The 121,836-nt window shown below is 43.3% G+C and overlaps 1 protein-coding gene and 1 pseudogene across 2 annotated transcripts; one reads left to right on the top strand and one right to left on the bottom strand.

Moving 5' to 3' along the window:
• The first annotated feature begins 2,530 nt into the window (after positions 1 to 2,530).
• LOC129819878 (unconventional myosin-VIIa-like) lies at positions 2,531 to 90,258 on the top strand (annotated as a pseudogene).
• Positions 90,259 to 92,726: 2,468 nt separating this feature from the next.
• LOC129819781 (glycerophosphodiester phosphodiesterase domain-containing protein 5-like) lies at positions 92,727 to 112,418 on the bottom strand. Of its 2 annotated transcripts, none has more exons than XM_055876368.1 (16): positions 111,910 to 112,418; positions 102,481 to 102,753; positions 101,570 to 101,673; positions 101,124 to 101,217; positions 100,612 to 100,671; positions 100,173 to 100,271; positions 99,985 to 100,078; positions 99,424 to 99,569; positions 97,924 to 98,006; positions 97,379 to 97,529; positions 96,773 to 96,997; positions 95,919 to 96,076; positions 95,663 to 95,810; positions 95,230 to 95,312; positions 94,952 to 95,031; positions 92,727 to 94,370 (listed from the first exon to the last, which is right to left on the bottom strand). In XM_055876368.1, the coding sequence occupies exons 2-16, from the start codon at positions 102,661 to 102,663 to the stop codon at positions 94,267 to 94,269; spliced, it is 1,812 nt and encodes a 603-aa protein (XP_055732343.1). In that variant the 5' UTR covers positions 102,664 to 102,753; positions 111,910 to 112,418; the 3' UTR covers positions 92,727 to 94,266. The 2 variants fall into 2 exon arrangements, with proteins under 2 accessions (XP_055732343.1, XP_055732352.1); XM_055876377.1 differs by having other exon boundaries at positions 99,424 to 99,566.
• Between the last annotated feature and the right edge of the window lie 9,418 nt (positions 112,419 to 121,836).

Raw genomic sequence — 121,836 nt, 5'->3', positions numbered from 1 at the left:
AAGTATTCACACCCCTGGGTCAATAATTTGTAGAAGCACATTTGCCCGCGATTACAGCGTTGAGTGGTCTTGGGTATTACTGTATCGTCTTTGCACATCTGGATTTGGGGATTTTCTCCCATTCTTCCTTTGCAGATTTTCTCAAACTCTGGTAAGTTAGATGAAGAGCGACAGTGAACAGCAATCTTCAGGTCTTTCCACAGATTTAAAATGGAATTCAAGTCTGGGCTTTGGCTGGGTCACTCAAGGACTTTCACATTCTTGTTCTGAAGGCATTCCAGCATTGCTTTTGCTGTATGCTTGGGGTCATTGTCCTGTTGGAATGTAAATCTCCCCCCCAGTCTAAGGTCATTTAAACTCTAAAGCAGGTTCTCATCAAGGATTTGCCTGTATTTGGCTCCATTCATTGCTCCTGCTAACCTTACCATTCCCCCAGTCTCTGATGCTGAAAAGCATCCCCATAGCATGATGCTGCCACTACCATGCTTCACAATAAGGATGTTGTTAGACTGGTGATGAGCTGTGCCTGGTTTTCTCCTGACATTGCACTTTGCATTTAGGCCAAAGAGTAAAATTTTGGTCTCATCAGACCATTGCCTTATGCTCTATCTTTCATGCGCCTTTTTGCAAACTCCAGACGAGCTGTCATGTGCCTTTTTTCTCAGGGGTTGCTTTCATCTGGCCACTCCCACAAATCCCAGAATGGTGATGTGCTGTAGAGACTGGTCCTTCTGGTAGGTTCTCCCATCTCAGCTAAGGCACTCAGTAGTTTTGTCAGATTGGTCACCTCCCTGACCAAGGTCCTTCTTGCCCAGTTGCTCAGTTTGGTTGGACGGTCAGCTCTAGGAAGAGTCTTTTTTGCTTGTCATATCCAATTCTGATCTTGTCTCATCGCTGCAACTCCCCAACGAGCTCGGGAAAGGCGAAGGTCGAGTCATGCGTCCTCCGAAACATGACCCGCCAAACCGCGCCCCTTAACACCCGCCCGCTTAACCCGGAAGCCAGCCGCACCAATGTGTCGGAGGAAACACCGTTCAACTGAAGACCGAGGTCAGCCTGCAGGTGCCCGGCCTGCCACAAGGAGTCACTAGAGCGTGATGAGCCAAGTAAAGTCCCCCCCCCGGCCTAACCCGGACGACGCTGGGCCAATTATGTGCCGCCCTATGGGACTCCCGATCATGGCCGGTTGTGACACAGCCTGGGATCAAACCCGGGTCTGTGATACAGCCTTATTCTAAAATTGATTACATTGTTTTTATTCTTCCAACATCAATCTACACACAAAACCCCATAATGATGAAGCAAAAACAGGTTGAAATATAACATTTACATAAGTATTCAGACCCTTTAATCAGTACTTTGTTGATGCACCTTTGAAGGCGATTACAGCCTTGGGTACTCTTGGGTATGACGCTACATGCATGGCACACGTGTATTTTGGGAGTTTATCCCATTCCCCTCTGTAGATCCTCTCCAGCTCTGTTGGATGGGTTGGATGGGGAGCATCGCTCTATAGCTATTTTCAGGTCTCTCCAGAGATGTTCGATCGGGTTCAAGTCTGAGCTCTGGCAGGGTCACTCAAGGACATTCAGATACGTGTCCTGAAGCCACTCTTTTGTGCTTAGGGTTGTTGTCCTGTTGGAAGGTGAACCTTCGCCCCAGTCTGTGGTCCTGAGCGCTCTGGGGCAGGTTTTCATCAAGGACCTCTCTGTACTTTGCTCGTTCATATTTCCCTCAATCATGCCAGTCTCCCAGTCCCTGCACCTGAAAAACATCCCCACAGCATGATGTTGCCATGAATACTTTCTGAAGACACTGTACAGTGGGGTCTGAAACTGGATGGTGGACCATTCTTGACACACACGGTAAACTGTCAAGCGTGAAAACCCCAGTAGCGTTGCAGTTCTTCACACACTCAAACCGGTGCGCCTGGCCCCTACTACCATACCCCATTCAATGGCACTTAAATATTTTGTCTTGCCCATTCAACCTCTGAATAGTACACATTCAAACTCCAATTGTCTCAAGGCTTAAGAATCCTTCTTTAAACACTATGGGATCGGTGTGTCGTCCCCCCCCCCAATAAGTAGGTGTGTCCAAACTTTTGACTGGTACTGTTTGTAAATTAGATATTTCTGTATTTCATTTACCCCCCCCAAAAAATATTCTAAAAACATGTTTTGACTTGGTCATTATGGGGTATTGTGTGTAGATAGGTGAAAAATAACATATATTTAAATTAATTTTGAATTCAGGCTGTAACACAACAAAATAAGTCAAACGGTATGAATACTTTCTGAAAGCACTATATATTACATTACAATGTGTTTTGTGGGACAATAGGTGCAGGATGGAGGAAGGGATTGGGCGGAGGAGAACAGATTTGTATCTTGCATCTAGCCCTGCGTCTAAGCAGCCAAGTGACCAGCCCTGTCTGTAGCAACCCTGACCAGTCTGGCACCATCTGCCACCCCATGACATCTCAGTCCCCAGCCTCTTCCTCTTCCCCCCTCCTTCCCCCTCCTCCCTTCCGACTGACTGGTCACTGTGCCTGTGTGGTGCACTAAGCCCGCCTCCCTGCTAATGGAGATCAGCGGTCTAACTGAATGAGCGAGAGAGGGGCTGTAGTCACTCTTCTACCAGACAGCAACAGGTACCTCAGAGAGAGAGAGAAGGAAAGGGGGAGAACATGTGACAGCATGAGAGAGGACAAACAGAGACTGAGACTGCAGCAAGTGGAAAGATTTCAAGAGAGCTTTTCTTTTGGTCACGCTGCTTCTTCCCATTGGTTCATCTGCTACCTGGCTGTAACCAGTTACCTGGACTTACCAGAGTGGAAGAGAGGGACAAGGAAAGAGGGACGAAGCGAGGAGACAGAGGAACTGGAATGTCTTGAGTGGTAAGTAAGAAAGTAAATGAGGGCTGAGCAGTCAGGGCTGAGGGCTTAGCTGTCCCAGGACACGGTGTTGGCGCCTTTCTTCAGGCATTAGTTACCCAAATCCTCTTACGGCTTGCTCGCCGCTCAGCCAGCTCAAGCCCACTGCATGCTCCCTCCGTACCAGGCCTCAAAGGGGACCATTTATACTCTGACTTAGAGAAACAGAACGTGACTCTTTCTGTGTGTGTGTGTGTGTGTGTGGTGGTTGGGAGTGTGTATGTTGCCAGAACGTGTGTTCAAGTGGATTTGTACTTTTTTTATTAAATCAAGTTGGTAAAATATGATTAAATAACCCTAGTAAAGAATAAACTGGTAGGATTGTGAGTGAGAATGAGAAAAGGCATTTGAAGTTGGCGCTTAAGGTATCTAAGTTCTAGATTTCCTTGTGCGTGTTGTTTTTTAACCTCTACGGATCCGTGTCCCTAAAACGGGATGGTTGTTGCTAATGTGCACTAATGTGACTAGAATAACATTGTAAACAGCAGTCCACTTTCCGGGACATAGACATGTCTTATATGGGCAGAAAGCTTAAATTATTTTTTTATCTAACTGCATGGTACAATTTACAGTAGCTATTACAGTGAAAACATACCATGCTATTGTTTGAGGAGAGTGCACAACAACAAAACACTTATCACAGACACTGATTTGATACATTCACCTCTGAATGTCAATAATGTACTTACATTCAGTAATCTTGCTTTGATTTGTCATCCTGGGGGTCCCAGAGATACATTTTAGCATAGTTTTGTTTGATAAAATAATTGTATATATTCAAATGTAGGAACTTGGTTCTACAGTTTGAACCACTTTTTGTTTGTAATATCTTTTACCAGATCTAATGTGTTATATTATTCTACATTAATATCACATTTCCAGAAACTTCAGCGTTGACTTTCAAATTGTCACGTTCCTGACCTATTTCTGTTAGTTTGTTGTATGTGTTAGTTGGTCAGGACGTGAGTTTGGGTGGGCATTCTATGTTTTCTGTTTCTATGTTGGTTTAGGGTTGCCTGGTATGGCTCTTAATTAGAGGCAGGTGTTTGGCGTTCCTCTAATTGAGAGTCATATTTAGGTAGGTTGTTTCACAGTGTTCGTTGTGGGTGGTTGTCTCCTGTGTCAGTGTTTGTCGCACCATACGGGACTGTTCGGTTTGTTTTTGTACATCGTCATTTTGTGTAGTCTATTTTCCCTGTTCGTGCGTTCTTCGTGTTTTATGTAAGTTCCATGTCCAGGTCTGTCTATTCCGTTTTGTTAGTTTGTTAATCATTCAAGTGTATTTCGTTTCGTGTTTTTTCCGCCTTATTAATTAAAATTATGTATTCACAACCCGCTGCGCCTTGGTCGAATCACTACTCCTCCTTTTCGGTTGAAGAGGAGGAGGACTACCGTTACACAAATGTTATCAAGAATATGCATGTCCTTGCTTCAGGTCCTGAGCTTCAGGCAGTTAGATTTGGGTATGTCATTTTAGGCGAAAATTGAAAAATCCTTATTAAGGAGGACATCGGCCATTGATCAGAGAATTTTATTTTTTTGTAACATCTTTGAAATGCAAGACAAAGGCCATAATGTATTATTCCAGCCCATGCGCAATTTAGATTTTGGCCACTAGATGGCAGCAGTGTGTGTGTGCAACGTTTTAGACTGATCCAATGAACCATTGCATACATGTTCAAAATGTTGTATTAAGGACTACCGAAATGTGCCTAATTGGTTTATTAATACATTTTCAAGTTCCTAATTGGGCACTCTCCTCAAACAACAGCATGGTATTCTTTCACTGTAATAGCTACTCTAAATTTGACATTAGCCTACATTAGTTCAACCGTCCCACGGGGTGGGGGGGACACCGATCCCATATTGTTTAAAGAAGGATTCTTAAGCCTTGAGACAATTGGATTGTGAATGTGTACTATTCAGAGGTTGAATGGGCAAGACAAAATATTTAAGTGCCATTGAATGGGGTATGGTTGTAGGTGCCAGGCGCACCGGTTTGAGTGTGTGAAGAACTGCAACGCTACTGGGTTATTCACGCTTGACAGTTTACCGTGTGTGTCAAGAATGGTCCATTATCCAGTTTCAGACCCCACTGTACAGTGTCTTCAGAAAGTATTCATACCACTTAAATTATTCCACATTTGGTTGTGTTACAACCTGAATTCAAAATGGATTAACTCGATTTTCTCTCTCACCCATCTTCACACAATACCCCACAATGACAAAGTGAAAACAAGTTTCTAGAAATGTTGGCAAATGTATTAAAAATAAAATATCTCATTTACACACCCCTGAGTCAATATGTGTTAGAATAACCTTTGGCAGAGATTACAGCTGTGCGTCTTTCTGGGTAAGTCTCTAAGAGCTTTGCACACCTGGATTGTACAATATTTGCACGTTATTTGTTACAAAAATTATTCAAGCGCTGTCATGTTGATTGTTGATCATTGCTATTTTCAAGTCTTTCCATATATTTTCAAGACGATTTAAGTAAAAACTGTAACTATGCCACTCAGAGACATACAATGTAATCTTGGTAAGCAACTCCAGTGTTTATGTCCTGCTGAAAGATTCATTTGTCTCCCAGTGTCTGGTGAAAAGCAGACTGAACCAGGTTTTCCTTAAGGGTTTTGCCTGTGCTAAGCCTTATTTAATTTATTTTTATCCTAAAAAGCTCCACAGTCCTTGCCGATGACAAGCATACCCATAACATGATGCAGCTAACACTATGCTTGAAAATATGAAGATTGGTACTCAGTGATGTGTTGTATTTGTCCCAAACATAACACTTTGTATTTAGAACATAAAGTTAATTTCTTAGCCACATTTTTTAAATGTTTTACTTTAGTGCCTTATTGCAAACAGGATGCATGTTTTGGAATATTTGTATTCTATACAGGCTTGATTCTTTTCACTCTGTCATTTAGGTTAATATTGTTGAGTAATGTTGTTGATCCATCTTTGTTTTTTGGCTATCACAGCCATTAAGCTCTGTAACTGTTTTAAAGTCACCATTGGCCTCATGGTGAAATGCCTGAGCAGTTTCCTTTCTCTCCGGCAACTGAGTAAGGAAGGACGCCTGTATCTATGTAGTAACTGGGTGTATTGATACACAATCCAAAGTGTAATTAGTAACTTCACAATGCTAAAGGGATATTCAATGTGTGCTTTTTTAAAACAAATCTACCAATAGGTGTTCTTATTTGCGAGGCATTGGAAAGTCTCCCTGGTCTTTGTGGTTGAATCCGTGTTTGATGATCACTGCTAGACTGAGGGACCTTACAGATAATTGTATGTGTGGCGTACAGAAATGAGGTAGCCATTCAAAAATCATGTTAAACACTATTATTGCACACAGAGTCCATGCAACTTATTATGTGACTTGTTAAGCATATTTTTACTCCTGAACTTATTTAGGCTTGCCATAACAAAGGGGTTGAATAGTTATTGACTCAAGACATTTCAGCTTTAAAATGTTATTTAATAAGCAAACATTTCTAAAAACATAATTCCACTTTGACATTATGAGGTATTGTGTGTAGGCCATTGACGCAAAATCTCAATTTAATCCATTTTAATTTCAGGCTGTAACACAGCAACATTTTTGAAAAAGTCAAGAGGTGTGAATACTTGCTGGTCTGCCCACAACAATGCTGGGCAGACCATTATTTTGGCCATTACTTTTGCTAACATGGCTATGCCCCCATAGGATGACAATGCCCCCATCCACAGGGCATTAGTGGTCACTGAATGGTTTGATGAGCATGAAAACGATGTAAACCATATGCCACGGCAGTCTCAGTCACCAGATCTCAACCCAATTGAATTCTTATGGAAGATTCTGGAGTGGCCCCCGAGAAACACCAAATTATGGAATTTCTCACGGAAGAATGGTATCGCAACCCTCCAATAGAGTTCCAGACACTTGTAGAATCTATGCCAAGGGGCACTGAAGCTTTTCTGGCTCATGGTGGCCCTACACGCTATTAAGACCTGTTTGTGTTTCCTTTTATTTTTGGATTATGTGCCTGAAAAAGGGACATGTACTGAGATGTCTAATTTGACAGAACTTTGTTAGTGGGCCAGGTTTTAAGTTCCTGCTCTCTGGTTCTTACAATGATTTCTGCATCATAAAATGTTCGATTGGGATCAATGTTCCCTCTAATTTCAGGAATGCTGAGCGCAAACTTAAACATTATGAAAATTCTGTGCAACTTCCAGCATGCATATACTGAGGCGATACCTGCTTTAAGTACATTTTTTAACAGTGACCAAGTAAGCTACTGTGGCTATTCGATCATAATGTAAGCCTACCAGAGTGGCCTACACACAAAAACAATGGAGAAAATGCATCCCATAACATTTTAACATGGAAATAGCTGTTCTATCATTCACCCTACAGTAGCAGCCAATGTGTGGTGTTCAGTGTAGGCCTGCATGAGACTTAAAAAAAACATGCAGGGTTTGACATTAACCTGCTGATCCATTTGTCCTTCAGTCAAGGAGGTGACTGAAAATGTTGTGATGTTTGATGCAAGAAACCACTTTACAAAATAAAATGCATTATTATTCACATACCATTATTACAGAGAATCAGACAAATTATGCTACCCTCTGCCTATTGGCTACTTAGTTTATTCCAGCCAGTCTCAAAATACAACACTGCCCCTTTAAGACAAAAAAAAACCTTGTTATCTGACTCGCTTTTCAAAGATGTTCAGAAACGTTTTGTGCTGTTGTTGGAAGCAATCACTCCCGTATTGCCGACTACAAATGATCTATAATCGGGCTAATAGCTCACTAACTAGCAAAGGATATGAACAAAATGTGCACACGTGGCTACATGCAGGTCTCGCTTTGATCTCAAACAAGCACATCTACTCACTACTGCTTATGCTGTAAACACAGTCCAGTTCAAAGTAAATGGCACAGATCCATACAGTGCATTCAGAAACTATTCAGACCTCTTAACTTTTTCCACATTTTGTTACATTAAAACCTTATTCTAAAAATGATTAAATAGTTTTCCCCCTCATCAATTTACACACAATATCCCATAATGACAAACCAAAAACGTTTTATTTTTATTTTGCAAATGTGTATATAAATATCACATTTATATAAGTATTTAGACCCTTTACACAGTACTTTGTTGAAGCACCTTTGACAGCGATAACAGCCTTGAGTCTTCTTGGGTATGATGCTACAAGCTTGGCACACCTGTATTTGGGGAGTTTCTCCCATTCTTCTCTTCAGATCCTCTCAAGCTCTGTCAGGTTGGATGGGGAGCGTCACTGCACAGCTATTTTCAGGTCTCTCCAGAGATGTTTGATCCGGTTCAAGTCTGAGCTCTGGCTGGGCCACTTAAGGACATTTCAGAGATTTGTACCGAAGCCACTCCTGCATGGTCTTGGCTGTGTGCATAGGGTCGTTGTCCTGTTGGAAGGTGAACCGTTGCCACAGTCTGAGGTCCTGAGCGCCCTGGAGCAGGTTTTCATCAAGGATCTCTCTGTACTTTGTTACATTCATCTTTCCCTCGATCCTGACCAGTCTCCCAGTTCCTGCCTCTGAAAAACATCCCCACAGCCTGATGCTGCCATCACCATGCTTCACCGTTGGGATGATGCCAGGTTTCCTCCAGACGTGACGCTTGGCATTCAGACCAAAGAGTTCAATCTTGGTTTCTATAGACCAGAGAATGTTGTTTCTCATTGTCTGAGAGTCCTTTAGGTGCCTTTTGGCAAACTTCAAGCGGGCCGTCATGTGGCTTCCGTCTGGCAACTCTACCATAAAGGCCTGATTTGGTGGAGTGCTTCAGAGATGGTCTCTGTGGGCTAATAGTTCTTCAGTCCCAGGGGAGCTGTGCCACAGTCTAGGGGCTACTGCGTGCCTATGCACACATGCAGCTTAGAGGGAACATTGATTACGATGGTATTTGTTTTTGTTCTTGAACCGTTTCTGGATTGCATTTACTTACTATAACTGGCCCCTGGATAAAGAACTATGGCAATGTAAATCAGTCAACTACACCAGGGCCTTCCTACTATTCATGGACTAGAGGGTTACTGAGGTTGGAACCAGGCCTCTTTGACTATGTCAGAGACAGTCACAATATTACAGTATAAATCAAAACAAAACCAGAGTCTACTTTTAACATTTTGTGATCCTTCCTTCCTCGATAGATTCAGGACAGATCCAGTGACTTTAAAACAGCTATTTTAAACAATTTGAAACAGCTAGCTTGGTCTTAGGTCCATAAGATAAAGCAGTTTCACTGAACAATGTGGGCTAAATCAACAAAGCCACATTTGTTCATCTTAGTCATCATCATTTAGCTTTTTCAACAGGATCCCAGTTTGGTCAGTTTTCCTGTACTCCGACATGGGAAGGACATTCTGCCCAACTAGCGTCACTGGGTGTGTCCAAAATTCGTTTTAGTGCTAGGTTGGAACAAAAGCCTTCATAACCACACCCATAGTTCTCCAGAACCAGGGTTGGTGGCCACTGGGTTAATAAATATGGCAGAAAAAACATCCATCCTCCAAGAAGAATAGATTGAGTTCCTATTGCTGATGGCTATTGAATAGTTCATATCGGCAAGGATAGAGGTTAGGCCACTGCATTGATTAAGCTTTTTTCCCATCATAATTGGCACGACCAAAACAAAACAAGTTGTGAATACCGTAGATTTGTGCAAAAAGATGTTTGTATGTAAATGCTGCTACAATTGTGGTTTTATTAAAAAAGCATCTCAGAGTAGGAGTGCTGATCTAGGATATGTTTTGCCATTTTGATAATATTGAATAAGATTATATGGACAGATCCTAGATCAGCATTCCTACTCTGAGATGCTTTGAGGAAACCAGCACTGATCCTAGATCAGCACTTCTACACTGTGACACTTCATGAATCTGGGCCCAGATATTACATTGCAAATAGGAAAGGAAGAGTTTTTTGACACCCAGCAGCTGTTTGTGCCTGACCCTGTTGTTGGGATGGGTGAAAGCTTCACATTTGGGCCCCGTGCTGGAATGGGTTGCCAGATTGGGTTGTGGTGCAGGATAAGAGGCTCTGTCTTGGCATGAGTGTGGTGTGAGGAGCAGTACTTCGATCCAGACTATAAAGCTGGTGATACACAAATGGACAATATATATATTTATCAGGCCGACTCTCTTCTCTGTATACATCAATGATGTCGCTCTTGCTGCTGGTGATTTTCTGATCCACCTCTATGCAGACAACACCATTCTGTATACTTCTGGCCCCTGGAACAAACTGCAAAAATCTCTGAAGCTGGAGACTCATATCTCCCTCACTAGCTTTATGCACCAGCTGTCAGAGCAGCTCACAGATCACTGCACCTGAATATAGCCCATCTGTAAACAGCCCATCTATCTACCTCATCCCCATATTGTATTTATTTATTTTATCTTGCTCCTTTGCACCCCAGTATCTCTACTTTCACATTCATCTTCTGCACATCTACCATTCCAGTGTTTAATTGCTATATTGTAATTACTTCGCCACAATGGCCTATTTATTGCCTTAACTCCCTTACCTCATTTGCACTCACTGTATATAAACTTTTTGTTTTCTTTTTTCTACTGTATTATTGACTGTATGTTTTGTTTATTCCATGTGTAACTCTATGTTGTTGTATGTGTCGAATTGCTATGCTTTATCTTGGCCAGGTCGCAGTTGCAAATGAGAACTTGTTCTCAACACCGAATCATTCAATGATTTTTCTTAATTTTACTGTTTTCTACATTGTAGAATAATAGTGAAGACATCAAAACTATGAAATAACACATATGGAATAATGTAGTAATCAAAAAAGTGTTAAACAAATGAAAATATATTTTAGATTCTTCATAGTAGCCACCCTTTGCCTTGTTCACAGCTTTGCACACTTTTGGCATTCTCAGAACCAGCTTCATGAGGAATGCTTTCTCAACAGTCTTGATGGAGTTCCCACATATGCTGAACACTTCTTGGCTGTTTTTCCTTCACTCTGCGGTCCAACTCATTCCAAACCTTCTCAATTGGGTTGAGGTTCGGGTGATTGTGGAGGCCAGGTCATCTGATGCAGCACTCCATCACTCACCTTCTTGGTCAAATAACCCTTGCACAGCCTGGAGGTGTGTTGGGTCATTGTTCTGTTGAAAAACAATTAATAGTCGCACTAAGTGCTAACCAGATGGGATGGCGTATCGCTGCAGAATGCTGTGGTAGCCATGCTGGTGCCTTGAATTCTAAATAAATCACTGACAGTGTCACCAGCAAAGCACCATCACACCACTTCCTCCATGCTTCACGTTGGGAACCACACATGCGAAGATCATCCATTCACCTACTCTGCTTCTCACAAAGACACTGCGGTTGGAACCAAACATCTCAAATCTGGACTCATCAGACCAAAGGACTGATTTCCACTGGTCTCATGTCCATTGCTCGTGTTTCTTGACTCAAGCAATTCTCTTCTTCTTACTGGTGTCCTTTAGTTGTGGTGTCTTTGCAACAATTCGACCATGAAGGCCTGATTCACGCAGTCTCCTCTGAACAGTTGATGTTGAGATGTGTCTGTTACTTGAACTCTGTGAAGCATTTATTTGGGCTGCAATTTCTGAGGCTGGTAACTCTAATGAACGTATCCTGTACAGCAGGGGTAACTCTGGGTCATCCTTTCCTGTGGCGGTCCTCATGAGAGCCAGTTTCATCATAGTGCTGATGGTTTTTGCAACTGCACTTGAAGAAACGTTCAAAGTTCTTGAAATTTTCCGGATTTACTGACCTCCATGTCTTAAAGTAATGATGGACTGTTGTTTCTCTTTGCTTATTTGAGCTGTTCTTGCCATAAAATGGACTTGGACTTTTACCAAATAGGGCTATCTTCTGTATACCACCCGACCTTTTGACAACACAACTGATTGGCTCAGACACATTAAGAAGGAAATACATTCCACAAATTAACTTTTAACAAGGCATACCTGTTAATTGAAATGCATTCCAGGTGACTACCTCATGAAGCTGGTTGAGAGAATGTCAAGCGTGTGCAAAGCTGTCATCAAGGCAAAGGTTGGCTAGAATATCAAATCTCAAGTATATTTTGATTTGTTTAACACTTTTTTGGTTACTCCATGATTACATATGTGTTAATTCATAGTTTGGATGTCTTCACTATTATTCTACAATGGAGGAAGAAGTTAAAATAAAGAAAACCCCTTGAATGAGTAGATGTGTCCAATCTTTTGACTGGTACTGTATATATTAGCCCTTTGTGTATCACTAGCTTTATAGTACATCTGGATGGAAGTACTGCTCCTCACACCACACATGCCAAGACAGAGCCTCTTATCCAGCACCACAAGGGACCAATCTGGCAACCCATTCCAGCATGTGCCCAAATGTGAAGCTTTCACCCATCCCAACAACAGGGTCAGGCACAGACAGCTGCTGGGTGTCAAAAAGCACTTCCTCTCCTATTTGTAAAATAATATCTGGGCTCATATTCATTCAGATGATCTCTTTCACCTATCTCGTCCTTCACATTCCGTAGAAATTAAAAAGGGTAGAGCCTAAGGAAAGGAGCAAGGTACCTAAATGGACCCAGGCCATGCCCCCTGTGCCCACTGTAGGTGGCTATGGAGCCAAAATGACTACCATAAATACAGACGTAAACAAAGGCTTTGATACCAAGGCAGCCCATGATTCAGCAGTCAATATTAAATTATTGTTTGTATAAGCACTGAGATTAGCCCCAGGAATCTGATTAATCCCTTAAAGGCCTGACCCTACCCCAACCTCTAGACTTCTTACCTCCTCCTCGTTTCATCCCCTCTTTTCCTCCTGCCCTCGCTCCCCTGACTACGTTACCAGCTGAGCCACATGGCTAAGGCATGACACTGTGCTTAACCCAGATGCAACTGTGACATTAATAACAAGTGTAAAGATGTCCAATGAAATGGTTCCCTGTATGAGGACGATTATTTGCACTGGTATTACACAAGAGCAAGATGTGACATTCTTGTATATAAGTACCTGTATAGACTTCCTTAGCGTTTCCCATTTATTTTTATGTTTTACATTTTTTATTTCAACTTTATTTAACCAGGTAGGCTAGTTGAGAACAAGTTCTCATTTACAACTGTGACCTGGCCAAGATAAAGCAAAGCAGTGCGACACTAACAACAACACAAAGTTACACATGGAATAAACAAACATACAGTCAATAATACAATAGGAAAAAAAGTCTAGATACAGTGTGTGCAAATGAGGTAGGATAAGGGAGGTAAGGCAATAAATGGGCTTAGTGGCAAAATAATTACAATATAGCAATTAAACACCTGTACCATACCTGTACAGGTCATGGTAATTGCATGTACAGTTGAAGTCTGAAGTTTACATACACCTTAGCCAAATACATTTAAACTCAGTTTTTCACAATTTCTGACATTTAATCCCAATAAAAAATCTCTGTCTTAGGTCAGTTAGGATCACCACTTTATTTTAAGAATGTGAAATGTCAGAATAATCGTAGAGAGAATGATTTATTCCAGCTTTTATTACTTTCATCACATTCCCAGTGGGTCAGAAGTTTACATACACTCAATTAGTATTTGGTAGCTTTGCTTTAAATTGTTTAACTTGGGTCAAACGTTTCGTGTAGCCTTCCACAAGCTTCCCACAATAAGTTGGATGAATTTTGGCCCATTCCTCCTGACAGAGCTGATGTAACTGAGTCAGGTTTGTAGGCCTCCTTGCTCGCACACTCTTTTTCAGTTCTGCCCACACATTTTCTATAGGATTGAGGTCAGTGCTTTGTGATGGCCACTCCAATACCTTGACTTTGTTGTCCTTAAGCCATTTTGCCACAACTTTGGAGTATGCTTGGGGTCATTGTCCATTTGGAAGACCCATTTGCGACCAAGCTTTAACTTCCTGACTGATGTCTTGAGATGTTGCTTCAATATATTCACATAATTTTCCTTTCTCATGATGCGATCTATTTTGTGAAGTGCACCAGTCCCTCCTGCAGCAAAGCACCCACACAGCATGATGCTGCCACCCCCGTGCTTCACGGTTGGGATGGTGTTCTTCGGCTTGCAAGCATCCCCCTTTTCCTCCAAACATAACGATGGTCATTATGGCCAAACGGTTCTATTTTTGTTTCATCAGACTAGAGGATATTTCTCCAAAAAGTACGATCTTTGTCCCCATGTGCAGTTGCAAACCGTAGTCTGGCTTTTTTTATGGCGGCTTCTTCTTTGCTGAGCGGCCTTTCAGGTTATGTCGATATAGGACTTGTTTTACTGTGGATATAGATACTTTTGCACCTGTTTCCTCCAGCATCTTAACAAGGTCCTTTGCTGTTGTTCTGGGATTGATTTGCAATTTTCGCACCAAAGTACGTTCATCTCTAAGAGACAGAACGCGTCTCATTCCTGAGCGGTATGACGGCTGCGTGGTCCCATGGTGTTTATACTTGCATACTATTGTTTGTACAGATGAACGTGGTACCTTCAGGCGTTTGAAAATTGCTCCCAAGGATGACCCAGACTTGTGGGGGTCTACCATTTATTTTCTGAGGTCTTGGCTGATTTCTTATGATTTTCCCATGATGTCAAGCAAAGAGGCACTGAGTTTGAAGGTAGGCCTTGAAATACATCTACAGGTACACCTCCAATTGACTCAAATTATGTCAATTTGTCACGATCGTGTGGCGGATTGATGGACCAAAACGCAGCTTTTGGAAAGTAAGCCATCTTCTTTTATTTTTAAAGATGACGAAAAATAAACACGACACGAAACACTTTAACAAAACGAACAAAAACAACAAACGACCGTGAAGCTAAATAACGTTGTGCACTTACACACACAGGCTACAAACGTTCTGACATAGACAATTACTCACAACCAATGAGAGCCTATGGCTACCCTAAATAAGGCTCCCAATCAGAGACAACCGAAATCAGCTGTCTCTAATTGGGAACTCATTCAGGTAACCATAGACTCTCCTAGATAACTAAACATACATAGACAACACTAGACACATGTACTCCACACAAACCCATATACTATACCCAACAACCCCTTTACCATAAAACACCCAAAACCAACAAAACACAAACATTCCCCATGTCACACCCTGACCTAACTAAAATAATAAAGAAAACAAAGAATACTAAGGCCAGGGCGTGACATAACCCCCCCCTTAAGGTGCGAACTCCGGGCGCACCATTACACAGTCTAGGGGAGGGTCTGGGTGGGCTTCCATCCACGGTGGCGGCTCCGGCTCTGGTTGTGGTCCCCACGTCACCACAGTCCCTAACCACCTCCTGGGCTTCCTCCAAATGACCCCCCTCCACATTAACCCCATTGCATTAAGGGGCAGTTCCGGACTAAGGGGCAGCTCCGGACTAAGGGGCAGTACCAGGGTCAGAGGCAGTACCAGGGTCAGGGGCAATACCAGGGTAAGGGGCAGCACCAGGGTAAGGGGCAGCACCAGGGTAAGGGGCAGCACCAGGGTAAGGGGCAGCACCAGGGTAAGGGGCAGCACCAGGATAAGGGGCAGCTCCGGACTGAGGAATGGCAGCTCCGGACTGAGGAATGGCAGCTCCGGACTGAGGGACTGCAGCTCCGGACTGAGGGACGGCCCATGGCTGGCTGACAGATCTGGCTGCTCATGGCTGGCTAACGGATCTGGCTGCTCATGGCTGGCTAACGGATCTGGCTGCTCATGGCTGGCTGACGGATCTGGCTGCTCATGGCTGGCTGACGGATCTGGCTGCTCATGGCTGGCTGACGGATCTGGCTGCTCATGGCTGGCTGACGGATCTGGCTGCTCATGGCTGGCTGACGGATCTGGCTGCTCATGGCTGGCTGACGGATCTGGCTGCTCATGGCTAGCTGACGGATCTGGCTGCTCATGGCTAGCTGACGGATCTGGCTGCTCATGGCTAGCTGACGGATCTGGCTGCTCATGGCTAGCTGACGGATCTGGCTGCTCATGGCTAACTGACGGATCTGGCTGCTCATGGCTAGCTGACGGATCTGGCTGCTCATGGCTAGCTGACGGATCTGGCTGCTCATGGCTAGCTGACGATCTGGCTGCTCATGGCTGGCTGACGGATCTGGCTGCTCATGGCTGGCTGACGGATCTGGCTGCTCATGGCTGGCTGACTGATCTGGCAGATCCTGTCTGGTTGGCGGCTCTGGCAGATCCTGTCTGGTTGGCGGCTCTGGCAGATCCTGTCTGGTTGGCGGCTCTGGCAGATCCTGTCTGGTTGGCGGCTCTGGCAGATCCTGTCTGACGGACGGCTCTAGCGGCTCCTGTCTGGCTGGCGGCTCTAGCGGCTCCTGTCTGGCTGGCGGCTCTAGCGGCTCCTGTCTGGCGGACGGCTCAGTGGGCTCATGGCAGACGGGCGGCTTTGCAGGCTCATGGCAGACGGGCGGCTTTGCAGGCTCATTGCAGACGGATGGCTCAGATGGCGCTGGGGAGACGGATGGCTCAGATGGCGCTGGGGAGACGGATGGCTCAGATGGCGCTGGGGAGACGGGCAGTTCAGTCATCGCTGTGCAGACGGCAGACTCCTGCCGGCTGAGGCGCACTGTAGGCCTGGTGCGTGGTGCCGGGACTGGTAGCACCGGGCTGGGGACACGCATCTCAGGGCTAGTGCGGGGAGCAGCAACAGGACGCACAGGACTCTGGGGACACACAGGAGGCTTGGTGCGTGGTTTAGACACTGGTGGTAAAGGGCTGGAGACACGCACCATATAGCTAGTGCGTGGAGGAGGCACTGGTGGTACTGGGTTGGGGCGGGGAGGTGGCGCCGGAAATACCGGACCGTGCAGGCGTACTGGCTCCCTTGAACGCCGAGCCTGCCCAACCTTACCTGGTTGTATCCTCCCCGTCGCCTGACCAGTGCGGGGAGGTGGAATAACCCGCACCGGCCTATGTAGGCGAACCGGGGACACCATGCGTAAGGCTGGTGCCATGTACGCCGGCCCGAGGAGACGCACTGGTGACCAGATGCGTTGGGCCGGCTTCATGACATACGGCTCAACGCTCAGTCTAGCCCGGCCGATACGTGGAGCTGAAATGTACCGAACCGGGCTATGCACGCGTACAGGAGACACCGTGCGCTCTACTGCGTAACACGGTGTCTGCCCGTACTCTCGCTCTCCACGGTAAGTACAGGGAGTATGCGCAGGTTTCCTACCTGACTTCGCCACACTCCCTTTAAGGCCCCCCCCCCAAGAAATTTTTGGGTTGTACTCACGGGCTTCCAGCCTTGTCTCCGTGCTGCCTCCTCATATCGCCTCCTCTCGGCTTTAGCTGCCTCCAGCTCTTCACGAGGAAGGCGATATTCTCCCGGTTGTGCCCACAGCCCCTTACCATCCAGTATCTCCTCCCATGTCCACGAATCCTGTGTAGGTGGGTCCTGTTGCCGCTTTCCATGCCGCTTGGTCCTATAATGGTGAGTAATTCTGTCACGATCGTGTGGCGGATTGATGGACCAAAACGCAGCTTTTGGAAAGTAAGCCATCTTCTTTTATTTTTAAAGATGACGAAAAATAAACACGACACGAAACACTTTAACAAAACGAACAAAAACAACAAACGACCGTGAAGCTAAATAACGTTGTGCACTTACACACACAGGCTACAAACGTTCTGACATAGACAATTACTCACAACCAATGAGAGCCTATGGCTACCCTAAATAAGGCTCCCAATCAGAGACAACCGAAATCAGCTGTCTCTAATTGGGAACTCATTCAGGTAACCATAGACTCTCCTAGATAACTAAACATACATAGACAACACTAGACACATGTACTCCACACAAACCCATATACTATACCCAACAACCCCTTTACCATAAAACACCCAAAACCAACAAAACACAAACATTCCCCATGTCACACCCTGACCTAACTAAAATAATAAAGAAAACAAAGAATACTAAGGCCAGGGCGTGACATATAAGAAAATTGGAAATTATAGGCAATTAGCAAGACACCCCCAAAAAAGGAGTGATTCTGCAGGTGGTGACCACAGACCACTTCTCAGTTCCTATGCTTCCTAGCTGATGTTTTGGTCACTTTTGAATGCTGGCGGTGCTCTCACTCTAGTGGTAGCATGAGACGGAGTCTACAACTCACACAAGTGGCTCAGGTAGCTAATTGCCTATAATTTCCACCTTTTGTCTATTCCATTTGCACAACAGCATGTGAAATTTATTGTCAATCAGTGTTGCTTCCTAAGTGGACAGTTTGATTTAACAGAAGTGTGATTGACTTGGAGTTACATTGTGTTGTTTAAGTGTTCCCTTTATTTTTTTGAGCAGTGTATATTTCTGAACTCCATTCTTTTACTTTAGATTTGTGTGTATTGTTGTGAATTGTTAGATATTACTGCACTGTTGGAGCTAGGAACACAAGCATTTCGCTACACGCGCAACAACATCTGCTAAACATGGTTATGTGACCAATACGATTTGATTTGATAGCCATACTACACATTACATCCAATGACAACTGCTTTGGGGACATTTTAATTTAATCTTTAAATTAATCTTGCAATGTAATGGAGGGTCTGACAACAAGCATATGTGTGTACCCTCGCTCTCTGTGGGCAGAAAGGGTTATCATTTTATACACATGAATTCCAATTGATTAAAGTGGTATTCCTCTAACCTTAGACAGTGTGGGGTCTGGTCCACCAATCACCACAGGACAATAGACTCCGCTTCAAGCCATCTGTCCCGTGAGAACCACAGTATGTAGAGAACCCTGTGGTGAATCTTTACTATTAGTTAGACTGTGCCAGTGGTCAACACAACTGCGTATGGACTGCATATGCCCCCCAGCAGTGGTAGTTCAAATCCCCTCTGGGACAGTTGCTACGTGTGCCTATGTCCTGTAGGTCTGATATGCATGTCTATAATGATTTTTTTTCTATTCCAGGAGCCTGACATGGTGACTTCTAATGTCCTGGAATAAACCGGAAGCTGAACCATGGTCATTCTGCAACAGGTACAGAGTAGAATTCCTTATTTCTCACTCGTTCTCTCTTTCAAACATACGCATACTCACACACACACACACACACACACACACACACACACACACACACACACACACACACACACACACACACACACACACACACACACACACACACACACACACACACACACACACACACACACACACACACACACACACACACACACAGTACAACTCTGCCAGGACCTAGGATCAAGAGAGACACTCAAGTGTTTTAGTACTATATCTCTTGACACAATGATGAAAATAATCATGGCCTCTAAACCTTCAAGCTGCATACTGGACCCTATTCCAACTAAACTACTGAAAGAGCTGCTTCCTGTGCTTGGCCCTCCTATGTTGAACATAATAAACGGCTCTCTATCCACCGGATGTGTACTAAACTCACTAAATGTGGCAGTAATAAAGCCTCTCTTGAAAAAGCCAAACCTTGACCCAGAAAATATAAAAAACTATCGGCCTATATCGAATCTTCCATTCCTCTCAAAAATCTTAGAAAAAGCTGTTGCGCAGCAACTCACTGCCTTCCTGAAGACAAACAATGTATACGAAATGCTTCAGTCTGGTTTTAGACCCCATCATAGCACTGAGACTGCACTTGTGAAGGTGGTAAATTACCTTTTAATGGCGTCAGACCGAGGCTCTGCATCTGTCCTCGTGCTCCTAGACCTTAGTGCTGCCTTTGATACCATCGATCACCACATTCTTTTGGAGAGATTGGAAACCCAAATTGGTCTACACGGACAAGTTCTGGCCTGGTTTAGATCTTATCTGTCGGAAAGATATCAGTTTGTCTCTGTGAATGGTTTGTCCTCTGACAAATCAACTCTACATTTCGGTGTTCCTCAAGGTTCCGTTTTAGGACAACTATTGTTTTCACTATATATTTTACCTCTTGGGGATGTCATTCGAAAACATAATGTTAACTTTCACTGATATGCGGATGACACACAGCTGTACATTTCAATGAAACATGGTGAAGCCCCAAAATTGCCCTCGCTAGAAGCCTGTGTTTCAGACATAAGGAAGTGGATGGCTGAAAACGTTCTACTTTTAAACTCGGACAAAACAGAGACGCTTGTTCTAGGTCCCAAGAAACAAAGAGATCTTCTGTTGAATCTGACAATTAATCTTGATGGTTGTAACGTCATCTCAAATAAAACTGTGAAGGACCTCGGCGTTACTCTGGACCCTGATCTCTCTTTTGACGAACATATCAAGACTGTTTCAAGGACAGCTTTTTTCCATCTACGTAACATTGCAAAAATCTGAAACTTTCTGTCCAAAAATGATGCAGAAAGATTTATCCATGCTTTTGTTACTTCTAGGTTACACTACTGCAATGCTCTACTTTCCGGCTACCCGGATAAAGCACTAAATAAACTTCAGTTAGTGCTAAATACGGCTGCTAGAATCCTGACTAGAACCCAAAAATGTGATCATATTACTCCAGTGCTAGACTCCCTACACTGGCTTCCTGTTAACCCTTTCACACGTACCATCACACGGGTGTGATCGTTCTACAGTGGTCCCTGAAGGTAGGATCACACCCTGTGATTAGAACACTCATTTAGAACGCTCGTTTAGAACGGCCAGTTTCGAATGACATCAGCGTTTGAGCTGGCCACACTTTTTTCAGAAACTATTTACACAAACACAGTCCTTACAAAGTTATGTCCAGAATGTGAGCAGTTTATTTTGGGATGCAATGTTCAGATATTCACAGAAGTATATATAGCATAACACAATCATCCTAACCGGGAAAATGTAGGCTACATTTGTCCAAGCGCTAACTGAGGAAAGATTGACCCAACACAAGCAGTAATATTTTCTAACTCTCGGCTGACATAAACTACAATATGAATTAGCTAATAGCAATTATTATGTATAATTAATCACATCACGGGTGAGCTCACCATTGATTGAAATAATTAGGTAAAACACTTTTGAAATCGAAAGTAATCCGACGATTAGTTTCAGCGCGCAGCCATATATTTGTTCCTCACAGAAACCGAAGATAATAAAAGAAGACAAGATGAGTTTGGTCTGTTTATAGTATGCATGTTGAAGGGGTGTGTCAATCACTGTCGTTCACATCCCACCCTTCATTTCCGGAAGTCCTCAAAAAATGAGTGAACTCTTACTCACCTCCTTTTGTTATAACATCTTTGGTCAAACAGACGATTACGTGAAACCCAGAATGCATTGTATGTCAACAAACATGGCTACACAGCTGGAATTAGCTTAGCTCATCATAATCAGTACAACCTTCAAAAAAGCATTTTACACACATAATATGTGCCCATTACAATCTGTGCAAGAACCGGAATGCATGATTTGTCACATAGAATTGAAAACATGTGAATAAAACAGTAAATACACAAATAATTGCCACACAAAACATTTTCTGATAGTGATTTATTGAGACAAGTGGCGCGTGCCGGCAGTCAACCACGTACCCTCTCACTCTAAACCATTCAGTGTTGTTGTTTATGTATGTAGATAGTGAGCTAAGCTGTAGCATTAGCAATAACTTTCAAAAGGAGACAACTCACAAATGTGGAAATTCTGGAGATTTTGAGTCTGAGTATGAAAGTCAGGAATCAGATTCTGACAGTGAGGAGCTGCCCCCCAACCTTGTAGCCATTGAGAACCCTGAATCTGAGGACCCCTTGTCCACTGACAAAGTCCTAGTTCCATTGGAAGATGCTGGTGGTGATGGTGGCAGACTGACAGTGGATGAAGTACAGGAGTTCTGTGGTAGCTAGAAGGCTGCCAGCCATTTCACCCCTCCTGGCCCTGCTGATTGTGTTGATGAGTTATCATAAGGTGAATGCACCAATTTGTAAGTCGCTCTGGATAAGAGCGTCTGCTAAATGACTTAAATGTAAATGTAAATGAGTTCCAGTCTGGAGTGCAACGCCCCTTGCCATTTCCATCTGAGGCAGAGTGCTTCAAGTTGTTTCTGACAGAGGAGCTGGTGGGAGACATAGTAGAGACCAATCGCTATGCCTTGGAGCTACAGGGTAAGAGAGAGCCAGTGTAACGGATGTGAAATGGCTAGCTAGTTAGCGGGTACGCGCTAATAGCGTTTCAATCAGTTACGTCACTTGCTCTGAAACCTTGAAGTAGTAGTTCCCCTTGCTCAGCAAGGGCTGCGGCTTTTGTGGAGCGATGGGTAACGATGCTTCGTGGGTGACTGTTGTTGATGTGTGCAGAGGGTCCCTGGTTCGCGCCCGGGTATGGGCGAGGGGACGGACGTAAAGTTATACTGTTACACCAGGAGTGGGGGGACAACCACAATTAGTGAAATGTATACATTCCTGGTGACAGTAAAGAAGAACTCCCTAAGAGAATACTGGAGCAGAGATCCTATGTTTGCAACTCCCTTCTTTGCCACCCTCTTTTCCCAAGACTGCTTTCTAGTTCTGCTGCTATGACTGCATTTCATCATCAACGCTACTGCCATCCTAAATGTGCTAAATACGGCTGCTATAATCCTGACTAGAACCAAAAAATTTGGTCATATTACTCCAGTACTAGCCTCCCTACACTAGCTTCCTGTTAAGGCAAGGGCTGATTTCAAGGTTTTACTGCTAACCTACAAAGCATTACATGGGCTTGCTCCTACCTATCTTTCCGATTTGGTCCTGCCATACATACCTACACGTACGCTACGGTCACAAGACGCAGGCCTCCTAATTGTCCCTAGAATATCTAAGCAAACAGCTGGAGGCAGGGCTTTCTCCTATAGAGCTCCATTTTTATGGAATGGTCTGCCTACCCATGTGAGAGACACGGACTCGGTCTCAACTTTTAAGTCTTTACTGAAGACTCGTCTCTTCAGTGGGTCATATGATTGAGTGTAGTCTGGCCCAGGAGTGTGAAGGTGAACGGAAAGGCTCTGGAGCAACGAACCGCCCTTGCTGTCTCTGCCTGGTCGGTTCTCCTCTCTCCACTGGGATTCTCTGCCTCTAACCCTATTACAGGGGCTGAGTCACTGGCTTACTGGTGCTCTTTCATGCCGTCCCTAGGAGGGGTGCGTCACTTGAGTGGGTTGAGTCACTGACGTGATCTTCCTGTCTGGGTTGGCGCCCCCCCTTGGGTTGTGCCGTGGCAGAGATCTTTGTGGGCTATACTCGGCCTTGTCTCAGGATGGTAAGTTGGTGGTTGAAGATATCCCTCTAGTGGTGTGGGGGCTGTGCTTTGGCAAAGTGGGTGGGGTTATATCCTTCCTGTTTGGCCCTGTCCGGGGGTATCATCGGATGGGGCCACAGTGTCTCCTGACCCCTCCCGTCTCAGCCTCCAGTATTTATGCTGCAGTAGTTTATGTGTCGGGGGGCTAGGGTCAGTTTGTTATATCTGGAGTACTTCTCCTGTCTTATCCGGTGTCCTGTGTGAATTTAAGTATGCTCTTTCTAATTCTCTCTTTCTCTCTCTCGGGGGACCTGAGCCCTAGGACCCTGCCTCAGGACTACCTGGCATGATGACTCCTTGCTGTCTCCAGTCCACCTGGCCGTGCTGCTGCTCCAATTTCAACTGTTCTGCCTGCGGCTATGGAACCCTGACCTGTTCACCGGACGTGCTACCTGTCCCAGACCTGCTGTTTTCAACTCTCTCTAGAGACCGCAGGAGCGGTAGAGATACTCTTAATGATCGGCTATGAAAAGCCAACTGACATTTACTCCTGAGGTGCTGACTTGCTGCACCCTCGACAACTACTGTGATTATTATTATTATTTGACCATGCTAGTCATTTATGAACATTTGAACATCTTGGCCATGTTCTGTTATAATCTAAACCCGGCACAGCCAGAAGAGGACTGGCCACCCCTCATAGCCTGGTTCCTCTCTAGGTTTCTTCCTAGGTTTTGGCCTTTCTAGGGAGTTTTTCCTAGACACCGTGCTTCTACACCTGCATTGCTTGCTGTTTGGGGTTTTAGGCTGGGTTTCTGTACAGCACTTTGAGATATCAGCTGATTTACGAAGGGCTATATAAATACATTTAATTTGATTTGATTTGATTAGTCAGACAGGCTTTGTGGAACTTTAAACCTCACTTTATCCAGGTTTTTAAAGGGATAGTTCATTGATTACATTTTTTGTTTGGAGTGGCTAGTTTAACAAAAATAAAGTGTGGATTGCTGTCACTTGTTGTCCATAGACTGCTTTCAAGGTAAGGATACAAATATAAAAATATGTCAAATCTCTGAACTATCCCTTTAACGAGCAGGCTACCTCAATGTCAAGAGCCTAGCCATGAATCATGCATCTCATGCCCTCAGTAAGACATCTGTGTTGTCCAGACGGAGGGATAGTGACATGGACGTTTCACCTCAATTTGGTTTTTTCAATGCAATATTTTTTTGTGCTAACGGCATCTTTTTCTAGCAAAACTGATAACCGGGTTTTGGGGAGTCAAAGTCATTCTTAAAGCAATGCACATTTGGTTTCCTTTACTCAATGAAACGTTGTTTGCAATGATAGAAAGAATCTCGACTCAATACGAGCATAGACTGCTATATCTTTGACAAAATGAATGGTGCTTTTTTGATTGATTCGGTACTATATGTGTTGTTGTTTTCCGGTTCATTGGATCTACACGTGGTTGGGTGGTTTGTGAGAGATGGAATAACAGCACGGTCAGTGTGTGTCCAGCATGTTAAAACAAACAACAGTAAACCTGTTGTCCCCCACCCACAATGCCTCCTTGGCCCAATTGAGATATCGCGTGTGACTAACACATTTCTGTTAATTACTATAGCTCCCGCCTTGGACCAATCAGGGTTATTTTGTAAATGCCAGATCTCTATGGTATCATTCACCCAAGTTTTGTCAAAATCAGGCCAGTGCTGTCTGAGATATCATGTGTCACTAACGTACTAACGGACGGAGACAGATCCACAGTCCCCTCTCCGATTTCAATGTGGGGGACAATAAAAACAACATGGCAGCTTAACACTAAAATGTGACCAAACCCATTCTCTGACTGGGGCTGATTTCCTAATCTCACCTTGATTGACAGCAGGGATTTACAGTAGGCTGCTCAACCTAGCCCTCTTATAAGGTTCTGTTTATCTGTTTATTTTGCCTCCCAAACATTGAAGTAATCACTGATTTGGCATGGGAGGTTTGTGGCATAGGCCTTGCTTTCACCAATCCTAATTTAGAGTAGTGATAACAAGGACAGGAGGAGGGAAGGATGCATTTTCAAAATATTCAAACCTTCTCGAAACAGCCCCACCTCCTCCTAGCAACAAGTGATACGTTACATCACTTCCTATGAAGTCTGCATTTGGACGAGGCTAAGCCTACATCAACCTAATTTCCCTTATTGGAAATTGGCAGCCTTCAAATTAGCCACCGTATTTCATGCAGAACAATACGCAAGACTAAAGCATACTTTATTTTATTTTGGATTGAACTTCTTGGTTATTTTAGGAGGTGCACAGAAAACAGCTTTTATGTAGTAAAAATACTATTGGTTCAGGAGGGATTATGAGGTGCATTGACTCTGTACCGGTACCCCCTGTATATAGTCTCACTATTGTTATTTTCCTGCTGCTCTTTAATTACTTGTTACTATTATTTCTTATTCTTATCCATATTTTTTTAAGATGCATTGTTGGTTAGGGGCTCGTAAGTAAGCATTTCACTGTAAGGTCTACACCTGTTTTATTCGGCGCATGTGACTAATACAATTTGATTTGATTAAGTGTGATATTGCTCCACTATTTAATGTGACCTTAGACCAGACTTTTGAGCTTGTTGGCAGAGTGAGATGTTACTAGTGAATTTTATTATATTACTATTGTAATGTAATCACATTCTCATCAAGTATGTACTTCAGTAAATACAAACAAATGTGGTTTTAAATTTGCAAGTATATTGACGACAAGTCCAGGGCGTAACGTGGGGCTTAAGAAAACATGCAAATCACGTCCTGGACCAGAGCTAGACCCACCCCTATTAGACAATAGATTGAAATCATGTTCTTAACATATTGGAATGGCAAATGTAATGTATTCAACTTGTGTGGAAATCTCTGTATGGGACTGCAGCTCTTGAAAAGATCTAGCACATTCAATTGCTGAATGAGTTTTCTGAGAATTCCTTCCTGATCACTGGTTGTATTTGTGGTTGCGTTCCAGGGGGACTATGTCTGGTTGGACCTCAAGACGGGCCGGGAGTTTGTCGTCCCGGTGGGAGCCGTGGTCAAGCTCTGTGACTCGGGACAGATCCAGGTGCTGGACGACGAGGGGAGGGTGAGTCCATACAAAAGTTGACAATGACAAGACACGATGAGACATCGACAAGACGTTACAAGACGGTGACAATACTTTGACAAAACATTGACGCAACGTTGATGAAACAAGACGTTGGCCTTGTTCGAATACTCCTGAAATGCATCTCTCATTCCTCCTTTCCTTGAAGTTATCATTACATGGCATAATTGAAAGTAATGCCATGGAAAGCTTGCTTACACCTATCCAGTCATGTTATATCAGTGATTACTCCAAGGAAGGAAGGATTCAAACAGGGCCTTTACTTGATCTAACAAACCGACATGGACACACAGTAGCCTATGACACCATAGTTCCTCAATGGCTGTTACTGTAACTGTTCCCCCATCAGGAGCATTGGATCTTGCCCCAGAATGCCACCAACATTAAGCCCATGCATCCCACTTCCGTCCACGGGGTGGAGGACATGATCCGCCTGGGGGACCTCAACGAGGCCGGGATCCTGCGCAACCTGCTCATCCGCTACAACGAGTGTGTCATCTATGTGAGTCACCCCTGCAACACTGTCTGCTCGCTTTTGGTACCACTACAGGACCATCATATTATATTGTATGAGTCCTTCAAATAACAAGGAAGTGTGGTTTAGAACGTATTCTATAAAACATAGTGACCTTGTTTAGTGACGTGTAGCTCATGTTGTTGATGTATGATAAACTGTTTTAGGATTTGTCTGCTTGGTTATTTGACTTACTTTTTTATATGGTTATGCTGGCATATTGGTTATGTTCTTCCATTCTTCCCCTGGCCACAACCCCCCACTGGTTCCTTAGCTTACCTGCCTGGCTGTGTCTCAACAGTTTGAAACAATTTCCTCTCCTCATGTTCTTTCCTCCAGTATCACTGCTCTGGCAGGACACATGATGGAAACGTGTCCAGTCCATTGTGGTACTGAGGGTTAAGGAAGCTGTTATAGAGTATCGAGACCCAGTCGGTCCCTCATCAACTATTATGGTTCTTTCCTCTCACTCTTCCTCTTCATCTCCCTCCCTATTTCTCTGCATAGACAAATTGTGGGGGAATGGTGAGTACAAACTACAGAAGAAAACAACAAATTATGATTTAAGCAACATGCTAACAAGCTAGCCCAGGCTAGCCCATTACATTAATGCTAGCACTTCTGCTAGCATCAATGAATGGCTATAGTCTCTGCTATGCTGAAGGCTGGCCTCTGCTTCAGGCTTAACCTTTGATCCAGCTTGTTAAGTGTCCTTTGAACACTGAAGCGTAAATGTCAAACACACATGAGCCTTTAGAACGCCTTTATGTCTAGATTATGCAGATTAAGGTGATTTTCAGCCTAAATTCAGTTCAAGAACTTGAACTTCCAATGATTTTGTAGCTCTAATTTAAATGATCAGTTGTCATCAGGCTTACAACACATTATCTCAGTGATCACAAGCCTAGTGACTACCCTAATCACAATCACAGTGAAAGAAAGCGATAAATCATGGCATCGCTAGCGACAAATCGTACTATTACTAGCGACAAATCAAGCGATCACTAAAGCCTCACGGATGACATCGTTGCCCTGATCTTGGCATGACTCTTGACCATTTCACCTTTTGACTTTAACCTTTGCCTGCAGACTTACACAGGGTCAATTCTGGTGGCAGTAAACCCTTACCAGCTGCTGCCCATTTACACACCGGACCATATCCGCCTGTACACCAATAAGAAGATTGGGGAGATGCCACCTCACATCTTTGCCATTGCAGACAACTGCTACTTCAACATGCAGAGGAACAACAAGGACCAGTGCTGTATCATCAGGTTAGTGTATTGTATGATGTGTGTGTGTGTGTGTTGTGTTCCTCTATTTAAGTGTATATGTGTTTGAGTTTCTCTCTCTCTCTCTCTGTGTGTGTGTGTGTGTGTGTGTGTGTGTGTGTGTGTGTGTGTGTGTGTGTGTGTGTGTGTGTGTGTGTGTGTGTGTGTCAGTGCGCACCTGCGTGCCTGCATGGGTGTTTGCCTGTCTGTCTGCTTGTCTGCCTCTGTACAGAAAATGTTTGTATCTCCTCCTGTGTTCCTTAGTGGTGAGTCTGGGGCCGGTAAGACAGAGAGCACCAAGTTGATCCTGCAGTTCCTGGCAGCCATCAGTGGACAACACTCCTGGATAGAGCAACAGGTCCTGGAGGCCAACCCCATACTGGAAGGTCAGAATCAACATAGAGATGAGACACTAGAATGGGCTATTAATGGCAGCCATCTTGGTCAAATTACAAACCAGTCTAATTGAGAAAGAATAACAGACCAAGATTACTGTCTTGTAGTTGTGTTTCCTGGATGCCAATGTCCATTCTAGTGTTCTATTGAAGTCTGTGAGACTCACTACATGCACTGACATTTAATAGCTAGGGTGCTTGCTGTCTGTCTCTGCCTAGGCCAACTTGTCCTAGTGTTACATGGCAAGGCAAATGTTGTGTAGAATGTAGAGATACACTCGCTCCAAACTGCCCCAGGGGCAGTTTTAGGGTTTGTTTATGGTTTGTAACGAGGCTAGAATCACAGAAGCTGTGTAGGAAAAGCTGAACTTTGAATGCATTCTTCAAAGAGTTCTTGAAAGACAGCTAGACAGATGTAGGACGTGCGTGCCTTCCCCTGGAACTAGTACAGGATTAACACTACAACTGGACCTCTTATCCACGTCTAATGTCCCATTTGCACCTTCTAAAGTTTCTACCTGGGTACTCTACATGTGGACTGGGAAAAGGATGCATCGCCCTACAGTATACATCCAGTCTATGTCTCTCTTAGCTAATGTGACTGATCAGGGTTCAAAACCCGGGTATATTGCATGCCACAATACTGTTAACCCTGTGTGCTAAAGCCCTAGGCATTCGCTTGGGGTCCCGCCAACACAAGTCTTCAGGGTCTCAGGCAAGGTTATTTATCACGCGAGCATGGTTCACTGAACTGCATCTGTTACGCTAACTCGGACCTTTATTCTTTCATCCATGCAGCATTCGGGAACGCTAAGACTATTCGGAATGACAACTCCAGTCGCTTTGGGAAATACATCGACATTCACTTTAACAAGAGAGGGGCCATCGAGGGGGCCAAGATAGAACAGTACCTTCTGGAGAAGTCCCGAGTCTGCAGACAGGTAAGTGTCCAGGGGGAGGGGATATACAGGGGCCAGAATATAGCAGTACATTATGGAGACGTCTCAAGTTTGCAGACAGATTCCCGTTTTCTTAAACTTTGTACCCAATGAACATGACCCTGCTGTTACTCTTCCCACAGGCTGCAGATGAGAGGAACTACCACATTTTCTACTGTATGCTGCGGGGCATGGCCCCAGAGCTGAAGAACAAGCTTGGCCTGGGACTCGCCACTGACTACCCCTACCTCACCATGGTGAGTAGTGTGTGTGTGAGCGTGTGTGTGAGCTTGCGTGTGCTACAGTATGGGCGTGCGTGGGCACTTGCATCTTTGTGTGTGTGTGTGTGTGTGTGTGTTTGTGTCCAATCAAGTTTTAATTGTCACATTCTTTAAAAAAAACAGGTGTAGACTAACAATGAAATGCTTACATACGGGCCCTTCCAAACAATGCAGAATAGGAAAAATTATATATTAAAAAAAAGATACAGAAAAAAAATGGTAATATGAGGAAAAAATACACAATGAGCGATGATAGCTTGGCTATATACATGGGGTACCAGTACTGGGTCTATGTGCAGGGGGAAGAAGAAATTGAGGTAGATATGTACATCTAGGTAGGGGTCATGTGACTAGGCAACAGGATAGATAATCAACAGTAGCTGCAGCGTATGTGATGAGTGCGGAAGTGTGCCAGTAAGTGTGTGGCGAATGTGTGCCTGTGTGTATGTGCTGTGTGTGTGTGTGTGTTGGAGTGTCAGTGTAACTGTGTGAGTGTGTGCATGGAGTCAAAAAGAGCAAGAAGGGTCAATGTAGATAGTTCGGGTAGCTATTTGGTTAACTATTTAGCAGTCTTATTGCTTGAGGGACTTAGCGCTCAGGTACAGCTTGCCGTGCTGTAGCAGAGAGAACAATCTATGACTTGGGTGGCTGGAGCCTTTGACAATGTTTAGGGCCTTCCTCTGACACCGCCTGGTACTATATTGAGGTCCTGTGTGCATGTGTATAACTCCCGGTGTACATGTGTATACACTCTGTGTGTATCTAGGGCTGTGGTGGTCATGACATTTTGTCAGCCGGTTATTGTCATGCAAATGACTGCTGGTCTCATGGTAATTTACCCTAATTAACATAATCATGCATCTCCAGGCCTCCACAAATACAAGCTGCTGATGCAGTCTTTTGAAACATCTACATTTAAACACGTCTGATAAATCAATGTAATATACACCATCACAACCAATCCATTATTTAAGGTCTAAAGAAACATGATATGAAGAAAATATATTTCAGATGAACAGGTCGAGTTGGCCTAATGTATGTTATCTGACTATGCGTCATGCCATAGGCTGTAGGCTTGTTCATTTAGCAGACAAGATATGCTTGCTTATAAGTCCTGTGCCATTATTTTATGATTTTATGGCTCCATTCCGGAGCGAGTGGACATATGAAGTGGTTATGTTGAGCATAAAAGTGATCATTTGAAACAGGTCCTATATGCTAAATCTAGTTATTTGCCAACATTAGTCGTGAATGATACAAACCTTTAGAATGTCTTAGAAATCAAAACATATATGGGCTGCATGATGCGACTACAAGCTATTGATTATTAGAGAAAGTCGCAAAATAAAAGCTTGCGGTCGGTTCCTTGACACAGGCTGCACACTGTTCTCTTATCAAGTGATCATATTTTCAACCATCAGAGTATTCTCTTTTGAATCTTGTTTGAACTAATATGTACAATTAGTTTCGCTTTAGAATGGCCCATTATCAAATGGACAGAAACAGGTGCAGGGAAAAAAATATATGTCATTCGTATGCACTCCAATAGCGAATAGAGGCTGCTTTCCCGCTGGATCACTCATGCTGGGTACACTACTCTGGTTATTTCACTCCACACATCAACCACTGTTTGATGAGCATGCAGCCTCTCGCTCAAACTCTGTATGCCATGGGTTCTCCAACCCTGTCCCTGCAACTACCCAGTGCTTAATTTGAGAAACCAAGTGAAATCTGTTTGGGAACATCGATAGTAACATGTTTGCACAACGAAACACATTTAATTAATAAACTGTTATTGACAGCCCCTCCCTCTGCTTGCTCGAGAAAGAAATGAAGAAGAGGTGTGGAGATGGAAATGCACAGTGGTGAGATTCTGTTGTTAATAAAGGTAATGGTCAGCCTAATTATTCTGAAAATATACAGCATTTCCTATTACCAGGCTATTCAAAATCAATACAAATTCACAATCATTTTAGGCCAACTCTGTAAGCCGCACTGCACGTTCTCTCCCAGACTCGTGGATAGAACGTTTGGCGCGTAGCACAAGGTAACCAGTCCATCCAGTACGCAAAATAATACAGTCCCCACTCAAAGGCGATTACTATAATTTTTGACATGCGGCAGGTTTTGTATTGTATAACTACACAATCGTTATATTAATTCTGTTTTTTTTTTCAGGCTTGGCCTCATACCGTATATAGGCATATGCATATGTATAAGCCCTAATATGCATATGTGTGTTTTGAATGAATCATCACCTTAGAAAGCGCTGTCCATGTCATTGTGTTAGGCTTTGAAACAACATCCACAACGACCATGTTTTCCACTCAGTTTCAACCTGCTGTTGAACTTCTTTTTTCAAATTGATCAATCACAGTGAGTTGAGTTTAAAAGCACATACTGTTTTGATGCTAAGTGTTGGATGTGATTTTCGATTGCAGTTGCATTGATATCAGAGTGGTTAGAGGGACAATAGAGCCCTGAGTACCGGCCTTTAGCGACCTGATGCTCGTTAGCGAGTTGGGTACCACCAAGCATGTCCAGAGTGCATACGAGGAGATTACGTGACTCAACGGTCTTGTGGAATTTTACTGGAGTCATGACTGCTGTTGTGGCAGTAAAATGGTCACTGCTACAGCCCTACGTGAATCCTTCTGTCCTTGCTGGTGTGTATAGTCCCCAGCGTATAGGAATACCTATGCATATGTGTGTGTGTCCCTATCCAGGGGAACTGTACGAAGTGTGACACCCGTGACGACCTGAAGGAGTACTCAAGCATCCTGTCGGCCATGAAGGTGCTGATGTTCACAGAGACAGAGAACTGGGAGATATCCAAACTACTGGCGGCCATCCTGCACATGGGCAAATTGCGCTACGAGGGTGAGCTGAGGTGGCCATTTTGGAAAGAGAGTGTTGATGCACAATACAATGACTTTCAATTTGGCACAGGAGCTAGACAGAGAAGACCAACTGTAGGGGGGAAAGGGCATATGTTCATGCACTGTTTGCTGCTCCCATAAGCAGGGCCCTAAAGTGTGACTAATTTGGTCGCATATGCAACAAAATATTTTGCTTGTTAGGCCAGGATTTTTATTTTGGGAGCGCTGTGCAATTATGGGAAAAAATCAGGAGATCAATGACCATAGCAATGAATGAATGACAGATCTTTTGCACGTTGTCATCACAAACCTGACGTTTTTAAAGAGACAGTGTACAATTTTAAATGTAATGCATCTCAATAGGAAAATAGTGTTTTTACACAATGTAGAAACCTAATATTCCACAAATTACTTTGTCATTTCAATGACAGGTATTCGTATCAACATTTTTACTTTTATAATAAGCTAATGTATTTATAGTGTTACATATTAGGTTCTAGGGCACAGCATGTGTTCCAAAAGTAGCTAGAATTCATTTAGGCCCCAAATATGCTGTATCTCAATGAATTCCAAAAATCTCCTTATATTGTGCGCATAAATTTGATATGGTGATCCTAACTTTTTAAAGTTGGGAGCGCCAGTGCCACCAATTAAAAATGTTAATTTGGATCCCTGCCCACAAGTGATTGAATGTGTTTTAATTAAAAGTGTTATTGACGATTACTTGTGGGAGCAGCAAACAGCGAGACGATATTACAGCTGAGGAACCAACACTGGCATGATTACACACTACATAGATCAGGGAAGGGCCTTTGATGGGGGAGGGAGCCTCAAAAAAAGTGAACCCAGTTGATTTGCGTACCTACGTGTATGCACCTCTTGACAGTTGAGAGAAATCTTTTAACTTTTAAAAGTTAATTTCGTTCCATTCTACACATTTTTCCATGGGGCAGAGAGGAACGTTTTCTGTTTTTACAGCTAATTTCCTGCAATTCTACAGATTTTGCCATGTTGTGGAGAGAAAATGTTGAAATTGCACCTTGTGTATTCTACTATTCTAACTTGCAAAAGTAAGTTGAGCCCCCGACTAATTCTTGTTTTTTTATGGATTTGAGGGCGTCCTCGGGCCGCCAGTTGCCCATCCCTGACATAGATAGTACAGTGTCTATCTAGAGAAGTGATGCCAAAGAGTCATTGGAATGTTTGTTAGTTGTTGAGCCCTGTCTTGTTCTCACTTCGTGAATTTTGCGAGAGGTTTATTGAGGGGTAGTCTCCCTAAACTGGCACCTGACTACACGTTAGCTATTGAGTTAGAAGTTATAAATGCACTTGGCAAAATTTCTTGGCTAATTGACTTGCTTTCCCCCTTTTATCCCCCTTTAAAACACATACACTCCAACAGCCCGTTGCTATGACAACCTGGATGCCTGCGTGGTGGTGCGATCTCCAGACCTGTCCACTGCCGCATCTCTGATGGAGGTGGGTAGTAGATTCTTACCTGTACATGGTCTCTATGTTGGGCTTGTACTGTAGACTGCGTCACTCTGTATGGTGTTTGTGTATTGTGTTGTTGTTGTACTCTACTACAGTATGTTGTTGTGTTGTTGTTGAGGTGGACCTTAAGGACGTGATGTCATGTCTAACCACTCGTACCCTGATCACCCGGGGCGAAAATGTGTCCACCCCCCTCAGCATGGAACAGGGCCTGGATGTCAGGGACGCCTTCGTCAAGGTCAGGACCCTCACATACAAATATACATACATACATGCGTGTGAACACGGACACCTTTTTTTATGAAAGTGAGGGGACACACACACTTCTAAATCTGATTCCTCACAGAAGGTCAAAGTTCCCTTCTGTCTAATGAAAGCTGTTCCTCCGAGAGCATCTACGACACCCACTCATGGTGTAAATGAACGTTGTCCCTCCTGTCCCAGGGTATCTATGGGAGGATGTTTGTGTGGATTGTGGACAAGATCAACGCGGCCATCTTCAGACCTCCGTCCTGTGAGAGTAAGATCATAAGGAGGTCCATTGGCCTGCTCGACATCTTTGGCTTCGAGAACTTCATTGTCAACAGGTGAGTCCTCTGACTGACCCAAGCTTTGGGGGTGTTGTAGCCATTTGGTTCAAATTCAAAAGTCTAAAAGCTTTGTTTTCTATTTAGGGGACGTTGTATATGGAACATGAAATGACATAATTGTTATGATTTCCATTCTCTAATGGAAAATTGGATGACAATGGTATGTGCCCGACTAAAGCCAGACAATATCGACAGCCTCTTTTGTTGATTTGTGCGGTTGACATGCTCACTGAATGGCTTTATACTCTAATGGCTGTCTAGGGACTGGCTCTCGCTACATTCCTTCCCTGTAGATTTGAGCAGCTGTGCATACATTTTGCCAGCGAGAATCACAGACATACACACAAATATCCACACACACACACCTGGACACATTTTATCATCAAAGTACGGATAGCCACACCCCTAAATTGATTGGCTGTTGAGTAACCGGCTATGTTTCTTGTTCCCTGAAGCTTTGAGCAGCTGTGCATCAACTTTGCCAATGAGAACCTGCAGCAGTTCTTTGTGAGGCATGTGTTCAAGCTGGAGCAGGAGGAGTACAACCTAGAGGACATCAACTGGCAGCACATCGAGTTCACTGACAACCAGGATGCCCTGGACATGATCGCCAATAAACCCATGAACATCATATCTCTCATAGACGAGGAGAGCAAGTTCCCCAAGGTACAGTACCATTTTGGCAATTTACCATTTTATGGAAATCGATATGCATATTTGTGTTTAGGTATTGTGAGAGGGGATGGACAGTTGGAGGAACTGAACATTTGTTATATAAAACTCTGTACCGAGGGACTGGTTTTTGTGACAAATTATCTAAGAGACATGCAGAGAGGATCCCCGTATTGCACACCAATACCATGGCGCAACAACTATGCCTTTGCCCCTGAGTGGGTTAAAAAAGTGCTATTGAATTGTTTTTGTTTGTGGTCCGAATTAGCACCCTAATCCTATGCCCCTTTATTATAATACTGTATATGCCATTTAGCAGCTGCTTTTACCCAAAGTAACTTAGTCATGCATGCATACAATTTACGTACTGGTGGTCCCGGGAATTGAACCCTCTATCTTGCCGTTGCAAGCGCCATGCTCTACCAACTAAGCTACAGCGGACCATATAGTGAATAGGGTATAATTTCAGACGCAGCCTAAATGTCTTTTCTCTGTTTGTGTTTTACAGGGAACAGAGTCCACCATGCTGTATAAACTCAACTCCCAGCACAAACTCAACACCAACTACCACCCCCCTAAGAACACCTACGAGACCCAGTTTGGCATCCAGCACTTTGCTGGGGTGGTCCACTACGAGACCAGAGGTAGGCCTATTGTAAGGCATTGGCTTCACACTCAACCCAATTCATTGCAATCCCATAATAAAGTCCCTGATGCTCCATGTAGTAGGACTTGGTTGGATTCTATAGGTAGGTTCATGGTCAGAAGACAAGGTATTGAACTCCAGCAAGTCTATTAGTTGTTCATATGCTCCATATCAAATCAACTCCTAGCCCCTACACCCTAGGCACTTGTGAAGATCAGAGAGGATATGCCATGTGTAAGCAATGTGGTAATGGCTCCACCTTGCTCTCTGATTTATTTACACCTATCATATCTCCACAAGTGCATGGTTAAGGGGCCGTGGCTAGGGGTTTGTTTGGGATTGGACGTGGCTGACTCCTGTGTGTTTCAGGCTTCCTGGAGAAGAATCGTGACAGCCTCCACACTGACATTATCCAGCTGGTCCACTCCTCCAAGAACAAGTTCATCAAGCAGATCTTCCAGGCTGACGTCACCATGGTGAGAGATGACGTGTCTGGTGGTCACATAGTGATGATGTTACGATGACACCCTGAATGTATTTTCCCTACTCACTCCACCAGGCTGTGTCCACGAAGCATAAGGGCGAAAGGCTTAGAGTAGGTCACGATGGTGGAATTCCAGAGAAGGTTTAGACTATATAAATACAATAACTAGAACGTGCCTCCCCATTCAAGTCAACAGGTCTGTAATGGGTGGACCGGTAGCCATTTTAAAAGCGTACCCCGTTGTTTTTCTATGGTTATGACATCTTTTGTGACCTATAGTTTGAAGTGTTCTGTCTCCCAGTGATGATGTCATCAAGCGATCACGCTCAATTCTTACTTTTCTTTACTATTCCTACTACTATTGTTTCCCTTAGCATTAGGGGAGCGGTGGTATTAGCCATGCCTATCTTCATCTCTTTCTCTCATTTTGTTCTGTCTGACCCCAGTTTCTGTGTGGCTATCTGCCGCCCACCACTCCTTCTCCGAAGGTAAACAACGGCCATTCCTTCTGTGGTAAAACAATTCTGTATGTAAACCCTGGATTGCTGATGCTATGCATTGGCCATTGAGAGGCTTTGAAGCAACCGGTTGGCCATGTTGGCACTCCCAAGTAGAAGCAGTCCTCCATAGGAACGAATGGAATTATACAGCATTTCAATTAAATGTTTCAAGAACGAAATAACATGTATTTAAGTATTTTTTTGTTGTAGTGGGGACAGTAACATTAGTAGTCATCTCCAAAATAAATAAAATAAGATATCATTTTTTTTTTAGCTTGCATATAATTTAAAAGTATGCATTAAGGTGTCTGTAATAGAATAAGTGTCAAAAACGAATCTAGACATTAATAAATGCATTTATATTGCTTCCAAAAACTATTTTTTACTATGGAAGAGGAGTACCAAGATGGCGACGCACCCTGTCAGTCATCCAGGGTTTATTCACATCCCTGGGTAAACCCAGATCTCACTGCTACCAACAAACCTTGTGTATCTTGTGTTTCTCCCAAAACTCCCCTCCAACCATCCATCCATCCATCCTCTGGAACTCAAACCTTTTTCTGTCCCTCTTTCTTTTCAGTCTTCACCCCAGTGGTACTAATATTAAAACAGTGATTCTCAAATATTTTTTTTCATCTGTGACCACGTAATTTGTCACTGTGACCTAGCAGGAACTGGCCACAACCCAGCAGGGGGTCCCAACCCACTATTTGAGAAATACTGTGATTTAGAGTTGTGTTTAGAGTTTACACCAGGGGTCTTCAACCTTTTCTTGCCCAGTGACCCCCTCCCAGTTAAACCGGTAACCCAGGGACCCCCATCATATGTTATCAAAAAACTAAATGTGCATGTCTTGTCTTATCAGATAATGGCAAGGAGATCAAGCCGTCCTTCAATAACTGACCTCTGTAAAATGGTACAGAATCAGCTTGATCCCCTCTGTCGCTTGGACCTTTTTTTTAATACTTTCAGTGGTATTGTTAACAAACACGCCCCCATTAAGAAAATGAGAATTAAAAACAGGTTCAGCCCCTGGTTCGACCGTGATCTGGCAGAGTTACTCCACCTCAAGAGTCCCATTTTGCGAAAAGCCCGGCACATGAATAGTCAGGCTGACTGGCTCTCGTTCAGGCAAAATGAGAAATAAGTGCGCTCAAGCTATCCGGAAGTCGATGTCCGTCCAACATTTCCTCATCTCCCACCCCTTCTGATGCGACTAGCCCCGATGCGCCTCCCTCTTTTTCACCTCTCCCTTCGGGCAGTCACTGAGTCCGAGGTGCTAAAGGAGCTCCTTAAATTTGACCTTAAAAAACATCTGTCTCAGATGGTTTAGATGCTTTCTTCTTTAAGGTTGCCACCCCTATCATTGCAGAGCCTATCTCTGACCTTTTTAACCTGTCTCTCCTCTCTGGGGAGGTTCCCATTGCTTGGAAGGCAGCCACTGTGGATCCTTTATTTAAAGCGGGAGATCAAGCTGATCTTAACTGTTATAGGCCAATTTCTATTTTGCCCTGTTTATCAAAAGTGTTGGAAAAACAAATAAATGATCAACTGACTGGCTTACTTGATGTCTGTAGTATTTTCTCTCTCTCTGGTATGAAATCTGATTTCCGCTCAGGTTATGGATGTGTCACTGCAACCTTAAAGGTCCTAAATGGTGTCACCATTGCCCTTGATTCTAAGCAATGTTGTGCTGCTATTCTTATTGACTTGGCCAAAGATTTTGATACGGTAGGCCATTCCATTCTTGTGGGCCGGCAAAGGAGTATTGGTGTCTCTGAGGGGTCTTTGGCCTGGTTGGCTAACTACCGCTCTCGAAGAGTGCAGTGTATAAAGTCAGAACATCTGCAGTCTTAGCCACTGCCTGTAACCAAGGGATTACCCCAGGGGTTGATCCTGGGCCACACGGCAGTAGGAAGCTCTCTCATCCATTTATATGCAGATGATAGTCTTATAATCAGCTGGCTCCTCCCTGGATTTTGTGTTAAACACTCTACAACAAAGCTTTCTTAGTGTCCAACAAGCTTTCTCTGACCTTAACCTTGTTCTGAACACCTCCAAAACAAAGGCCATGTGGTTTGGTAAGAATAATGCCCCTCTCCCCCACAGGTCTGATTACTACCTCTGAGGGTTTAGTGCTTGAGGTAGTCACCTCATACAAGGACTTGGGAGTATGGCTAGACTGAACTCTGTTTTTCTTTCAGCACATATCAAAGCTACAGGCTAAGGTTACATCTAGACTTGGTTTCCTCTATCGTAATCGCTCCTCTTCCACCCCAGCTGCCAAACTAACCCTGATTCAGATGACCATCCTACCCGTGCTAGATTACGGAGAAATAATTTATAGATTGTTAGGTAAGGATTCTCTAGAGCGGCTAGAAGTTCTCTACCATTCGGCCATCAGATTTGCCACCAATGCTCCTTATAGGACACATCCCTGCACTCTATATTCCTCTGTAAACTGGTCCTCTCTATATACCCGTCGCAAGACCCACTGGTTGATGCTTATTTATAAAACCCTCTTAGGCCTCACTCCCCCCTATCTGAGATATCTACTGCAGCCCTCATCCTCCACATACAACACCATTCTGCCAGTCACATTCTGTTAAATGTCCCCAAAGCACACACATCTCTTCAGTCAAAGACTCAATGATGGACACTCTTACTGACAGTTGTGGCTGCTTCGCGTGATTGTTGTCTCTACCTTCTTGCCTTTGTGCTGTTTTCTGTGCCCAACAATGTTTGTACCATGTTTTGTGCTGCTACCATGTTGTTGTCATGTGGTGTTGCTACCATGCTGTGTTGTCATGTGTTGCTGCTATGCTATGTTGTTGTCTTAGGTGTGTCTTTATGTAGTGTTGTGGTGTCTCTCTTGTCGTGATGTGTGTTTTGTCCTATATTTTTATTTTTAAGTCCCCGTCCCCGCAGGCCGTCATTGTGAATAATAATTTGTTCTTAACTGACTTGCCTAGTTAAATAAAGGTTAAAAAATAAAATCAACATTTTTAAAATGAATAGATTTGGTAGATAGTTTTTCATTATTTTTACCTCCCCACATTAAAATTGGAGGAGGAAGTGTAATCTCTGGCATAGCCTATTAGAAAGGTAACTCCAAACACATTTTCTCTAAGAGCAGCTGTTAGCTGGTTAAACAAAGGTTAGCATGTGTCGGCAAAAATGTATGTCCAAGTCAAAAAAGCTTACCAGCAGCCAGTGGCACTTGCCGCACTGGTAGCCTACTTGTGGGTGCTGTTGTTCAATTGTCATTTCAATTTGTGGTATACATATTGATTCTTGAAGAATATGACTTATACATGGCAATCCTTTCATCCATAGCTCGGTCTATGAATTTTAGAGTGGTTAAATTTTCCCAGCCCCATTCCCTCAGATTAGCAAACAAAGTGTCAGGGTCAGGTTGTTAAAATGACAAATACATTGCTCTGTGTGTGTGTGTGTGTGTTGCCAGGGTATGGAGACCAGGAAGCGAACCCCTACTCTGAGCAGCCAGTTCAAGCTTTCTCTGGAGCTGCTGATGAGAACCCTCAATGTATGTCAGCCTTTCTTTGTCCGCTGCATCAAACCCAACGAGCTCAAGAAACCCATGGTGAGTCCAACCTGACGAACACACTAGTGTGAAAGAGTGTGGGTGGGGGTGTATTTGCCTGTGTGTGTGCGTGCATGTGTGTGTACATGCCTGTGCGTGTGATTGTGTGTGTGATTGCGTGCCTGTGCCTGTGTGTGTGTGTGTCACGATGTTCGTGTACCATTCACTTACAGCTGTTCTCTTTAACTATGTTTGTGTGTCTGTCCATCTAGCTGTTTGACAGGGAGCTGTGTGTGCGTCAGCTGAGGTACTCTGGGATGATGGAGACCATTCGTATCAGACGCGCCGGTTACCCCATCAGATACACATTCGGAGAGTTCGTAGACCGTTACCGTGTCCTCATGCCCGGAGTCAAACCTGCCAACAGACAGGTTAGCAGAGCTGGGCCCTGTCCATTAGGCACCAAACGAGAAAGAAAAAAAAACAGACTGAAACGAGGGCCTCCTGGACTTTTCCAATAAGAAACGCTTGTTTTCTGTTCCAAAACGTTTTAGAACATCTGTTTTCTGTCCTAATGAACACAACCCTGCTGTCACTTTCGAATATATATTACTATGTTATGTTACTCTACTTCAGGATAGCTATTAGTTCAGAGAGGTGTCATTCATTCCCTGGTGTTTTCTCATAGGAGGACCTGAGAGGGACGTGTCAGAAGATAGTGGAGGCTGTTCTTGGACGAGATGACGACTGGGAGATTGGGAAGACCAAGATCTTTCTTAAGGTGACTAGATTTCATTGATTGTAAATCGACATACTATCATATTTGCACCTACATTATTACACATATTACGATAAAATAAACAGTGCACTCTCTATCTCGTTCACTCCCGCCTCCCATCGCTCTCTCTCTCCCTCTCCGTCTCAGGACCACCATGACATGCAGCTGGAGATAGACAGGGACAAGGCCATCACTGACAAGGCCATCCTCATCCAAAAGGCTGTACGAGGAATGAAGGAGAGGTGAGGAAGGAGGGAGGGGAGGGGGAGGCTGGAGGGGATAGAAAAAGGGGGAGAGGAAAGAGGAGGGGCAAGAGGGAGGGTGAGAAGGGGGAAAAGGGGACATGCGGGGGTGGTGGGGTGGGGATTCGGGGAAGGAGCCTCTTTAAGTTACTATCTTTGTTTTGTTTATCCATATTGTACTTAGGGACAACGTTTAACTTGTCCCTCATAGATCGAATTCAGATACCACCGTTGAATTGTCTGGATATTTCAATTCACAAATGTTGTGTTTGAGAGCTACAGTATTATATAATATGTTTCCATATGCACCTCTCCCCACCCCTCCCCCTGTGTGTTTTCCAGGACTAACTTCCTGAGGGTGAGGAGGTCAGTGACACTCATTCAGAAAATGTGGCGCGGCTATCGGTGCAGGAAGGACTACAGTGCGGTGAGTTCTTCTATACCCATGATTACTGACATTTCACAACCGTCCATTTCCTGGATGGTTCACTTGGACATATCCCTGGGCAGGAATGACATTTAGTCCCTTAATGAACATTCCTTAAAAGAACGTCCCACAGTTACTGAATTATGGGTTGTAGTTATGTTGCCATAACGTTATAGTTGTGTTATATTGGTGTAGTTATTTTGTTAGAATGTTATATTGGTGTTTGAGACTATTGTTGGTGTCTCCTCACCAGATGAGGGTCGGCTTCCTGCGCCTCCAAGCCCTCTATAGATCAAGAAAACTCTTTGTCACCTACCAATTGGCCAGGACTTGCGTCACTCAAATACAGGCCCGTTGCCGTGGTTTCATGGTGAGGCAGTCTTTTTGGAGGCAGCTGCATGCGGTGATCACCATCCAGGCATACGCCCGGGGCATGATCGCACGGAGGGTTACCCAGAGACTCAGGGCAGAGGTAAGATGCTACACTACTCATAGGCATAGCCCATACACACAGAGATAGCCACACAGACACAAAGCAAGGCAACAGGGCTAGAGTAAGGCAATTTAAATCTGATCAAATCAAACTGTATTTGTCACACGTGCCGAATATAACAAGTATAGACCTTACTGTGAAATGCTTACTTACAAGCCCTTATTAACCAACAGTGCAGTTCAAGAAGAGTTAAGAAAATATTTACCAAATAAACTAAAGTAAAAAATAATAAAAAGGAACACAATAACGAGGCTATAAACAGGGGGTACTGGTACAGAGTCAGTGTGCGGGGATACAGGTTAGTTGAGGTAATTTGTACATGTAGGTAGGGGTGAAGTGACTGTGCACAGATAAACAGTAAGTAGCAGCAGTGTACAAAACAAATGGGGGGGTGGGGGGGTGTCAATGTAAATAGTCCATTGGCCATTTGATTAATTGTTCAGCAGTCTTATGGCTTGGGGGTAGAAGCAGTTAAGGAGCCTTTTGTTCCTAGACTTGGCACTCCGGTGCCGCTTGCCATGAAGTAGCAGAGAGAACAGTCTATGACTTGAGAGACTGGAGTCTCTGACAATTTTATGGGCTTTCCTCTGACACCGCCTATTATATAGGTGCTGGATGGCAGGAAGCTTGGCCCACGTGATGTACTGGGCCGTACACACTACCCTCTGCAGCACCTTACGGTCAGATGCTGAGCAGTTGCCATACCAGGTAGTGATGCAACAGGTCAGGATGCTCTCGATGGTGCAGCTGTATAACTTTTTGAGATCTGGGGACCCATGCCAAATTTTTGCAGTCTCCTGAGGGGTTTTGTCGTGCCCTCTTCGAGTGTCTTGGTGTGTTTGAACCATGATGGTTTGTTGGTGATGTGGACCAAGCACCAAGGAACTTGAAACTCTCGACCCGCTCCACTACAACCCTGTCGATGTTAATGGGGGCCTGTTCGGCCCGCCCTTTCCTGTAGTCCACGATCAGCTCCTTTGACTTGCTCACATTGAGTGAGAGGTTGTTGTCCTGGCACCAGACTGCCAGTTCTCTGACCTCCTCCCTTTAGGCTGTCTCATCATTGTCGGTGTTCAGGCCAACCACTGTTGTGTCGTAAGCAAACTTAATGATGGTGTTGGAGTCGTGTTTGGCCACGCAGTTGTGGGTGAACAGGGAGTACAGGAAGGGACTAAGTACAAACCCATGAGTGGCCCCAGTGTTGAAGATCAGCGTGGCAGACATGTTGTTGCCTACCCTTACCACCAGGGGGCGGCCCGTCAGGAAGTCCAGGATCCAGTTGCAGAGGGGGGTGTTTAGTCCCAGGGTCCTTAGCTTAGTGATGCGCTTCGTGGGCACTATGGTGTTGAACGCTGAGCTGTAGTCAATGAACAGCATTCTCACATAGGTGTTGCTTTTTTCCAGGTGGGAAAGGGCATTGTGGTTGTGCGATTGAGATTGCGTCGTCTGTGGATCTTTTGAGGCGGTATGCAATCCGTCTGGCCCTGCGGCTTTGTGAATGTTGACCTGTTTAAAGGTCTTGCTCACATCAGCTACCGATAGCATTATCACACAGTCATCCAGAACAGCTGGTGCTCTTGTGCATGCTTCGGTGTTGCTTGCCTCGAAGCGAGCATAAAAGGCATTTCGCTCGTCTGGTAGGCTCGCGTCACTGGGCAGCTCGCGTCTGGGTTTACCTTTTGTAGTCCGTAATAGTTTTCAAGCCCTGCCACATCCGACGGGTGTCAGAGCCGGTGTAGTAGGATTCAATCTTAATCCTGTATTGAGGCTTTGCTTGTTTGATGGTTCGTCTGAGGGCATAGCGGGATTTCTTATAAGCATCCGGATTAGTGTCCCGCTCCTTGAAAGCGACAGTTCTTGCATTTAGCTCGATGCGGATGTTGCCTGTAATCCATGGCTTCTGTTTCGGATATGTCCATACGGTCACTGTGAGGACGACGTCATCGATGCACTTATTGATGAAGCTGATGACTGAGGTGGTATTCTCCTCAATGCCATTGGATGAATCCCGGGAACATATTCCAGTTTGTGCTAGCAAAACAGTCCTGTAGCGTAGCATCCGTGTCATTTGACCACTTCCGTATTGAGCGAGTCACTGGTACTTCCTGCTTTAGTTTTTTATGGTCAGATTTGCCAAATGGAGGGCGGGGGAGATCTTTGTATACATCTCTGTGTGTGGAGTAAAGGTGGTCTCAAGTTTTTTTCCCCTCTGGTTGCACATGTGACATGCTGGTAAAAATTTGGTAAAACTTATTTAAGTATGCCTGCATTAAAGTCCCCGGCCACTAGGAGTGCCACTTCTGGATAAGCCTTTTCTTGTTTGCTTATGGCCTTATAGAGTTGGTTGAGTGTGGTCTTAGTGCCAGCATCGGTTTATGGTGGTAAATAGACAGCTATGGATAATATAGAGGAGAATTCTCTTGGTAGATAGTGTGGTCTACAGCTTATCATAAGGTACTCTCCCTCAGGTGAGCAATACCTTGAGACTTCTTTAATATTAGACTTCGCGCACCAGCTGTTATTGCCAAAAAGACACACACCCCCACCCCTCGTCTTACCAGCTTCTAGAAACATTTAAGAACATTTATGAGAATTTGTAAGTGATTTAAACAACTCTCTCCCTCATTTCTCAGCACCGGCGGCGCCAAGAGGCAGAGGGCCAGCGTCTGGTCGAGGAGGAGCGCCTGAGGAACCAGATGACGGTGCGACGGGCGCGGGCCGAGGCCGAGAGGAGTCACAAGGAGCGCCTGGCTGAGCTGACCCGCCAGGAGGAGGAGAGGGAGATGGAGGCACGGGAGGAGGCACGACGAAAGAAGGAGATGGTGGAACAGGTTCCTAAAGCACCTTAATTGTTTACTTAGGGGCAAATCTTAACTTCCACTTTAGTCAAATTTTCCCTTAGTCATGAATTGATGTTAGGTCACAAATTTGACTTAAATGTAATGTTAAGATTTGTTCTATAAAGAGGTTATGTGGAGGTTTTCAATTATTTCAACCAGAAGTAGAGCTCACAAGCTAAAATAGCCTATTAATTAACCTATTCAATATTAATATTACCCAATATCTTGTCTTTAGTTTATCTGGTAAACTTTCATATCATACTCTGTTGACTTACGTTTTTATTATTAACATGATCAATGTATTACCCATTTTGGTTTTCTCTTCCTCACCTGCATATGCAATAGTCAGTCCCAGATCGGTTCATGCTGTCCAAGCTACACATCGAGTACCCTGTGTTATATGTTTGTTGTCTTTTGTTTTTACTCTGTGCCTATAACTCAACCTCAACCCAACAGGTGGAGCGGGAGAGGCAGCAGCCTGTGGACCACTCAGACATGGTGGACCAGATGTTTGGCTTCCTGGGGAACACAGGGGCACTGCCCAACCTGGAGGGACAGGGGCCGGCCGGCTTCGAGGTGAGATGGGGGGGGGGGGGGTTAGGGGCGGTGGTGGGAAGTATGGCAGTAGATACTGTCTGTGTAGGTACAGTGGTGTATGTGCAAGGGGTAGGGGTATAGATGTAAGGGGTATGGGTTTAGATGTAGGATGTGTGTGTCTGTGTGCCTTGATGTATATGTCTGTCTGTCTGTCTGTGCGTGGGTGGGTGGATGCACCTGCCTGTATCCCTGCCTACATGTGTGCCTCACTGGCGTAGCACACACACCCGCAGCCTCCGCAAAACTGCGCTATGCCACTGGTGTGCCTATGTGTGTGTGCACACATGTGCCTCTATGCATGCCTCTGTGTCTCTGTGTCTGTTTACATGGGTGTGTTGTAGGACCTGGAAGTGGCTCTGCGGGCCGAGGGGGAGGAGGAGGACTTAGACGAAGCTCTCCCTCTGCCTGACGACGAGGAAGAGGACCTGTCAGAGTACAAGTTCTCCAAGTTCGCCACCATGTACTTCCAGGGCACCACCACACACACATACGTGCGGCGCCCGCTCAAGCAGCCTCTGCTCTTCCATGAGGATGAGGGTGACCAGCTGGTGAGTTGACCTCTGACTTTTGACCTTTTACCAATCTTGTGTGTGTTCGCCATTGTGGTCCTACAGCTTTGCACATGAGCCCTGAGTCATGAGTGTCTAACTGAATATTACCTTAACCCCACTCAGGCTACCCCCCCACACACACAATCAATTTGAGATAATTTTGGCACGAAATTAAGAACATGCTAATACCTAATGGAACTTTTGTGTGTGGAGGAGGGGGGGGGGGGGGGGCACATACTCAAGTTAACATTTGGTGACTGCAGCCAGTTAAACCAAACCAAAGATGGCTGTCTGTCCAAATACTGCTTACTGGGTCAGGAAACCAATACAGTGCCTTACAAAATTATTCAGACCTCTTGGATTTCTTTGTAAAACATTTTATTGTGATACAAAGAGGGATTATAACATTTACATTTACATTTAAGTAATTTAGCAGACGCTCTTATCCAGAGCGACTTACAAATTGGTGCATTCACCTTATGACATCCAGTGGAACAGCCACTTTACAACAGTGCATCTAAATCTTTTAAAGGGGGGGGGGGGGGGGGTCAGAAGGATTACTTTATCCTATCCTAGGTATTCCTTAAAAAGGTGGGGTTTCAGGTGTCTCCGGAAGGTGGTGATTGACTCCGCTGTCCTGGCGTCGTGAGGGAGTTTGTTCCACCATTGGGGGGCCAGAGCAGCGAACAGTTTTGACTGGGCTGAGCGGGAACTGTACTTCCTCAGAGGTAGGGAGGCGAGCAGGCCAGAGGTGGATGAACGCAGTGCCCTTGTTTGGGTGTAGGGCCTGATCAGAGCCTGGAGGTACTGAGGTGCCGTTCCCCTCACAGCTCCGTAGGCAAGCACCATGGTCTTGTAGCGGATGCGAGCTTCAACTCGAAGCCAGTGGAGAGAGCGGAGGAGCGGGGTGACGTGAGAGAACTTGGGAAGGTTGAACACCAGACGGGCTGCGGCGTTCTGGATGAGTTGTAGGGGTTTAATGGCACAGGCAGGGAGCCCAGCCAACAGCGAGTTGCAGTAATCCAGACGGGAGATGACAAGTGCCTGGATTAGGACCTGCGCCGCTTCCTGTGTGAGGCAGGGTCGTACTCTGCGGATGTTGTAGAGCATGAACCTACAGGAACGGGCCACCGCCTTGATGTTAGTTGAGAACGACAGGGTGTTGTCCAGGATCACGCCAAGGTTCTTAGCGCTCTGGGAGGAGGACACAATGGAGTTGTCAACCGTGATGGCGAGATCATGGAACGGGCAGTCCTTCCCCGGGAGGAAGAGCAGCTCCGTCTTGCCGAGGTTCAGCTTGAGGTGGTGATCCGTCATCCACACTGATATGTCTGCCAGACATGCAGAGATGCGATTCGCCACCTGGTCATCAGAAGGGGGAAAGGAGAAGATTAATTGTGTGTCGTCTGCATAGCAATGATAGGAGAGACCATGTGAGGTTATGACAGAGCCAAGTGACTTGGTGTATAGCGAGAATAGGAGAGGGCCTAGAACAGAGCCCTGGGGGGCACCAGTGGTGAGAGCGCGTGGTGAGGAGACAGATTCTCGCCACGCCACCTGGTAGGAGCGACCTGTCAGGTAGGACGCAATCCAAGCGTGGGCCGCGCCGGAGATGCCCAACTCGGAGAGGGTGGAGAGGAGGATCTGATGGTTCACAGTGTCGAAGGCAGCCGATAGGTCTAGAAGGATGAGAGCAGAGGAGAGAGAGTTAGCTTTAGCAGTGCGGAGCGCCTCCGTGATACAGAGAAGAGCAGTCTCAGTTGAATGACTAGTCTTGAAACCTGACTGATTTGGATCAAGAAGGTCATTCTGAGAGAGATAGCAGGAGAGCTGGCCAAGGACGGCACGTTCAAGAGTTTTGGAGAGAAAAGAAAGAAGGGATACTGGTCTGTAGTTGACATCGGAGGGATCGAGTTGACATCGGAGGGATCGAGTGTAGGTTTTTTCAGAAGGGGTGCAACTCTCGCTCTCTTGAAGACGGAAGGGACGTAGCCAGCGGTCAGGGATGAGTTGATGAGCGAGGTGAGGTAAGGGAAATCCGGAAATGGTCTGGAGAAGAGAGGAGGGGATAGGGTCAAGCGGGCAGGTTGTTGGGCGGCCGGCCGTCACAAGACGCGAGATTTCATCTGGAGAGAGAGGGGAGAAAGAGGTCAGAGCACAGGGTAGGGCAGTGTGAGCAGAACCAGCGATGTCGTTTGACTTAGCAAACGAGGATCGGATGTCGTCGACCTTCTTTTCAAAATGGTTGACGAAGTCATCTGCAGAGAGGGGGGAGGGGGGGGGGGGGGGAGGAGGATTCAGGAGGGAGGAGAAGGTGGCAAAGAGCTTCCTAGGGTTAGAGGCAGATGCTTGGAATTTAGAGTGGTAGAAAGTGGCTTTAGCAGCAGAGACAGAAGAGGAAAATGTAGAGAGGAGGGAGTGAAAGGATGCCAGGTCCGCAGGGAGGCGAGTTTTTCTCCATTTCCGCTCGGCTGCCCGGAGCCCTGTTCTGTGAGCTCGCAATGAGTCGTCGAGCCACGGAGCGGGAGGGGAGGACCGAGCCGGCCTGGAGGATAGGGGACATAGAGAGTCAAAGGATGCAGAAAGGGAGGAGAGGAGGGTTGAGGAGGCAGAATCAGGAGATAGGTTGGAGAAGGTTTGAGCAGAGGGTTTGAGAGATGATATGATGGAAGAGGAGAGAGTAGCGGGGGAGAGAGAGCGAAGGTTGGGACGGCGCGATACCATCCGAGTAGGGGCAGTGTGGGAAGTGTTGGATGAGAGCGAGAGGGAAAAGGATACAAGGTAGTGGTCGGAGACTTGGAGGGGAGTTGCAATGTGGCTAGTGGAAGAACAGCATCTAGTAAAGATGAGGTCAAGCGTATTGCCTGCCTTGTGAGTAGGGGGGGAAGGTGAGAGGGTGAGGTCAAAAGAGGAGAGGAGTGGAAAGAAGGAGGCAGAGAGGAATGAGTCAAAGGTAGACGTGGGGAGGTTAAAGTCGCCCAGAACTGTGAGAGGTGAGCCGTCCTCAGGAAAGGAGCTTATCAAGGCATCAAGCTCATTGATGAACTCTCCGAGGGAACCTGGAGGGCGATAAATGATAAGGATGTTAAGCTTGAAAGGGCTGGTAACTGTGACAGCATGGAATTCAAAGGAGGCGATAGACAGATGGGTAAGGGGAGAAAGAGAGAATGACCACTTGGGAGAGATGAGGATCCCGGTGCCACCACCCCGCTGACCAGCTGCTCTCGGGGTGTGCGAGAACACGTGGGCGGACGAAGAGAGAGCAGTAGGAGTAGCAGTGTTATCTGTGGTGATCCATGTTTCCGTCAGTGCCAAGAAGTCGAGGGACTGGAGGGAGGCATAGGCTGAGATGAACTCTGCCTTGTTGGCCGCAGATCGGCAGTTCCAGAGGCTACCAGAGACCTGGAACTCCACGTGGGTCGTGCGCGCTGGGACCACCAGATTAGGGTGGCCGCGGCCACGCGGTGTGAAGCGTTTGTATGGTCTGTGCAGAGAGGAGAGAACAGGGATAGACAGACACATAGTTGACAGGCTACAGGAGAGGCTACGCTAATGCAAAGGAGGTTGGAATGACAAGTGGACTACACGTCTCGAATGTTCAGAAAGTTAAGCTTACGTAGCAAGAATCTTATTGACTAAAATGATTAAAATGATACAGTACTGCTGAAGTAGGCTAGTTGGCAGTGGCTGCGTTGTGTTGACACTACACTAATCAAGTCGTTCCTTTGAGTGTAATAGTTTCTACAGTGCTGCTACAGGGCTGCTATTCGGTGGCTAGCTGGCTAGCTAGCAGTGTTGATTACGTTACGTTGCGTTAAAAGAACGACAATAGCTGGCTAGCTAACCTAGAAAATCGCTCTAGACTACACAATTATCTTTGATACAAAGACGGCTATGTAGCTAGCTATGTAGCTAGCTACGATCAAACAAATCAAACCGTTGTAATGAAATGAAATGAAATGAAAATGTGATACTACCTGTGGAGCGAAGCGGAATGCGACCGGGTTGTTGAGTGCGGAAGTTCTATTCGGTAGACGTTGGCTAGCTGTTGGCTAGCTAGCAGTGTTTCCTACGTTAAGGACGACAAATAGCTGGCTAGCTAACCTCGGTAAATTAAGATAATCACTCTAAAACTACACACTCTGAACTACCCAATTATCTTGGATACGAAGACAGCAAAGACAACTATGTAGCTAGCTAACACTACACTAATCAAGTCGTTCCGTTGAGTGTAATAGTTTCTACAGTGCTGCTATTCGGTAGACGGTGGACGTTTGCTAGCTGGCTAGCTGGCTAGCTGCTGGGCAGATAGCAGTGTAGACTGCGTTAGGACGACGAAATACGATAATTACGCAATTATCTTTGATACAAAGACGGCTATGTAGCTAGCTAAGAAGAAGTTGCTAAGATTAGACAAATCAAACCGTTGTACTATAATGAAATGTAATGAAAAGTTATACTACTATTCAATAGACGGTGGACGTTTGCTAGCTGGCTAGCTGGCTAGCTGCTGGGCAGATAGCAGTGTGGACTACGATAGGACGACGAAATACGATAATTACGCAATTATCTTTGATACAAAGACGGCTATGTAGCTAGCTAAGAAGAAATTGCTAAGGTTAGACAAATCAAACCGTTGTACTATAATGAAATGTAATGAAATGTAATGAAAAGTTTTACTACCTGCGGAGCGAATGCGAATGCGACCGCTCGCTCCAAACCGGATGTTTCAAAATGGATTTAATGGATTTAATTGTAATTTTATTGTCAACAATCAACACAAAATACTCTGTCAAAGTGGAAGTTAAATAAAAAAATATAAAACTAAAATATAGTCGTTGCGTAAGTATTCAGCCCAAATGGCTACAGAGTTCAATGGCTGTAATGGGAGAACTGAGGATGGATCAACAACATTGTAGTGTCTCCACAATAATGACCTAAATGACGGAGTGAAAACAAAAAAACAAATATACAGAATACTAATATTTGAAAACATGCAACAAAGCACTAACTAACTGCTTCCTTATTTTCGAGCATGGTGGTGTCTGCATTATGTTATGGGTATGCTTGACATCAGCAGATACTGGGTAGTCAGGATGAAAAGAAACGGGATGGAGCTAAGCACAGGCAAAATCCTAGAGGAAAACCTGCTTCAGTCGGCTTTACACCAGAGACTAAGAGAGGAATTCACCTTTCAGCAGGACAATAACCTCCAACACAAGGCCAAACTTACACTGGAGTTGCTAACGCCAAACTTACACTGGAGTTGCTTACCAAGAAGACGGTGAATGTTCCTGAGTGGCCAATTTACAGTTGTGACTTTAATCTGCTTGAAAATCTATGGCAAGACTTGAAAATTGCTATCTATCCATGATCACCAACATCTTGACAGAGCTTGAAGAATTGTGAAAATAATAATGGGCAAATATTGCACAATGCAGATGTGCAAAGCTCTTATAGACTTACCCAAGAAGACAGCTGTAATCGTTGCCAAAGGTGTTACTAGCATGTATTGACTCAGGGAGCAAAATACTGTACTTATGCAATGACTATATTTTAGTTATTTAATTTGTGCTTATCTTTTTATATATATATGTATGTGTGTGTGTGTGTGTGCGTGTGTGTGTGTGTGTGTGTGTGTGTGTGTGTGTGTGTGTGTGTGTGTGTGTGTGTGTGTGTATATAATATATATGTGTGTGTGTATATATATAAATACATACATATATATATATATATATATATATATGTGTGTGTATATACAGTGGGGAGAACAAGTATTTGATACACTGCCGATTTTGCAGGTTTTCCAACTTACAAAGCATGTAGAGGTCTGCAATTTTTATCATAGGTACACTTCAACTGTGAGCGACGGAATCGAAAACAAAAATCCAGAAAATCACATTGTATGATTTTTAAGAAATTGTGAAAAAAGTCAGGGGGTTTTGAAAACTTTACGAATGCACTGTATGAATGTATATATATATGATTTTTAAGTAATTAATTTGCTTAATAAAATGCAAATGAATTACTTAAAAATCATATATATATACATTCATACAGTGCATTCGTAAAGTTTTCAAACCCCCCTGACTTTTTTCACAATTTCTTACGTTGCAGCCTTATACTAAAATGTATCAAATAGTTTTTTTCCTCATCAATCTACACACAATATCCCATAATGACAAAGCAAAAACAGGTTTTTAGATTTTTTTGCAAATGTATACAAAAATAAAAAATCACATTTACATAAGTATCCAGACCCTTTACTCAGTACTTTGTTAAAGCACCATTGGCCGCGATTACAGCCTCAAGTCTTCTTGGGTATAATGCTGCAAGCTTGGCACACCTGCATTTGGAGAATTTATCCCATTCTTCTCAACAGATCCTTTCTGTCAGGTTGGATGGGGAGCGTAGCTGCACATCTATTTTCAGGTCTCTCCACAGATGTTCGATAAGGTTCAAGTCCGAGCTCTGGCTGGGCCACTCAAGGACAATAAGAGACTTGTCCAGATGCCACTCCTGCATTGTCTTGGCTGTGTGTTTAGGGTCGTTGTTTTGTTGGAAGGTAATCCTTCCCTCCAGTCTGTGGTCCTGAGCGCTCTGGAGCAGGTTTTCATCAAGGATCTCTCTGTACTTTGCTCCATTCATCTTTCCCTCGATCCTGGTCCCTGCCGCTGAAAAACATCCCTACAGCATGATGCTGCCACCACCATCGCTTCACTGTAGGGATGGTGCCAGGTTTCCTCCGGATGTGACTCTTGGCATTCAGGCCAGAGTTCAATCTTGGTTTCATCAGACCAGAGAGTATTTAGGTACCTTTTGGCAAACTCCAAGCGGGCTGTCATGTGCCTTTTACTGAGGATTGGTTTCCTTCTGACATCCCTATCATGAAGGCCTGATTGGTGGAGTGCTGCAAAAATGGTTGTCCTTCTGGAAGGTTCTCCCATCTCCACGGATGAACTCTGGAGCTCTGTCAGAGTGACCATCGGGTTCTTGGTCACCTCCCTGACCAAGGTCCTTCTCCTACAATTGCTCAGTTTGGCCGAGTGGCCAAACTTCTTCCATTTAAGAAAGATGGAGGCCACTGTGTTCTTGGGGACCTTTGATGCTGCAGAAATGTTTTTGGTACCCTTCCCAAGATCTGTGCCTAGACACAATCCTGTCTCTGAGCTCTACGGACAATTCCTTCGACCTCGTGGCTTGTTTTTTTCTCTGACATGCACTGTCAACTGTGGGACCTTATATAGACAGGTGTGTGCCTTTCCAAATCATGTCCAATCAATTGAATTTACCACAGGTGGACTCCAATCAATTTGTAGAAACATCTCAAGGATGATCAATGGAAACAGGATGCACCTGAACTAAAATGCTAGTTTCATAGCAAAGGGTCTGAATACTTATGTAAATAAAATAAAAATAGTTCTGTTTAAAAAATATCAACATTTATCAAAAATGTCAGAAACTGTTTTCGCTTTGTTATTATGGGGTATTGTGTGTAGAGTGATGAGCAAAAACATGAATTTAATCCATATTAGAATAAGGCTGTAACGTAACAAAATGTGTAAAAAGGGAAGGGGTCTAAATACTGTACTTTCCGAATGCACTATAATTTAGCAATTTGGCCAAACAATCTCTTGAAAACCAATCCCAATCCCCCCCATCCCCCAGGCAGCGCTGGCGGTGTGGATCACGGTGCTGAGGTTCATGGGGGACCTGCCTGAACCGAAGTACCACATCGCCATCAGTGACGGCTCAGAGAAGATCCCCGTCATGACCAAGATCTACGAGACCCTGAGCAAGAGGACCTACAAGAGAGAGCTGCAGGAGCTCCAGACTGTGGAGGCAGAGGTGAGGGTGAGCTCCGAAGTGAAGCCTCCCCTAGGTACAGATTCAGGATCAGCTTCCCCTCTGCTAAACATAGTTGAGACAGGGGATAGAATGTGGGTGGGAAGAGTGGGGGAGGGGGTAAAGGAAAGATAAATGAGTGAGAAGAAGAGAGAGAGTGGGTTGGAGTAGAGTGGGAAGAGAAGGGATGAAAGGGAGGATGTGAGCTAATGTGGGGTTGAGGAGTTGGAGGAGGTGTGCAAAAAGGTGTTTGTGATTTTTTTTTTTTTGCCCAAATTTGAATGTCGTGAAAATTCTGTGCAACTTCCAGCGCGCGTTTACTGTGAACACTAAGGTTGTACCCGCTTTAAGTTACAATTTTAACAGTGGCCAAGTAGACTACTGTGGCTATTTGATCATACTGCAGGCCTACCAGAGGGGCCTTCCATCAGAAACAATGGAGAAAATGCAGCCCATTAAATTTTAACATGGAAATAGCTGTTCTATCATTCAGCCTTCAGTAGCATCCAAAGTGTGATTTTCAATATAGGTCTACATTCCATGAGGCCTGTATTAAACACAGGGCTTGACATTAACCTGTTTATCCACTTGTCCTTCAGACAAGGAGGTAACTGAAAATGTTGTTCAAATTAAATGTTATTTGTCACATGCGCCGAATACAGGTGTAGACCTTACCATGAAATGCTTACTTACAAACCCTTAACCAACAATGCAGTTCAAGAAATAGAGTTAAGAAAATATTTCTTAAATAAACTAAAGTAAAAAATAAGATAAAAAGTAACACAATAAAATAACAATAACGAGGCTATATGTGGGGGGTACCGGTACCGAGTCAATGTGCGGGGGTACAGGTTAGTCGAGATAATTTGTACATGTAGGCAGGGATAGAGTGATTATACATGGGGGGGGGGGGGTGGGGGGGGTGTCAATGTAAATAGTCCGGGTGGCCATTTGATGAATTGTTCAGCAGTCTTATGGCTTGGTGGTAGAAGCTGTTAAGAAGCCTTTTGGACCTAGACTTGGCACTCCGGTACCGCTTGCTGTGCGGTAGCAGAAAGAACAGTATATGACTTGGGTGACTGCGATCTTTTAAAATGTTCTGAGCTCTCCTCTGATACTGCCTAGTAGGCAGGTCCTGGATGGCAGGAAGCTTGGCCCAAGTGATGTACTGGGCCATACGCACTACCCTCTGTAGCGCCTTACGGTTGGTTGCCGAGCAGTTGCCATACCAGGCGGTGATGCAACAGGTCAGGATGCTCTCAATGGTGCAGTTGTTGAACCTTTTGAGGATATGGGGACCCATGCCAAATCTTTTCAGTCTGCTGAGGGGGAAACGGTGTTGTCGTGCCCTCTTCACAACTGTCTTGGTGTGTTTGGACCATGATAGTTTGTTGGTGATGTGGACATCAAGGAACTTTAAACTCTCGACCCGCTCCGCTGTTGGGTTATTTGATACAAGAAACCACTTTGCAAAATAAAATGCATTATTATTCCCATACCATTATTACAGAGAATCAGACAAATTATGCTACTATGCGGCCTATTGGCTACTTAGCTTATTCAAGCCTGTCTCAAAATACAACACTGCCACCTTTAAGAGAAAAAAAAGATGTTTACCTGACTTGCTTTTCAAAGATGTCTAGAAATGTATACGTTTTGTCCTCTTGTAGGAAGCAATCACTCCCCCATTGCTGACTACAAATGATCTACAACTGGGCTAATAACTCACTAACTAGCAAAGTATATGAACAAAATGTGCATATAGACCTACTGCAGCTCTGATTGTTTAGGCCGCACTGGTCTGTATAGAGTACGTGCTGAGTAGTGCATGTCAATGCAATAGAATCCAACTCCGATGCTCTCTGCCTACAACAAATCTCTTGCCTACAGTAGTTTGTTTTGTTTCTGTATGTTGCATTGAAAGTGGTTAATATTGCGTTGATTCGATCACAATTGCCACAGTAAAGGGAAAACTCTAGAACAGTGGTCACAAACCTTTTCTGGGTCAAAATCACTTTGAGTCAAAATGCAAGTCGAGATGTACCGCTCAGATTTTTTTTTTAACATGACTTAAAAAATATAAGCCAAATGCAGCATTAACCAATTAAAAACAGTACTGTAGCAATGATGTTTGTAAAGTAGGCTATAGGCCCAAATCATTATCGCCGCATATTGGCTTTGCTTGAATTGCCCTGCCAATGAATTGTTGTTCAGGATTTAAAAATATACACTGCTCAAAAACATAAAGGGAACACTTAAACAACACAATGTAACTCCAAGTCAATCACACTTCTGTGAAATCAAACTGTCCACTTAGGAAGCAACACTGATTGACAATAAATTTCACATGCTGTTGTGCAAATGGAATAGACAAAAGGTAGAAATTATAGGCAATTAGCAAGACACCCCCAATAAAGGAGTGGTTCTGCAGGTGGTGACCACAGACCACTTCTCAGTTCCTATGCTTCCTGGCTGATGTTTTGGCCACTTTTGAATGCTGGCGGTGCTTTCACTCTAGTGGGAGCATGAGACGGAGTCTACAACCCACACAAGTGGCTCAGGTAGTGCAGCTCATCCAGGATGGCACATCAATGCGAGCTGTGGCAAGAAGGTTTGCTGTGTCTGTCAGCGTAGTGTCCAGAGCATGGAGGCGCTACCAGGAGACAGGCCAGTACATCAGGAGACGTGGAGGAGGGCAACAACCCAGCAGCAGGACCGCTACCTCCGTCTTTGTGCAAGGAGGAGCACTGCCAGAGCCCTGCAAAATGACCTCCAGCAGGCCACAAATGTGCATGTGTCTGCTCAAACGGTCAGAAACAGACTCCATGAGGGTGGTATGAGGGCCCGACGTCTACAGGTGGGGGTTGTGCTTACAGTTTGGCATTTGCCAGAGAACACCAGATTAACACCCTAAAATTGCCACTTTCTATACCAAAATTACACAAGAATGTTACAAAACCTCCAGGGCGCCCTATTGTAGCGGGCATTGATGCAGTAACGGCCCCTCTATCTACTTTTGTTGACTTTTTTATTAGACCACTAGCAGAACAGCTCCCCTCCTTTGTAAAGGACACCAGCAGTATGATCTCTATCATTGAATCTCTTGATCCTCTCCCAGAGAATACTTTGTTAGTTACTTTTGATGTTGAGTCGTTATACACAAATATTCCACAAGAGGGCGGTATTGAAGCTATGGAACATTTTCTTCTGCAACGTGACCCTAATGAACTACCTTCCAGTGCCTGCATTATAACATTGGCTGAAATAGTACTCACACACAACTACTTCATGTTTCTAAATTATTTCTTCATTCAGACGAAAGGTACTGCTATGGGATCCCCCATGGCTCCTAACTATGCTAATTTATATGTGGGTTACATGGAGAAACAGTCTATTTTCAATCCTCTCAAATGTTTTCTTGCCTAAAATCATTATTTGGAAACGGTATATTGATGATATTTTTGTTCTATGGAGGGGTGATGCAAAACAGCTCCAGGCATTCCATGCTTTTCTTAACTCCTGTTCTGAACATTTGAGATTTACTACGTCAAATCCGTTTTCTTGAACTTCTGATCTTGTGTGAAAATAATGTTCTATACACTGATCTTCACAGGAAACCTACTGATCGTAACAGTTTGTTGAGGGCTGACAGTCGTCACCCACTTCCCTTGAAAGATAGTTTGCCCTACAACCAATTCTGTCGAATCAAAAGAATTTGCAAAAAACAATCAGATTTTGACAGAAATGCGAAGAAAGTGGTACTAATTGGTACAATCTGATTTACCACCCCAAGATATTCCTCAGCAACGTGTATTTGCGCCCCTACTGGATGGAAACTACAAGTGTAATGGCTGTGCTCAATGCAATGGCACTTATAAATGTAGATCCTTCAAACACCCACAAACAGGGAAACAGATCCCAATCAAAGGTGTTATTACGTGCTCCACTAAGGCAGTTATTTATCTTATAACTTGTCCTTGTGGTAAAAATATGTGGGTAAAACAAAGCGTGAATTAAAAGTACGTATCTCAGAGCATCGTAGCACCATTAGGTGCAAAAACTTGACTTACCCAGTTTGGAAGCAAACCACTCGATTTCGTCTCTAGGTTATATTGGCATCGAACATGTCACCCTCTCTAGGAGAGGGGTGACCTTGATAATTTATTGTTAAAACGAGAGGCTGCCTGGATCTTTAACTTAAAGACCCTTGCTCCCTTCGGTCTCAACGTAGACTTTGATCTGAAGCCATTCTTGTGATTATTGTGACTTTGCCATTGTAATTGTTTGTAAGCTTGTGTAATCTAAAATGAATCGATGATCTAATGCTATCCATTAGTTTTTTGTATGCTGTTCTTTGTATGCCATTTTTATATTTGAGAATTAACCAATGATATTAGTCCACACTTGGCCATGATTACAGACACCTGTGTGTCATTTGACACTATATAAACAAGTCATCCCGGAGTGTTTGTGATTATACACTGATGAAGACAGCTTGGCTGTCAAAACGTTGGATATGACATTTTTTCATCTGAGCTTCTAGAGTGTGCGGCTCTCCTTTATTTTCAAGTGAGTGCTGTGAACACAGCACAAGGTGAGTCCAACAATGTCTTGTATGCTGCTGCATAAATTATGTAATATGCCAGGGAGATATATTTACCATAGCTAAGAAAGTAATACTAAGTGTATGTTGTGTAGTAAGCTGTTAGTAGCCCATGTGCCTCACCCTAATAATTTGGTCTATTTTCCCCTTTTAATTTCACCTACTGTTCTGACTTGGTGGTGCACATGTAGCCTATAACCTGTTTTTAGAGAAATGTAGATCTTTCATTTTCTGCTTATATGCCCCCTTTATTTATCCTACGGTTCTGACTTGGTGTACAGGAAGAACGTCGCTGTACATTTCAAAAGTGCTGAACAAATAGTTATATTGACTACGTTCGTCCTAGCTCGCTCATTAATGTCTTAATCGAAATTACGGATTGCCTCTTGTCCCCTTATGCCATAGTTTGTACATCTCAATTGTCAGTAGAAACCACATTTGTTTAAGCAAGTCAGCCATGTCAGATATGTTTTTGTTTTTTTAAAGGCAGTAAATGAGGCTGGATGAACTGTTTCTCTGCCAGACAAGGCTCCGCTTGTAAGGTGTTTGGACTGCAGTTTGGACTCTGCTGTTGGGATAGCTTTATGTAGGCCCTAACACCGTTTGTCACCGTTATAGTGCCATGAATGTATTGTTTAGTGTTGTGTTGTGTAGTGGCTTTGCTGGCATGCATCCCACAATTATGTTTTTGGCCTCACCAAGATTTACATGCTAAAATTGCCACTGCTTGTGATGCACAGCTGAGTGAGCATACATTTAAATAATTGTATTTTTATTTTTATTTTACTGGATTGATGGTGCCTGCATCTGATGGTCAGTCTCTTAACATCCCTTCGCTCCCCCTTTCCTCCACTGACTGACCAAAAAGGGACCGCCTTCCAGCTGATGGTGAAACCCGAGTCGCACCGCATTATTTGCCTCATGCACAAATTCCTGTTGTTACTCCTACAGTATGAACCGAGAAAGTGAAATATTCCTTGATATTAAAAAAGACTTAAGCTGCTAATAATAACAACGATGCTTTCCTACTTTTTCATTACTGCAGCAGTGCTTTTTGTAGCACTGAGTGGAAATAGGAAGAACACTTTGATGTCTTAGTAAAGTGTTGAATACAAAGTGTTGACAATGCTGAACTTAAACATGAACTCACTCATAAAAACAGAAGCTCTTTGCTGTATTCGTTGACAGTCTCTATTTATGGTTTTAAATGTTTTGAAATCTCACAGTATCAACTTTTCTGTAGCTTTCTTTTATGCCTGCTACCTTGCTGCAGACACAGTAATTTGAGCCATCTGATTGGCCAGCAGTAGACAGTGCACTAGATTTGCTCTCTGGGCCTGCCGGGAAGGCAGAGTACCTTCAGACACATGAAATGGTTCAAACAGTTAGCCTCCCCGGCGTGCAGCGCAGCTAAATCTGGTGCATCTACATTCAACAGCCAGAGACAAATAAATCAAAAATGAACTTTTTTTACAGAAATGTTTGGCGATTGACTAGGAATTCCTTAGAAAATTGACCAGTCAAGTTGAGTGAAGTTCAATCTGGTGCTTCACTCTGTGGACTGATATTTCTACCCGGCTGTCCCGGGAGCGGTGGAGCAGTCTAGGGACTACATGCACACAGCTTAGAGGGAACATTGATCGTGAGCTATTCAATTTAAAATGGGACAGGAAGGGATGTCCTTTGGAGGGAGAACATAATAGCAAGGGTTTAAAGCCTAATTTATAACTAACACAAATACACAACATAAGAATGCAATTATTCAAGTAAAATAGTGTAGTAGCGTCGCTAATTGCGTTCTTGTTTTGTGTACTTGCCCAAGGTATAAATAAGGCTTAAGGCAGTGTTTTTTAATCCTGGTCCGGGTGTACATTTTTGTTTTTGCTCTAGCATGCAGACATCTAATTCAACTAATCAACTTATCAAGCCTTTGATTATTGGAATCATTATTGGAATGTGTTAGTGCTAGGGCAAAAATTAAAAAATTTGGTCCCCAGGAGCGGGATTGAGAAACACTGGCCTAAGGGAGCGGTTAAAGGTCAACTGCCCTTGAAAATCAAGTTTTCCTTTTGAAAACTATGTGGGATTGAGACAAACATTTATTTTTGTGTCAAATTTGAGTACAAAGTGTAAAAAGGATCATTTTGGTCAAAGTCAGTCTCATCCAAAATGGAGTTTGGTAAGTGACTGCGTCATGACTTGAGGATTTGGTTCGGACTGCAATTAAGTTAACAACTGGGAAAAGACTGGGCGAGTTCGCTTTGCATGGCCCGGTGCCTCAGGCAGGCGGAGACCTCTCCTTAGGAGGACCAATGGAATGGTTTCAAATGAGCACCTGGGGCACCAGGTGATGCAAAATGAACTCGCACACTGGAACGTCTTCCCCAGACAAGACGTGTGGTTAGTACTTGTCCTTGCCTGGGAAATAACTACTCTAATGAAACTGGGCTTTCAAATCAAGCAAAATTGTATTTGTAACATGCACCAAATACAACTGGTGTAGACTTTACCGTGAAATGCTTGCTTACAAGCCCTTCCCAATGCAGTTTAAAAATAATAATAAAATAGTAACACGAATACAATACACAAGAATGGAGATATATACAGTCGTGGCCAAACGTTTTGAGTGACACAAATATTAATTTTCACAAAGTTTGCTGCTTCTTTGTCTTTAGATATTTTTGCCAGATGTTACTATGGAATACTGAAGTATAATTACAAGCATTTCATAAGTGTCAAAGGCTTTTATTAACAATTACATGAAGTTGATGCAAAGAGTCAATATTTGCAGTGTTGACCATTCTTTTTCAAGACCTCTGCAATCCGCCCTGGCATGTTGTCAATTAACTTCTGGGCCACATCCTGACTGATGGCAGCTCATTCTTGCATAATCAATGCTTGGAGTTTGTCAGAATTTGTGGGTTTTTGTTTGTCCACCCACCTCTTGAGGATTGACCACAAGTTCTCAATGGGATTAAGGTCTGGGGATTTTCCTGGCCATGGACCCAAAATATCAATGTTTTGTTCCCCGAGCCACTTAGTTATCACTTTTGCCTTATGGCAAGGTGCTCCATCATGCTGGTAAAGGCATTGTTCGTCACCACACTGTTCCTGGATGGTTGGGAGAAGTTGTTCTCGGAGGATGTGTTGGTACCATTCTTTATTCATGGCTGTGTTCTTAGGCAAAATTGTGAGTGAGCCCACTCCCTTGGCTGAGAAGCAACCCCACACATGAATGGTCTCAGGATGCTTTACTGTTGGCATCTGTCACCTTGTAGAGTCCATGCTCACAAAAAAATTAGGCTGTTCTGGAGGCAAAGGGAGTCCAACCCGGTACTATACTGAACAAAAATATAAACGCAACATGCAACAATTAGAGTTCATATAAGGAAATCAGTCAATTGAAATTAATTAATTAGGCCTTCGTCTATGGGTTTCACATGACTGGGCAGGGTGCAGCCATGGGTGGGCCTGGGAGAGCAAAGGCCCACCCACTGGGGAGCCAGGCCCCGCCAATCAGACAGAAATACTCCTGTGTAATGATCATGCTGTTTAATCAGCTTCTTGATATGCCACATCTGTCAGGTGGAGGGATTATCTTGGCAAAGGAGAAATGCTCACTAATAGGGATGTAAGCAAATTTATGCACAACATTTGAGAGAAATAAGCTTTTTGTGCGTATGGAACATTTCTGGGATCTTTTATTTCAGCTCATGAAACATTGGACCAACACTTTACATGTTGCGCTTATATTTTTGTTCAATGTAGATCAGTGTACGCAATAAACTGGCCACTTAGTTTCAACGTTTCATCACATAATGTAAATATACACTAAGTTGCAAGCTACTTTCGTAGCAAGGTGCTGTAGAATTAGTTACTTATTAAACACATTCCAGGTTCTTGCTATCTTGCCATAACTGATTTGGCAGAGAAATATCAGCTAGATATGATAGCCAGCTGCAGCTATCAACAAGCTATGCTAGCTAGCTGCTGTCAGTTTGACTAAACACAAGGTCAGGCTTTAGCCTACACATAGAACTAAATTGAGATGGTGTGTCAGTCAGGAGGGGAGAAGTCCTCAACTTCAAATCTTTGTTCTATCCATAGCAAAGCTAGCATAGCTTACCTCGCTGTACTCTACTGCACTTGCTTGTTGTAATTGAATGGCAAAGACCCACATCAAACCCCACCCCCAAGACAACTCTTGTTTGCCTTCAGTCATGGCCGCTAGTATTTCTTAATGAGCATTGGGGAGATGAGAAGGAGGACGTTGGTAGAATGGGTGGATTTGTTGGTGTATGTCATCCAGGACACAGACAGACTTACAGACAACATACAGCTCAACTACGGCCCTTTCTCTCCCTCTTACAGAACAGCTCAATTGAAGGTGGTGGTGGGCAAAAGAAGAACAGTGTGAGACACAAGCTGGTCTCTCTCACACTGAAGAGAAAGTCCAAGATCACTGAGGAGGTTTGTGTCTCATTATAGCGTTCATAATAATAATAGTAAAAAACATAATAATGATAGTATATGCCGGTTAGCAGCACCATGCTCTTACCAACTGAGCCACACAATCCCAAAAATAGTGGGTTGGACCAACATTCTTGTGTCTGCTTATGGATATGCCCATGTTAATATTTGACAGATTATATGGGTACTCTGATTTGTTATGGGGGTGTTCAGCATCTGTGGGTACCCCTGTAATCCGAACCCCCCGTTGCCAACTCAGCCTTTACCAATACCAATATCCTACTGACTGAATGGAAGTAATCGGCAATGGCATGACTGTTCCCTGTTGGCACCGCCTCCTCTTCTCCCCTATAGGTGACCCGGCGTTTGATGGACGGTGATTACAGCCTACAGGGAAACAGCATGTTGGAGGACCGGCCCACCTCCAACCTGGAGAAGCTGCACTTCATCATCGGCAATGGCATCCTAAGGCCCGTCCTCAGGTGACCTACGACCCTTTGACTTATTCTACCAATTACTCAGAAATGCTTTTTCTCTACATTCTTAATCTGTTCTTTCCACGCCTCCCCTCCTTCATTGATGATCTGAGCTTCCACCATAGTGCTTGGATGTTGGCCCACCACCTTAAGCGCAACCTCGACAAAATGGAGCTGCTCTTCTTCCCGGGGAAGGCCTGCCCGCTCTGAGACCTCTCCATCACAGTTGACAACTTCACGCTGCCCCTTGTCGTGACCCTGGATAACACCCTGTCGTTCTCTGCAAACATCAAAGCAGATACTCGCTCCTACAGGTTCATGCTCTACAACGTCCGTAAAGTACAACCTTTCCTCACACAGGAAGCGGCCAGGTCCTAATCCGTGCACTTGTCATCTCCCATCTAGACTAATGCAACTCTCTGTTGGTTCCCCGCTTGTGCCATAAAACCGCTGCAACTTATCCAGAACGCCGCATCCCACCTGTTCAACCCATGTCACCCGGCTCCTCCCCACACTCCATTGGCTTCGAGTAGAAGCTCGCATCATCTTCAAGACCCTGGTGCTTGCCTACGGACCAACAAGAGAACTGTCCCTCCCTACCTTCAGGCTATGTTCAAACCCTACAACCCAAACCGAACACTCCGTTCTGCCAACTCTGGTAGCTTGGCCATCCCACACCTACAGGAAGGCAGCTCCCACTCAGCCCAGTCAAAGCTCTTCTCTGTTCTGGTACCCCAATGGTCAGGACAGCGGAGTCCCTGCCCATCTTCCCGAAAATGTCTGAAACACTACCTCTTTAAAGAGTACACTATCTTAAATACTTCCCACTGAGTTTTTTGCTAGTATCACATACTTTGCTGATAAATACTTTGTTGAAGGAAAATGTACTAAAATTGTCATATGTTATTGTCTCACCTAGCTACAGTATTTTAAGATGAATGCACTAATTGTAAGTCACTCTGGATAAGAGCATCTGCTAAATTACGTAAATGTAATTGTTTGCACCGGTCACAAAGAAATGATTAAGTAATATATTGGACGTGTATTATAAGTGGTATGCTAGTTTGAATATGGGGACCCCTAACCATCACTGTTATTGGCTGGCTGTTGTGTCTATTACCAGGGATGAGATCTACTGTCAGATCTGTAAGCAGCTGACCCAGAACCCATCTAAGAGTAGCCATGCACGTGGCTGGATCCTGCTCTCTCTCTGCGCTGGCTGCTTCGCTCCCTCCGAGAAGTTTGTCAAAGTAAGACCCTCGTATTTTTAATAACACACATACAGCGTATATACACATGTATGCATATATGTGTGCGAACACACACACACACCTCTCATTTGTCTTGGTCTAGTCCTGATGAATTGAAAGTGGATCCACTGAATGTGCCCCAGGATGTCTCATTGGTCTCTAACCCCTGACACCCCCCCTTCTCCCTCCCTCAGTATTTGCGTACGTTCATGATTAGTGGTCCGCCGGGCTACGCTCCATACTGCGAGGAGAGGTTGAGGAGGACTTTTGTGAACTGCACCAGGACCCAGCCACCATCTTGGCTCGAGCTGCAGGTACGCACAGATCTAGGATCAGTGAATCATGGGGAAGTTCTAGCCCGTATTATTAGGTGGAACATGCTAAATTGAGATCAGTGTCCAATTGTCATACTAAAAGTAAAGATACCTTAATAGAAAATTACTCAAGTAAAAGTGAACGTCACCCAGTAACAATCTACTTGAGTAAAAAAGTATTTGGTTTTCAAAAGTAAATGTTATTTCTAAGATATACATAAGTATCCAAAGTAGAAGTATAAATCATTTCAAATACCTTATATTAAGCAAACCAGACGGCACGATGTTCTTGTTTATAAAATGTACGGATAGCCAGTGGCACACTCCAACACTCAGACATCATTTACAAACAAAGCATTTGTGTTTAGTGAGTCCGCCAGATAAGATGCAGTAAGGTTGACCAGGGATTTTCTCTTTAAGTGCTTGAATTAGACCATTTTCCTGTCCTGCTAAGCATTCAAAATGTAATGAGTACTTTTGGGTGTCAGGGAAAATGTATGGAGTAGAAAGTACATTATTTTCTTTAGGAATGTAGCGGAGTAAAAGTAAAAGTAGTCAAAAATCGAAATAGTAAAGTACAGATACCCCCAAAAAATACTTAAGTAGTACGTTCAAGTATTTTTACACCACTGCAAATATATTGCCACCCTTGCACTTAAATGATTTCCTATTTCTTCAAAAATGTGTTGAAATTTAAATTCAACTTTTGGTCACCACACCTTGTTATGGGATTTTCTGCATTGCAGAACCAATACATTTTTTGTTACCTAAGTATACCATTTTAATTTAGAAAATAAAGACAAATGGCATGGATAAAATGATTTGCACCCCGGAGCTAGGACTTGGTTGCACAGCCTTTGGTCAAGTTTGCTGCTGACAAACACCGACTTTTCAGCAGCAAACTGCTCTAATTCTTCAATGTTTGAGGGGTGCCCTCCACCAACTGCTGTGTTCAGATCTCTCCATAGGTTTTAGATATGATTCAGATCTGGACTTTACGCTGACCATTCCAGAACAGTGCCGTTTGTCTTTATTTTATACATGAAAATTGTAAACTTAAGTTAACAAATATATAATTGGTTCTGCAATGTTGAAAAGGGACGCAGCATTTTAAGGCACTGCATCTCAGTGCTAGAGGTGTCACTACAGACACCCTGGTTCGAAGCCAGGCTGTATCACAACCGGCCGTGATTGGGAGTCCCATAGGGCGGGGCATAATTGGCTCAGCGTCGTCTGGGTTTGGCCGGTGTAGGCCATCATTGTAAATAACCATTTGTTCTTAACTGACTTGCCTAATTAAAAAAAGGTTAAATTCAATAAAACATCAAATCAATTTAAACCCCAAAAAATGTAAATGTATAATTATTTAAGAAAAGTGCAAGGGTGCCCATAGTAAAAAATATCTGTTTTTTGACATTCAAGCGTAGCCTGTAGTTGTTTTTTATCAAAAATAATCACCCCCCCAGGCCACTAAGTCGAAGATACCCATCATGTTGCCAGTGACCTTCATGGATGGCACCACTAAGACCCTGCTGACTGACTCAGCCACCACAGCCAGCGAGCTGTGTAATTCCCTGGCCGACAAGATCAGCCTCCAAGACCGCTTCGGTTTCTCCCTCTTCATCGCCCTGTTTGACAAGGTACTGGACTGGACCTCAGTCAATTCATCTGACTCGAGAGACATGTGTAGATGTGCACACACACGTATGCATGCAGGGACACACTCACTCTTGCTTGCTCAATAACTCACTCAAGCATACGGTCTCACAAACTTGTTTGAGAAGCTATCGAGCCCACGTTTATTAACAATGTTGAATGTCCGTTCTTCCCCCTCTCCCCCAGGTATCCTCATTGGGCAGCGGCAGCGACCATGTGATGGATGCCGTGTCGCAGTGCGAGCAGTATGCCAAGGAGCAGGGTGCCCAGGAGAGGAACGCTCCGTGGCGCCTTTTCTTCAGGAAGGAGATCTTCACGCCCTGGCACAATCCTGGCGACGACAGTGTGGCCACCAACCTCATCTACCAGCAGACTGTCCGGGGAGTCAAGTTCGGCGAGTACCGCTGTGAGAGGGTGAGTGGGGAATGAGGGCAGAGGGATGAAGGCATGTATGAGGAGGGAGGTTAGAGGTGAGAGAGCAAATTTGGGTAATTGCTCTTTGATTGTGATTTTTCCATTCTTCCTCTCTTATAGGTTTATGAATGATGTGAGATGGCGTTTTTATGTGGTATTTAGTTAATGCTGATGTACATTGAACAAAAATGTAAACGCAACGTCTAAAGTGTTGGTCCCATGTTTCATGAGCTGAAATAAAAGATCCCAGAAATGTTCTATACGCACAAATAGCTTATTTCCCTTAATTTTGTGAACAAATTTGTTTTCATCCCTGTTAGTCAGCAATTCTCATTTGTCAAGATAATCCATCCACCTGAGGTGTGGCATATCAAGAAGCTGATTAAACGGCATGATCATTACACATGTGCACCTTGTGCTGGGGACAATAAAAGGCCATACTAAAATGTGCAGTTTTGTAACACAACACAATGCCACAGATGTCTCAAGTTTTAAGGGAGTGTGCAATTGGCATGCTGACTGCAGGAATGTCCAACAGAGCTGTTGCCAGATAATTTTATATTAATTTCTCAGCCATAAGCCACCTCCAACAACATTTTAGAGAATTTGGCAGTACGTCCAACTGGTCTCACAATCGCAGTCCATGTATAACCACGTCAGCCCAGGACCTCGACATCTGGCTTCTTCACCTGCGGGATCGTCTGAGACCAGCCATCTGAACAGCTGATGAAACTGTGTGGCTTGCACAACCAAATCATTTCTGCCCAACTGTCAGAAACCGTCTCAGCTAAGCTCATCTGCGTGCTCGTCGTCCTCACCAGGGTCTTGACCTGACTGCAATTCGGCGTCGTAACCGACTTCAGTGGGCAAATGCTCACCTTCGATGGCCACTGGAGAAGTGTGCTCTTCACGGATGAATTACGGTTTCAACTGTATCGGGCCGATGGCGGACCATATATAACGTCATGTGGGTTAGTGGTTTGCTGATGTCAACGTTGTGAATAGAGTGCCCCATGGTGGCGGTGGGGTTATGGTATGGGCAGGCATAAGCTACGGACAACAAACACAATTGCATGTCATTGATGGCAATTTGATTGCACAAGATCCTGATGCCCATTGTCGTGCCATTCATCCTCCGCCGTCACCTCATATTTCAGCATGATAAAGCACAGCCCCATGTCGCAAGGATCTGTACACAACTCCGGGAAGCTAAAAATGTCCCAGTTCTTCCATGGCCTGCATACTCACCAGACATGTCACCCATTGAGCATGTTTGGGATGTGTAGGACAGCGTGTTCCAGTTCCTGCCAATATCCAGCAACTTCGCACAGCGGGACAACATTCCACAGGCCACAATCAACAGCCTGATCAACTCTGTGAAGGACATGTGTCGTGCTGCATGAGGCAAATGGTGGTCACACCAGATTCTGACTGGTTCTCTGATCCACGCTCCTACTTTTCCTTTTTAGGGTATCTGTGACCAACATATCCATTTCTGTATTTCCAGTCATGTGAAATCCACAGATTAGGGCCTAGTGACTTTATTTCAATAATTTCCTTACATGAACTGTATCATTCATTTCTGATGTTTTTTTGTAAAATAATGAAAATGTTAAAGCCTTATCTCTCACTCCATCTATCCACTCTCCCTCTCTCTTGCTCAGGACGAGGATCTGGCGGAGCTGGCGTCTCAGCAGTATTACGTAGAATATGGCTCAGATATCCTCCAAGAGCGCCTCCTCAACCTCATCCCCTCCTACATTCCTGACCGTGAAATCAGCTCCGCCAAGACCACTGACAAGTGGGCCCAGCTAGTTGTCTCTTCCCACAAAAAGGTAGGTGTCCCCCAAGGATCAGTCTCAGTGCCCTTCACTTTCTGACCCCAAATCTGTTTCTCGTGCTCTTACAACATGATTTGTCCTTTGAACTATTTGTCACTATAATCAGGGATGTAATGGGTAAACACATGTAAGCACTTTTTCCACTGCTTATGCTTTAGTGAATAGCGTTTAAGCGTCTACTACGCCAAATTATTGTTTTCTGAATTAGCATTTGTTAATCGTCGCCATCACCTCAATCAGCGTTCAGTGTTTACCCACCTTTGTTTTTACCACTACAACTTGACTATATTGTCCTATGAACAGTACATACGTTCACACACCCAGTTTTCAAACAGTCTCTCTAACCCCTCCTCTGCCTCAGGGAGTTTACACCCAGAAGCGGTTGGACCCTCAGAAGGTGAAAGAGGACGTGGTTGACTTTGCTCGTTTCAAGTGGCCTTTACTCTTCTCACGCTTCTACGAGGCCTTCAAATTTTCAGGTAAGTCTACTGTTGATATTTATGGGAGTTTTGGCCAATTTAATACAAGGGATGTAACACTAATGATATTTCTGAGAAAGACCTGTATCGTATTCATGATATCATGACTAAACGTAGGTTGAAATGACCTCTAAGTAAACGTTGAACCCCTCAGGGCCCAGCCTGCCTAAGAATGACGTCATTGTGGCAGTGAACTGGACCGGGGTCTACTTTGTGGATGAGCAGGAGCAGGTCCTTTTGGAACTCTCTTTCCCAGAGATCACTGCTGTGTCCAGTAGCAGGTAATGCTGCTACTATTCCTGTCTCTCAATAGACTTTAGTCAATATTCGTCAATGATAATTAGATATGTTTTCATTCAGTTGGTTGGGAGGGGGGGTAATGCAAATAGTCTGGGTAGCCATTTGACTAGATGTTCAGGAGTCTTATGGCTTGGGGGTAGAAGCAGTTTAGAAGCTTCTTGGACCTAGACTTGGTGCTCCGGTACCGCTTGACGTGTGGTAGCAGAGAGAACAGTCTATGACTAGGGTGGCTGGAGTCTTTGACCATTTTTAGGGCTTTCCTCTGACACCGCCTGGTATAGAAGTTCTGGATGGCAGGAAGCTTGGCCCCAGTGATGTACTGGGCCGTTCGCACTACCCTCTGAGGTGCCTTGCGGTCGAAGGCTGAGCAATTGCCATACCAGGCAGTGATGTAACCAGTCAGGATGCTCTCGATGGTGCAGCTGTAGAACCTTTTGAGGATCTGAGGACCCATGACAAATATTTTTAGTCTCCTGAGGGGGAATAGGTTTTGTTGTGCCTGCTTCACGACTGTCATGGTGTGCTTGGACCATGTTAGATTGTTGGTGATGTGGACACCAAGGAACTTGAAGCTGCTCCACTGCAGCCCCGTCGATGAGAATGGGGGTGTGCTCGGTCCTCTTTTTCCTGTAGTCCACAATCATCTCCTTTGTCTTGATCATGTTGAGGGAGAGGTTGTTGTCCTGGCACCACACGGTCAGGTCTCTGACCTCCTCCCTATAAGCTGTCTCGTTGTTGTCGGTGATCAGGCCTACCATTGTTGTGTCATTGGCAAATTTAATGATGGTGTTGGAGTCGTGCCTGGACGTGCAGTCATGAGTGAACAGGGAGTACAGGAGGGGGCTGAGCACGCACCCCTGAGGGACCCTGTGTTGAGGATCAGCGTGGCGGATGTGTTGTTACCTACCCTGCCCATCAGGAAGTCCAGCATCCAGTTGCAGAGGGAGGTGTTTTGTCCCAGGGTCCTTAGCTTATTGATGAGCTTTGAGGGTACTATGGTGTTGGATGCTGAGCTGTAGTCAATGAATAGCATTCTCACATAGGTGTTCCTTTTGTCCAGGGAAAGTGCAGTGTGGAGTGCAATAGAGACTGCATCATCTGTGGATCTGATGGGGCGGTATGCAAATTGGAGTGGGTCTAGGGTTTCTGCGATGATGGTGTTGATGTGAGCCATGACCAGCCTTTCAAAGCACTTCATGGCTACAGATGTGAGTGCTACGGGTCAGTAGTCATTTAGGCAGGTTACCTTAGTGTTCTTGTGCACAGGCACTATGGTGGTCTGCTTAAAACATGTTGTTATTACAGACTCGGACAGGGAGAGGTTGAAAATGTCAGTGAAGACACTTGCTAGTTGGTCAGCGCATGCTCGCAGTAATGACTAATGATAAAAAATACGTATTTTCTTCAGTTGTAATATACAAAGATTGTGATTTTATACAACAAACTAAAATATGGAAAGATGAAAAAAAAGTATTTTCACATGTTTAGACCCATACAAAATATAAGTACAACAATATTATAATCTGTATCATTGTTTTGATATTGTATGAATAATTTCCCTTGACAGAGGGGGTAAGCTCCAGGGCCAGAGCTTCTCGTTGGCCACCGTCAAAGGAGACGAGTACACGTTCACCTCAAACAATGCAGAGGACATCTGTGAGCTTATTGTGACCTTTTTGGAAGGCCTCAGGAAGAGGTCAAAGTTTGTGGTTGCGCTGCTAGACTGCCCCAACCCCGGTAAGTAACCTACTGTACGTTATTTACTTATTAGGTTTATTACCCAGGGGCAATGCACATTGATCAACATTGGAAACACTTTTTAAGAACAGGTCATGATTTTCAAAGCAAACGAGGGAAAGTATGGTAAATGACTGTGGTTTTGTTGGTGTTTTCTTGTACAGAGGCATGTTTTTCAGCACCACCACACATGACGTTTCCTCACAGGGGACAATAAAGTTATTTGAATGGAATTTCCATTTAATTGAATGATGTGTTCCCTTAGCGGGCGGCGAGGACTCCACCTTCCTCTGTTTCTCCAGGGGCGACCTGATCCTATTGGACGAGCACTGCGGCGAGCAGGTCATGACCTCGGGGTGGGCTCACGGGGTCAACGACAGGACCAAGCAGCAGGGAGACTTTCCGGCCGACTGCGTCTACGTCCTTCCCACAGTCACCCGGCCGCAGTATGACATCGTGGTGAGTGACCTCATGACTAGGGTTGCAAAATTCTCTGTCGTTTTCCAAAGTTCCAGGAACTTTTAGAAACTGTACTCATGGGTCATTTTGGAAATCTATGGAAACTTGGGGAATTTGTACCGTGATTATGAGCTCAGGAATTACCAAGCTCCATACTGCCTTTATAGCTCTTATTCTGTAGTTTCTCTTTTACTGAAGTTTTTCTTTCTCTCTCTTTTCCTCTCTGCTCCCTTCCCTCTCCACCTCTCTTTCTCTTTCTTCTGCTCCCACTCGTCTCCATCTCTCGTCCCTTTTTTCTCCATCTCACTCTTCCTCTCTCTTTTGCTCCCTTCCCTCTGCATCTCTCTCCCCCCTCTCTCTCTTTGCTAGGCTCTGGTAACTATGACTCCAGACCAGAAAAGAGAGTCAATCAACTTGTCTCAGATGGCCCTGGCTGAGAGTGAGGACAAGGTCAAGCCTTACACCCTAGAGGAGTTCTCCTACGACTATTTCAGGTAGCCACACTCACATGCACACTCACATGCACATGCATACTCACATGCACACTCACACATGCACACTCACATGCACACTCACACTCACTCACTATCTCTTACACACTCACTCTTCTCCTCCCCCCCTCTAGACCCCCTCCTAAGAGCACTCTGAGCAGGGTGATGATCACTAAGGGCCGGGGGAAGGAGCGTCTGTGGTGTTGCACCAGGGAGCCCCTCAAACAGCCTCTGCTGAAGAAGGTGCTGGCCCAGGAAGAGCTCTCCCAGGAGGCTCAACTGGCCTTCATAGATATCCTTACTGCCTTGCAGCTATTGTGTATCGAATACCTTTTTATGCCTCATGCCCAAATCATCTTAAAGTAACTTTATTGAGCTACACAATCAATTTTAAATAAATTTGTATTTTATTTCACCTTTATTTAACCAGGTAGGCCAGTTGAGAACATGTTCTCATTTACAACTGTGACCTGGCCAAGATAAAGCAAAGATGTGTGACAAAAACAACAACACAGAGTTACACATAAACAAACGTACAGTCAATAACACAATAGAGATATCTATGTACTGTGTGTGCAAATGTAGAAGAGTAGGGAGGTAAAGCAATAAATAGGCCATAGAGGCAAAATAATTACAATTTAGCATTACCACTGGAGTGATAGATGTGCGGATGATGATGTGCAAGTAGAGATTCTGGGGTGCAAAAGAGCAAGAGGATAAACAACAATATGGGGATGAGGTAGTTGGGTGTGTTATTTACAGATTGGCTGTGTACAGGTACAGTGATCAGTAAGCTGCTCTGACAGCTGATGCTTAACGTTGGAGAGGGGGATGTAAGACTCCAGCTTCAGTGATTTTTGCTTTTCGTTCCAGTCATTGGCAGCAGAGAACTGGGAAAGGAGGTGTTGACGGCTGCACAATACTGTTTTTTATCGATGGCGGTTATGATATCGTTTAGGACTTTGAGCATGGCTGAGGTGCACCCATGACCAGCTCAGAAACCAGATTGCATAGTGGAGAAGGTACGGTGGCATTCAAAATGGTCGGTGATCTGTTTGTTAACTTGACTTTCGAAGATTTTAGAAAGGCAGGGCAGGATGGATATAGGTCTATAACAGTTTAGTCTAGAGCAGGGGTGTCAAACATACGGCCCGCGGGCCGGAACCGGCCCCCAAGGAGGTTCGATCAGGCCCGCAGGATAATTTGAAAGTGGAAAAAATGCATAAAAGACATGGAATTAATATTTTTAATTCGCTGCAATTCATGGATTATCCGCTAAGGGGCGCACTCTTTCCATCAGAGTAGAAGACAAGCCGCATCACTGAGACAGACTGAAAACAGCAGACGGTATCAATGCGCCATCTGCTGCTTGTTACGACGTTGTTAATACCTTGGTCTCTACCTCTCCGCTACACCCTCATTAGCCAAAATGTCGTTATCCAAACGGAGAAAAGTAGATAAGGAGTGTAGAATTTTCAAAGAAAAATGGACCACGTCCTATTTATTTACAGAGATGCACGGAAAACCTTCGTGCTTGGTGTGTTTGCAACAAGTTTCGGTATTGAAGGAATATAATATTCGACGCCACTACGAGACTCATCACAGCGAAAAATATGACGGCTTGCAAGGACAACTGAGAAGAGATAAGATTAACGAATTGCTGCCGGGTCTGAGGAAACAGCAGTCAACTTTCATCCAGAGCCGAGAAGTCAGTGAAGCAGCGGTAAAAGCCAGCTACCTAATTGCTAGCGAAATAGCATTAGCATCGAAGCCGTATTCCGACGGTGACTTTGTTAAACGATGCATGATGAAGGCGGCTGAACTTGTATGTCCCGAGAAGCGACAAGCTTTTGCCAATATTAGCCTGACGAGGAATACTATAGCAGAGAGGATTTCGGAACTATCGGCAGATTTAGACAGTCAATTGAAACAGAGAGTCAAGTCATTTATTGCATTTTCCGTGGCAATTGACGAGAGCACTGACATCACAGACGTGGCCCAACTGGCCATATTTATTCGAGGAGTTGATGAGACATTGACTGTTACTGAAGAGTTTCTTGAGTTGGTGCCAATGATGGACACCACAACAGCCGAGGACATTTTCGGCTCTGTCGTTGCTGCATTGGACAGAGTTGGAGTGGACTGGTCCCGCGCTGTCAGCCTGGCTACAGACGGCGCGCCATCCATGGTCGGAAAGAAAGCAGGTGTCGCGACAAAGTTCAAAGACAAAGTACAAGCCCTTAATGGAGGAGATCGTTTCTGGACATTTCACTGTATTTTGCACCAGGAGGCATTGTGTTGCAAGTCGCTGAAAATGGACCACGTCATGGAGGTGGTTGTTCGCACTGTAAATTTCATCCGGTCCAGAGGTCTGAACCATCGTCAGTTTGACAAACTTCTCAGCGACAGCAACATTACCCACAGCCTGCCATACCACACTGAAGTGAGATGGTTAAGTTTTGTGCCTTTGTACAATCAGTGGGATCAGTTGCAATGCATATTTGTGAATGATAAAAGTAAATTGCATATTTGTCTAAGGAAATATGAGGTGTTTCATGAAATGTTTTGTAAAAGGATAGTTCATTAAATTTCAATATTTTCCTAATGTTCTTGTGCTTCTTTACACCAAAACAAAGGAAAGACATGATATTTTGGTTATTTATAGCAGAGTATGGTATAATTTTAATGGTCCGGCCCACTTGACATCTCCCTAGGCCGTATGTGGCCCACGATGCGAAATGAGTTTGACACCCCTGGTCTAGAGTGTCTCCCCTTTTGAAGAGGGGTTACATTACATTTAACATATTGACGTGCATTGATTTTGTATGCTAAACAGTTAGCATTTGGAGACAATCGCCAGCTATCTAACCTTGCCCATAGACTGCCTACTGGGTAATGAAACCGATCTGTAATTTGGGTGAACTATCCCTTTAAATGTGATGCAAACTTCAACAGGTCATGGTAGCAGGTAGCCTAGTGGTTAGGGCGTTGGGCTAGTAACCGAAAGGTTGCAAGATCGAATCCCCGAGCTGATAACGTAAAATAAATCTGTCGTTCTGCCGTCATTTAAAATAAGAATTTGTTCTTAACAGACCTGCCTAGTTAAATAAAGGTAAAATAAATTATGTACAGTGCCTTCGGGAAAGTATTCAGACCCCACATTTCTTTACGTTACAGCCTTATTCTAAAATTGATTAAATAAATAAAACATCCTCAGCAATCTATACAAAATACCCCATAATGACAAAGCAAAAACAGGTGTTTTGACATTTTAAAACAAAGATACCTTATTTATATAACTATTCAGACCCTTTGCCATGAGACTCGAAATTGAGCTCAGGTGCATCATGTTTCCATTGATCATCCTTGAGATGTTTCTACAACTTGATTGGAGTCCACCTGTGGTAAATTCAATTGATTGGACATGGTTTGGAAAGGCACACAACTGTCTATATAAGGTCCCACAGTTGTCAGAGCAAAAACGAAGCCTTGACGATGCTGTAATCACTGCCAAAGTTGCTTCAACAAAGTATTGAGTAAAGGGTCTGAATACTTATCTAAATATGATATTTCAGTTTTTTCATTATGGGGTAATGTGTGTAGATTGATGAGGAAAAAACTATTTCATCCATTTTAGAATAAGGCTGTAACATAACAAACTGATGAAAAAGTCAAGGGGTCCGAATTCTTTCCGACGGCAGTGTACATTATGTAGTGATGCATCATGGTTTAATGTCTGTGTTTAGCATTTGTGGTCAATGTTTGGTCATGGCCCTTGACCGCTCCCCTGCACCCCTGATGAAATATATGGGTGACTACCCGTCCAAGCGAGCGCGTTCGGTCAACGAGCTAACCGACCAGATCTTTGAGGGAGCGCTGAAGGCGGAGCCACTCAAAGACGAGATCTACTGTCAGATCCTCAAACAGATCACCGAGAACCACATCAAGTATGTCTAGACTGTGCAGTCTACACACACATGTAGTCTCTCAGGGAAGTTGTGGTCATATGGGGATTGACCATGGTGTGTATGTGGCTGTGGCGTGTCTACCTGCCTGCCTGCGTGTGTTTGTCTGCCTGCCTGTGTGTGTGGGTGGGTGTGCAGGTACAGTGAGGAGAAGGGCTGGGAGCTGCTGTGGCTTTGTACAGGTCTGTTCCCTCCCAGTAACATTCTGCTACCCCACGTCCAGAAGTTCCTCCAGGCTAAGAAGCACCACCCCCTCGCCCCTGACTGCATGCAGAGACTCCAGAAGGCCTTACGGTATATCTTACACGCTTGTAAAGTATATTTACTTTAAGTGTTTCGACAAGTACACACATTACAGGTTTAACCATTTTGGAAAAAGTATATATTTTTTATTGAGTTTCTCAGCCATGTAAACATAGGAGAAAAATACTGACGTATTTACGCAAGGGACAAATCCTAATTTGAGATCCATCCGAGATTTACAAAAAAACATTTGAGTTATGTGTGTGGATCTCAAGTAAGGATTCGGCTCTTAACTCAAGAGCCACTCCAGATCCATGCCATCTTACTCATATTCCTTCCTTTGTCTTTCTATTGTCTTCCTCTGGGTGAACTAACAGTCCAACAGTAATTGTAGCATGATGTACTACAGTACCCATACTGCTCTGTACCCATAATGCTCTCTCCTTACTAATACAGTAATGGATACAGGAAGTACCCGCCTCACCTGGTGGAGGTGGAGGCCATCCAGCACAAGACCACGCAGATCTTTCACAAAGTGTTCTTCCCCGATGACACAGATGAGGTGAGAGGTCAACCTCATCAATGTTGTTACAAAGTCACAATGGCACAATGAGGCCCAAACGTGAAGTCAACATTGAGACAACGTTGTGTGTTTGCTGGGTAACAGAGACAAATACAGCACACATGCTGACTTATTCTAACCTGGAATGTATTGTGTGGTCAATTTTATTGCAAATAGTGTAAATGTAGCTTTTTTTTACAGGCTTTCGAGGTGGAGTCGAGTACCAAGGCCAAAGAGTTCTCTCTGAACATCTCAGGCAGACTGCTCCTCAAGTCTTCTGAGGGCTTCAGCCTGTTTGTCAAGATCACTGACAAGGTACACTACTAGGATATGACTGATATTACATCTGAAATCCACAGTGGTGAAACTGCCACGTCCGTTTGTGATATTACAACAACAAAGAAACTACTTCAAACAAAGATCACAGTTTTTTTCCCTCGGACATCATTGCAGGTGTGATAAAACAGCAGAATATGTACTGAGACTTTTTTTACCGTGATGCTGGATGTTCTCCATTTCATAAGCAAAACTAAAATAATAACAAACTCGCAGGGGAGAACACTGCGGCTGTTTCCCCTTTTACTGATAAGCCTCACCAGCAAGAAAAACTGATGCAATGATGTCATTAGGACGTGTTTTTTCACTTTGCGGTCAGGTTGTATACTGGTTGTAAAATTGTGATGTATTTAACTGGTTGTAATCTGTTTATATGACCAGATACCAACCAAAATATGACATATTTTCCTGACTTCTTGATGACTTCATGAAAAAAGACCTCCTGTTTGCAATCTGGTCGTGTCTGGTTGTAATCCGATGTTTCTACAACTAGAAAACAATTTTACAACCAGAAAATTACGCCATTACGACCCATGCAAAAGCTTGCCCTCTGGATCAGTACAAGACTGTGTTCTTGTACTTGTACACCCAAATAATATATATAATTTCATAATATTTATCCAAATAATTACAGTGTATTACAGTATGAGTCGCAGATCTTAATAATTCAAAACGGGACTGTTTTGAAAGATTCTCTACCTCTTTATACCTCCACTAGGAGTTTACACCAATTTTATTTTTGTAAGATTTCACTACTGTCGGAATGTGAGGGTGATTCAAATTACTCTCGATAAACTGTATCAATATTTATGTTTGACCTTTGACCTTTGCTGGTTCTTTCCAGGTCATCAGTGTGCCTGAGGGGGATTTCTTCTTTGACTTTGTAAGGCATCTAACCGACTGGATCAAAAAAGCTAGACCTGCAAAGGACGGTAAAGACATGTCTGGACTGTAGAGGGCCCTAGATTCAGTAGAAAGGTTACCCATAGGAAGATTATCCATGATTAGATCTGTTCTTTATCACCTTTAATTCTCCAAGACAAACATTTGCTTTATTCAACAAGATATTTTGGGGTATTTTCTCAGAGAAACAACCATATTTAATCTTAGATCTGTGTCACTCTGATCAAAATATGAGTTCTCTAAAGCCTCAAAGAAGTTTCCTTTCAACTTTCCTGTAGGCATCTGACATTTGCTAGGTCCACAAGAAAGAAAGACAGAAAGTCCAACCATCCTATTAATCCTAAGGATGAATTGATGATCCAACTTTCAGCACCCAGTGCGGCCTTCAGGGTTGGGCCACATAAACATTTCATCAAACATGGTGTGTCATGTCAACACGTTGTGGCAAGGGTTAATGCTAGGGTGAAGGTTAAGCTTGGGTTTGGGAACTTTCTAGAAGAAAAAGAAACGCACACCTATTTAGGCGAGGTGCTGGCTAGCGGAGTAGAAAACTTGAAAATAAAGGAGAGCCGCACACTAGGAGCTCAGATGCAAAAATGTAATGTCCAACGTTTTGAGAGCCAAGCTGTCTTCATCAGGGTATGATGAAGACAGCTTGGCTGCAAGCTGTCGAAACGTTGGATATTACATTTTGAGAAGTATGTAAAATGAGAAGTATGTCCTGAATCTCTCTCTCTCTCGTCCATCTGTAGGTATAGTGCCTTCACTGAGCTATCAGGTGTTCTTCATGAAGAAACTGTGGACCAATACCATGCCAGGGAAAGACTCCATGGCCGACTCCATCTTTCACTACTACCAGGTGTGTGTGTGTGTGTGTGCGCAGAGTCATTTAAATGGTGAAAATAAATAAATAATCTTTTAATGTGGCATGAACACAACCAGTCATGATAATTTCATCTGATTCAAAAAGTTGTTTATCCACTCCAAAATAATTCCAGCATCCAAACTGCATGTGTACTCGCGCCATTTGATGAATGGAAATATACATCTGTTTACAAAACACCAGAAAGTGTGCCTAATGACATTCAGTGATTGCCAATGATTAGGCCTAGATTAATTCATGGTCTTGCTGACAAATTGACCTTTTTTGAAGCATGGAATGTCGGAACACCTGAAATGGGGCTGAAACTGTCCCAGGAAAAGCGGGATGGTCACCCTTCCACACGCGGTCAAATTATTAGACTAGGCTATGTGTATTGCCATGAACTTCAAATAGGCCAGCCTGTAGCCAGTGATGTAGGCCTAGTGGTAAAAAAATGGTGGGTAAACTCTGATTGCCGGTCACAGTAAAAAAAATGTTATGCTCCCATTTAATTTTAATGCATTTTTTCTAAAAAAGTGGGTAAAAAGCGTTTATTTGCATTTACCCTCCACTAGGCCTACACTGCCAATAGTCTACCCTCTAAGCCAAGGGAATTTTACACAATATGAACACACTCAGAACAGGTAGTCTACATTCAATATAATACATGACTTGAATCAAAACATGTTTTACACCCTACAGTGGCTTGCGAAAGTATTCACCCCCCTTGGCATTTTTTCTATTTCAACCTGGAATTAAATAGATTTTGGGGGGGGGGGGGGGGGGGGTTGTATAATTTGTTTTCCACAACATGCCTACCACTTTGAAGATAAATACGACAAAAAAAAAGGAATACTTGAGCGTGCATAACTATTCACCCCTCCCAAAGTCAATACTTTGTAGAGCCACCTTTTGCAGCAATTACAGCTGCAAGTCTCTTGGGGTATGTCTCTATAAGCTTGGCACATCTAGCCACTGGGATTTTTGCCCATTCTTTAAGGCAAAACTGCTCCAGCTCCTTCAAGTTGGATGGGTTCCGCTGGTGTACAGCAATCTTTAAGTCCTACCACAGATTCTCAATTGGATTGAGGTCTGGGCTTTGACTAGGCCATACCAAGACATTTAAATGTTTTCCCTTAAACCGCTCGAGTGTTACTTTAGCAGTATGCTTAGGGTCGTTGTCCTGCTGGAAGGTGAACCTCCGTCCCAGTCTCAAATCTCTGGCAGACTGAAACAGGTTTCCCTCAAAAATGTCCCTGTGTTTAGCGCCATCCATCATTCCTTCAATTCTGTCTATTTTCCCAGTCCCTGCCCGATGTAAAAACACCCCCACAGCATTATGCTGCCACCACCACCATGCTTCACTGTGGGGACGGTGTTCTCAGGGTGATGAGAGGTGTTGGGTTTGCGCCAGACATAGCGTTTTCCTTGATGGGCAAAAAGCAAAATTTTAGTCTCATCTGACCAGAGTACCTTCTTCCATATGTTTGGGGAGTCTCCCACATGCCTTTTGGCGAACACCAAACGTGTTTGCAAATTTTTTTCTGGTCACTCTTCCGTAAAGCCCAGCTCTGTGGAGTGTACGCCTTAAAGTGGTCCTATGGACAGTTACTCCAATCTCCGCTGTGGAGCTTTGCAGCCTCTTCAGTGTTATCTTTGGTCTCTTTGTTGCCTCTCTGGTTAATGCTCTCCGCTTGGTCCGTGAGTTTTGGTGGGTGGCCCTCTCTTGGCAGGTTTGTTGTGGTGCCATATTCTTTCCATTTTTTTTTTATAATGTATTTAATGGTGCTCTGTGGGATGTTTAAAGTTTCAGATATTTTTTTATAACCCAACCCTGGTCTATACTTCTCCACAACTTTGTACCTGACCTGTTTGGAGAGCTCCTTGGTCTCCATAGTGCTGCTTGCTTGGTGGTGCCCCTTGCTTAGTGGTGTTGCAGACTCTGGGGCCTTTCAGAACAGCTGTATATATACTGGGATCATGTGACACTTAGATTGAAACACAGGTGGAATTTATTTAATTAATTATGTCACTTCTGAAGGTAATTGGTTGCACCAGATCTTATTTAGGGGCTTCATAGCAAGGGAGGTGAATACAAATGTATGCACCACTTTTCCTTTTAATTTTTTTTGAAACAAGTTATTTTTTTCATTTCACTTCACCAATTTGGACTATTTTGTTTATAGGAAAAACGCCAAGGGGGATGAATACTTTTGCAAGGCACTGTAGTTCATGAGGTGTCCATAATTCATGAGTTAATGCTTGAAGTCTTCACAGATCGTGTGACATAAAACACCTTTAAGTATCAAAAGTAAAATTCCTTATATTAAGCTAACCAGACGGCATCATTTTCTTGTTTTTATTTTATTTACGGATAGCTATGGGGACACTCCAACACTCATACAGAATTTACATAAGAAGCTTTTGTGTTTAGTGAGTCTGCCAGATCAGAGTACAAATACAAGTGCAAATACCCCTAAAAAACGACTTAGTACTTTAAAATATGTTTACTTAAGTACTTTACACCACAGTGCATGAGAACATTCTTGTGTGTGTGCTCATATGTGCTTGACTGTCTGCATATTTGTTTAAGTGTATTGACCCTACTCACTCTTCTCTCTTCAGGAGCTTCCCAAATATCTCCGTGGTTACCACAAGTGTTCCCGGGAAGAGGTTTTCCAGCTGGGAGCGCTGATCTACAGGGTGAAGTTCGAGGAGGACAAATCCCAGTTTCCCAACATTCCCAAGATGCTGAAGGAGCTGATCCCTCAGGACCAGATCAGACACCTCTCGCCTGAGGTCTGGAAACGGGTGAGTCGTAAAATCAGAATTCCTATAGGACTAGTTTATCTGGACCGCGTGACCTGACCGAGAAAATCTATACGAGTGCTGATCTAGGATCAGTTTTGCATTTTAGGTCATAAAGAATAAGAGGGGGACCCTGAATGTAGATCCCATTCTTTGTGAATACCCTTACCGCTTCTGGCAAACAGTTGTGGCAAATATTTGGCCAATTTGCCGCAAATATGCAGCAAGCTCAAATTTCCACATGCAAATTGGTTTTGTGGCAAACTATTACGGCGAATATGCGGTGACTTGTGAACTTCTGGCAAACAATTCTAGGAAACTTGTGGCGAACATTCTACTGATTATGGAAATTAGATCAAGTTTTTGGTTACTTTGTGTATTAAAAACATTGAAATGTTTTATCTACATAAACCAAATCACATCATTTTAAATGAACTTGCTTCTCACAGAGAAAACAAAACTAAACATACAACATTTTGAAAATACACTAAACAACATGTATTCAATTTCTTAACAGATAAAAATAAATCCAATACAACATGAAATCATCAGAATGCTAAATAACTCATTTTTTAAATATTTTTTGTAGTTACGACATTTACATGAGAGAAATCAAATTGTATTTGTCACATACACACATGGTTAGCAGATGTTAATGCGAGTGTAGCGAAATGCTTGTGCTTCTAGTTCTGACAATGCAGTAATAACCAACGAGTAATCTAACCTAACAATTTCACAACAGCTACCTTATACACACAAGTGTAAAGGGATGAAGAATATGTACATAAAGATATATGAATGAGTGATAGTACAGAACGGCATAGGCAAGATGCAGTAGATGGTATAGAGTACGGTATATACATATGAGATGCGTAATGTAGGGTATGTAAACATTATATTAAGTGGCATTGTTTAAAGTGGCTAGTGATACATGTATTACATAAAGATGGCAAGATGCAGTAGGTGGTATAGAGTACAGTATATACATATGAGTTGCGTAATGTAGGGTATGTAAACATTATATTAAGAGGCATTGTTTAAAATGATTAGTGATACATTTTTTACATGTATGGCAGCAGCCACTCAATGTTAGTGGTGGCTGTTTAACAGTCTGATGGCCTTGAGATAGAAGCTGTTTTTCTGTCTCTCGGTCCCTGCTTTGATGCACCTGTACTGACCTTGCGTTCTGGATGATAGCGGGGTGAACAGGCAGTGGCTCGGGTGGTTGTTGTCCTTGATGATCTTTATGGCCTTCCTATGATGGTGTAGGTGTCCTGGAGGACAGGTAGTTTGCACCCGGTGATACGTTGTGCAGACCTCACTACCCTCTGGAGAGCCTTACGGTTGTGGGCGGAGCAGTTGCCGTACCAGGCGGTGATACAGCCCGACAGGAATCTCTCGATTGTGCATCTGTTAAAGGTTTGTGAGTGCTTTTGGTGACAAGCCAAATTTCTTCAGCCTCCTGAGGTTGAAGAGGCGCTGCTGCGCCTTCTTCACCACGCTGTCTGTGTGGGTGGACCAATTCAGTTTGTCCGCGATGTGTACGCCGAGGAACTTAAAACTTTCTACCCTCTCCACTACTGTCCCGTCGATGTGGATAGGGGGGTGCTTCCTCTGCTGTTTCCTGAAGTCCACGATCATCTCCTTTGTTTTGTTGACGTTGAGTGTGAGGTTATTTTCCTGACACCACACTCCGAGGGCCCTCACCTCCTCCCTGTAGGCCGTCTCGTCGTTGTTGGTAATCAAGCCTACCACTGTAGTGTCGTCTGCAAACTTGATGATTGAGTTGGAGGCGTGCATGTGAACACCATAGGGATGTTGACCTTAGTATGTTTAACTCGTCTCCGCGTTTTGGACTTCTAACCCCTTTTAAACATTGTGTCTGAGCTAGAGTGGTATTTGTGAGGGTGGATCCCGAAGGGGTCCAGGGACAGTTCTTTTCACAAAAACGTCTGTAAAGTCTGAATGGTTTGAGCTCATCTATGAAAAGCTGAGACTCTCACGAACATGTAATGCTGTTTTGCTCTGTGACGCTCATAAGCCACACATGAGTAGATAGAAGGTAAGGAGTTCTTCTACATAGAAGATCACAGGAAATCCCAGGACATAGTGTCTATAAGCTCACATTGTTTCTGTCACAAACTCCAAACTCTACACGGTTGTCACTAACTAGTTGGATATTCATTTCCCGCTGAGCAAACAATTTCTGTACTTACTGAATTCTTTTTTATCAGGTTTTTGCTTGGCAGACCTTATTTTTTTGTGTACTACTTGTAGCCCTGGTTGTCCTGAAAATAAACATTAAAACACTTCATTGTGAGGCAAAATATAAGGGCTGGACATCAGATAAATGAAAGTAGTGAGAGAAAAAATCTGATTTTTGCTGGGGTCTGGCGAACTGTTTGCCACTAGTGGCAATAAGTATTATTATTGCGGCAGATTCACCACTAGTGGCAAACATTTGCAAACTTCTGGCACCATTTATAGCTCCCAGACGAGCTTAATACATTCTATGCTCGTTTCGAGGCAGACAATACCGAGCCATCGGGGAAGACTCTCGCTGCTCCGGACCAGGTGTTTTCACGCTCCGAGGCGGAACTCTCAAAAGAGTGAATAGTCATGAAGCTGCCAGCCCAGATGGCATTCCTGGCCTTGTCCTCAGAGTGTCTGCTGACCAGCTGGCGGGCGTCTTCTTGGACATCTTCAACCTGTCCCTGTCCCAGGCTGTAGTACCCACCTGCTTCAAGGAGACCACCATCGTCCCAGTGTCCAAGAAAAACAAGATGACATACCAAAATTAATATCGCCCCGTCATCAAATAGTGCTTTGATAGGCTGGCCATGACCCACATCAAGGACAGCATAACAGGCACACTGGACCCACTCCAATTTGCCTACTGCTCTAGCAGATCCACAGAAGATGCCATTTCCATCGCTATTCACACGGCCAATAACACATCTGGACAAGAGGAACATTTATGTGAGAATGCTGTTTATTGACTGCAGTTCAGCATGCAACACTATGCAACTTGCGGGAAGTTTGCCGCAACAAATTAATTTTTGTACGGGGGCCATGGTCCTAGTCATTGTGTCATCAAAAATATATAAACAACATGCTAATTAAATTGTCTGAGCAAGGATTTTGTGCTAATTTAGCAGAGGTATAGTAGTTCAGTGAACTACACTTGCGTGAAGAGTAACCTTGCCTGAGACCTAAAGACTTGCTCTAGCTTCTCAAATAAATGCCTAAGCTTTAGGTCAGTGGGAGTGCATAAGAAACCAGGGTTTAAATCATATTTGGTCACACACTCTGCTGCTTGTTTTTCTGTCTCACAGTCCATAGTGGCGTTGTTCAACAAGCAGTCGGGGAAGACTCGAGAGGAGGCCAAGCTATCATTCCTCAAAGTCATCTTCAAGTGGCCTACATTTGGCTCGGCCTTCTTTGAAGTCAAGGTAAAGAGGTATATAGGAATGCTGTATAGATTTCTGTATGAATTCATGTTATTGTGCAGAACCGGGGCAGAATGATCTTTGTTTGTGGGGTTATTCTTTAGTGCATCATGCTTTATCTTGGCCAGGTCGCAGTTGCAAATGAGAACTTGTTCTCAACTAGCCTACCTGGTTAAATAAAGGTGAAATAACATTTAAAAAAAATTAAATTAGAGTTACCGTGTGCATTTGAGAGCTGTTTGGTACGTTAGGAGGTTTTTGTTCAAATAACTTTTCTTGATCAATGGTCAGAAAACTCAACTCTATCTCAGGTCATGGAAAACTCAACTCTATCTCAGGTCATGGAAAACTCAACTCTATCTCAGGTCATGGAAAACTCAACTCTATCTCAGGTCATGGAAAACTCAACTCTATCTCAGGTCATGGAAAACTCAACTCTATCTCAGGTCATGGAAAACTCAACTCTATCTCAGGTCATGGAAAACTCAACTCTATCTCAGGTCATGGAAAACTCAACTCTATCTCAGGTCATGGAAAACTCAACTCTATCTCAGGTCATGGACTATTGCTATTGACCTGCTCAGAGAGTTGCTGTGAATTCCTTGCTACTTTCTTTTGATGTATTGTTGTTTTATTTATGTATTATCGTTGTCAGTGTATACAGTACATTTACCTATCGTCTGCCTCAATCACAGTATTTATTTATATGATTCATAAAAAATAGTTCACAAACTCAAGTTGTTCGTTATAGATTTAAAAGATACCACTTACAACTTAACAGATGTTCTCCTGTTCAACAGCAAACCACTGATCCAAACTTCCCAGAGACCCTCTTGATAGCAATAAACAAACATGGTGTCAGCCTGATCGACCCCAAGTCAAAGGTGCGTGTGTGCGCGTGTGTGTGTGTCATGGAAGTTGTGTATGTGTGTGCTAAACGTGTATTTCTCCAATTCCCACCTGAACAGGACATCTTAACGACTCATCCGTTCACTAAGATCTCCAACTGGAGTAGTGGAAACACCTACTTCCACATCACCATCGGCAACATGGTCCGAGGCACCAAGCTGCTGTGTGAGACCTCACTGGTGAGCTACTGGACATTTCAACACTCACAATTTGACATGACATGAGATGTCAATGGCTCTCAGGCAGTGTTGGTATACCGTATTTAGGGCTAGCCTATTTTAGATTCTTCACCCTCTACACAAACAGTGCCTTCGGAAAGTATTCAGACCCCTTGACTTTGTCCACAGTTTGTTACAGCCTTATTTTAAAATGTATAACATTATTTTTTACCCTCATCAATCTATACACAATAACCCATAGTGACAAAGTGAAAAAAGATTTAAAACAGAAATACCTTATTTACATAAGTAGCCAGACCCTTTGCTATGAGACTTGAAATTGAGCGGGGGAGAAGGGCCTTGGTCAGGGAGGTGACCAAGAACCTGATGATCACTCTGACAGAGCTCCAGAGTTCCTCTATGGAGATAGGAGAACCTTCCAGAAGGACAACCATCTCTGCAGCACTCCACCAATCAGGCCTTTATGGTAGAGTGGCCAGACAGAAGCCACTCCTTAGTAAAAGGCACAAGACAGCCTGCTTGGAATTTGCCAAAAAGCATCTAAGGACTCTGACCATGAGAAACAGGATTGTGTGGTCTGATGAAACCAAGATTTAACGCTTTGGCCTTAATACCAAGCTTCACGTCTGGAGGAAACCTGGGACCATCCCTACAGTGAAGCATGGTGGTGGCAGCGTCATGCTTTGGGGATGTTTTTCTGCGGCAGGGACTGGGAGACTAGTCAGGATCGAGGGAAAGATGAACGGAGCAAATTACAGAGAGATCCTTGATGAAAACCTGCTCCAGGTTGAACCCGATCGAACATCCCTGGAGAGACCTGACTGTGCAGCGACTCTCCCTGTCCAACCTGACAGAGCTTGAGAGGATATGCGGAGAAGAATGAGAGAAACTCCCCAAATACAGGTGTGCCAAGCTTGTAGCGTCCTACCCAAGACGACTCAAAGCTGTAATCGCTGCCAATGGTGCTAAAACTAAGTACTGAGTATAGGCTCTGAATACTTATGAAAATGTAATATTTCAGTTATTATTTGTAATACTTTTACAAAAATTTCTGAACCTGTTTATTCTTTGTCATTATGGGGTATTGTGTGTAGATTGATGAGGATTTTTGTATTTTATTTTTTATTTTAGAATAAGGCTGTAACGTAACAAAATGTGGGAAAAGTCAAGGGGTCTGAATACTTTCCGAATGCACTGTATAGACAGGTTAGCTGACAATGTCGTGAAACGATGTGCACGCCTCAAAGGGGAAGAAGGCTGTGTGTTGTTGTGGTTCTGGATGGCCAGATAGCTACATATCAGATAGCAACAATGATAGCAACAATGACCGGAAACTGCCAGCTGGTGGCTTGTTTTAGCTCATTTGATTTTGTTCTTGATACCATGTCTTGTTTTGAGGTGTTTTGGCTGATATAACATTTATGCTAATATGGCAACATTTCCTAGCTAGCTACTGTAACGATGTATTTGAAAGACATTGTGCTCATTGAGCAACTTTATTTATGTGTTCAACAAAGATTAGAGACAAAATGTAGTTTACATGTATTCAGCGATCAAAGCCAACCCCATCTGTTTGCCCCATAGTTGCACACGCATCGGCTTTGTTGCTTAACAACCAACCCGTCTATTAACCAAATTCTTCTCAAGATGCTGAAGTGAAAAATAGGGTTTCATTTAAATCACACTTGACTAGACTGTAGGTGTCATGTGGCCAAAAATCATAGTAATTGTCTCAGCCTGAAATCGGCCTATATGCAGATAGAAAAGCCTTTTAATGGTATACCTCGGAGGTTCTGTAGCTTTGTGGAACTCGAAATAATGAATGCATGGAAGACCTGGGTTAAATGCTGAGTGTTTGATAAGGCCGTCTTGGAGTGACAGTTGACCAGGTTTTCACTTTTGAGACTATTCTGTTGGCTCCATGGCGCCAGGCAAGCTCAATCAAGTGCATGCAAAAGTATTTTACAGATACACAAATTTGAACACGGGTCTGATTCATAGGCTACCATGAAATATGGAAAAACATGAATGTACCTTTTGACCTGGTTTGAACCGGTTTGTCTGTGTGACCACAGGGCTACAAGATGGATGACCTCCTGACCTCTTACATCAGCCAAATGCTGACCACCATGACCAAACATGCGCGGTTCCCGTGGAAACATCAAATGAACTGTAAAGTGATTGATACCGCTGTTGAGCGTAGTAGGCTTCGAGGGCTTTCAAATCTATAACACTGTCTCGTTAAAACAGAGAGGGATACATACAACCCTTCCGCCATAACATGTCAAATCAATGACACACACACACACACACACACACACACACACACACACACACACACACACACACACACACACACACACACACACACACACACACACACACACACACAGAGAGATGCACTTGACTGATTTCCTCCCAAAAATGGTGGATGAAAGAGAGTGGAAAGTGCAAAAGCTTGAGAATCTCTGGTCTATGAGTCTATTCTACTGATACTGCTCATCTCAGGACTACAGGCACAATGCTGCTACATCGTCTGAATGCAATGTCTGAGACATTGGATGAATATAATGCATCTCCACGCACTTGTGTTAAAGAAATGTACATGAATCGTTGGTTAAGGGGATGGAGGCCCGATAGCGGCGTTGCGACTAGAATTCTCTTTTTGTATTGTCAGTGGGAATTGTGACGATTGACATTTTTGATTGATGTTTTGGCCATGACAATGTTTTGACTGATTGTCAGATGTTGGTTTATATCTTGGGTCCTGTCTTAATTAACAATCACCAATTGCCTTTACTTGACCTATACTCAACTAATCAGGAGCTTTGTTTATAAAATGTCTAAGTCCAATTTTGTGATTTATTAACATTGAGCCTAAAACTATACAACTAAGGCTTGTCTATACTATATATCTCATGTGTGATCGCTATTCTATTTTGGTTTAATTCAACATTTTCCCTTAGTGTCATAGGCTAAATAGTTTCTTTCAATATCTATTCATACCTACATTAATCAGAGTTATTAGTACATTTCAAGTACTGATGAAGTACATTTGATGAGTACAGTCAGATTGACCTCAGGACATTAGCTGTCTCTATGACTTTGCATACTGCGTGTATACCACATCACTGTAAAAACCTTCAGTGGAAAGTTGACAATATTTAATCATGTGATATTTCTAACGAGCACATATTTAGCTGTTTGCCTAATTAATTATTGAAGCAAATTTATTCTATAAATAAATTCTGTTTCATATGACATGGCTTTTGAAAATTGTGGCGCAATCAATGATTTTTAAGTATTAAAGGTGAACTCTGGTTAATGACAAAATACAGTATCATATACATACAGAAATATGCCAGTTTTGGCATATTAAAGTTATGTTATTGTTTATGTCTGTAAGCAGGATGTCACCCCCACAGGCATCGCACACACCTCCGTGCACACGTCATAAGCCATAAAAAAAACATTTTTTGAATTATACTGAACAAAAATATTAACGCAACATGTAACAATTTCAATGCTTTTCCTGGGTTACAGTTCATACGGAATTAGGAAATCAGTCAATTGAAATTAATGAATTAGGCCCTAATCTATGGATTTCACATGACTGGGCATTGGTACATCCATGGGAGGGCATAGGCCCACCCATTTTGTAGCCATGCCCACCCACTGGGGAGAAAGGCCCAGCCAATCAGAATGAGTTTTCCCACAAAAGGGCTTTATTACAGACAGAAATAAGCTTTTTGTGTGTGGTAAATATCTGTGATTTTTTTTATTTCAGCTCATGGAACATGGGACTAACACTTTACATTTACATTTACATTTAAGTCATTTAGCAGACGCTCTTATCCAGCGACTTACAAATTGGTGCATTCACCTTATGACATCCAGTGGAACAGCCACTTTACAATAGTGCATCTAGATCTTTTAAGGGGGGGGGGGGGGGGGGGCAGAAGGATTGCTTTATCCAACTTTACAAGTTGCATTTGTATTTTTGTGCAGTGTAGCTTTCAAATTGCAAAATTCTTTCTCAGCCTCATGGCAAAATGTGTAGAATAGCAGGAAATTATCTCAGGGATTGCTGACAGCCGGAAACAATTGATTTTGTTGCATTATTTGAGCCAAATTACCTAAGGAAAATATTTGTTTTGGAATTTTCTAAATACTTTCAATACTATTCATTACATGCCTGGAAATGACCTTGTAAGGATTCCAATTTCAAAAACTCCCAAAAACTATTTACAATTCTTAAAACAGGCAATAATTTATATTAACTGATACATTTTTTTTATGTAGTTTCTTGCAATAGCCTTCTAACGTTAAAGAATATTTATCTCAAAACTGATATTACTAAAAGATGTGTCCGGAGATTTGGTTAACTCCGTCAGATTTCCTAAATTAATCAGGAATGAGCAGGGTCAACTACACCATAAGGTCCCCTTATTCATGTCCTCATTACATGTAGTGCAACAGGACCACTCATGGTCTGCAAAGTTATGTTTTGGGGGGGGGGGGGGGGGGGGGTTTCAAATGAATCCTTTTCCATATTTTACAAATATTTGTATTGAACTTTTGTTTTTTGAAGCAAAAATATGTCCGTTTTGAGTATCTGTTGTGAACTCCACCAGTGGCTTGTCAACTCCGCCACTGATGCTAAGGTCGATTATTTTGTCAATATTCTGAAAAAGTATTTTAATCACTGTTTTGCAACACATGTTTAAACTGTTGAAGTATTTGCTGTGCTAGTTTGGAGAGTTGTATTACATATTTAATAATCTAATGTTAGAATTAAACAATCAAGGCCTATAAACACTTGTTGGACTATAATAAAAAAATGAAAAATGCCTTTAATGGTGTCTGAAGGAGTTGACACAATCCAGTTAGCTGCATTATATGGAGAATAAAGAAATTAGGTAGTAGTTCCTTTACATGGTGTGATAGCTGATAATGAGGATTTCTATCATCCTAATGGAGGTGTAGATTACATCTCACATTCCAGCGTTAGACCTTGTGAACAAGGCTGCATGGGATTTCTGTTCATGCGAATCGGTGCAGCCAATGGCAATGTCCACTTTAGGTATAATGCCACGAGCCGCTTGTGGATTTGACAGTTCTAATGTAGTTACACCGCCAAAACAACCGCTATGCAGATGTGGACTAAAGGAGATCTGATTGAATAGAGCCCTTATTTACATTGTTGTGTGCCGTTCTGTATAGTGGATATTCATTTAGCTCAAACTGTTCTTGTTTTGTGAATGTTGGTCCATGTAACCAAATATGTTGGTGTCAATAAAGAAATTACATATTTCCTTTAATGCCTAATGTTCAGCACCCCAAAAAATTAATGAGCCTATTTCAGCATTACTCTATTTAATAAGAAAACAATTAAACCAACTTAAACAGAACAAAATGTTCAGTTCACTTCTGATCATGTTTATGCTAGAAGTCGCGTTCGCCCCTCTCAATAATGCCATTGTTTAAAATGACTTCATATGGAATAGGCTCATACTAAATACAATGGCTATCACAGCCAACTGAGTGTTTTCCTCTCAGCTTAATTTTGGACATTTGTTGCCGGTCTTCTAACTCTGGATTAGCAGGGCCTCTTATTTTCTTGCATGAGAATTGTTAGGCACTTTGCAAATCTCACACTAAGGAACGCAAATATGTCTATCGCAGAATGGGAATTTAACAAAATGACAACATTGAAACGTTTAGACAATAAAATTACAAATTGGCCTGTTTGAAAATGGTCTTTTAATATGATATGTCATCCTGTTACAATCAGAAGAGTAACTAAAACAACACATAGCTCTTAAATGTCCCAAAAACAGATAGAAGTAGAACGAAGACAATCTTACGACCAAGAGAACACTACAGGTGTCATACGTAGATGACAAATCAGACTAGTACTGTATATATACTGTGATTCTTTGGCTGAACAGACTTTTCTTTTGTAGGTATTCCTAAGGCTTTGTACGGTGGCTTTTAAAAGCTACTTTGCCCTTTAGGACCACCGTAGCTTTGTGATGAGCTACTCATCAATATGTCGTCAGTCATAATGGAATCTAACAGGTTTAATAGTAATTACTAGAAAACTCAGCTACCAGAGCTGAAGTTGGCATTATTCACATAGATTAGACAACAATGCAGAGTAAAGCTGAGGCAGAATCAACTGTAGGGAGATGTAAGAGTTCTGCTATAATCTGACCAAAAGGACTAAACATTGTATAACATTTGGTTTTTTAATCCTTGCCAGAAGGATTTTCATTTGTGTTGAAAAGACTAAACAAATTGGTTAAAAACAATGAACTCAATATGGACCATGGAAATACACATAATCTAATTGTTCTGAGTAGGTCACTGTTTATGTTGTTGCAGTGATTATACAGTATGTTGCAAGGTTCTCTGGGTGTCACCTCATTACGCCGCCTAATGCTCTAAGTGCTTATAAACGTAGACTACAATCAAACACTTTCATTTATCTCCAGAAAAACAGAATCATCGTGTCATATTCAAACCTGGGTTCTAATAGTATTCATTTTTCTTTGAAATACTTTGACCATTTGATTCGAGTGCCAGATCCCAGATGGGTGGAGTTTGCACTTTTGTGACTACTTCATTAGTTCCCTAAATGCCAGGAAAGCTCAATCAAGCACACAGCATAAGTATTCGAAAGAAAACAAACACGTACTAATTGAACTCCAGTCTGGTCATATACACACATCTTATCGACCACTACTCTCACACACTAAGGAAATGGTAAAGTGTTTGTAATTCACGTAACTCAACACTGCAGTGGCTGCTGAAATGGAAAGGAACCCGTGGAGGGCAAAATAAATTGAGAATATCTACAGCGGAAGGTCTCTTTTCTTCTTATATTAATGCAGTGAGTAATCCATTTCCATGGGCCTGGTTCAATAGTGTAGTCATCTCTTCCCAGCATCAGAGGGTGTCTGTAGTGTGAAGAGTTGGTTATGGTCCTTGAGGCTGTGTGAGCTTTAATCTGTGATTTACGGATTCATTTCTATGCAATGAAATCATTTCTGCAAGTGACACAACATCAGCGCCACTTACAGCTCAGATAGGCCTCACATCAATGAACTATTTCTCATTCTCACTAAATGTTACAGGGGTTGACAGGTTGAGCTCCCGGGTTACCAGGTTGGGTCCTGGTGAGATGCCAGGTTGGGCCCAGGGGTGTTGCCAGGGTGAGAGTGAGGGGGAGGAATGGTTTGTTTGAACTGAGCCTCGCAGAAGAGATTGGTTGGTTGGTTCTCAGTGCTCTGAGACGGTTGCCAGGTTAGGCTCAGTGGCTAGAGGGCTTCCAGCAGGCTCTCCCAGGATGTTGACACTGGAGACGGACCACACATCACTCATCTCTGTCAGGGGGATGAGGTTAGCGGTTAGTGGTTGACAAAGGTCATTATCATTCATATGGAATAATGATTAAGTAATACATGTAATACATTGTCTTTTTCATTTCAACCCATCTCTGTTCTAAGCCTATATAGCAGGGTTCCCCAACTGGCGACCCGCAGGTGGAATTTGGCCCACGAGTGATTTTTATTTGTCCCCCCCAAGTTTTCTGAGCAAAAATAATAATAGTAAATTATTTATTTTTATTGATGGACATAAAAGACTGTAAAATCACCAGAAAATCAACTCCAAGTGATTTGAATTCCCACGCATAATAGAGAGATATAAGCTATGTCATATACAAATGTAAGCAAGGTTTAAAAGTATTTTGTGTTATTATATATGTTTGCAAATTGACCGCAAGAAGCCCAGTCTACAAATTATTTGTAATTATGCTCCGGCCCCCTGACCATCCGCTCAATATAATTGATGTTCCCTGCTATATAGGGTTAGTGTGCGTGTGTGTGTACATGTATCTCATATGTTACCAAAGCTAGCCATGGAGCAAAGACTGGGTATCTCCTACCGACACCCTCTAACTCACCTGTCCTGAACTTGCTGTAGGTGCCGTGTTCTAGTGTGGGTTTGCTGCCCGAACAGAAAGCCAAGCCTCGTTCTCGCCACCTGTCACCAACACAGTTACAGTCATCACTACAAGCAGTGACACTACAGGAAGTGGCATCACCGTTATATCCAAAACATACCGACCTTCACCCGAAGCTTAAATTTCAATCACATAACCAATCTATGTTTTTTATGTAGGCATATTAAAAGGCAGCTTATGACAACCCTTGCTCTCTGTATTCTGGTGGGCTCACTCACCAGTGGAAGATGAAGATGATGAGGATGAGGATGAAGGACACCACGTCGGTGAGGACCCACATCAGATTGTACTCATCTGGAGTCTGAGAAAGAAAGACAGACAACCATCGTCTCTAGGTGTATTACTTTCACCAATCCAAATCATTTTAGATCTGTGATACTTCGAGGAAGGTAGGATATAGGCTGCATTTGGGCCCTTTATCCCAATAATCAGTCCTTTCTCTCAAAGTGTGCACTTGTTCACTTCCCTTCGTGGATATGAAAGAAAATTGCCAGTATAAAATAAAAGTATGATGGATACTCCCTCTAGCTCATACCTACACCAAAATACAATGTTTTTACATTTGTGGAGAGTAGTAAACAAGTGCACACTTCTTGTGAAAAGATAGATTATTGGGATGCAGAAGTATTTCTCCCAGGGGTTTTTTCTCACCATGAGGAACAGGGGTCTGGTGAGTTTGTTGAGGAGCTGTGGGGAATTGGTGGTGACAGACTGAGCACCGGCGCACCAGGCCAGAGAGTAGAGCCACGGCTGGCTGATCACATACAGGTTGGTGCTGATGTTAGCCGCCGCATACTCACTGGGGGAGGCACCTCACACACACACACACACACACACACACACACAGATAATGAAGAAACACATAGCCAGTTAACTCACAGACATACACACACAAACACAGACACACCTGATCATCTCTGTAGACATGGAGCTGTAGTGCAGGTTGAGTTGGACGATGTGGTTCTGCTGCAGCTCCTCCACTGGACCCCAGGACCCAGAGGTCTGCTGGAGGTCAGGATTCATCTTCTGGACCAGGCTCCGCAGGTCTGGGGGCAGCCACAGCACCTGACACACACATTCACACAGAGAACACACACACAGACTAGAGGTCTTTACGGATCCACCTGTACCTGAATACCTGAGACCCGAGTGGGATCGAATCTAGAATTAGAAAACATTTCACGGGTCTGGGTCAGACCTCCTGTGATTGTCACAGGTCTCGAGTAGGTGTAATTTTAACTGACTATCCCGGAAGGACCCATATAGATCAGAATGCGACTGCTGCAGTAGAGAGAGAGAGAAATTGTATAATTTATGCTACTGCTCTTTGCTTTTCACGAGAGTTCAGCTTGTAGCTTGTTGTTGGCCAATCATAAGTCATCAAAGAGGCAATAGGCTACAGTCATAGAGCCTCCTTGTGGGGCAAAAGTTATATAAAAGTCTATACGGAATGGTTCTAGTTTTCCTCAAGTTTGTTTGGACCGGTTTTCTATATTGTCAACATTTATTTATGCATATCGGGTCCAGATGGGAAAGCCCCAGGTCCATTTCGGAACGGGTCCAACTTTTTGGACCGTGAAGGCCCCTAACACAGACACATAGTGAATAAGTTTCCCCTAGGTGCAGATCTAGGATCAGCTTCCCATCCCCCAATCCTAACCTTAACCATTAGTGAGGAAAATGCAAAACTGACCCAAGATCAGCACCTAGGGGCAACTTCACCCTACGTCTCTTTATAACATCGTCCCACAGTGCCCTCACCTGGTGTGAGTGGATGGAGGACTCGTTCTGGATGACCTCGAGGGTGCGTGTGATCCAGGTGTCCCTGTAGGGGTGGCCCCGAGGGGGGCGGTAGAGGTCAAAGATCACCTGTTTGCCCCTCTGGGCTGCCAGTTCCAGGATGTCCCTGAGGGTGCACACGGACTGGTTCTGTGCCTGTGCCCGGTCCTCGGCGCCCAGAGACCAGGCCGTGCTGAATGGGTCGCTCTGCAGAACCACCAGGGGTAGAGAGACAGTCAGTATACGGAATGCTTTGGCATCATGGCAAATCATATTGCATGGCGCAATGCAGGGGACAATGTAATATCACATTGTATTCCATAAAGTCGTTGGTTGTCCAATTGGAGTTGAGCAATCAATAACCTTCCGACCCCCATCAATAGTACTTTGGTGTAGTGACAAAATGTCTATCTTCAATATCCATCATCTTATTATGTTGTCGTAACTACTTCCATTGGTATCCCATCATACCATGTCCATGAAGCGAAATGATCATGATCTTTATTAAAAAGCAGTTCAAGACTAGGCTTATTTTACGTGACCCTGAGTCTTCCTGAGGTACTACCACAGCGGCGGTTGGTGACTCACATAGAGGAACCAGTCCCCGGCGTTGAGGGTCTCCAGCTCCCCCCAGGTGAACATGGCCGCAGGGGCATCCGTCCGGTTGGGGAACACCTTCTGCACGTTGGTAGTCCTCCTCAGGGTGCGGTCGTGCATCAGGAAGGGCACCCCGTCGTAGCTATGGCAACAAGAGGAGGACATGGCAGTTACTGAGTTGATGGTTATGGAGTTGACCATTGCAGAGTTGACAGTTACAGAGTTGACTGAAGTGCATCACGATATCTCTGTCAAAGAGACCCAGGTACTTTATCAATCTATCTATAATTTATTCAGGTATGTCAAAGTCTCCTTCAATAAATGTTTTACTCCAATAAAAATGCCCAGGACAAACATGGGAAAGAACCTGATGGCAATGGCTTGTTGATGATATGAGCTCACCAGCTATGTTGAGTTAACCTTGCATAGCAAGCTTGTTTCATAATACCCACGACTGGTGAGATAGACTAATGTTGGGACATGCTAAGGTACACAAGATGGACAGGGTGTGAGGAGAGTTGACAACCACCACTGACCTGATGGTGACGTCAGTCTCCAGACCTTCCCCACCAGCCTCCACTGCCTTCTCAAAGGACATGAGTGTGTTCTCTGGAGCAAGCTGAGATTTAATACACATAAACATGATTCTAACATAGTTATCCTAAACAGAGGCACTACCAGCACAGATGATAAATAGCAGGCATAAACATCAGTTCAGCAAACTAGCTACCCGGTCACTTCCTGATATGGTCATAGCCACATTCAACATGGCCGCTTGTTAGCATGTTAGCCTTTGTAGTTTTAACACTGATGCTAACTTGCCCTTACTGTCCATACTACTGTGTGTTATTATCTATAGCCTTAGGCCTACTAGCCCGTGGCCTGCTAGCCTAGCATGCTAGCTCCCCGTACATGTTGTATACTATGCTATTCACTAATTTCATCCTGTTTTATACTGCCTATGCTATTCTAGCCCTTACTACCGTATGCTACCATTTGTGCTATGTAGCCTGTTCGCCTGCATTACTGCTTTGTAGCATGTTAGCTTACTAACCCCTGTGTATTACTGTATATTTATTACCAGCCAATAATATTACCTTGCTAGCACCGCTAACGCTACAACAACCATTACTATTGTGTACTAACCCATTGCTATGCCATTGCTGATTTGTATATATTGCCTCACTGCTATTACTATTTTATAGCCAATACTGCCATCACTCTGTTGTAATATATTGTAATGACCAGACAAGATCATAAAGGAACAATTGCCCAGACAGAGGGTTGAGTTTACGAATTTATGGTTTATTAACCCAACTTTACACAGGCTACTGTTTGGCCGTAGCCCACGCCAAATAAACGAAAGATACCCCACAAGCCAACCGTGACCTTTTTTTGTGAAGCCCAGACGTAAGAGAGAGAACAATAGCTAAACCTGGTCTTAACTTCCAATGCTCCATCCCCCTGCCCTGCCCTGCCCAACCCACCTCCACGCCACTCCGCCAAACACCAGGATGCCCGGCAACAGAACATTCCAGGCATCCCCGTGATTGGCAGATAGCAGGTTGATTGGCATGTCGGACCCCGCGAACACTGGTAAGTACAACACAACCCACTAATAGTCTACCACATAACACACCGCTGTCTGTGCGGGTCGCTACAATATATTCGCTGTTCCTTCTGTCGTACAGAAAACCACTATACACTAACATTACAGCTAGTCTCCTCTTCTTGCTTGCTGTGTGGCTGTCCGTTCGGTGTGGCATTAAAGTGTGAGTTTATCCCTGTCTCCTGGTAGGCATTATCAGTCCTCTTACCGGGACTCTGGGACAATTGCACCTATCGAAACCGACACCTCTATCGGAGACCACCACGTGGTGGCGCTATTTTTTAACTACTACTACCAATACAATGTCACTGCTATGTTGTTCAATGTTATGTAACTTATATAAATAGTCGTTTCCAGCCAGTTAATTTTGAAAATAGTTGATAAGAATGGGTTGGCATTAATGTTATTGCTGACCAGGCCTACCCACCATGGGTGCCCCTCTGTGCCCGATTAGGGCTGGAGCAGGGCCCAGAGCACCCTCTTTTTTGAGGCAGGGTGAGTACATGCCCAGGGGCACCAAGTAGAGGGCACACAGAACTGCCAGGTACAGCCCCATGATGAGCGTCCGCCCTACTGGAACACACACACACGGTTTATTATGGGGTACAGATATCTATTTCTGGTTGATTCATTTCCTTAAGACCAAAGAAATGACACTAGAATACACATTTTGTAAAACAAATAATTCAAATCAAACAAAACAGGAATATCTACCGCTGTATTGACTATATGCAGACATATCATACGTTTGAAATCAGAGGAGGCTGGTGGAAGGAGCTATAAGTACCATTCCATTGATTCCATTCAAGCCATTACAATGAGCCCGTCCTCCTATAGCTCATCCCAGCCTCCTCTGATTGAGATAGAAAACCTCCCTGAAGTTTCCGTCCTTGCCCTAGGTATGATGTCAGTATTTGCCTAATTCTACTCTGTAATTTGCATATTATTTATACAGCTGCTCAAACATGCCCCACCTACTCAGTCTCACCTTTCTTATTAATGCGGAAGAAATGTAAGGCTATTGGCCAGGATAGCAGTGTCATCAACAAGACTCCTCCCACATGCAAATATGGCGCCGTCACCTATTCAAAACATAAACAAATTGCAGAAGGTGTGGGAAAGACAGAGAATTAAGAGATAGGGATGACTATATAGATGAAAGAAGGGAGGCCCCACCTGGAAAGAGAGGAGGAGAGTGGTCCACTCTTTGCTCCATAGGTCAGACAGAACTGCTGTGGCCACAATGGAGAAGGCTAGAGTCACCAGGATGCCAATCTGGCAACACACCCAGAATTAGGACAACATACAACCATTAGCACCATACCATATTCACACTATGGAGCACTTCATTCACCTAACTTTAAACTGAGCTGAGCACAATTAATGTTCACTTCTTTTTTCAGGATCTATCCATAAATCTGCAGCATTCAGCATTTATTTGAACTTTTCTTATACCAGGCAGTCAACAATTTCTTCTAGGTAAAATCATTAATTTCATCTTGTCACAGAAGAATGGATGGGATGATTATACAACTTATGGGCCATAAGGACAGTGATGGATAGGCCACATGAGGTAGAGAAGTAGGCAGGAAGTTCAAAGGAGCGAGGACGTTACCTTGTGGCCCCAGTATAGGTACAGCTTCTGTCCCTCTGACAGCAGACACACAGCCAACAGCTACAACTCAAACCACACATACCTCATATCAGACAGATGCCAAACCACCCCTCAAACATAAAACCACACAAATACACCCCTCAAACAAACAAAAAACACACAAATACACCCCTCCAACAAAAAAACCCCACACAAATACACCCCTCAAACAAAAAAAACCACACAAATACACCCCTCAAACAAACAAAAAACACACAAATACACCCCTCCAACAAAAAAAAAACACACAAATACACCCCTCAAACAAAAAAACCCACACAAATACACCCCTCAAACAAAAAACCACACAAATACACCCCCTCAAACAAAAAAAACACACATATACACCGCTCAAACAAAAAAACACACAAATACACCCCTCAAACAAAAAACCACACATATACACCCCTCAAACAAAAAAAACACACATATACACCCCTCAAACAAAAAAAACACACAAATACACCCCTCACCAGCAGCAGAGTGACGTAGCTGAAGAAGGCGGCAGCGATGACCAGCAACACCACAGACCAGGGGAACCAGAATCCTAGGTTCCTAAAGTTAAACCTGGAAATGCAAGAAAAGGGGAAGAAAGCAAGAGCGAGAGGGGGGAGAGAGAGGATGACAAGAGTTGAGAGAGAAAATGTGTGTGTGTGTGTGTGTGTGTGTGTGTGTGTGTGTGTGTGTGTGTGTGTCACACGAGAGTGCGAGAGCAAGAGCCACACAGAAAGAAAGCAGAGTGCAGCAGTTAACAGTCAGCAGCAGAGACACTAGTCGTGACTATACAGTATGGTAATGTTGTTAGTGTGTGTGTGCATAATGTCTGTGTGTGTGCCCTTGAGTATTTATATATTTGCGTGCTTGTTAATAAAGTACTTAGATGTGTGTATACATTACGAATACATACTAGCACACCTACCAGTCAAAATCATTGTAGTCATTCTGAGCTTCACTCCAGAAGTAGAGGAAGACCAGTGTGAGACAGAAAGTCATGATGAGGAGAGCAAAGCTGACACACTCCAACTGCAGGATAGAGAAACACAATAAGTCCCACAGACTTCATATCAAATTCATAACCCATATATACTGTTGGCCTGAAAATGTACACTACCAAGAATTTAACAGAGATTGGGATTGGACCGACAACATTTTGGTTGCAAGGCAGCGATTTAGGACAGAGCCAAAACCTCCTCCACACTGATCACTTCTCTTTGTATGTTTACCCCAACACGAGGTAAACAACTCAAGTCTGGGCTACCATTATTCAATGATTAGAATGTCACACTGCAAGTTGTTGTTTTGCAGCATTGAATAATCTTACAAAAACATAGAAGCGTGCTAGTCTTTTACGGGTCTGGGAAATTCAAAACGTGTGAATGTGCATTCGAAGGTATTCAGACCCCTTCAAATTAAAAAAAATGTAATCCATTTTAGAATAAGGATGTAACGTAACAGAATGTGGAAAAAGGGAAGGGTTCTGAATACTTTCCACACTCACTGTATGTATTTATACCCTAGAATGCTTTCCATACAGTTTACGACGTGCCCGTTGAACTCTGAGGAGAGGGAGGAATGCGAGGAAAAAGCTCCTCATTGGCTTAACAAGGATTGTAAAACCGTGACAGTACAAATGATGTAAGCAATGCTAGAGAGAGATATCGACAGCGAGGGAGATAAAGAAAGCGAGTGTGTGTTTGACTCACGTTGTGAGGCTGGGTGTGTGTGAGAGAGAGTACATTGTTGTAGTGTGTGTGTGTGTGTGAGTATAGTCTCTGCTCTGTCAAGGTTATTAAACCACCCTGTAAAACCACAGTCCCTGACTTCTCTAACCTTGCTGCAGCAGCAGTCTCCCGGTGTGGCACGGGTCCTCTGGTAGCGTCTCCATTGACAGCCGTAGAGGCCGGCCAGGCACGAGACATAGGGCTGGTGCTCGTAGCGCTGTAGCAGCCGCCGGCGCACCACACGCAGCTTCCCCAGCTTGAGCTTGGACAGGGTGGTCGGAGAGGGGCCCATGGCTCACACACACAGCGCCATCACACACCAGAGAGAGAGAGAGAAGAGGAAGAGGTGGAAGAAGTGGATGGGTGAGAGGAGCATAAGGAGCTTGGAATGGGAAGGGAGAGAGTAAATGGAGAAATAGTGTTAATATTGTAGTGGCCTTAACCCAAGCCCACATAGAGATTTTGTCAAAGGGTTCGGATTTCACAAGGTCCTGGGTTCAAGTCCCGGTTAGAACTATCGCATAACTTCATCACAGAGGTAAAGATAGTGGAGAAGGACAATAGGTAAAAGGAAGTCAAGTCTAACCTTAACCCTGGCCCCCAAACATTACACAACTGCTGTAGGCCTAGATAATGAATTATAAAACCATACTAGGTAGGTGATTACAGGCTAGGTAAAGGACAAGTCCCATTCTGACACACATCTTCATTTTCACAATAATACATTTTGGGATGGTGATTGTTATGTTCTATTAATTACTGATGTCCCCTTTAAGAACAGAGCACAATTGGTCATGTGCTGTGTTATTCTTTACTAACTAGCTTTAGTAATGTGAGGCTCCAGTTCACTTCCATGTATTCAGAGTCTTTCTTATTATATCCATTAGTAATAAGAGCTAAGACACTACAGCGACAGTCTCTGAATGGGATTTCTCTCTTAGGGATTCCCAACTCGCTAACTTCTATCTTGATTGGTGGGCTAGTGTGCTTCTACAGGAAAATATTCAGACCACTTGATTTTTCCACATGTTGTTACGTTACAGCCTTATTCTAAAAATTATTAAACAATTTTTTTTGCTCTCCTCATCAATCTACACACAATACCCCATAATGACAATGCAAAAACAGGTTTTTAGATTTTTTGCAAATTTATTACAAATAAAAAACTGAAATCACATTTACATAAGTATTCAGACCCTTTACTCAGTACTTTGTTGAAGCACCTTTGGCAGTGATTACAGCCTTGAGTCTTCTTGGGTATGACGCTACAAGCTTAGCACACCAGTATTTGGGGAGTTTCTCCCATTCTTCTCTGCAGATCCTCCCAAGCTCTGTCAGGTTGGATGAGGAGCGTCGCTGCACAGCTATTTTCAGGTCTCTCCAGAGATATTAGATCGGGTTCATGTCCGGGCTCTGGCTGGGCCACTCAAAGACATTCAGAGACTTGTCCCAAAGCCACACCTACATTGTCTTGGCTGTGTGCTTAGGGTTGTTGTCCTGTTGGAGGGCGAACCTTCGCCCCAGTCTGAGGTCCTGAGAGCTCTGGAGCAGGTTTTCATCAAGGACCTTTCTGTACTTTGCTCCGTTCATCTTTCCCTTGATCCTGAACAGTCTTCCAGTCACTGCCGCTGAAAAACATCCTGACAGCATGATGCTGCCACCACCATGCTTCACTGTAGGGATGGTGCCAGGTTTCCTCCAGACGTGACGCTTGGCATTCAGGCCAAAGAGTTCAATCTTAGTTTCATCAGACCAGAGAATCTTGTTTCTCATGGTCTGAGAGTCCTGTAGGTGCCTTTTGGCAAACTCCAAGAATGCTATCATGTGCCTTTTACTGAGGAGTGGCTTCCTTCTGGCCACTACCATAAAGGCCTGATTGATGGAGTGCTGCAGAGATAGTGGTCCTTCTGGAAGTTTCTCCCATCTCACATCTCCACAGAGGAACTCTGGAGCTCTATCAGAGTGACCATCAGGTTCTTGGTCACCTCCCTGAACAAGGCCCTTCTCCTCCGATTGCTCAGTTCGGCCAAGCAGCCAGCTCTAGGAAGAGTCTTGGTGGTTCCAAACTTCTTCCATTTAAGAATGATGAAGGCCACTGTATTCTTGGGGACATTCAACGCTGTAGACATTTTTTGGAACTTTCCTCAGATCTGTGCCTCGACACAATCACTCGACCTCATGGCTGGTTTTTGCTCTGACTGTGGGACCTTACATGGACAGGTGTGTGCCGTTTCAAATCATGTCCAATCAATTGAAGTTACCACAGGTGGACTCCAATCCAGTGGTAGAAACATCTCAAGGATTATCAATGGAAACATGATGCACCTGAGCTCAATTTCGAGTCTCATAGCAAACGGTCTGAATACTAATGTAAATAAGGTATTTCTGTTTTTTTTTATTTTTAATAGATTTTCAAAAATGTCTAAAACCTGTTTTCACTTTGTCATTAATGGGGTATTGTGTGTCGATTCATGAGGAAAATTATATTATTTTATCCATTTTAGAATAAGACTAATGTAACAAAATGTGGAAAAAGTCAAGAGGTCTGAATACTTTCTCGAATGCACTGTATGCCTAGTCTACATAAGGTGATCATTATCTGACAACCAATGACATTATACACTACGATGAAAAATACTGAACATTTTCTATGCTCTTAGCATGTAGGCTGCAGCCCCCTTGATGTACAGTGCCTTCAGAAAGTATTCATACCCCTTGACATATTCCACATTTTGTTGTGGTACAGCCTGAATGCAAAATGGATCAAATATATATATTTTTTAAATGTATTGAAAATTAAATACAGAAATATCTAATTTACATAAGTACTCACACCCCTGAGCCAAAACTTTGAAGAAGCACCATTGTCAGGGATTACAACAGTGGGTTGAATAACAGACTGGAAGCTTCAAAAGGAGGGTGGTGCTTGGAATCATTGTTCTTCCTCTGTCAACCACGGTTATCTGCAAGGAAACACGTGCCGTCTTCATTGCTTTGCACAAAAAGGGCTTCACAGGAAAGGATATTGCTGCCAGTAAGATTGCACCTAAATCAACCATTTATCGGATCATCAAGAACTTCAAGGAGAGCGGTTCAATTGTTGTGAAGAAGGCTTCAGGGCGCCCAAGAAAGTCCAGCAAGCGCCAAGACCGTCTCCTAAAGTTGATTCAGCTGCGGGATCGGGGCACCACCAGTACAGAGCTTGCTCAGGAATGGCAGCAGGCAGGTGTGAGTGCATCTGCAAGCACAGTGAGGCGAAGGCTTTTGGAGGATAGCCTGGTGTCAAGAAGGGCAGCAAAGAAGCCACTTCTCTCCAGGAAAAAGGTCTGCAAAAGGTGCAGGGATTGGACTGCTGAGGACTGGGATAAAGTCATTTTCTCTCATGAATCCCCTTTCCGATTGTTTGGGGCATCCGGAAAAAAGCTTGTCCGGAGAAGACAAGGTGAGCGCTACCATCAGTCCTGTGTCATGCCAACAAGTAAAGTATCCTGAGACCATTCATGTGTGGGGTTGCTTCTCAGCCAAGGGAGTTGGCTCACTCACAATTTTTCCTAAGAACACAGCCATGAATAAAGAATGGTACCAACACATCCTCCGAGAGCAACTTCTCCCAACCATCCAGGAACAGATTGGTGACGAACAATGCCTTTTCCAGCATGATGGAGCACCTTGCCATAAGGCAAAAGTGATAACTAAGTGGCTCGGGGAACAAAACATTGATATTTTGAGTTCATGGCCAAGAAACTCCTCAGACCTTAATTGAGAACTTGTGGTCAATCCTCAAGAGGCGGGTGGACAAACAAAACTCCACAAATTCTGAGAAACTCCAAGCATTGATTATGCAAGAATGGGCAGCCATCAGTCAGGATGTGGCCCAGAAGTTAATTGACAGCATGCCAGGGCAGATTGCAGAGGTCTTAAAAAAGAAGGGTCAAGACTGCAAATATTGACTCTGCGTCAACTTAATCTAATTGTCAATAAAAGCCTTTGACACTGATGAAATGCTTGTAATTATACTTCAGTATTCCATAGTAACATCTGACAAAAATATCTAAAGACACTGAAGCAGCAAACTTTGTGAAAATTAATATTTGTGTCATTCTCAAAACCTTTGGCCACGACCGTACACTACCGAAATCTCCTTGTTTTTGAAATTTGATCAAAATTGTTTATGTTGTAAATGACTATTGTAGCTGGAAACGGCATATTTTTAATGGAATATCTACATAGGCATACAGAGGCCCATTATCAGAAACCATCACTCCTGTGTTCCAATGGCACGTTGTGTTAGCTAATCCAAGTTTATACTTTTTAAAGGCTAATTGATCATTAGAAAACCCTTTTGCAATTATGTTAGCACAGCTGAAAACTGTTGTCCTGATTAAAGAAGCAATAAAACTGGCCTTCTTTAGACTAGTTGAGTATCTGGAGCATCAGCATTTGTGGGTTCGATTACAGGCTCAAAATGGCCAGAAACAAAGAACTTTCTTTTGAAACTCGTCAGTCTATTCTTGTTCTGAGAAATGAAGGCTATTCCATGCGAGAAATTTCCAATAAACTGAAGATAACGTACAATGCTGTATAATACTCCCTTCACAGAACAACGCAAATTGGCTCTAACCAGAATAGGAAGAGGAGTGGGAGGCCCCGGTGCACAACTGAGCAAGAGGACAAGTACATTAGAGTGTCTAGTTTGAGAAACAGACGCCTCACAAGTCCTCAACTGGCAGCTTCATTAAATAGTACCCGCAAAACACCAGTCTCAACGTCAACAGTGAAGAGGCGACTCTGGGATGCTGGCCTTCTAGGCAGAGTTGCAAAGAAAAAGCCATATCTCTGTCCAGTGTCTGTGGTCTTTTGCCCATCTTAATCTTTTTAATTATTATTGGCCAGTCTGAGACATGGCTTTTTCTTTGCAACTCTGCCTAGAAGTCTAGCATTTCTTCTCTTACATCTGCAAGCAGAGTCTGAACATCAGAAAGGATGGCATTGTCTCCCTCAATCCGTGCAATGGCTACTGCTATAGGTTTCAGTAGTTTCAGGCTGCTTACCACTCTCTCCCAAAATACATATGGCCATTTCTTTGAGAGACTCCTTCCCCTCCAGGAGACTGTCAAACAGGTTGACAACACCATCCCAACGGGTGTTGCTGGGCAGCTTCAATGTGGTGCTCTTATTCTTCTCACTTTGCTTGGTAAGGTAGATTGCTGGTACACTCAGTTTTTTACAATTCCTGACATTTAATCCTAGTAAAAATTCCCTGTCTTAGGTCAGTTAGGATCACCACTTTGTTGATAGTGTTCTACGGCTTGCAAGCCTCCCACTTTTCCCTCCAAACATAACGATGGTCATTATGGCCAAACAGTTCTATTTTTGTTTCATCAGAGCAGAGGGCATTCCTCCAAAAAGTACGATCTTTGTCCCCATGTGTAGTTGCAAACCATAGCCTGGCTTTTTTATGGCAGTTTTAGAGCAGTGGCTTCTTTGCTGAGCGGCCTTTCAGGTTATGTCGATATAGGACTCGTTTTACTGTGGATATAAATACTTTTGTACCTGTTTCCTCCAGCATCTTCACAAGGTCCTTTGCTGTTGTTCTGGGATTGATTTGCACTTTTCGCATCAAAGTATGTTCATCTCTAGGAGACAGAACGTGTCTCCTTCCTGAGCGGTATGACGGTTGCGTGGTCCCATGGTGTTTATACTTGCTTACTATTGTTTGTACAGATGAACGTGGTACCTTCAGGCATTTGGAAATTGCTCCCAAGGATGAACCAGACTTGTGGATGTCTACCATTTTTGGCTGATTTGTTTTGATTTTCCCATGATATCAAGCAGAGGCCCTGAGTTTGAAGGTAGGCCTTGAAATACATCCACAGGTACACCTCCAATTGACACAAATTATGTCAATTAGCCTATCAGAAGCTTCTAAAGCCACATAATTGTCTGGAATTTTCCAAGCTGTTTTAAGGCACAGTCAACTTAGTGTATGTTAACTTCTGACCCACTGGAATTGCGATACAGTGAATTAGAAGTGAAATAATCTATCTCTAAACAATTGTTGGAAAAATTACTTGTGACATGCACAAACTAGATGTCCTAACCGACTATAGTTTGTTAACAAGACATTTGTGGAGTGGTTGAAAAACAAGTTTTAATGACTCCAGCCTAAGTGTATGTAAACTTCCGACTTTAACTGTAGTTATTCGCAAGGCAATCAAACAAGCAAAATACCGGTACAGGGACAAGGTGGAGTCGCAATTAAATGACTCAGACACGTGACGTATTCTTCTCAGTGGCTGACGTGAGTAAAACATTTAAACTTGTTAACCCTAGCAAGGCTGCTGTCCCAAACAGCATCCCTAGATGTGTCCTCAGAGCTTGTGCAGACCAGCTGGCTGGTGTGTTTACAGACATTTAATCGTTCCCTATCTCAGTCTGTTGTCCCCACATGCTTCAAGATGGCTACCATTGTTCCTGTACCCAAGAAGGCAAAGATAACTGAACTAAATGACTACCTCCCCATAGCACTCACTTCTGTCATCATGAAGTGCTTTGAGAGGCTAGTCAAGGATCATATCACCACCACCTTACCGGCCACCATAGACCCATTTCAGTTTGCATACCGCCCCAACAGGTCCACAGATGACGCAAATGCCATCACATTTCACACAGCCCTATCCCATCTGGACAAAAATAATACCTATGTAAGAATGCTGTTCATTGACTACAGCTCAGCATTCAACCCTATAGTGTCCTCCAAGCTCATCATCAAGCTGGAGTCCCTGGGTCTCAACCCCTCCCTGTGCAACTGGGTTCTGGACTTTCTGATGGGCCGTCCCCAGGTGGTGAAGGTAGGAAACAACATCTCCACTTCGCTGACCCTCAACACTGGGGCCCCACAAGGGTGTGTGCTCAGCCCTCTCCTGTACTCCCTGTTCACTCACGACTGCATGGCCATGCACGCCTCCAACTCAATCATGAAGTTTGCAGATGACAAAACAGTAGTGGGCTTGATCACCAACAACAACGAGACAGCCTACAGGGAGGAGGTGAGGGCACCTCGGAGTGTGGTGTCAGGAAAACAACCTCTCACTCAACATCAACAAAACAAAGGAGATGACCGTGGACTTCAGGAAACAGCAGAGGGAGCCCCCCCCCCTATCCACATCGAAGGGACAGCAGTGGAGAAGGTGGAAAGTTTTAAGTTCCTGGGCGTACGCATCACAGACAAACTGAAATGGTCCACCCACACAGACAGTGTGGCAAAGAAGGCGCAACAGCGCCTCTTCAACCTCAGGAGGCTGAAGAAATTTGGCCTGTCACCCAAAACCCTGACACACTTTTACAGATGCACAATCAAGAGCATCCTGTCGGGCTGTATCACAGCCTGGTACGGCAACTGCACCGCCCTCAACCGTAAAGCTCTTCAGAGGGTGGTGCTGTCTGCACAACTCACCAACGGGGGCAAACTACCTGCCCTCCATGAAACCTATAGCACTCGATGTCACAGGAAGGCCAAAAATATAATCAAGGACAACAACCACCCAAGCCACTGCCTGTTCACACCGCTACCATCCAGAAGGCGAGGTCAGTACAGGTGCATCAATGCTGGGACCGAGAGACTGAAAAACAGCTTCTATCTCAAGGCCATCAGAATGTTAAATAGCAATCACTAACTCAGTGAACCTGTTTTCTACACTGAGACCCAATCACTGGACACTTTAATAAATGGATCACTAGTCACTTTAAACAATGCCACTTAAAATAATGCCACTTTAATAATGTTTACATATCTTACATTACTCATATCACATGTATATACTGTATTTTATACCATCTACTGCACCTTGCCTATGCCGCTCGGCCATCGCTCATCCATATACTTATATGTACATATTCTCATTCACCCCTTTAGATTTGTGTGTATTAGGTAGTTGTTGGGGGATTGTTAGATTACTTGTTAGATTTGTGTATATTAGGTTCTTGTTGGGGAATTGTTAGATTACTTGTTAGATATTACTGCACTGTTGGAACTAGAAGCACAAGCATTTCGCTACACTCGCATTAACATCTGCTAACCATGTGTTTGTGACCAATCAAATTTGATTTGATTTGTTGCACTAAAAATGCAACTATTGATTTGAAATACAATTTAAGATTGTAAACATTGTATAACTTTATATAAACATTGTCTAACTTCAAATTGCACTTGAAAGTGACATTTCTTTAAAGATATTGCAAATAAATGAATATTTTCACTTTTTTTGTGAGACAATCACTGAATTAGATTTCTTCATCTTTAAAAGCAATATTTGAGATTTTATGTATTTCTATCAAATCAAAACTGGAATTTCTACTCAAAGCAAAGGTTGTAAAAGTACACTAGACATTTATAGAATAAAGCATACCTAGTTTGATGATTCTGTCATAATCAGTGAAAACGTTATTGATTTATACCGCTTTAAATGGCATTTTATTGATTTTATGAGTTTCTATAAAATCTAAACAGGAATTTGTCCTGAAAACAAATGCTGTAAAAGTATGCTATTTATAAAATAAATCATACCTAGTTTGATGTTTCAGTGACAAACGGTGAATTAGTTATTGATTTATTGTCACGCCCTGACCATAGAGAGCCATTGTTTCTCTATGGTGTAGTAGGTCTGGGTGTGACTAGGGGGTATTCTAGTTTATTATTTCTATGTTGTGTTCTAGTTTATTTTTTCTATGTTGGTGTTTTGTATGATTCCCAATTAGAGGCAGCTGGAAATCTTGTCTCTAATTGGGGATCATATTTAAGTAGCTATTTTTCCCACCTGTGTTTGTGGGATATTATTTTGTGTTTGTGCACCACGTAGTCACGTTTCGTTTATGGTTTTGTTTTGCTTAAGTTCCAATTGATAATAAAGATGTGGAACTCTACTTATGCTGCGCCTTGGTCCAGTTCTTACGACAACCGTGACATTTATACCACTTCAAATGGCAGTTTATAGATTTTATGTATTTTTATCAAATGAAAACTGGAATTTTCTTCAAAACAAAGGTTGTAAAAGTATGCTAGACATTTATAGAATAAATCATACATAGTTTTATGTTTCTGTGACAAACTGAATTAGTTATTGATTTATACTCGCTTTAAATGGCATTTTATGTATTTCTATCAAGTAAAAACTGGAATTTCTACTCAAAACAAACTGTGAATTAGTTATTGACTTTAACATGTTTTAATTGATTTTGGCGAATGCCTGTTGAATGTCTGCTGAATGTCCGAGTGTGTGAATATAAAACCAACTTTACCTCGGTCTATAACACGCCAAGACTTGCAGAAAATCGGAAATCCTCTAACATACTGACGAATTGCACACTGTCTGTTCAAGGAACGAGCCAGAGATAACAGCGTGTATCCTATATAACTGAAGTTCGTATGTTATGAATGTCCATATGTTATATTCAGTTCTCATAAATGACACACATGCATGCAGATATTATTCCCTATCTAAATCCTTTATCTGACATTGTATACGTTTAAATAGCCTACCCCAGGAAAGGGTTCCGTTTGATTTCCCCCAAATCCTTGGCTTGATTTTCACTCCCGGGGAAGCCGCAGTGCGCAGTTCCTCTTCACGGTTAACGAACACACACGACGAACACTTAGGATACCCTGTTATGTCTAATAGTAATCGACTGCCAACTGTTGCCAATGGAGATATTCTTTCGTGTAACTGTCGAAGGTTATTCCTTTCTTCTGGACATTCACGCTCACTGTCCTTCGATGTTGAATAATAATGGATACAATGACTGGTGTTGGATACAATATTGCAATTTCCCGAATCTGTACTCCTATCGATTGAAAGTGGGTGTGGAGTATTATAGACTCTTAATTACGGACAATAATGCGAGTCTCAATATTAATTGACTATATTTCGTATGAAAAAAACGTAGATTGTGTGAGTGCCTTCAAGCGTGTATTGGGGAGGGGTTATGGAATGAAATTGTAATCGAGCTTTTCAGTCTTGTCTAACATAAGGGTTACAGCTGCAAAGTTACAGCTTTACTCTATGGCATAATCAACTTTCAAAATAAGAGTCCCTAAGGAGTATTACAAACTCTGCAACATTAGGGAAAAGGTGGACACACACCACACCACTCCAAAAGCAGGTTTCAGTGCTTCTTTTTGTTTATTGGCATTATGAATTCAGAACAATAGGCTAGTTTACAAAATAAATTAAACAATGAAATTGTAGCAATTTCTGCTAATGACAGTATAACCCGCCTTGCAGGTCTCCGCCATAGGCAGACCACACTGCTCAAACAGGGAGTGGAGAATGTAACAAACCTTGCCTAACCTGTTACAATCCCCCCTAAAAGGGTTAACCCAGGGTTTCCTCGGGACCCCAAGGGGTGCACGTTTTGGTTTTTGCCCTTGCACTTCACAGCTCATTTTTCTTTATTTTTACTATTTTCTACATTGTAGAATAATAGTAAAGACATCAAAACTATGAAATAACACATATGTAATCATGTTGTAACCAAAAACAAAAAAATATATATTTTATATTTGAGATTCTTCAAAGTAGCCACCCTTTGCCTTGATGACAGCTTTGCACACTCTTTACATTCTCTCAACCAGCTTCATGAGGTAGTCAATTGGAATGCATTTCAATTAACAGGTGTACCTTGTTAAAAGTTAATTTGTGAAATGTCTTTCATTCTTAATGCATTTGAGCCAATCAGTTGTGTTGTGACAAGGTATAGGTAGTATACAGAAGATAGCCCTATTTGGTAAAAGACCAAATCCATATTATGGCAAGAACAGCTCAAATAAGCAAAGAGAAACGACAGTCTATCCTTACTTTAAGACATGAAGGTCAGTCAATACGGAACATTTCAAGAACTTTGACAGTTTCTTTAAGTGCAGTCGTAAAACCATCAAGCGCTATGATGACACTGGCTCTCATGAGGACCGCCACAGGAAAGGAAGACCCAGAGTTACCTCTGCTGCAGAGGATAAGTTCATTAGAGTTACCAGCCTCAGAAATTGCAGCCCAAAGAAATGCTTCACAGAGTTCAAGTAACAGACACATCTCAACATCAACTGTTCAGTGGAGACTGTGTGAATCAGGCCTTCATGGTCAAATTGCTGCAAAGAAACCACTACTAAAGGACACCAATAATAATAAGAGACTTGCTTGGGCCAAGAAACATGAGCAATGTTCATTAGACCAGTGGAAATTTGTCCTTTGGTCTGGCGAGTCCAAATTTTAGATTTTGGAGGAGTGATGGTGTGGGGGTGCTTTTCTGGTGACACTGTCTGTGATTTATTTAAAATTCAAGGCACTCTTAACCAGCATGGCTATTTTTGTTTCATCAGACCAGAGGACATTTCTCCAAAAAGTACGATCTTTGTCCCCATGTGCAGTTGCAAACCGTAGTCTGGCTTTTTTTTATGGCAGTTTTGGAGCTGTGGCTTCTTCCTTGCTGAGTGGCCTTTCAGGTTATGTTGATATAGGACTTGTTAAACTGTGGATATAGATACTTTTCCTCCAGCATCTTCACAAGGTCCTTTGCTGTTCTGGGATTGATTTGAACTTTTCGCACCAAAGTATATTCATCTCTAGGAGACAGAACGTGTCTCCTTCCTGAGCGGTTTGACGGCTGGTCCCATGATGTTTATACTTGCGTACTATTGTTTGTACAGATGAGCATGGTACCTTCATGTGTTTGGAAATTGCTCCCAAGGATGAATCAGACTTGTGAATGTCTACAATTCTTTTCTGAGGTCTTGGCTGATTTCTTTTGATTTTCCCATGATGTTAAGCAAAGAGGCACTGAGTTTGAAGGTAGGTCTTGAAATACATCCACAGGTACACCTCCAATTGGCTCGAATGATGTCAATAAGCCTATCAGAAGCTTCTAAAATCATGAAATCATTTTCTATTATTTTCCAAGCTGTTTAAAGGCACAGTCAACTTAGTGTATGTAAACTTCAGACCCACTGGAATTGTGATACAGTGAATTGTAAGTGAAATAATATGTCTGTAAACAATTGTTAGAGTACAGGGCCCATATTTTTCAAGTGTCTCAGAGTAGGAGTGCTGATCTAGTATCAGGCCCTCCCTGTCCATAATAATCTGATTCATTATGATCTATTAAGGCAAAACTGATTAGAGATCAGCACTCCTACTTTGAGACGCTTGATGAATATGAGCCCAGAACAATCCCCGGACACTACAGGGAGGAAAAGAACCTCTCCCATTGTACTATATGTACCATAACAAAGGTCACAGACACTGGGAAGACTATTGAGAAACATTTTTGTCTCAACTCTCAATGGGTGTGCTGCACAGAGGCCAAGTCGGGACCGCACTGAAATAGTAACAATGTGTTTGATCAACTCTTACAAGACAGTTTGTTCACTCAAAGAGTAGCCATCATCCCATGATTTTGTTTTAGAGTTGATATGAACACATCAATAAGACCACTGCCAGGCTGGGAGCAATTACATTTTTTTTGCTGTTGCTTCAGGCTCACATTATGAAGGCAAATAAAGTTATATTCTATTCTATCACCCTAAGAGGAAAAGTTAGATTCTATGCTCACCCCAAGAGTAGTGACAAGAGGAAAGCTCCTTCCATTTCAAAGGCAAATAATGTTATATTCTATTCCATTATATTACCCCAACAGAATAATGAGGAGAGCTCCATCCATGGGTGTGAGGGACAGGCCTGAAGTAAGGACCCGACAAGGCAATCAATTAATTAACCACTCGATCAAACAAAGATGTGGATGGTGTATGTGTGCGCACATGTAAAATCAACCAGTTAAATGGATTTGGGCATGAATAAAGCATGCAAACACATGCTGACTTGCTGACAAACATGCACATTTCGTTTGAAGTTCAGCAAAATACAATCGCAAATTTAACATACACAGTGTACAAAACATTAGGAACACCTTCCCAATATTGAGTTGCACCCCCTTTTGCCCTCGGAACAGCCTCGATTCGTCGGGGCATGGACTCCAGGCACTTAAATCTTTTGTCTTGGCCATTCACCCTCTGAATAGCACACATACACAATCCATGTCACAGTTGAGTACTACAGTATGAGTCATAATACCCATAAAACCTAGTGGGGAAATGGTTCCAATCATTTTTCCACCATTCATTTTTCCCATAGGGGATTTTAGAAACGGGCTTCAAGTAGGCTTACCCTGGCGTAACGTTTTGATAACTGTGTAAATCTCTCTAGGACAAGGTGACTTTTCTCAATTTATTTGCCTGTATTTACCCCCAACAAATAAAATGCTAATTATCTACTAATGTGGCTATCATCAAGAACTACAAATGCCATGATGATCTGGACGGGACTGAAGAATCAAGGCAAAGGTAAGAATCAGTCACCTGTTCCATGTACATGGCCCATTTTATTCGCTCCGGGGTGAAGTTTTTCATATGTCCCATGTGGCTCAATTGGTAGAGCAGAGCACTTGCAACACCAGGGTTGTGGGTTTGATTACAACTTGGGGACCAGTGCAAAAATGCATGATTTCACTACTGTAAATTGCTCTGGATAAGAGTGTCTGCGAAAATGTAAATCTCTGGATTAACTATCTAAATGTAGTAAAGAATCAAATGTATTTAAATTTACCAGATTGTGAACTGTCTTGTGCAAGTTTTAAATTGGCACAACACCTGTTAGCAAAGGTGTCAGCTAGAGATGATGTGCAGGAGCTTGCAGGGATTTGTAGTCTTGCATGATGTCTACTTTGATGCTTATAAGCATTTTCAAATCTAAGAGTAAATGAAGCCAAATATGTTGATAAAAGTCACCTTGTCCAAGAAAGATTTACATGGTTATAAAAATGTCACGCCAGGGTAAGCCTACACAAAGCACAACCCTTTTTATAAGTGTTTCTAAAATCCCCTATGGGAAAAATGTACTGTATGGTGGAAAAAACGATTGGAACCATTTCCCTGTTTGAACTCTTTGTTTTATGGGTATTATGACACCTCCACTATTGTCTCAAGGCTTAAAAATCCTTCTTTAACCTATCTCCTCTCCATCTACACTGATTGAAGTGGATTTCAGTGACATCAATAAACTATCAAAGCTTTCACATGGTCAGTCTGTTCACAGAAAGAGCAGGTGTTCCTAATGTTTTGTACACTATGTATATGGCTTATTGTTGATTAGCCAATCATTGTTATTTACGGTTTCCTACCTAGCTGAAATGGATCCATTAGAGGGCAACATAATTATGTAGCCAACAGTGGTTTATTAAGACTCTAACCTTGGAATATGTCATTTTAGACAGTGCCATAGGAGTCTACTGCCAAGTCTCACGGAAAACCCTGTCGGAAATCTGTCTGTTCTCTGCTAGTCTTTGAAGTATATGAGGTGCGTTTGAAGTTGTTTGAAGCTGCTCCAGAGGTAACCCAGTAAGACCTGTGTGACACCAGCAGGCACCTGTTCCATGTACATGGACCATTTGATCCTCACCGGGGTGAAGTTTCCCCTCCCTCAATCCTAACCTTAACCATTAGTGGGTAGAATGCTAATGATGTAAGAAATAACACACACAAAAACAAAATGCTGCAAAGTTGCTTAGTAGCTAGAAGCAGAGCTGCCATGTCTGTCGGCGCCATCTTAACACTGGCCCAAGATCAGCATCTAGGGGCAACTTCTCCCTACTCCGTTTGATCCACAACAGCACACTACACCAACACCTGGATGCAGAGAAACGAGTGTGTTGCTCGTGTATGTGTCATAGGGGTCTGTATGTGCTGTATACAGTAGGTTAAAGGTCACAGTACCTTTAGGATAATGAGCTATCTTTATTGTAACCACACACTCACAATACCCGTTTGACAAATGCTGCTTTGCAGAAACAGTTGAGCAACCAAATCTTTGTTACATTCCAAGTGGTACCCTACTCACTATATGGTGTACTACTAAATCACCACCCTGTGGGCTATAGTGCACTAATTTTGACCAGGGCTCATACCCAGAGCCCATACCCAGAGCCCTATAGGGCCTAGTCAATAGTAATGCAGTATATAGGGCTTAGGGTGTCATTTGGAAAGCAACCTGTGTTTTCATTACAGCAATGTTAGCGAGAAAAAAGTGAGGGGAGAAATCGGTTAGTGTGTTTGTGTTAAAGCAACGTTTCTGTCACGAAAAAGAGGACGGATACAGTTTGGAAAGTATTCAGACCCCTGTACTTTTTCCACATTGTTATGTTATAGCCTTATTCTAAAATGGATTAAATAAAAATAAATCCTCAGCAATCTACACACAATAGCCCATAATGACAAAGTGAAAACAGGTTTCTAGAAATGTTAGCAAATTTATTAAAAATAAAAAACAGAAATACCTTATACCTTACATAAGTATTCAGACCCTTTGCTATGAGACTCAAAATTGAGCTCAGATGCATCCTGTTTCCATTGATCATCCTTGAGATGTTTCTACAACTTAATTGGAGTCCACCTATAGTAAATTCAATTGATTGGACATGGTTTGGTAAGGCACACACCTGTCTATATAAGGTCCCGTAGTTGACAGTGCATGTCAAAGCAGAGTGACAGAGCTCTAGAGTTCCTCTGTGGAGATGGGAGAACCTTCCAGAAGGACACCCATCTCTGCAGCGCTCCAGGCCTTTATGGTAGTGTGGCCCGCCATGCATCAGTAAAAGGCACATGCCAGCCCATGATTAGCATTTTCAACAGTAACATCCTGTCAGAGTTAATAGTGGTGGTGCCCATGCAATGAATTGCTCCATAGGGTGGTTGAGGAATGGCCTTCTTCACAGGGAGTCTGACTGGGACACAATGGCTGCTGGCTCACAGCTCAGCCTGATACACAGTGACTGCAGGAACATCAAGTCCCTCGCCAATGCTTTTCTCTGCTTTTTGTATTAGGCCTCGTGGTCAATTATGTTGAGTGACATTCTTCTGAAAGTGAGGAATCATTTGTGAAGGAGAGTGTGTTCTGGGAAAGTGTGTATGTGTGATATGAACCAAACAGAGTGCTTACAATGACCTAATCTGAAAAACTTGAACCCTGTAATAAGGCCTCAGCGCGAACTTATTAACTATGAAAGTACTTAATATGAACTAATCATCAGTGTTGGGGAAGCTGCTCTGAAAATATAGTTTACCAAGCTACCAATTACTTCACACTGGAAAAAGTTAAGCTACACTAAAGCAAGCATTAAGAAAAATATAGTTTACTAAACTGAAGTTACTTTGAAAAAGTAGTTCACTACATCCAAACTACTTTGTGAAAAATGATCATATGTAAATATGGCATGTCAGACTGCAAATTGCAAGAACAGTTCACTTTGGGGTCATATGTTAACAAAATGTGTAATTTATCCTAATAAACAAAAAATATGTTTCAATTGAGAATTAGGCCATCCTCCAATCATCCCCACTTTCATGTTGCCAAAGCAGTCTATGACTCATACAGTCAGTGGCGACCCGTCATTCAGGGAAAGGGGGATACCTAGTGTCGTAACGTTGGATTGAGTAATGTGACGACTGCTGTTCATCAAATGGTTAACTGTTTATAATTACGTGATTAAATGAATCAGGTAATTATTAACTCAGTAACCTGGGGCACCATGGGAAAGTGTGGCTTTATTGAGTGTCTATTTCCCAAATTAACTAATAGAATATCAGAATATCGATTTTACAGCAGTCGCTAATTAATTAATTTCCTCTACAGTCTCATTGTGAACATCAATCCGGGAATCTGCACAAACCCGAGTTTCACGAAATAAGTCCGTACCACACCAATTGAGATTATTATTTATTTACTAACAAGCTACAATGATAATATAAGATACTCATACACAGTCTGGGCTATTGATTAGAACGTAGTACAACGAAACAGGTTCCTTGCGGGCCAACACAATATGACACGTGTTACACAAAATGGGGATTTCAAGAGAGGGAGAAAGAGAGAGTGCACGAGAGAAAAGCACACTTGGGTACATTTGTAAACTATGCTTATTTAGACAACTAACTTCACATTTCATCTTTACAAAAACATTCTCTTTGATCTGGACATTTTCTACACAATGTACATTATACAAACATCAGGTACATATTGCGAAAAAGTTAATGTTTTCGTTATGTTGTCATTTAATTTTTAATAACATAACAAAAATGACATTCATTTTCATATTCCATCTATCGTCATTACTACCATTTTGGCTGACGAAACATATTGTCCCAAAGTCCATTTATTGCATGTTACTATTCTGAGGTAGGTTTGCCATAGGCCCATCATACATTCCATTCCTCCACAGTAAGAGGACAAAGGGATTTTGTCTGCTGCCTTAAGATTTACAATGGGTGTGAGGTGTCATAAAAAGAGAGAAAGAGATGTCTCTTGTAGGAGTGTGATCCACGGTAACCTGACCCAAACAGGCCAGTCATGACACTAGTCAGTTGTACAACTGAATGCATGAAATGTGTCTTCCGCATTTAACCCAACCCCTCTGAATCAGAGAGGTGTGGGGTGCTGCCTTAATTGACATCCACGTCTTCGGCTCCCAGGGAACAGTGGGTTAACTGCCTTGCTCAGGGGCAGAGCGTCAGATTTTACCTTGTCACCTCGGGGAATCAATCCAGCAATCTTTCGGTTACTGGCCCAACGCTCTAACCACCAGGCTACCTGCCGGTAGTGGGGCCCCCATATTTTTTACAAAAAAAATATGTTTCTTTGGGGGGGGGGGGGGTTGCCTGTTTTCCATGTCATTTTGGCATTAACACGTGTCACATACCAGTTTGCAAACAATGTAAAAAAATAATTGATTTAATAAAGCCTCCGTACAAACATGGCCTCTTTTTTGCTTTCTTGAGTAAGGCAGTTCCAAAATGCAGGTTTTCAGCCTAGCTCAGTGCTTTCTGTGGTGGTAGGGCAGCCAGTGGAAAAAAACGGAGCGTAGGGGTTGGTAATGTTCTCAGTTTTCTGTTACTCATGTGGATACTACATCACTGCCAAATCTAAGGGTAGAACTCAAAAATTCAAGCCCATTGGGTGCTGCTATAGAGTTACGTTAGAAGTGCCCATCCAAGAAGACTCAAGGTCATTGGCCAAAGATAAAATGACATCAAAACACGTTATATCTACAGTAGCTTTGATTGGACGGATCATGTCAACATCATACTTTCAAAATCTTAGCTGCAATCATCATCATGAATCAAGACGACAATCTACTGGCAAATCATTTTTAATCCTTGTCATATGAAGAGAAATAATTAAGATAAATTATAGATAAAATGTATCAGTGCTCATCGGCCATTTGACAAACATTACACAACAAGTTGGAAATCGCAAATTCAACAATGAGTGGTTTAGAAGGTATCAGTGGCTAACTGCAAGCACTGCAAAGCAATCACTAGCCTGCTATTCAGTAGAGTGGCTGTGTGGTTCCAAGTCTGGGTTTAAGGTTCTCTTTTCCAAGCTAAAATAATAAATATTCAACATTGGTCATGCTGTCAATCCAGCATATTTCTGCTGCACCTCAAAACAACTGTAACTCAGAACTGGGAAATCTGACTTCCGTGAGTTCAAGAAAACTGGAAAAATACGTTTTGAACGGTCATCCAACTCGGAAATGTAAGTTGGGAACTCAAGCCTCTTTATTGAGCTACGACCTGAAGATCACTGACGTCACCATGAATCGACTGGGAATATTCTGAGTTCCCAGTTGTCTTGAAATCCAGAGAATGCCAGACTTTGATGACAAAGTTTGATGACAAAATGTGCACCTCCTTCCTGTTCAAGTGAGCACAGCACAACAAGGTGAGTCCAAAATTGTCTGTATGCTGCTGCATAAATTATGTAATATGCCAGGGAGATAGTATTACTGTTTTAGCGACAGTATAGATAAGTGTATGTTGTGTAATAAGCTGTTAGTAGCCCATGTGTCACACCCTGGCCTTAGTTATCTTTGTTTTCTTTATTATTTTAATTAGGTCAGGGTGTGACATGGGGGATGTTTGTGTGTTTTTGTCTCATCTAGGGTGTTTGTATTGTCTAGGGGGTGTTTGTAGAGTTCATGGGGTTGTGTTCGTTGTAGGTGTTTATGTAAGTCTATGGTTGCCTAGATTGGTTCTCAAGTAGAGACAGCTGTCTATCGTTGTCACGTAGAGTAGGCCAGAAGGCTAAACTGGATAACCTAACCTCTATCAAAATAAAAAGATGGCGGAGCCGCAAAAGTTCTTCTGTGCAAAGGTGTTTATTTACAAGTGATTCCGGAACAAAAAACAACAGTACTGCCATAAACGTCTACCTTATGGGACAGCTTAAAAACAATGCTGCCCCATCCACAGCTCGATCCAAAATGCCTCTCCATGAACTGAAAGAGAGGCTCCTTTTGTAGGGCTAGCCCCTCCCCTCAGAACAATTAACCCTAATTAATTAAGCAATTAACAATACAAACCTACATT

Source organism: Salvelinus fontinalis, chromosome 2 (assembly GCF_029448725.1).
Source record: "Salvelinus fontinalis isolate EN_2023a chromosome 2, ASM2944872v1, whole genome shotgun sequence".
In the NCBI taxonomy this organism is placed as follows: Eukaryota; Metazoa; Chordata; class Actinopteri; order Salmoniformes; family Salmonidae; genus Salvelinus; species Salvelinus fontinalis.
This window is presented reverse-complemented; position numbering and strand designations above follow the sequence as displayed.

Coding starts and splice junctions, on each gene's coding strand:
- LOC129819781 (XM_055876368.1), bottom strand. CDS start 102,663: ATGGGCCCCTCTCCGACCACCCTGTCCAAGCTCAAGCTGGGGAAGCTG. Junction 100,672..101,123: donor GCTACGTCACTCTGCTGCTG/GTGAGGGGTGTA, acceptor TTTGAGTTGTAG/CTGTTGGCTGTGTGTCTGCT. Junction 97,530..97,923: donor GAGACTGACGTCACCATCAG/GTCAGTGGTGGT, acceptor TTGTTGCCATAG/CTACGACGGGGTGCCCTTCC.